Source organism: Panthera onca, chromosome C2 (assembly GCF_046562875.1).
Source record: "Panthera onca isolate mPanOnc1 chromosome C2, mPanOnc1 haplotype 2, whole genome shotgun sequence".
Lineage (NCBI taxonomy): Eukaryota > Metazoa > Chordata > Mammalia > Carnivora > Felidae > Panthera > Panthera onca.
This window is the reverse complement of record NC_138347.1, coordinates 96,141,268-96,284,417: the sequence shown is the minus strand read 5'-3', so window position 1 is coordinate 96,284,417 and position 143,150 is coordinate 96,141,268. Positions and strand designations below refer to the sequence as shown.

Sequence of the window (143,150 nt, the reverse complement as noted above, 5' to 3'; positions counted from 1 at the left end):
AAAGCTGCTATGCACACTAGTGTGCAGGTTTTTGTAAAAACGTAAGTGTCATTTCTCTGTGATAAATGTCCGGGAGTGTAATTTCTGGGCCATATGGTAAGTATATGTTTGTTGTTTGTTTGTTTGTTTGTTTGTTTTAAGAAATTAAATAAGGCTTACCTTGCACATTAAGTATGATTTTGTTCCTGTTTTGAAAGAAATGAAAAGCATGATGAATAGCAACCAAACAGACTTCGAGACAAATAGACTTGGGCTTGAATCCGGCGCTGCCACCATCCACCGTGAGACTTGGTAAACTACGCAACCCTGCTATATTTATACGCCATTTTCTTTCGTGTGTAAATTTCTGTAACCTTTTAGTGGCTTCAGAAAAGCCCCAGAATGATAATTTCTTGCTTTGCTTGAATGAATAAGGATAGGTAGGATTCCTAGGATGAAATGTATAATTATGCAGTCATCAAGTAAGGAAAAGAGGAGCTAGGCTGACTAGAACTGAGAATGTAGGAGAAGATGAGGTTAAAATCGGCAGCGACTATCCTGGTTTAGACAATATATGGCCAAGTTCAAGTCACCGGCAAAGGCACCAAAAGGCAGAGATATACCCAAGTCCAGGCAACCAGAGTCAATTATCAGGAGTTCCACAGACTAGATGAAGCAAGTGGTGGAGTAGGGGGGAAAGAGTGGAATTTCTGATTCTAGAACAAACTTTTGCTTTTTATCTATTTTCTGCTATGTGCTGCTTCTGTGAAGCCCTGCGCCTTTGGGTGTTAGTTCGAGCCAGGAAGAGATCAAAAAAGAGATCATAAAAGCCTATCTTTGAGGAGAATAAAGGATTAGGTTACCTCATGTAAAATTAGTAGAGGCAAATGTATTAAGATGCTTTTGGATGCAAATAACAGGTAAGCCCAACTGAAGGAGCCTCAAATAATAAAGAAACTTATGATCTCATGAACAAAGTCCAGGGGCAGGGGATTCCAGAGCCAGTCAAAATAGCAACGCAGCGGTGTCATCAAGAACCCTGTCTATCCCACACTTCCCTCTGCCATCTGCCTCACACTTTCCCAGTGCAGGGTAATGTACATAGATGGACAATGGGGTAAATCACAGGATAAATTCAAGAAATGTTTTTTGGGGTTTAGAATCAAAAAATTTTTAAAGTTTATTTATTTTGAGAGAGAACGTGCACATGCACACAAGTCGGGGAGAGGCCAGGGGAGGGAATCCCAAGCAGGCTCCTTGCTGTCCGTGCAGAGCCCAATGCAAGGTTTGATCCCATAGACCATGAGACTATGACTTGAACAGAAATCAAGAGTCAGATGCTCAACTGACTGAGCCAGCCAGGTGCCCCTAGAATCAGAAAATTTAAAAACTAATCCTGATTAATTAAAGGTTTTAGTTAGTTGAATTCTAACTAATTGAAATTCTTCCTTACATCATTCTTTGTATTTTATACTTTTCCTAAGATTCCTCTCTAACATGAGAATCAGGCCACTTTCATGGGTGTAGATGAATTTTCTTTATTCTCATTTTCAGGACATGAAATGATGACTCAAAATATTTCTTTTAAGGAAAGAAGTTGTATAACTTAAACTTGCACAGCAGTGTACTTCCACATGACTTGTCTAATCTTTAAAAATCTTTGTGAGTTAGAAAGAACAGATATTAATAAGCTCCTTTTAGAGAGGAGGAAACAGTTTAAGTGAAATGCCCAACGTCAGTGAGAAACTACATGGCAAAATTGAGATTTAAGCCCAGATATCATATTTTAGTGTTCTTTCTACTTTCAGGGACAATAAGTCTGATTTCTCTGGCTAGTCAGATTTCACATGTGAAGCCATAGTCTCCCCATTACTACACTCATAATTGTTAGAATATAAGAGTTGGTTTTCAAGTTAAGAAGACACAAGCACTGGGACTTCCTGGCTGGCTCAGTTGGTAGAGCATACAACTCTTGATCTCGGGGATGTGAGTTCGAGCCCCATGCTGGGTACAGAGATGACTTAAACACTAAAAAATAGAGAATACGTAAGCACCAAGATCAAATTGTGGGAGGACTCCCAGGTCAGACACTCAAGCTAATACTGTAAATTTCAGTGCAATTAAAGGATGGCTATCTCTCATCTCCTTCCACCACCCCCCACCCCACGAAAGAGCAGAAAGAAGAAAGGTTGAATAAGTAACATGGGGCATAGCGAAATTGGAAGTACAAAAACAGCACTACTCAAGAGAGAGTATCACAGACCTTGCTCACCCTCGATTTAATCCTATATAAAATTCAGATAATAGTAGCTATAGTACAATGTTTTTGTACTACTAAAATAAGGTAATTATTTTCACATATTCTACAAAGAGTTGTTTGAGGATTAGAAGAATGAAGGAATCCTTGCATGTGACGTAGGCTGTAACTTCACATGGTGGGGGGGAAAGGGGACTGAAAAGTTCCAGCCTCCTAACCATGTGGTTGATTCCTCTAGCAACCAGATTCATCCTCAGGTGCTTTCCAAAAGTTACCTTATGAGCATAAACTCGGGTATGCCTAAAAGGGGTTTGTCATGAATATCAAGACATCATTATCACTCTTGTCACTTAGGAAATTCCAAAAGTTTTAGGAGCTCTGTGCCAGAAATGCAGTACAAGACCAATATGTATTTCTTATTCTAAATAGCAATATCACACCTCTCCAATTTACCAAAACTACTCTCGCCAACACACAGGATGACCCCGTAATGTATTGCACAATCCAGGATTTTTTTTTTAATGTTTTATTATTTATTTTTGAGAGAGAGAGAGAGAGACAGAGCATGAACGGGGGAGGGTCAGAGAGAGAGGGAGACACAATCCAAAGCAGGCTCCAGGCTCTGAGCTGTCAGCGCAGAGTCCGACGCGGGGCTCGAACTCACAGACCATGAGATCACGACCTGAGCCAAAGTCAGATGCGTAACCGACTGAGCCACCCAGGCGCCCCCACAATCCAGGATTTTTGAGACTAAAAAAGAACATTACTAATAATTACATTGGGATGTACACACAAACGGGCCCTGTCCTATATACAAACTTAGACTTTCACATCTCACCTCAACATGAAAACAGTGAATCATTGCTTTTTCTAAAAGACTTGTTTCCCTCATATTATTAAATCCCATCTATACTTATCCCATTTTCTCAAGCCAGAAACCTGGGAATCATGCCCAATTCCCTCTTCCATTCTCTTATGGCCATTTCATAAAATGTCTATCATAGATCTACCTACAAAGTATAATCCAAATACATACACTTCTCTCCTCTATCCACTCTGTAAACCCTCCTCTTTCACCCATTGTACCTTAGCCCATCACCCTGTTCATTTCCTTCACACTCTGAAATTACATATTTGTTAATTTACTTGTCACTGTATGTCTTCTCTAGTTTACTGCCAGGACCCCAGTTTGATCACCCAGTGCCTGGCATTCCTAGCACCTAACATAACGCTGAAACATAGCAGGTGCTCAGTAAATGTTTACTGGATGAATGAATACATGAATAAACAAATAGAAAAAATAAACATTGTGCAGAACACCTCTGGGAAATACTGGTATAAGTAGTGTGAAATTGAGAATAATACAGCTGACTCCTTGTGCCCTATTAAAAAATCAGCATCTGAATCTCTGAGACAAAGACCAAACAACCAAGGTCAGAGTTAATGCTGGAAAAAGGCAAAATGAAGACAGGAGTGGAGAAAAGTAGAGAGACCTGGTGAATTCAAATCATCCCCTCTGTTCCTCTCTGCTCTCAATATAACTGTTTCATATTTTTAATGTTTTTTTTTAATTTATTTTTGAGAGAGAGAGAAAGAGAGAACAAGTTGGGGAGAGGCAGAGAAAGAGGGAGACAGAGGATCTGAGGCCAGCTCTGCACGTGGGGCTCCATGCGGGGCTTGACCTCACAAACCGTGAGATCATGACCTGAGCTGAAGTCTGCCACTTAACCAACTGAGCCACCCAGGCGCCCCTATAACTCTGTTTTAATTCCGTATCTTGCACTAGCAGAGAAAATTACATTAATGAGCAGGTCAAAACAGAGGAACACCACTCTGTCTGAGAGCAAAGGAGAAGTCTATAAATATGGAAGTCAACCACTCAGAAGTATCATCATCAGCAGTGTTACTTTTTGCTAGAGTCAGCTTCTTGCAGTAAATACCAAAGGAAGACTTACTCCATACCAGGAATAACATCTTGGACAGTCATCTAATTCCATGCGTTAATTCTTTTAAAACATTAACTTTAAGACCAAAATAAACTACATAGATATTCTCACTTCAGTTACACCATCATTCATGTGAATCCCTCTGTCATAAACAAGCCACTGAATAAGGTGAGAGCTAGCGTGGGGGGAAAGGACAGAATGGGAGTGGAAGATGGAGAAGAGCAAGAGAAGTGCGAATTTTCACTGCTGTGTGCCACACACACAAACACAATTTTTTTTCACCACTATGAATAAACATTTCAAGCACACTCTGTGGTTCCAAGTTCCTAGCTTTTGGACCTCTATCTCTGATTAGCCTAGGGCTGTTGTCCAGATTGCTTCTGCCTCAGAATTACAGCCCTTGTGCTTCTGCTATTTGATATTATATTATATTACTTTTATATTTAAAAATCATATTACACAATTTTAAAATAAAATATATATAACAGGGCACCTGGGTGGCTCAGTCGGTTAAGCGTCCGACTTTAGCTCAGGTCATGATCTCACAGTCTGTGAGTTCAAGCCCCACGTCAGATTCTGTGCTGACAGCTCGGAGCCTGGAGCCTGCTTTGGATTCTGTGTCTCCCTCTCTCTCTGTCCCCTGCCTCTGGTCATGCTCTGTCTCTATCTCTCAAAAATAAACATTAAAAAAATAAAATAAAATATATATAAATTAAATTAAATAAATATCGTGTGTCATAAATAGTCACAAACCACATCTATGGCACTTGGTAATTACAAAACATTTCTAATAGGAAAACATTTACTTGCAAATACAGTATCTGAAAGTCTCACGTCCTGTCTTTAGAAATGGTAATGATACCTATCATTGTGTCCAGGGCCTGGGAGTACGAAGTGGGAGAAGAGGGGGTCCAGAAGTCCCTGAGGCACGCCTCCTGTGGTGGAAAGAACATTTCATTCTAGGACAGAAGCCACTGTCACCCCTCTTCTGGGACTGGACCACAATAAGGTTACTTGGCAAGACAGCAATCATATTGCAGTCCTTCATGCCAGTCCTTCTGCATTAGTTAAGGTTCTTTTGAGTGAAAGCAACAAAAACCTCAACTCCCAAATGGCTTAAACAATCAAGGCAATTTATTAGTTCATGTATTTAGAAAGTCCAGAAGTAAAGCAAGCTTTTAAGTAGAGTGCATCAAGGGCCCCACCCCCTCTTGCTCTGTGTGTCTCTGGATTCTGCCTGTCTTTATGTGTTGACTCTGTCCTCAGACTGGCTTCCCTTCTAATTCTAATAGCAGAACATTGATTTCTTGCTCCTTCATTGCCATTCAAGGAGAGAGACTCTAATTTCACTCAACCATTAAACTGTTCCAACCATTAAACTTGTTCCAACTGGACCATCCCAGAGCTGCTCACAATGGCAAAGAAGATGGGATTAGAACCATCTATATATAGGCAAGGGTCAATCCATTCCACCTACAATGCATGACTACAACTGAATGCAGGAGGACAAGTATAATGCAGAAGAGGCACCACCATGTCCATATCCAGACTATGTATTGATTTCCTTCATCCCTGTAACAGAAGCACAAATGAAGCTGAGAAATAGACTCAGAGTTTTTAACCATGCTCTGTCTCTTCCCCCTCTCTGCCCTCCCACTCCCTTCCCCTACCCCACCCCCTCTTGTTCTCCCTGTCATCTCTAACTCCTGCTTTGTTAAAATTGATTGGCAGTGAAAGTAAGGAAGGAAGAAAATGAGGAAAGATAAGACAGGGAATATATAACGTATCCTCCATTTTAGTAGAAAGATTCTGGGAGAGATTCAATGATTCAATATTCAGTTACCCAAGTTACCTGCAGCTATGGCCAGATCTAATGCTCTATGTAAGTAGATATATATGGTAATCAAGGAAAATTCTTTTTTTGAAAATTTTAGAAGACAAAGCAAAATAGGTAGATTACCCAAAGTCACTCTACAAGTCTGAGTAATTCTCCTTCAAACCAAATACCTTTGTGTTAATCATGCATTCTTTTATTTTTTTTAAGTTTATTTATTTATTTTGAGAGAGAGAGTGAGTGCATGTGTGGGCGGGGGTGGGTGGGGGGGGCCACGGGGGAAGGACAGTGAGAGAGGGAGAGAGAGAATCCCAAGCAGACACAGAGCCCAACGCAGGGCTTGATCTCACAAACCACCTGGACTGAGATCAAGAGTGGACTGCTTAACCAACTGAGCCATCCAGGCGCCCCAGTCATGCACGCTTAGTAACTAAGTAAAAGAACAATCTAAAAACATGGCAAATGTTGTACATAATAATTATTCACAATAGCAAGAAAAAAATTGAACACAACTTAAATATCCATCAATAGGCAAAGTGTTATGTAGAACTGGTGTATCCATTGAATGGAACATTAGGCAACAGTATTAGCTAATGGATCTGAAGTCTTTTGTAGTATCACAAAAAAAAGCCTATGATTTACTACTGTATTGACAAAAGCAGAACTTGGAAAATAATTAGGTAAAATGTACTTATCAGATATAATCATGTAAAATATACACGTAGAAAGTCACGGGAAAGGTACCTGGGTGGCTCAGTCGGTTAAACATATGATCTCAAGTCATGATTTCGAGGTTCACGAATTCTAACCACATTGGGCTCTGCACTGGCAGCTGAGAGCCTGAAGCCTGCTTTGGATTCTGTGTCTCCCTCTCTCTCTGCCCCACCCCCGTTCACACTGTCTCTCTCTCTCTCTCAAAAATAAATAAACATTAAAAAAAATTTTTTTTAAAGAAAGAGACTGGAAAGAAATATACCAAATAATACTAGAGTTTTACTGAAACGTGATTGTTTTCTACTTCTCAGCTTTTTTTGTAACACTGTTACACTAATTTTGTAACTGGAAAAAAGAAAATATACTTGGCAGATATCTACTTAGCAGCTTGCCTCTGTCTGTGCTGGTAAAACAGCAATTACAGGGGCACCTAGCTGGTTCAGTGGCCGGAGTGTGTGACTCTTGATCTCAGCGTTGTGAGTTCAAGTCTCACACTGGGTGTAGAGATAACTTAAAAAAACAAAAACAAAAAACAGGGGCACCCGGGTGGCTCAGTCGGTTAAGCATCCGGCTTCGGCTCAGGTCATGATCTCACAGCTTGTGATTCCAGCCCCGCATCCGGCTCTATGCTGACACCTCAGAGTCTAGAGCCTGCTTCAGGTTCTGTGTCCCTCTCTTGCTCTGCCCCTCCCCTGCTCGTGCTCTCTCTCTCTCTCAAGAATAAATAAAACATAAAAACAAAAAACAAAAAGCAAAAAAAAACCAGAAGTCACATTTAAGTGGCCTGTCTCTGTCCCAACAGCACTCATTCACTTATTCAACAGCTAATTATTAAGCAACTATTACATATGCACCAGGGATGTATCAATGAGTAAATGACGTGGTCCCTGTACCTATCTTTACAGCCTAGCGAAGAAGACAGACTATAAGCAAACAATTTGTTACAAATGAGGAAAACATGGGATGAAGGTAACCAAATAATGTCATAAAAGGAGAGAGAACCTGCTTTAAAAGGTCAGAGAGGCTTCCAAGGAAGTAGTATCTTAGTTGAAATGAGAAAGAGGAGGTGGCTGAGAACCCCAAGTGCAGGGCAGGGCAATTGAAGCAGAGGGCCTAAGGTGAAAAAGAGCTCGGCAAGTCCGGGGGACTGAAATCAGGAGACCCGCATGGCTACAGCACAGTGCAAGAGGAGAAAAGGGGTTAAAATGAGGTTAGAGGGGTAAGCAGGGACCAGATCTTGCAAAACCTTGATAAGAACTTTGGATTTTACTCTGCATGCAATGTGAGCCATTGAAGGGTTGTACAGAGAAGAAACACGGTTCCGTCTGCACCTTCATAAGATCACTCATGGCATTGTGGGAAATGACTTGATGGTGCGTAGGGGACAAGATGCAGAGAGGATAGTTGGAAGATCTTTGCAGCCAATTGTATTTCTTAGAGCAGTAGCAATGGAAATGAATTAGACTCGAAGACTTCAGGGTATGTTTTCAATATGGACCAGAGGATGCGGTGGGGTGAGGGAAAAGTGAGTCAAGGATGGTGTCCAGATTAATACTTTGAGCAACTGAGTGTGTGGCAGTGGCACTGAGAGAGAGGGGAAAACAGGAAGAAATAGATTTGGGGGACAAGATGAAGACTTTAAATTTAAATAAGACCGAACTGCCATATAGAGTGTGTATATAATCTTTCTCTTCAGGAAGACCTTTAAACATGGAAAGCACGTTTTTCACCTTTGAAATCTTAACATCTTGAACAGTGCAACATGTGACAGAGTAGGCATTTAGTGAGCAATTGTTAAACGAACTTCACAGCTTTGAAAATATTTCATTCATTCCAATGTAAGAAGATTCTAGTTGCTGTGGAAAGCCCGATTTTAGACAGTTTCCCTTACCAAGACTGACAAGGAAAAATATTGATTGGCCGGTAACTAAAAAAGAGAAAGGGGCACCTGGGTGGCTCAGTTGGTTGAGCGTCAGCTCAGGTCACGATCTCATGGTTCCTGAGTTCGAGCCCCGCATCAGGCTCTGTGCTGACAGCCTGGAGCCTGCTTCAGATTCTGTGCCTCCCTCTCTCTTTGCCCCTCCCCCACTCACACTCTGTCTCTCGAAAGTAAATAAACATTTTTAAAAAAAGGGAGAAAGAAAAACTATGAGATTCTTATTTTTTTAAATTCTTATTTATTTAGTTTTCTGTAGTTAAACTAAAATGGGAATTAAAAGCTTTAATGTGTGTGCTTAAATTCTTGGGCCAGCCACTGACCTACTTGAAGTGATTTTACCTCCCAGTGTTTCAGTTTCTCCATTTGCAAAAGGGAGATAATGGTAGTTGCTTTATCTCACAAGGATGTCATGAAAATAAGTCAGATAAATTGCTTTGCCCTCCTTGGAAAGGGGCTCCAGAAAGTAAGCATTATTAGATATGATGATGAATACTCACAACTTCAAAGATATTTTTAAATTGCCCCCCAAGTCTTTGAACATGTTAAGCCTATGAATAGCACAGTGTTAGGTGTTTATACATTTCTGGCAAGCTTTCACCTCTTGTTAAAGCAGTAAATGGTCTTTGAACAAATGTATTTCTCATTCTTTGATAACTATGCTTCCTTGTTTGTACACTTGAAAGATGATTATCATCTGGCATGTGAGGTCAAGTCCAGCTCCTTGGTGCCATTACAGTTCAATTGCAGCTTTAATTGAGTTTTTCTTCCAAGGTTGAAAATAAGTCATTTGGTTCACTTTAGTAAGCTCCTTGCACTCTAAAAAGTGATTGTGAGGTGAATACAACTATTTTCTGCAAATGATATAAATAATGTTTTTCATTTTAGCTACAATATCCTCATTCGAAAATTGATATGAAAAATCCGGTATTTTTATTTCTTCACTGTTGTATTTTTTTTTTTTCTGATGGGTTTCCCTAAAATTGCTTTTAATAGCTATAATTATACATTTTAACATTTCTAACACAGACAGTCCCTGACTTACAGCGGTTTGACTTACAATTTCTTTACTTTAGGAAAGTACAAACGCGATAAGTATGCTTTCAGTAGGAGCCATACTTGAAATGTTGAATGTTGACTTTTTCCCAGGCTAGCAATATGTGGTGGGATGCTCTCTCGAGATGCTGGGCAACAACAGGGGGCCTCAGGTCCCAGTCAGCCACGCCATCATGAGGGTGAACCAATACACTTACAACCTTCTGTACCCGGACCAGCCATTCCGTTTTTCACTTTCGGTAGAATATCCAGCAAATTGGGGCGCCTGGGTGGCTTGGTCGGTTAAGCGTCCGACTTCGGCTCAGGTCATGATCTCACAGTCTGTGAGTTCGAGCCCCGCATCAGGCTCTGTGCTGACAGCTCAGAGCCTGGAGCCTGTTTCAGATTCTGTGTCTCCCTCTCTCTGACCCTCCCCCGTTCATGCTTTGTCTCTCTCTGTCTCAAAAATAAATAAACGTTAAAAAAAAAATTAAAAAAAAAAAAAGAATATCCAGCAAATTACATAAGATATTCAACACTTTATTGTAACGTAGGCTTTGTATTAGAGATTTTGCCCAAGGGTAAGCTAATGTCAGTGGTAGGCTAGGCAAACCTATCATGTTCGGTACGCCAGGTGTACTTTTGACTTATGAGATCTTCAACTTACAACGGGTTTATCAGGACATAACCTCATCGTGAGTCAAGAAAGACCTACATAGACAGCCATGGTACACACATAAATATCACCAAAGTAAAAACCTACAGACCCCAAGACAAAATACAGGATAGGAAACATCATCTAGGACATTTCTTATTACAGATGTGCATCACGTTCATAATTAGTATGATATTAGAAAAACTAACAGACCATTAGCACTACCATTCTTATCCACACTTCTCTTACCTATATGCCTAACACAAATCAAAACTCTTCCTGCTGGAGTAGCCAAAACACTCCCAGTAGAGTGCTGCAAAATCATTCTTTGCAAAGTAAGAGAATAACACCTACTTCTCCTCTCTTAAAGAACCCCCTCTCCAGGTAAGTCTCACTATATCCACTCGACAGATGTGGAATTTGAAGCTGGGTGCTTTACACTAGATCCCCCAGCTAGGTCAGAACACAGGCTAAATATGCTTGACCACAAGGATAACATCATTCCCATTCCTTCCTCTTTCCTTTTTCTCTCCAGGAAGAATTGAAGCAACACAAAGGAAGACACTGTACACTTTGATAACTCTCTAGGAGGGGAGATCTGAACCAGGACAAAGGAAAGGTAGGGGTAAAATGGCCTCAATTCTACCAAGTGATGGTAGAAGCCTCCTCACAGCTTCACCAGGATCTGACAGAACGGACACTGATGAACGATAGGCCTCCCTCAGGCAGAACCCCAGGAACAAATGTCCTAGGCCCTAAATATTATGAAGAAGGAGTGGCATTACTATTTCAGAATATTATTAAAGTTTAATTTTGAAAGTCCTGCCTCCAATGATATACCCAGGGGCCGATAAAAGATGCCAACAGCAGAGCGTCTTCTCAAATACGATTATTCTGGGTGGGCCTTGAACTGGTGGGATGGCCCAAACTCCCACATCTCTAGGGAAAGCCTTCCTGGCATCTGGTATCATTGAATTTACCTAGGCCAAAGGTCATAAATTAGTGGCCTATAATGAGCCAGATTTTACCTCAAAAGGCTCTTCAGTTGGCCCACTGCAATGACTTCTGCCACCAACCACCTAAGTCAGGCCAAACTGCACAGGCTAACGGCACAGTCCTCCACAAGACTGCCCTTACTCCAGATACCAGTCACAGGTTCAAGGGTCCCAGGCCACCCTCCCTTCTAAGCTGCTGGCTACAAATTTAGGGGTTTCTGCTGCTTCCTCAAGTTTGGTAATTTGCTAGAATGACTCACAGAAGTCAGGAAAATGCAATACTTATAATTACAGTTTTATTATAGCAAAAGGACAGGAAGGAGAGATGCAGAGAGCAAGGTCTGGGAAAGTCTCAAATGTGAAGCTTCCACTGTTCTCTCCTGCGTCCTCAAGGATGTATCATCTTCCCAATACACTGATATGCGACAAGGTGGATTACTACCAACCAGGAAAGTTCATCCAAGCTTCCGTGTGTCCAGAGTTCTTACTAGGGCTTCATTATATCAGTATGATTGGTAAATCATGTGTCAGTCTCTGCCCACCCCCCCCACAAACCCCTTCCCAGAAGGTTGGGTTGATAATCCCCCATTTGCTCTTTCTGGCACGACCAGCCCCATACTGAGTCATCTCATCAACTATTAGTCATCTCACAAAGTATGAGAGACCCACCATGAATAAGAAAGGCACTCCTACCACCTGGGAAATTCCAAAGGTATAGAAGCTACTTCCCCAAACTCAGAAACAAAGACCAGCCCAAATTCTTTATACACCCACATGATATTTAAATGTTATTTCAGATTAGCTACCAACATTTAAAACTGTGTTCACATAAAAATCTAAATGTTTTGTACTCCCCTGAAGTATTGGCAATCTTAGCCTTCCATTCCCACAAAGCTGCTGCCTGCTTTCTAAGGGACACTCGTGTCTCCCCACCATCTCCCTGGTCTCTACTTTCTTACTCTTGGAGTGATTCACTCCTTTGTTTCCTTCACATCCATGGCAAACATTTAAATTTACAAACCCTGGCCTAGGCCTTGGGTGTTTTGGCTGTTTTTACTCCATCTCACATTATTAACTTCAAGGAATACGTGGGGAAGGAAGGGCAATTACCTTTTGCCCTTTCATTATCTTACTTTCAAGCTACTTTTCCTCTACACTTCATATGAGTCTGGGTGCATGTGTGCATATACGCATGCCTGTGCCGTACAGGTGTCTCTTAGAAGGTCTTGAGCCAGGCTAATATGAAAGGTTTGACTGCAGAACCAGGACAAGCTGAAATAAAATTCATGTCATCTTCAGACTCAAAAACTAGAGCCAATGGAGGACCTTAGAAAAGAAGCCTCTCATTCTAAAGACAAAGCAAAACCTATGTTTCTCAATATCTTTAAAGCTATAGCTTCCTTCATAAGCGTAAAATTCTCACATCCTCCTTTATTATTTGATATTCGGCATAATTAACTGAAAAAAATAAGTGGGGCAGATACTATTATTTTCAAAATTCACATACCCCTTTCTCCCACTATACCACTCTGTAAATCACTTGTTTAAAGAATATAAGAGGCATGAAACAAGCCCCAAGTACATCAGTGGCCATGTGGATGGATACCTATAGTCTCTCTTAGGTACAAGTGTCACAGAGACCTTGAGTTTTATCTTCAGTATTCGTGGGTTTCATATTTTGAATTTATCTACTAAAATTTGTAAACCCAAAATCAATACCTGCAATGTTTTTACAGTCATTCACAAACACATGCAGAGCAGTAAAAAATTTCAGTCAACTGATTTTGAAGGTTCCCAGCAGAGGCCAAACAAGGGGACACTTTACATTCTCGTTCCAAAAATAACACTGTAAATAACTGCCCTTTTTGTGTTCTATTTAGGGGCACTTTTTTGGCACTTTTGTGCTTTTTTGTTATTGATTTTGTTATTTAAAACGACCCCCAAGCATAGTGTTGAAGTGCTATCTGGTGTTCCTAAGTGCAAGAAGGCTGTGATACGGGGGCATCTTGGTGGCTCAGTCCGACTCTTGGTTTCCGCTCAGTTCACGATCTCATGGTTTGTGAATTTGAGCCCCGCGTCAGGCTTCACGCTGACAGTGCAGAGCCTGCTTCGGATTCTCTCTCTCCTTCTCTCTGCCCCTCCCCTGCTCGCTCTCTCTCTCAAAATAAATAAATAAATACTTTTAAAAAAAGAAAAAAAAAAAAAAAAAGGAAGGCTGCGATATGACCCATATAGGAAATGAACGTGCTAGATATGCTTCGTACAGGCATGAGCTATATGAACTTGAGTACATTAATGATATATGCATATTAAATATATATGTAAGTGTCAATGTTATATGTTAAATAATATAGTATTAAAAATAGTAAGTCAATCATATATTGAACATATATTAAGATATTAATATATTTCTTTAAACAGAAACACACATAAAACAAGATTATGCCTTAATCAGTTGGTGCATATGTTGTGACCAGAGGCTCACAGAAACCTAATTCCATATTTCCCCCGAGAGAAATGGTTCAGTATTCACTAGTTCAATGTTTATAACTTTATAGAACTACCACAAATGACAAGGATCAGCTGTACGTGTAAAATAGTGAAGCACACATGGGACTTTCCAGCACAAAATCACATCAAAGGTGGCTGTGGAGGGAGTGGGGGTTGGGGGTGGAACCTAAGCTCACAGGCAAGTAACCATTAAGGATGCGATTTCGTTTTAAACCAGAAAATGATGGTGCAATTAATGCTAGTCATTCTTCCCAGATAAACCAATGCAGCATTAAGATGCCACATAGTAAACAGAGCACTGAACTTAAAGTTGGGAGGCCTTGTTGCTGGTCCCAACTCTGCAAGTAATTAACTTAGGTAAGTCATCTAACCCCATTTAAGCATGTTTCTTTATCTGCTAGAGGGATTTAAGTCTTGTAGCAATAACTCACATTTGCCATAATTATTATCCACAAAAGCTTTCCATGTAAATTATATCACTGGATGACCCTGATGGTCCCTTTTTACTCCAAAACCGTATCACTTAAGAGAATTACTTTGCCAAACTAGAATAAATATATCAAATGTTTATAATACTAAGAAGAGCTTTCCTTTGGAATGTTTATAAGACATTAGTCAGAGGGAGGACTTCAAATACAAGAACTAAAAAACAGCTGTGGACTTATTTTTAAATTGTATTTATTCAATTAATATTTTCTTTTTAAAAATGAGAAAAACATTCCCAGGAGATGGCCATCCTTGCCGCAGGCCCCATACCACCACAAATCTTGTAAATGCGGAGAAACTAAAGTACCACTAGGTGGAGCAGGAACAAAAGACATTTATTTATAGTTCAAGGAACCCGGGCAGTCTTCAAGAGGTCTTAAAAGGTCACCTTCTGAGTACATGGAAGCTTGGTGAAGCGGAGTTATCTCAACCTACTCACCCTGTGTGCTTTCCAGAAAACCATGCTGACTGAGGAAAATTATTTTTCTTCTTAGAGAGCATTACCAGCAACAGCGAATTCCAGCTTTTTCACACGTCTATAATTGGGCTAAGAATTGTGTTGGACAACACTGAAGGACCTATTTTAGGTAATGGGCTGAGGTACTGCAGACCTACACATTTACAAATTTGCTGACATGGTCCTCCAGATTGGTTCTTTCCGTTGTCAGGTCGGGACGTGAGCTGGGTGGCTCAGTCGATGGGGCGTCTCACTTCGGCTCAGGTCATGATCTTACGTTTGTGAGTTCCAGCCCCGGGTCAGGCTCTGTGCTGATAGCTCAGAGCCTGGAGCCTGCTTCAGATTCTGTATCTCTCTCTCCCTCCCCCTCCCCTGCTCATGCTCTGCCAGTCTCTCAAAAATAAATGTTAATTTTTTTTAAATAAAAAATAAATGTTAAAATGCAGGTCGCTGGCTACCATCTCTCCCAGCAACAACTCCCTGAATAGCTGTCTTAAGGAAGTGAAGGCACTCGTTTGGGATGAATCCATACGTAAATTTGGATTTAGTCTTTGGAGATAACTGGGCAGAAGGGCCTGTAGGTTGTTTCCTTTAACCTAGTAGGCCATCAGTTTATTTTCTTTCCTGAAAGACCACCAGATCCAAATGGGGGGCGGGGGTGGTAACATATTTCCTTCTTTTCCGTTTGTCGCCACTTAATGCTTTGCAACCACCGGCAGAGGCAAAGAAAATTAACAAGCTGGCACCATTAAAGGAACAATATTCACTGTTTTGAGAACACACTAGTTCTGGTTAACAAATACTTACGAAATGTTTAACAATCCCATCGAGGGGACTGGCTGCGTGATCTACTTTCCAGATCTACTTTCGTAAAGGCAAAACCTCAACAAAACCCCCAGATCAGCTAATACATGAGGTACAAATGGGCAACAAAACCAGAGGCAGGGGATTAGGACAAAAACCCTACAAAAGAATGGCTCGCTGACTGCTTGGCTCACTGCCCACTCATCTGGGCCAATTTCATAAATGTTCTCCACGCATCCTTCTGCCAATCTGCACGCACCCTAGTCCAATCCGCGGGTATCGCGACCCCACAGGCCCACCACTGATGGCGAAGGGAGACCGACGCGCACAAAAGGAGTTCCCCCCCGCCCCGACCCCTTCCCTTGGGAAAGCCGACTGCGCGCCTCCAACAGCACCTCAGCAGGCGGCATGTGTCTGAGCCCAGTCCCGGGTGCAAGTCCCACAGCTCAGGGAAGCGCACCGCGCGCGGGGACCTGCTCCCGTTTCTCTCCCTGCGGTCAGAGCCTCGCCCTTGGCCCCCCAAGGGACCCGCGGCTGACAGAGCCCAACTCTTCGCGACGGCAATGGGTGCCTCCGGAGAAGCCCCGGGCCGACCGCGGCCTCTAGGCGGGACGCGGGGGCTAAGGAGGCGAGCCACCGCAGGGTCCTGGGAGGGGCGAGCAAGTCAGCAGCTGACATTTTTTGTTTGCTCCAAACTGTACGGTGGACGGCGGTAGGCCGAGGCTTTTCCGCCCGCTGAAAGTCAGCGAAAAAAACAGCGTGCGGGAAACAAAAGCGCGGCGCCTACGCCCTTCTCAGTTAGGGTTAGACAAAAACTGACCGCTTCCCCTCCCAGGCCCACCCTCCACAACCCGAGGTGCACAACGCCGCGGCTCCCTATAAAGACAGCGGCCGCCGTAAGCGCCGATTGGCTAAAGCCCTCCCATCGCGGTTCTCGCGAGATCCGTCCCCAACCACCCACCCATCCCCCCTTTTTTTTTTTTGGAATGCTCTATTTCCGGCCGTGAGGACAGTTGCGCCCCTCCCCCCACATTTCCTGGGAAAAGCGTTAGGTATTTTCCGACGTACTTGGAAAGTAAAAACGAACTTGTCCTACTGCACGGCTCCGTTTTCCATGCCTTAAGGACCGGGTGCACCTGCCTTAAGGACCGGCCTCGGGGCGCTTGACCACCTTAAGAAAATGAAGTTCACAGAAAAATTTTAGGGCCTGGGAAATATGACAGTGATTCTCAACTCTAGTCACATTTGTTAGAGATCTTTAAGAAAATAGATTCCCGGATAGCCTTGGCTAAACCAGAAGGTTGGCTGGACTCGTTGGATTGCCTTGGAGTTCCTGCCCTGCTCCCTTCTCCTTAGAAGGCCTTTTTGCAACGTCTTCTTGAACACAGGATAGGTTTTATTAAGTATAACTACTTCATTCTTAATCTTAACATTCAAGATTTGAATTTACCTTTTATTAGGAAATGAAAGCTTTTCAGTCATTAACTTTGCTTTAATGTTGTGTCATGATTAGGTTAAAAATCCACCATAAATTGTACCAAGTTTCTGTAATGGTATAATTGAAAGGGCGGGCCTACTCCCTCCGACTCCATCTTGTTCTGTGTCCTTCACCTTGACCACACCTCCTCCCCTTGAGTAACCCCACCCCTCTCACCTGCCTAACAGGACTCGGACCCTTCCCCAGGACCCTTCCCCAGCCAATCGGCTGAGGCCATAGCCATTACCTCACCAACTGCCCCTAGGCCCCAATAAAACCTTTGTCCTTTCGAAACTCGCTCTCTCTCCCTGGTATCTCACCGCTGTGTCGGTGCAGGTAGGGGATTGAGCTCGAGCTAGCTCGAATAAAGGCTCTTTTGCTTTTACATCGGACTCGGCTCCCTGGCGGTATTTGGGGATCACGAATTCTGGGCATAACAATAATATTGTTTTACATATTCATGTTCAGTTGGGCGAATTCTGTGGAGTTGTCGCTATTGACACCTCAGTCTGAAAGAAAGATAAAATATTAGAGGGGTTGGTTTCCAATGATTTTAAGGGCAGGGAAAATACAAACGTGATTTTCCATTTTATTCCCTATCCCTAGATTACTTGAAAAGGATCATCTATGAGCCCATGTTAGAGGCTGGAGTCAGTACAGAATATTCCAGGTAGGTTGTTGAGTTAACTACCTGAGACCATGGTTCAGAATTGTTTGCCTGACTAATGTAGCAAGCAATTTACTTTGGGATCGCTTTAAACTTAAATCTCTTAACCTGTTTAAATATCAATTTTTTTAATTTGTAAAATGGGAGTAATGCTTGTCTTGCTCATCTCTCTGGGATGTTGAAGTTTTGCTTTGTGTTTTAAGTTTATTTCTGAGAGAGAGGCAGAGAGAGCAAGAGGAGGAGGGGCAGAGAGGGAGAGACAGAATCCGAAGCAGACTCTACACTGTCAGCATGGAGCCCAATCCTGGGCTTGAACCTATCAACCACGAGCTGATGACCTGAGCTGAAGGCAAGAATCTGATGCTTAACCCACTGAGCCACCCAGGCCCCCCTGAGATGTTGAAGTTTAAATTAGATAAATATGTAGATAGCCCTATTTTCTTTTAGAAAACAGTTTCAGAATTCTGAAGAATAAGTTCATGCTCTCTACAGTGCTTGTGAATCTGGTGCGTGCAGCATCAACTGTTCCACAGTGCTCTCAGATAATCATTTTTTACACGGTATCCAATCTAGTTTTCCTTATAATCACTGACGTGAGAGAGAAGTACCTAGGAATGAAATGCACCTCTTCACAAATGCTTGACTCAGGCCCACTTCTCCTTGTACAATGTGCCCATCATTATTACACCTTGGAATCTTTGCCCTAATGTTACCTCTGGCCAGAATTTTCTTTTGGTCAATTCTCCATATCTACATACCTACTGGGAGTGCACCATAGAGAGCATCAGGGAAGGGGATAGAGATGAAAAGGGAAATCCCACAATCCCTTTCTTCTAAGAATATATCTATTGCGGGAGAAAGACAAGCAAACTAAAAGATAAGACTGCATAAATTAAGTGGTCAATAGGAGAACAAATAATGCGTTGGAGGACACAATGAATTTTGACTGCATGGAGGAAGTAGCATCTAATTCTACAACAGAAGATAACAGATTTCATTGTATTCTAAAAGTATCTAGGGGCGCCTGGATGGCTCAGTCAGTTGGGTTGGGCGTCTGACTTTGGCTCAGGTCATGATCTCCCAGTTCGTGTGTTCGAGCTGCATCAGTCTCTGTGCTGACAGCTTGGAGCCTGATTCTAATTCTGTGTCTCCCTCTCTCCCTCTGCCCCTCTCCCACTCGCACTCTGTCTCTCTCTCTTTTCCTTATATTTTAGTACATAGTTTTATGTACTAAACAAAAAAGAATAAAATTAAAAGGTACCTTTACAGAGTTTATCCTATTTGAAATTTACAATGACCCTGTGAGACAGACAGGGATTAGCAGCCCCACTTTATGGATAAGAAAAATTTATCTTCAAAATGTTCGTGCAGCTGGTAGGTGGTAGAGCCTAGACCTAAATCCACATGTGCTGCCCCTGAATTCTGAGGAAAGGGCATTACATTAGGTTTAAATTTCAGCTGTCTTTCAAATCTAGCCCCAGAGCCAAATCTACCAGAAAGTCTTCCACGAGACCTCAAGGTATTTTCCTCCTTATGAACCCCCAGACCATTTTATGCTTCTCTTAGGACACCAAATCACTTTCTACCTAGTATAATTATAATTAAGGCATAAATCTCACCTCTTATACTAGACTGCTGGCTTCTTAAGGACAGGATCTCACTCCTGCTTTAGCAGTCATTGTGCTTAACATAGTGCTTTGCACAGAGCAGATATGAAATACTTTGAGTTACATGAATACTGCCATCATTATCAAGAACCCAGGTCATTTCAGACTCTTCCCCCATCATATCTAACTAGATACCAAGACTTGTCAGGTTTTTTTGTAATTACTTCTTCTGAATTCCTATTGTCTATAATCTTGAGTCTTATGACTTGACTACTTTATATCTAGAATAATAACTGGTTAACTGATCACCAAATCTCCAGGGCCTTCCCAGCCCAATTTATTCTCCAAACCACTGCCACATTCATCTTAATTTCCTAGGTTTCCTGCTTTTCATTCTTTAATTGTTCTCCTTTGCCTATAGGACGTGTAACACAAAGCCTCCCTTTCCAGTCCTTGGCCTTCATTTACTTTCCTAGTCATTGCTCTTAGTCTGCTCAATGTGAGCTCTTTATTTCAATAAAACCAGTCTATTAAGCATGCCTTGAATATGCTTTGTTCATTATGTAAACCTCAACAAACTTAAATCTGTATCACCCAGTTGGCACACATGTTGCACTACAAATTTTTCCAAGGGAAAGATGAGAACTTCAAGGTCAAGAATAATGTTTCCTCTAGCATTTAATTTGGTTCTACTCCAGAAACAGGTTGTTTGCTTCACCCATCACAGAAATGGAAGAGACATGGACATTCCAACAACTGAAATACTTTGTTCTCTCAGACACATATAATATCCAAAGTTTTCTGTCACATATACTCAAAGCATTTTTTTCTAACCATTTTATCTGTATTCAGAAGCATCTTTGATGTACTATGTTGGGTCCAACTTCTTTAAATTCTGCCTTAGTGATCCACATGTCCTGGAAAGCAGACAGGGATGCAAGAATAGAGCCTCCCATCCACACTGATAGTTTCCTTTCTGGGGGAACTGTAACTTGCACAGGTGTATTGGCAGGTACCATATTTGCTACACCTTTAACTAGCCGCTTGTCTAAACCGGGGAAAGAGGTTGATCCCCCAGCAAGGATAATATTGGAGAAAAACGAATTCCTCAGATCTGTATCACATTTCATTATGCTGTTGAAACACAACTTATCGATGCCAGGGGTCTGAAGGTTCCTAAGACGTGGAGAGAAGAGGGCCTCTGGACAATGAAAGAGTTGGTCATAGAGCTTGATCATCGTCCCATCAGGTAGCTGGTAAACTTTCTCTATAGAATCACGTTTCTTGGCCATTTCCTCTTCGTAGTTCATTACCACATAACAAGAAGTTTCCTTAATGTCTGCGACAATCTTTCTGTCTGCAGCACTAAGCAGCATGATGCCCTGCTCCTTCAACAGTGTCATGAGGTAGTTGGTGAGGTCAAGGCCTCCCAGATTTAGCTGCTGGACACCATGAGGCAGACAGTAACCCTCAAAGATGGGCACACACTGGGTAACCCCAGCACCTGAGTTCAGCACAAAACCAGTTGTGAAGCCAGCAGCAAAGAGAGCCAGCACCCCCTGAATGGACATATAAAAGGCAGGCACCTCCAGATGCTCAAAAAACACTTCAGTGATTTGTTGCCGGTTGGCCAGTGGGTTCAGTGCTGGCTCCGTAATCAAGACTGGGCCATCACAGGCCTTTAGTTTCAGGTTATGATCATAGATATGCTTCCACATGACCTCCATGTCCCCCCAGGAAGTAATGAGACCACGTTCCACTGGGTAGCTGTAGGAAAAGCAGTAAGATAAGTGACAGCTTTTTTTTTTTTTTTTTAGTGGCAGCTTTTAATTTTTTCAGCATCTACTCTCTTCAAACCTGGGTTAATCCCCATACTTATTACCAGTACCCTTTGTTGGCAGTGACTGTCACAGCCAGTTAGAGAAGGTAACTGCCAGCAAAAGTCTGCATAGCTGACTTCCTCTGCAATTTTTGTTGCTTTCCATTTGTCCCCGCGTTGGAAGACAAAGAATCTTTAAAAAAAAAAAAAAAAAAATTGGGAAGTCTTTGGAGCACCTGGCTGGCTTAAGTCAGTTAAGCATCTGACTCTTGATCTTTGCTCAGGTCAGGAATTCCCAGTCGGTGGGATCAAGTCCCAAGCTCTAGGCAGAGCCTGCTTGGGATTCCCTTTCTCCCTCTCTCTTTCTGCCCCTCCCCTGCTCCCTCTCTCTCAAAATAAATAAACTTTAAACGAAGTTTAAAAATTGGGAAATCTTTACATAATAGTACAGTTTTAATATCAATTAATTGAAGAAAATAACCCACAGGGAGAAAGTGACATCCTTAAATAAACTTGTACATTATGAACGGTGACTTTATTTATACATTTGAACAGATCTGTTTACATACAAAGAGCAAGTAATGCTAACCCTTTAGATGTCTGGTACCCTCAGAGATTTGTGGCCTGCACCAGCGGGTTGAAACTTCCTGTTCCTGTCTTCCTTGTCCTCTCACCCTTATGTCCCTCATCTAGACCCTCCCTCTTTCCCCTCCACTAGGGTCCTGCCCGCTGTGAGAAGACGGTACCTGATGGACAACGAGTTTCTCCGCTCCTGCGCTTGGTCACCTACACACGTTTCCAGCGCGCCCTCCGCTACCCAGCCCTGTCCTTTGGCCCGGCCGATAATGTTGGGGTAGACGAACTGGGGCTCCCGCGACCCAGCCAGGCCCGCCTTAATCACTCCTGAGCCGTTGTCGATCACCACTGGTAGCTGGTAGTAGTAGTTCATGCCGTCTCCGCCTCCTAGCCTCCTATCGCCTGGCTACTCCGGCTGCCCTGGTTGCGGGCTGCGGGCTGCGCTAGGGAGCGAAAGTGCGTAGCGCGGGCCCTTGGGCAGCGCCAGAAGGCCTACGGCCTGGAACGTCGCGTCACAGAAGCGCTGGCCTGACCATGGGGCCTGGGCCTGGCAAGCGAGCCCTGGAGAGCCCAGGCCCATTGACCCTCCAAACTACTGCCGCCCCCCCGCCCCCCCCCCGCATCTCACAGGGGCTGGGTCACTTGCCACCCCCTGGAATCCCGGGATACCAATATCAGGAAAACCCAACTTTCTTCCCTAATGATATAAATCTAACCCTTCACAAGGGGCCTTCCCCAATACCTCGATGAGTCATAAAAAGTTTTCTTTTCCAAAGCCTTTGAATTCTGGTTAATAAGTGTCTGTCCATGGGCATGTTGAAAGTTCTAGAATGTGGCCTTGAACCTAGGAAAAGGTGGGGAGATTTGACTAGAGAAAGTTGTCACAGAAGACGCCTGGTTTGTGCTTCTGGAAACCCTTGTCAACTTTTGAAAACACAAAGGAAACAATGCTAGGATTTAAAGTTGGCTTTATATACTTTTATTATTGTTTCTATACACCAGGCAAATACTTTGTTGAGCTTCTTTCCTGCAGTTTCTAAGCAAAATGTAGTCAAAACCAAAATGGTAGAAGCTCACTTTTTTGGATTGATTGATTTTTAGCAATCTCATCTGGTTATCCCCCATGTAATATGAAGGTCATTCCTATTTCCTAAAAAATACAGGTAATGGTCTCACGGTTTCCTGAGTTGGAGCCCCGCATCCGGCTCTGGACTGACTGTGCAGTCTACTTGGGATTCTCTCTCTCTCTCTCTCTCTCTCTCTCTCTCCTTCTCTCTCTGCCTCTTGCCTCTCCGCCACTCTGCTGTCTCTCTCTCAAAATACATAAAAACTTAAAAAAAAAAAAGGCTTGATTTTTAGGCATAAGGACGTGTCTGCCTCTTTGCAAGAAAAGTGATATTCCTTAGGTCCTATGAAGTTTAGGTTTAGAAAAATTTAAGTACATTGTGTGCCAAAAAGTGCATCTTTGGTGTCTGATTTTTTACCCCCTCAATTTTACACACTATGTAGAGGATTTAAAAACACCTCAGCAAGTTCGAACCTCTGTTTGGTCTCTGAAAGCAGGGGAGGAAATTCAAAAGCTATTTACTTGTCTCTCCACCAGAGGTTGAAAGGGTCACCTAAGTAACAGCGGTGGCACTTGGTGCTGCAAGCCTCTGCAAGAGGAGGGAGGCCACTGAAGCCCCGCACTACACCCTGCCTTCTGAGCAACGTCTCTCCAGGAAAGGATATGAAATAAAACATTTCTTTCCCACAGAAGTGTTACCCAAAGGAAGGGCAAGGAGTGAGTGCCTGGTTTCTGCAGCGGTACCTAAGAGTCTGAAAAAAAGTGCATGCAAATTCCAACTTTCAGAATAGTTTCAGCACTATACAATTAAACATTTTGTTATTTTCCTTTTCTGATTGTTTTGTTTTATTTTTCCTGTTAAAAGCTATCTCAATATTACGAGCCTGTGAACGCCAAATTACTACTTCCATATGAAGGACTTTCTGAACCACAACACCTAGCTGGGTTTCCGTAGTGTAGTGGTTATCACGTTCGCCTAACACGCGAAAGGTCCCCGGTTCGAAACCGGGCGGAAACAACTTTTTTTTTTTTTTTTTTTCCTTTTTTTCTTTCTTTCTCTACAGGGTTCCCCCGAAACGGAGCCATGTGGTTTTCACCAATTATTCCAGACTTTTAAAATGCATTCTTAATAGCAACTTACTGAACAGTGAGAATTTAAACTTTCACCCTGGTTATGTTATTCAGCAAATGTTTTTATTGACAGCTTGCCATGTGAAGTGCTTCAAAAAAAAAAAAAATTCAAATCACAACCTACTACTTAAAAATAATGTAACATACAGCCTAGAGAGGAGCTCAAACACAGCGGTAAAACTGTTAGCCTTGTTGCTTCCTAAGCACCTTTTGTGTTACAAGTCATGTGGTTTTCCATTAGTTTTCCCCTTCAGACTGCAAATTCCTCATTGCCGGGAGACCATGTTTTAGTCTTATTTTATACATACTTAGTGTCGTGCTTAACACCTGGTAGAGACTCATATTTCTGAATGAACTACCGAAAAGGGTTTCAACAAAATATAAAAGTGGAATCAGAAAGGTGTAATCTAGAGCCAGCCTCAACTTTTCCCCTTATAAACTTTATGGTAGTGGCTTTATTCACAAATATGTTTCTTACCGCCTAGAGAAAAGAAGTTAAAGAGCAAACAGTGTCCTTGAAAAAAATCTCAGAAGAAATGGGTAAATTCCAGTTGAGACTGTCTTTTAAAATGAAGTCATGAGTAAATAGTCTATGGTCCTGACACATCTTTAACAAAAATAAATGTAGTTCTGGTTTTCTTCGAACTATGATATCCGTAAGTACTAGGGGAAAATTCACCCTACAATATCAACACGACTTATCCTACTGTTTCTATGCCTCTTGTATGTTACACAGATAACTGGCATCCTTTTCCTTCACTGTACAAAATCTGAATTCGATGTAAATTATTACGTTAAAATATTCCTGGCCCAGACGCAGAACCTTTTGCGGTATAAAGCCCACCTTCCTGCAATGTTGCGTGTGCCCAGGTGCCCTACTGCTTTGCCCCGCTTTCTTGCATCTCAGACTTTTAACACCAGGTAAGGATATCCTGAAACCTAAGCTACAGTTGGCTGATGCAAACACAATTCAGGGTTCTCAAGAGCTTTCGGGTACATAAACTGAAAAGGAGTGACCAGTCTCAGTTCAAAAATCCTCTATGGCCAGGAGCCTAAGTACACAAAGCAGCTGTTCCCACTCTCGGGGGTCCCGAGGAAGGAGAGGATGATGGGAGAAACCAAGAAACTACAAGCCCCAGCATGCAGTGTGCAATCTGGCTCCCGGAAAGAGGACTTTCGGGCGGTGCTGCCCGACCTCGGCCCTGAACGAGAGATGCTGACTATCGGCCGACCAGAATGTTTAGAATGAGGAAGACAAGCGGGTCGCTGCGAATGAACCCTTAAGTCCCGTATCCATGACGTTCACAGTTTCGCTGGAGACCCTGGTATGCAGGAGAGCGAAATCTCTGCGGGCTAGCCCGGTCCGTCCTCGCCGGTACCAGACCTCCACGGTCCCAGAGCCTCCAGCGTTTCCTCTGGACGCCCGGGCCGGATATGATGTCTCCGTAGAGGAAGAAGGAAGAGGCGGAGCGGGGAGCGGTGACGTCCTTCCAAGATGGCGGAGAGAGCGTGAAGAAACTGTTGCCCCTTGATTTGCTCTAGGTGAGTCTTTCTTCACGCCCCAGCTTGTCAATCCTGCTTTCTCCGGACGCGGCGTCAGGAGTGAGCAGGCTTCATGGAGTTTGAATTCAGGTCGAGGCGAAGATATTAACATGGAAAGCTTGGGCGAGGCAGCCCCGGTGTTGGCTTTGGCCACAACCTCTGCTGTGGGAACCCGAGGCAGTCGTGGGAGCTGGCCGAAGGGCAGTGCGGCAGAAGCCGGGAGAGACTGGCTTTGGTTGTCACTCTCCGTTGCCGTCGGGAGGGGGATGAGAGGGGGTGTGGCCTCCTCCGGGCGAGTGACGGAACCTTGACAACTCTGGCTCTCTGCTCCTTCTCCGCCTCCTGGGCACCCGCCCCGCGTTTTGAAGCAACTGTGTGCACCACGGAAAACTAACAGGTTGTGGGGATTTGAGAGCGGTTTTAAAGAACTCATACTGTGTTTTTTCCCTCATCTGTCCAAAGGAGTCATTTCTTAGTGGTTTGTTAATTTTTTCCCCAACACATGCATGCGTACTGAGCTTGGAAGTCTGGAGGTTCAACTGCTGCAAAGCGTGAAATCTTGCGGTGCTTTTTTTTCAGCTCGTGGAAGTGTTTTCACGTATCGCCGTATATTGATGTGTCCAAACGATTGTGTTAGTTGGCCAAAGATAGGCACTTAACCTTCAGCATTTTTAACTAATCTGTTTGATAAGAATTTTCTGTGGGGGCAAATGAGGACTGACTTTATTCTTGTTCATGTTCTATGTCCCTTCTCCCCTTACCAATTGCTTGGGTGAAACGTTTGATGGAAACTTAGGGTTACTGACTTACTGTCTCTTTTTGTCTTTTAGAACAAGGGTAAAATTCCATTCTGATCTCAAAATGCAGTATTCGCACCACTGTGAGCACCTTTTAGAGAGACTGAACAAACAGCGGGAAGCAGGTTTTCTTTGTGACTGCACCGTAGTGATTGGGGAATTCCAGTTTAAAGCTCATAGAAATGTCCTTGCCTCATTTAGTGAGTATTTTGGTGCGATCTACAGAAGCACTTCTGAGAACAATGTCTTCCTTGATCAGAGTCAAGTGAAGGCTGATGGATTTCAGAAACTGTTGGAGTTTATATACACAGGAACTTTAAATCTTGACAGGTAAAGTACACATTTCGTTTTCATTTCTAAAAGCTAGTCAACGGTCTTTAGAGCTAAAGTATATTTGTAGCTTTTCCATTCAGTCCCTTAACTTCATATATTGCTGTGCACAATGCTATTGTTGTTTTTGATAAAGATGTCAGTATTACTGATTTGGGATGAACAGACTACATTTCTTTTTTTTTTTTTTTTTTTTTTTTAATTTTTTTTTCAATGTTTTTTATTTATTTTTGGGACAGAGAGAGACAGAGCATGAAAGGGGGAGGGGCAGAGAGAGAGGGAGACACAGAATCGGAAACAGGCTCCAGGCTCTGAGCCATCAGCCCAGAGCCCGACGCGGGGCTCGAACTCACGGACCGCGAGATCGTGACCTGGCTGAAGTCGGAGGCTTAACCGACTGCGCCACCCAGGCGCCCCAGACTACATTTCTTAAGCGCAAAAAGCACAGATGCTAATTAGATTAAAGCCTTTTTTCTGACACATTTGATTTACGTGCTGAAGCAAAACCTGCAATTTCAGTTATGGAAACTTGAAGATCATACATAATGAATTCTAAGTGAATTCCAGTTTCCTTGGTCTTTATATTCCTCTGATCTTCTCTCTTCCTCACTCTGTCCCCTACCTCTTAACGTGCTTGAGGTAGTAGGGGGGTGTGGATGAAGAAGGATGATCCTCTGTGTTCATTTCATGTATTCCCATTTCTAACCATAGATAGCAATGTGCAGGACCTCTTCCTGATCTTGATTCAAGAAAATAATTTCCTTGGAGTGTAAATGGCAGTGACTCCTGTTACCTCTGTAAAGCTATTAGTACTAATGCTTACACCAGATCCAAGGTGCTAGAATGCTTCTCTGAAATGCTTAATGCTGTCACTCCACTAACGGGAAGTAGGTTCTGAGGAATTTAATAATGCAGTCACTTGTGTCTCCCATGCATAGTGGACTGTATAATTAATTTAATCCTGATGAATTTACTAGTTGTGGAGGGAAACATAGAGAGGAAAAAAGGAAAGAGAAACCAATCAAATTACTCCTGTCTTCTTTCCTCCATCTCTTATGGAAGTCATAATCTGACATAAACAGGTATGCTCTTTAGAATTAGATCTAGCTGGTCAGTCACTGTATGTCTTTGAGCAACATGCAACCTCTGAGGGCCTCAGTTTCCCCATCTGTAAAAATGAGATTGTAGTAACTCCCTTGGTATTAGTGTGAAGATCAAGGATTTACTTGAAGGCCCGCTTCCCATTGAACATTAGTTTCATTTATTTTCTCTCTTCTACTCTCCTCTCTCCCTTTAACTCCACAATTTTTGGAGAAAAATAGGAAAGAAACAAAAAGGAAACACCTGAAATTTTGCCGTCCACTGATAATCACTATTAACACTTTGATAAAAATCTTTCATTTTCCAGATGATCTCTATATATACACATAGATATTAAACAGAATCCTTCTCTCTGTTTTACATTGCAACTTATTGTGGAAATATACTTCTTTAAAAAGCTAGAATCAAAATGTTCCTTAATTCTTTTGAAAAGGAGACACACTATTTTTGAATTATTTTTAAATTTTAACCTAATGAGATCTTCAAGTCAGTTCTCTGTGGGTTGATTAAAGGAACACATTAATCTACATGACAAATTATTTAAATTTACTGAATAGTTGACTCTACAGGTGCCTCATCTAAATATTTAGAGCACATTATGTAAAATAACCACAAAACCAGTGAATTTTGCTTGATCTTCAATTTAATAGTTTCCCTTTCTCAGTTAACTTTTCCAAATAATCTTGAATTGATTTGAACACACTGAAGAGCAGCTTACTTTGAGCCTTCATGCAAAGCACCAGTGTGAAAAAGAGCCAGATTTTTGTTCAGTCTTTTTTGATACATACCTTTCCTGGGAACTAGTTGTTTGAGCCCCACCACAAATGTGAGAAGACTTACATCAAAAGTAGAAAGTGTATAATTTAGTGATTACACTTAGTGAAGAAAGCAAAGTAATAGAGAATTAAGTGGACTCAGGAGCCAGATTACCTTGGTCAAATCTTATTCTAACCTCTGTGATCTTGGATGAATTACTTAATGTCTTTGTACATCTGAGCCTTCATTTGTACGTAAAATGGGATTATTACAGATTGCAGAGACCTGTCTTGAGGATTAAATAAACCATTCATGTAAAGCATTTAGCCACATACCTTGTAGCATGTAATTAAATGACTTTCAGTGACTGTTCAAAAGATGAAAGCAGGTTTGCAAGCACTGTAACTTCATGCTTGTAAACAAAAGCAGATTAGTCATTGGTGTAAGCAACTGCTGATTGGTTCTCTTAACTGTAACTGAGATTATAGTTTGTTTATGAAATAGATGAATAATTGGTATGAAATACTGTGTCAGTACCGAACAATTAGTGTGCATCTCAGTGCTAGTTTATATTGGTCTTAAAGGCTACCAGACCTTGTTATATGTTTGGTAGTTCACTGTATGGATCACTAAGCACAATTATAATTTGAGACCTAAGTATAATGAGTGATAAATTTGGTTTCATTCTAGTGCTCTCATTTATTGTAATAATAATAGACTATGTAACAAAATTAATAAAAATGCTTAAGGACAAAGGTAACATTTTTAGAAAGTGACAGTGTTACCGTATGCATGCTAAAAATATTTTGTATAAAAGATGAACAAGATTGTGTTTATATTTGGGCTATTTGTGTTATATCTTTGCAAATATAGAATTAACTTCATTACAAAGATCATCCGTTATGTATTCCAAAATTATAGCTAAGGCGCATAAGAAATCTTTAATATTTTCTTATCTAGGGGAAAGACTCCATTTGCAAATAGATTATATTCTTAGAGTTTATTTATACTATATTTAGGAACTTTAGGTATATTTTCCTAGAGAATAAAATGTTCCCTAAACTTGTGATTAGGTTTCCAAACGGGCCTATAAATCTGTTTATAATGAGCTGAGAAAATAACTCTGTGTATAATAAAAGGCAATTTTTTAAAAGCCAATGGAAAACTAAATTTAAAAAGAGGAAACATACAGGTGCCACTTGAGGTAAAGAAGTTTTCACCAGTTGATGAGAAAATGGATAGAGATCTGTAAATACTGTAGTATACTTTCAAAGACCTGAGTGGTTCATGAGCTAGTTAATGTTTAATTTCATTTCAAATTTTACTCTTCTTAAAAAAAAATAAAGATATATTAATAGCACTATAATTGTATTATCAGCTATGACTAAAACTTTTTTCTGGCTCATATAATCATGTGGGAAAAAGGAAAAGATTTTTTAAAATTTTTTCTGAAGAATTAAATAATATTTGGGGAAAAGAGCAGGAAGATTACTTGAAGGGTGTGTGTGTGTGTGTGTGTGTATCCATCCATCCATCCATCCATCCATCCTCAGATAATTATAAAAGGGTCCTATTTTCATGTTAATACCAACTCAACTCTCAGATTTTATAGCTAAGAAAAGCAGAGTGCCAACAGGTGCTGACTTACCCTAATTAGCTCACCTAGTAATGCCAGAGCCAGTGCTAGAGTAATAAAACAATTTTTCACCACATTGTAAACTTTTGGAGTGCAGGGACTATTTCTTATTTCTTAATACCCCTCTTAGTGTACCACACATGGTATATGCTCAGTAAATACTGACTAGAATGTTGAACAGGGTGAACTTAAGTCTTTCTATATAGTTCTAATAATGACAGACTCTCCAACTAACATGGGTTGAGTATCACACACAGGTGGGAGGGTTGTTAGAGCTTTCTGAAACCTTGTTCCATTGAAGTGTAATCAGTAAACCAGCAGCACTGGCATCACCAGCAACTGTGTTAGAAATGCAGACACTTGGGTCCCGTCACAGATCTACTGAACCTGAATCCTCATTTAACAAGATACCTGGGTGACTCACATGCACGGGAAAGTTTGAGAAGCACCGTTAAAGTCCCTCACAGGGGAGCAGAGGAAGGTAGGAAACAATTTTTTAGACTCTTGCTGTTGCCAATCCCAGAAAAGGTAGTTGCTATCTGAATAGGCCTCAGAATGAATGGGAGGAGGCAGTAAGTTGCCAACAGCTACTTTTGTGTTCCAAGTGTTTTTTAAAACACACAGAAATTTTAACATTTTCTTATAGTGGTACATTTGTAGTTATGAGTAACCATTATTTTTCATCTTTTGAAGTTCTGTAAAACTGGAGATTTTTGCCTAAAGATTATTCTGAATGAGTGAATGAATTTTTGTAAATTTATTCTTTTAGTTATGCCTTTTTCATCATTCTGCTTCGTTAGGTCTTTAAAAGACATTGAAATACATGTGCAGCTCTGTTTCACAAATAGTTTTTATTTGTTCAGAATATTGTCATTTAGCCTTGTTTCCTTACAGTTGGAATGTTAAAGAAATTCATCAGGCTGCTGACTATCTCAAAGTGGAAGAGGTGGTCACTAAATGTAAAATAAAGATGGAAGATTTTGCTTTTATTGCTAATCCCTCTTCTACAGAGATATCTAGTATTACTGGAAACATTGAATTGAATCAACAGACTTGTCTCCTTACTCTACGGGATTATAACAGTCGGGAAAAATCAGAAGTGTCTACAGATTTAGTTCAGGCAAATCCTAAACAAGGGGCTTTAGCAAAGAAGTCATCTCAAACGAAAAAGAAGAAGAAGGCCTTCAACTCCCAGAAAACAGGACAGAATAAAACAGTGCAATATCCCAGTGACATTTTAGAGAATGCATCTGTTGAATTATTCTTAGATGCAAATAAATTGTCCAGTCCTGTAATAGAACAAGTTGCACAAAGAAATGATAATTCAGAACTCGAGTTGACATCAGTTGTGGAAAATACTTTTCCAGCACAAGATATTGTGCAAACTGTTACAGTGAAACGGAAACGTGGAAAATCACAGCCAAACTGTGCTCTGAAAGAACATTCTATGTCTAATATAGCCAGTGTCAAGAATTCTTATGAGCTGGAGAGCTCTGGGGAAGAGCTGGATCAGAGGTATTCCAAGGCCAAGCCAATGTGTAACACATGTGGGAAAGTGTTTTCAGAAGCCAGCAGCTTGAGAAGGCACATGAGAATACATAAAGGAGTTAAACCTTATGTCTGCCACTTGTGTGGAAAGGCATTTACGCAATGTAACCAGCTGAAAACGCATGTAAGAACTCATACAGGTAAGACTGGTTTGTGGGAGATATAATTGCTTTTATACTGTGACTGAAATAATATTTTTGTACAGTACATATTAATATACAGTGTTGACTGTGACCAACATTTGGTATATACTTGTATTCACAAAAATATTTGTTTAGCATGTTAAGACTGTTGAAAATTTCTTTGTAATTGTGACCAAGTATTTAATGGCTATTTTGTTTTATTGCAGCTGATACTCTGAAGTCCTAATGTATGACCTGTGTATACCATTTTCCGTCATAGTTAAAATGAACATATACTTGATTCTAGCTTGCTAAGTATTTAACAGAGACAGAGATTAAGAGAACTGATAAAGGGGAAAAGTAATTACAACTCAGTACAGTTCTCAGATTTTGCCAATACATCTCACCTCCTGCTTCCTAATCTTTGTCAACTTCTGAACTCATTTCTTAGCATTACATACACATTTCATTCTTCAGCCTCTGCATTTACTTTCGTTTGGTACACTTAGATATGTACCTTTTAAGATGCAGTATGTATTTCTTTCTTTGACCACCTTTTCACTATTATGAATTGAGAAACACTGATTTCTTTTAATTCTATCAAGGTTTTGATAGTTGATCTGGAAGAAAGGTTCTGTTTGCTTTATTACTTCTAGCAGTTAACAATTTCCGAATACTGAAAATAGTACTGTTGATGAACTCTTTTGAAAGCCTATGTGGCTTAAGCAACTAAAACAATATCTCCTTTTAAATATAAATTTTATTTGCTTGTTCTTTTAGGTGAGAAGCCATACAAATGTGAATTGTGTGATAAAGGATTTGCTCAGAAATGCCAGCTAGTCTTCCATAGTCGTATGCATCATGGTGAGGAAAAACCCTATAAATGTGATGTATGCAATTTACAATTTGCAACTTCTAGCAATCTCAAGATTCATGCAAGGTAAAAAAAAAAAAAAAAAGTTGTTTGATCTTTGAGTCTGGCATTCACCTTAGTCTTATGAATAGACTACTGTGTTAGTATTCAAGACAGTAGAGTTCTAATTGTGGTTCTACCATTAAATTTTCTTAGCATAGTGAAGGAACTAGAGGAAGCCATGGTGGCTGGAGGGGAGTAAGTGAAGGAGAGAAGTAAGATCAGAATGAGAAATAGGTGATATGATCTTGCTTGCATTTTTTTTTTTTTATCTTGCTTACATTTTAAGGGGTGGCTCTGGCTGCTATATTGGAAAACAATTGTAACATTGCAAGAATGGAAGCAAAATTAACAGGAAGCTATAGATAAAATCCAAGTGAGAGTGATGATGATTTAGGCCACAGTGATGGCAATGGAAGAGATAAGTAGTGGTCAGATTCTGGACATATTTTTAAAGAATTTGCCGCAGATTGGATGTGGGGTATGATAGAAAAGAGGGTAGAATCAAAGATTCTGAGATTTATAGCCCGAGCACATGAAAAGATGGAATTACCATGAACTGAAATGGAAGAGAGTTGTGGATAGAGCAGTTTAAGAGGGCGTGTAGGCATTTTGAGCAGAGATCTGAATATGTTAAATTTGAGCTATTAGTCATCTGAATGGAGATGTACCAATAGACAGTTGGTTATGTAAGTCTGTAATTCAGGGGGCTGGTTTGAGCTGAAGATACAAATTTGGGAGTCTTCAGCATATAGATAATATTTAAAGCTATAATACTGAATGAGGTCACCAAGAAAATGAATGTGGATAGAGAAGCAATCAAAAGGACTGAATCATGAGGCACTCTAATCTTAAAAAATTCTGGGAGATAGTCAAGAACCAGCAGAGGTGACTAGCCAATATATAGGAGGAAAACCAACAGTAGACTGCCCTGGAATCCAAGTGAAGGAAATTATTCCAGAAGAGAACAATCAGTTTTGTCAAATTTGGTGATAGAGAGGTGAAGATTGAGACTTAACTGTTGGATTTACCAAAGTGAGAGGTCAGCAGTGCTCTCAACAAAAGCAATGTTAGTTGTGACTAGTAGAGAAAAATTAAAGTAGAACAATTGGAGACTCAAATTTTTGATATAGAGGAGCCAAGAAATGGAGGAGCAAGAGAGGTCAAGGTTTTTTTGTTTTGTTTTGTTTTTATGTTTATTTTTGAGAGAGAGAGAGAGAGCGCCAAAGAGAGAGCCAGAGTGTGAGCAGGGGAGGGGCAGGGAGAGAGGGAGACACAGAATCGAAAGCTGGCTCCAGGCTCTGAGCTGTCAGCACAGAGCCCGACACAGGGCTTGAACCCGCTAACCACTAGATCATGACCTGAGCCAAAGTCCGATGCTTGACTGACTGAGCCACTTAGGTGCCCCAAAGGGTCTTTTTTTAAAGATCAGAGACAGCAGTATATTTGTATGGGAAAAAGGAACTGTGGAGGAAATTATAGGAGTGTTACCAATGAGTAGGAAAGAGATAATATCTTAAGTATGCAAATGGGAGTGTTTGGATTCAGATGAATTGTCACCCTCATGTTAGAGTTAATGAGAAGAATAACAGATACATAGGTACAGATGCCTATAGGTGGAAGGTTGGGATGGTAGAAATTTTCTTCTGATTGCTTAAATTTTTCTCAGTAAAACAGGAAGCAAGGACATCAGCTAAAGATAAGGATGGATGAGGAGTTGCTGGAAGTTTAAGGAAAGAGTTTTAAAGAGTGAGTGAATGGACAAGTGAAAATAATTGCCTGCGGTATTAGGGACACACTTGACAACCATATAAAGATGACGGCAAAATTTTTTTAACTTACCTTAGAACTAATGTTTTGATAACATTATGCCAAAACATTTATTTTTGATTTGTATACATTGAAACTGTTGATTTTAAATATATATTCTTGGTCTGTTAATATGAAATACTACATGAAAAATTGTATAAAAAATGCTTATTATATAGATTGGATCCAAATTGTTTTACTTACCACTATATAACTTTATTTATTTACTAATAGGAAGCATAGTGGAGAGAAGCCATATGTCTGTGATAGGTGTGGACAGAGATTTGCTCAAGCCAGCACATTGACCTATCATGTTCGTAGGCATACTGGAGAAAAGCCGTATGTGTGTGATACTTGTGGGAAGGCATTTGCTGTCTCTAGTTCTCTTATCACTCATTCTCGAAAACATACAGGTAAGAATTTGACAGAGATGTTTAAAATAAGGAAAGTTGTAAAAAGAAAGGGAAATTGAGCCCTTACAGAAAGTAGATTTTAGATTTTGTTGTATATCTGTTGTGTGTGTGCTTCTTGAAGCCTTTTGTGTTTGTGGTTTTCACATAAATCATAAATATTAACTATAAAAGCAGACTTATTTTCTAAGATAGTACACAGTGGATGGAATTTTTTAATTATGTAACTATATACATTAAAAATCAGGTAATTTTGATGGTATATAAACTTGAGTTGAAATGTATTTTATGACCTTAGAAAAACCCCCTTAGCCTCTTGTTTCACTTCCCTTGGATAAAACAGTAGAGTGAAATTAAGGGGTGAAGGTGGGTTTAGGTAGAACATTGATTTTTATGACTTTTTAGGACTTTTCCTATGTAGACATTCTGAGATTCACAAATTAAACAGCTACTTCAAGTGCAAAATACCAGTTTTGAAGCACGTTGTACTCAAAGATTTTCAGTTTTGATAGAGTACTTCTTAAAATAGATCTTTCCTAAATAATTTCATTCCTCTTAATAATATAGTAGATAGCAAGAACTAAAGTCCTGGATTGATGAATTTTTAATCACGTTTGTAATCATAAAAATTGAACTTCTTGCCCAACTCTAGTCTACTAGAAGGATGTTTGCAGAAAGTTTTATTATATGAAAAGCATCAGGTTACATGAGCAGTGTAATTACTAATCTTCTAAGTTGGATCACACTGAAGATACCTCTAAAATACAATATAAAGAGGTTTTAATTCAGTATTTTAGAACAGGTTACTTTAGATTATTGTAATTGATAAAATATTATATTGGTATAGTACACCACTTCGCTATCTTTTATTTTCCATCTAGGTGAAAAACCATACATATGTGGTATTTGTGGGAAAAGTTTTATTTCCTCAGGAGAGCTCAACAAACACTTTCGATCCCATACAGGTCTGTGTTTAGGGAGAACGTATTATTTTTTGTTCTCTCTAATTTCTTTTTATGTAAACCTTGACTTTTAAACCATTATGGACTATATGGTTTCTATTCGTACTCTACCTATAGCAATATTTTAATGTATAACTATCAACTTTCTATTTGCTTTGTTTCTTTAGTTATTTGGAGTAGTGTTAATTAAGTTGGGTCTAGAATTGTATAGATTTTCTAAAAAATATGCCAGATAATAATAGTTTTTAGATGACTTAGATTAAATTGCAAAGATGTACCAAGAAATGAAAAGGAATATATAATACCAAGATAATACTAGATTTTCTTATCAAGTAGTGTTCAGTAAGCAAGTTTTTAGAATGAATGTTAGAATTGACATGTTTCTTGTAAGAGTATTGTATAATATGAAGAAAATATGGAACAAAAAAAAATTAAAACAAGGGAAAATGCCACTTTGAAGATGGACTCTTTTCATTTTCTTTGTCATTTTAAAAATTATTTCTCGCTATTCCTATCTAGAATACTATGAGCCCCTAGTAGACATTTAATAAATTTATTGGCGGCTTCTTTACTCTTAGGCTTCATAGTTTGTAAAGCATTGAACACTTCTTATTCAAAGGAATTATAATTTTGTAGCATTTTATTCTGTCACTGTTTGTACAGGATTTTCTAATTTGTAGGCTGCCAGAAAGCAGAAATACTTAACATTTTCCCCCAGCTGTTCCTCTTAGTATCTGGCATATAACTGGCACTCACTAAATGTCTAATAGTAATAAGAGTAAGTTAAATTTCTCTTAACAAAAGGGCTCAATTTTTCCTGAAATGGGGATGCTTAGTATAACAGAACGCCTAATGTGTATGGAAGTTTTTGTTTGACTATATTATAACCACGTGACTAAATGGTAATTTGAAACTAAACTTAAACAGTACAGTAATGTTTACACTGCATTCGAAAACATTGATATTTTTGTCTTAGCTTCAAAAATACTGAGTTTAAACTTTTTAACTTGCTTTTCAGGAGAAAGGCCATTTATCTGCGAATTATGTGGAAATTCTTACACAGATATTAAAAATTTAAAGAAGCACAAAACAAAAGTCCATTCCGGTAAATGTTTGTGTTTTTTTTAAAATTTAGGGCTCTCATAATGGTGCTACTCCCAAAATGTTGAGATGCACATTATAACAATTTAAATTAGATACATATTTTTAAAAACTAGATAAAAACATATTAGGAAGGTAGCTTTATAATTTGTAGATAAGTTCACTAGAAATTTCTTTCCATATTGACCGTCTAATAAACAGTACTTGAAATATTTCCTCTTTTAAAAACCTGATTTATGAAGTTACAAGAAAGAAAGAATATATAAACAAAACGTGTATCACTATTCTCCAGACTGGAGTCTGGGTTACCTGGGGATTAGTTATGCGACAAAAAGGGCATCATGAACACATGAATCCAGAAACATGTAAGAGGAAGTAGGGAAATGGGTAGCTCCAAACTGTTACATAAAAATGAAAAGCCAGACTATAAAATTTAAGTCTGTTGCTTAAAATGAATCCTTGAAAACGTTTCACTATGTTTGTCATAATTAAAAACAAAATACTAGGCTTCTTCAGTGTATAGAGATGTTAACAAGTCTTTGATAGTAAACAGCGACATCATAAGGATTAAGAAGTAACATATGAAAACTGCAATGTGAGTAATTCAACAAACGTTAAATGCCTCTGCCTCCAAAGTACACATAACTGCAGAATAATACGAAGTTGAAAAACGCACAGTCTTAGTCCTCAAAGAGTTTACAATCTGGTGTAGGAGACCAGAAATCTAAATATATAACTGTGATTACAAGACAAAATGTAGGGTATAGTAGAGACAGAAGTGCTAAAGAAGAGATTAAGTCCTTCTGAGGTGAGTATTGGAAAAACTTAATTCTAGGGAACTTGAAGGAGAGAGAGGGGTTCAGAGAATGGAGATGGGAAAAGGAGGGTTCCTCCCAGGCAGAGAGAATATTGTAAAGGGAGTCACCGGGATAAGGAAGTTCAGGTTGTATTGGCTGGTTGAACTGAAGAGTAGTTAGGCAAGAACAGAATTCTAGTTTTATGAAAGCAAATATGCAGTTTTATCTAATGAAACAGATTGAAATCATGTAAAAACTTTGGGGTGGCAGAAGCATGGTAAAGCTCATGGAAAATTTGAAGGCAAAAGTGTATCATAATCAGTGTGATAATTTATGCCCTTGAGCAGAATTTCTCACTTCTGAAAAATACACAAAAGTGCTGTATCTCTGAACTTGAACTCAGAGAATAGTATGAACTACTCATTAATACGTTCAGGGAACAAATCTGTTATGTGTATAGCACTATTATTAAGTACTTTAAAGGAATCAGAGAAGTATAATTTGACATTTACCCTTGAGGAGTTTACAGTCTGAGAGGCCATACCAGTATGAAGCAGAATGTTCAGTAGCAATAAGAGACAGATGTCACAAGGTAGTATACAAAAAATTGACGAGTGATAAAATAGGTAACAGCTCACCCTTGTCTAGAACAGTTAAATCCCTTTTAAGTTCAACTTGGTGCTTAAACCTAAGCTTGAGGCCCATATTGGACTTGTGTAAATAATGAGGGTAAATCAGTATAAGAGAAACAGCATGAGTAAAGCTGTGGAGGTTGGAATGTAAGTTCTGGGAATGGTAAGCAGATTTAGTCTATCTAAGAGTTTTTGTTTTGTTTCCAAAGATAGCATAAATTTCTTTCTCTTCTATTTCAGGTGCAGATAAACTTCTAGATTCTAGTATAGAGGATCATCCGTTGAATGAACAAGATTCTATACAAAAAAGTCCTTTATCAGAAACACTGGATGTGAAGCCTTCTGATATGACTTTACCACTATCTCTTCCGCTTGGAACTGAGGACCACCACATCCTTCTGCCTGTCACAGATAACCAGTCTCCTACATCAGATACGTTGTTGAGATCAACTGTGAATGGGTATTCGGAACCACAGTTGATTTTTTTACAGCAATTATACTGACTTTGTGAGGAATATGGAATTGCTAAGACGTCTTTGGTAGTAAACATAAACATCTCTGGTAAGGTGCATATATTCATATTAAATTAGCATTCATTTGAGTTGTGACCATTATTTTCCATTCAGCTGAAGTAAACACCTGATGCTGCATCATAACTGCAATGCTTGTTTTGATTTTTGGCTTCTATGCCTAGATTATAAACATGACATGTTAAGGAGTGAATTATACTGTAGTAGCACTATTTTGAATGGATGAGTTTTTTTCTCTTAGAGCTGCCTTAATTCATTTTTATTTTGCATTTTAAATTGCTTTTCATTTATTTAAGTGGAATCTTTCCATTTATATGAGTCAGTTTTGACCTGCGGGATTTTTTAGTTTTTTCCCCTCAAAATTTAAGCAAAATCTATGGTAGTATCAGGCCAATAGTGTTGCTGTTACCAAGCCCCATAGACCAGTACATAAACTATGGGGGGAAAGTGAATTTTCATTCTTCTACTTAAGAGAATTTAGGTACTGAATAAGAATTGTGCTGTTTCTCTATTAATATATTCCCTTGGAGGTAACTTTTCTAATGACACAAAAAGAAGTGTTTTTCTTAAAAGCTAGAAAACTGTATATACATTTTTGTTCATTTAGGCCTCAGAATTCTGGAGAAAAGCAGTGATCAGTACTTTTGAGTTATCCAAGACTACATTTATTTGCAAAATGAGTTTTAAATAGATCATTTGGTGTCTTTATCGTAATAAAGACAGCTTCAAAATTTGATTCAGGTTATGTTTTAATAGGTTTCTAGATTACTGGAGATGAGGAAAATATGAATTTTGAAGATTTTTGATAAGCCTTGCTACACCTGTTACGCACCTTTTAAAATACTAAGTTCCAAAAAGAATTTTTTAAACGTAAACCTAATGCGTACGCTAAATCACTTGGCTTCTCAATTGACACATTGTAATTACATAAAGAACTAAGAAATTAGCTTCATTTATCAGTGAACATTTGACTTACCAGAAAGCCAGTTTGCTAAATATTTTACATTTTTCTGTAAGTTTTGAGTTTAAAATTTTATGAATCAAACCACAACATTTGGTTGTTGTCAGACTGCCTACAGTAGTCTGTCTTCTTCTTACTGAATGTAAAAAATTCAGTATCATTCTGATATTTACTTCCCCATCCCACTTTTCCCGCATAATTCATTTATATTACTGCCTGATCTTTGGACATTAGATTACCAGTTCCACAGAGTCAGTTCCTATGCTGCTGATCAAACACCATGGTGACATTATTTCTTATTTCTGCCATGCATTAGTTGTGGCTTATTTGTTTTCTGTAATAAAGTTAACGTGGGGTTTGGGGTTTTTTTGATATTGATTTCCTTAATTGAATTTTCTCTGGCATCCTAGTCAGAAGAACCAACTAGAAGAGGATGTAATGAGACTACTTAATTCTTGTACACTCTAGAGAGGCCACCGTTTCACAGCACACTCACCATTTTCACAGTAGTTTGCCACCAGTGGGACTGACTTCACAGTTTGAAATATTCCCTTTGTGTAATATACATCAAACTTAGGATTTAATTATTTATCTAAGAAATCTAATTATGCTTGTGTATTAATATGCTGGGTTTAAATACAATTTATAAAGTTATAAAATGTTCAACTAATCTATTCTGGCTTAAATTCAATAGGAATTTATTGGAATGTGAAGAAATTAAAGAAAATTAAAAGACAGCCTCTTTAAGAAGTCTGCTGAAATGGAGAGGTTATATTTAATTCACATCTTCATTAATCCAAGCATCTAAAGAATAAAATTTCAAAATGGCTACAGTGATGTCAAAATTTTATGAGAGCTGTAGTTACCAAATTTCTTCTAATAATGGTAATTAGCATTTTTTATAGATTAGTCCTCAGATTTATTATTTTTAATATTATTGGATTAGAATGGGTAAGGTTGATTTACTGTGTTTTTTCTCCATCACATTATCTGCTTCATAACTAAAATACTTTCTTTTAAAATTGACATGTCTCGATGCTCTTCCAGAGTGACATGTGAGAAATCTTGAAGGCTGAGGTCCCTGTCTTGTCATTCTTCTCATAATGCTATACAATTTTTTATGATAATATGCTTATATTTTAGTTGTATCTGGTGTCATTTTAACACTCAATTACCGTTTAAATAAGTCTGGTTTTAAATATATTTGTTACAATGCAGTTTTGGGAAAGGTCTATTCTTAATATGATTACGTTTTTGAAAGTGTTTAGGATGTTGAAGCTCTCACTGAGAAATTATTTTCTAAAATAATTTTGTATGTATTAGATTATTCCTACTGTATTGTTAGATTTTAGACTTTTTAAAAAGAAACCATAGATTATATATAAATGATTTTTTGCTGTTTTTAAATGGTACTTGTTTTATGTTTAATTTCATAGGATAATTTTGATAGACAAATTTTAGAAAAAAAATTTTTTTAATGGTTCTGATGTTCTGTTGCAAAAGTAGTTTAGCACTTCTGTATGTTTCAGTTCTACAGAAATTGTACGAGTGAGAGTAGTTGAAATGTACATGTGTAAAAACAATGTACATATACTTGTTTTTAAAAATATCCTAGAATAATAGTTCTAACATTTAATGCATATCAGACACATTTTAAAATAACACTATCCCAGTCCCACCCCACCTTAGTCTTACTAAATCATACAATCTGTGGGATATATATGATGGAAAAGCCCCATAGCAGATTTTAATGTAACCAGACATTGAGAACCAATATCCTGAATGTTTCTTGGTGTTCTTTTGGAAAGCATTTAAAAATGAAGCTCTTGATATAATTTTCCATCTTGTACTTAGATTTTGAGTCTTTAGAACTTTACTAGAAATACCACCAAGTAAAAAGAAATTGTATTTTAATGCAATTTCTGTATATTCTACATTTTTACTCTTTATTTATAAACAACTTGGAGATTTAGTTATTGGAGCATTAATTTTTTTTTTTTTTTTTTTTTTTTTTTTTTGGTGGAGCATTAATTTCTTGACAATGATATGGTTACTCTTTTGTCCTCTGCAACCCCTGCCCCCCATTCATTCAAGAGAAATTTGGGGGGCATATGGGTGGCTCAGGCGGTTAGGTGTCTGGACTCTTGATTTTGGCTCAAATCATGAACTCATGGTGATGAGATTGAGCACTGTGTAGGGCTCCGCGCTGGGCATGGAGCCTGCTTAATATTCTCCCTCTCCCTTTTCCTCTGCCCCTTCACTGCATGTGCGCATGCTCCCATGCGTGCACTTTCTCAAAAAAGAGAGATTTGGTTTATTTGTTTAAGGAATTAGATCATTATCATGTAAACATAATAACCACCCAGAAGTAGGGTATTTAATATCGAGAAGAATGCACTAAAATAAATACCATAGGTGTGAATAGATACCTGGATTAAAATGTCTGGCCAGTATTTCAAATGCTAGAAAATTATTGAAATCAATACATAAACCTACAAAGATAAATAAACTAAATACCACCCTAAGTCAAATGGGAAGGAAAAGCCTGAATATAACTGGCAGTAAACAAGACAATGTCAAGTGTTACAGGGGAAGGCAAGAAAGAAAATATTGAGCAGTCAGCCAGAGTTGAATGGGCAGAAAAAGGGCCATTACTCCCATGGATAGGCAAACAAGAAGAAATGGATGATAGGAAGGAATGTGCACACAGCTAACTGAAATAGGCAGAATGAAAAAAGTATGAAACAGGGAGGAGTGAAAGACATGTCCAGTGCTGTGCCTACAATCATCTTACATGAAATAGTCCTCAGTCCTCTGCCTGTGCTGAGGAGTAGGATTGGATAGCCAGGTTTATAACCCATGATCTCACACACCCAAGCACAGTTGACTGCTGAAGGGCAGGGGTTAGATAGCCACATTTATAACACATGATTCCATACTATGTCCACAGCTAACTGAACACTTTACCAGGGAGAAACAATTCTTAGGCCCGACTGAGCGGTTAGATTCTCAAGAATTTGAGTTTTGAAATTCAGAGACTGTTAGGTTTTGGTATACATGTGAGTGGAAAGATCGTTTAGAACTGGCCCAGAGTCAGTGAAGCAAGCCGGAGTCTACAGGAAATTATGAATAAGCAGAGAAAGCTGATCTATAGAGTGAAGCAAGGGAGTGAAATCAGTTCACAGAACCAGCCACTGATTCCCTGTGAGAGAAGTGTGGCCTTGGTTTCTGGCTTTGCAGTCCCATTCTTTAAGTGGCACAGTGCTGTGCTTCATTTCCTTGTCCCTGGGTGCCAGTGATTTTTTTTTCCCCTGTTAGATCCTTAAGGTAAATCCTTTTCTTAAACAGGCATGAATGAATCAGTGTCTTTTCCTTGCAGTTAGATAGCTCCGACTTAGACACCTAAGTTTTGATCCTTAATAATTGAGAAGATGGTGATCCCATTAACTGTGATAGGGAAGATAAGGAAGAGGCTTACAAAAGAGAAGACTTTAGTGGCGCCTGGGTGGCTCAGTCGGTTAAGCATCTGACTTCGGCTCAGGTCATGATTTCACAGTCCGTGAGTTCAATCCCTGTGTCGGGCTCTGTGCTGACTGCTTGGAGCCTGCTTCAGATTCTGTGTCTCCCTCTCTCTGACCCTCCCCCGTTTATGCTCTGTCTTTCTCTGTCTCAAAAATAAATAAATACTGAAAAAAAGTTAAAAAAAGAAGACTTTATTTTAGATGCATTGAGTTTGGTGATAAAACAGCCATGTGACAATGTCTAGCTGTAGTTGGAAATGGAGCCTTAAGCCCAGGAGAGGTTAGAGCTAAAGATACAGATCTTGTAGCATAAGACTGATAATTATTGTGATAGAAATGATTCAGGCAGCCCTAGGAGATGGTACAGAACAAAAGATGAGGAAACAATCTTCAGGGAAATACATTTAAAGAATGAGCCAAAGATGGGGTGCCTGGATGGCTCAGTTGGTTAAGTGTCCAGTTTCGGCTCAGGTCATGATCTCACAGCTTGAGAGTTTGAGCCCAATCGATTGAGAGCCTGCTTGGGATTCTCTCTCAAAGAGAGAAAGTGAGGGAGAGAGGGAGGCAGGGAGGGTGGAAGGAAGGAAGGAAAGGAGATACAAAGTGATAACAGGAAGAAAATCGGGGTGTGGCAAGTTTCACAAGGACAAAAGTGGCTTTACACCAGTCATATGGCACAGAGAAATTAAATAGGTGCAAATCAAAGACAACTTTAGGTTGGGTAATTGAAGCATGATGATCCTTTGAGAAGGCAGTTATAGTAAGCTTAGGTGGATATGATTTGAGTGGTAGTTAAGACATTGAATACTACTGTTTAGCTTGAAAAGCAGAGTGTAGATCAAGATCAGTTTTTGTCAAACATGTAAAAAATATCAAGCACTTTTTTGTTTTCAAACCTGAAACATCGCAAAATGAAGAGCATAATATTTGTAACACCATAATCAAGAGGCTGTATTTGAGCCTGAAATTAAAGGATGATAAGAGAAAAATGGAAACATACACATGGTCACAGATTTATTCATGGTTCAAATGTGCAGAGGAAATAGAGTATTCTGACAGAATGTGCATGTATTTACTCTTGAGCTCCCACCCAGTGGGAAGTCTGGAAAAAATTAACCTTTAGTCCCAGCCAATTTAAAACTTAGTCTAATATAAAGGAGATACAATTTATAATATTTTAAAGTAATGCTTAAACTTTTGGAAAAATGCTGTCTTATTTCTGCCCTTTGTCTTCTCTTTAAACTGGTGTCCAGCTATACGGAGGGTGCTTACATGACATAATGGCATCAGGGAAGACCATGTGTTCAGGTCTTCATTCTCTGGGCATCCTGCTGGCCTCTGATGCAGTAGGCAACAGCTTGTAAAATAGGTGATCAGATTTTTCCTAGCTTGGTCAGAGCCTGGTGGTTGTTGACTGAATTGGCCTCGCCTTAGATTTAACAAACGTGGAGAACTCAGACTTCTGCTGCTCTGTCTCAAGCAGGCCATTGTAGATCAGGTTGCAGGTTTAACCTGTGCCACCCCACCACAGGCTTGAAGTAAGCCTGTTTGCCTGCCATTCATGAACTTGCTTCCCACTCAGCTAGCTACCTTCCCTTGGGAGAATGTAGAAACTTGCGGCGGGGTGGGGGTCCCTTCTATTCCACACAGGAACAGAGATTAGCCTGGACAGGCAGATCTCGTTACCAAGGTTTATTTTTTTGTGACTATTTCCTAGACTGACGAGAGGCCACCTCGTTCCAGAATCTGGTAGACTCCTCTGCTACCCAGCATATTACAGAATACTTCAAAGCAATAAGAGACTATTGCTACATTAAACATAAGTAAATCACACAGACACAAAGGGTATACGATTCCGTTTCTATAAAATTCAGAAGTAGGCAAAACTGTTACTGTGGTATTAGAAATCAGGAAAGTGGTTGCCTGTTGGAAGAAGGTTGGAGGCACTTCTGGGAAGCGTGTGGTATTTACTATCTTTATGTAAGTTGTGGCTGACACAGGTGGGTTAGCATTGTGGTAACTCCTTTATCTCTTCACTTAAGATTTGTGTACTTTTGCATTTAAAAAAGTACATATTTAAAAAAACTGAAGAATGAGAAAACCAGAGCATTGGTTCTTAAACTTTAATAGATTAAAGATGACCTGGATTGTAAAAATGCAGATTCCCCAGACTGTCCTCAGAAAATTTGATTCAGTAGGTCTCACTCTAAGAATCTGTAGTTTTAACATTTGCCCCAGTGTGTTCTGATGCTCCACATTTTAAAAATGCTGATTTAGCATCTCTAGTTTAATGAACGTAACTCTCTGGACAGACATTCAGGTATATGAGGTTTGTCATATTAATTGTTGCTCAAGTCTGAATTTATTGGATCTCTAATTGCTGGGAGCAATTTCCTCACTAGCTTAATGTTTTACAGATGTAATGACAGTTGTTTAAAATGTTCCTAAGTTTTCCCATAGCTTAGTTTTATTGCATCCACTGAATTCTGCAGTTTTTCAAATTTGATTAAAAAACAAAAAATTTTATTCACTTTCTATTGCATTTTTAACAATACAAAAACATTTGATTTTTCTGAGATATACAGCTTTTTATTTTTATTTATTTTTAATTTTTTTTAACATTTATTTATTATTGAGAGATAGACAGAGCATGAGCAGGGGAGGGGTAGAGAGAGGGGAGACACAGAATCCGAAGCAGGCTCCAGGCTCTGAGCTGTCAGCACATAGCCCAACTTGGGTCTCAAACTCACTAACTGTGAGATCATGACCTGAGCTGAAGTCAGTGGCCTAACCAACTGAGCCACCCAGGCGCCCCGAGATATATAGCCTTTTAGATACAGATATTTAGTTCTAGATTATTCAGCATGTAATAATGTTAAAAGAACTCTATAAAAAAACAACCAGTCTTTATATCCGCATAGCAGAGATCTTAAAATGGAAATAAAATAAGATTGGAACACGAAGAGAAGAGAATGTTGCCAAGTAAGGTTTGATAAAACCTATTAAGTAAAGTCAATAACTAGTAAAATCAGTTTAAGCGTCAGGATACATAATGTCATTTATAGAATTCTGTAATCTATACAGTATAATTTTGTTCCGTTGTAAACATTTGCAGATCTCGGGCGCCTGGGTGGCTCAGTCGGTTGGGCGACCGACTTCGGCTCAGGTCATGATCTCGCGGTCCGTGAGTTCGAGCCCCGCCTCGGGCTCTGTGCTGACAGCTCAGAGCCTGGAGCCTGTTTCAGATTCTGTGTCTCCCTCTCTCTCTGACCCTCCCCGGTTCATGCTCTGTCTCTCTCTGTCTCAAAAATAAATAAACGTTAAAAAAAATTAAAAAAAAAAAAAAAAAAAAAACATTTGCAGATCTTTAAGTGATTTTTGCATCAATGGAAGGTCATGTTATTTCTAAAATTCCATTACCAGATTGTGGTAGTTTTCTATGATACAACATATAAATAATATTTATCTAAAAAAAAAAAAAAACCTTGAAATCCATTTCACACGTTGTTATTAACATGAACTGTTATGTATTTTTCAACCAATTCCAGATGTTTTAAGATTTTATTTTTCAGCGCAGACTCAGCCTGATAGCAACCATCTGTCCTGTCCTGGATGATTCAAATTCATCTCTGAAAGCATGAGAATGGATTTGGTAAGGCATTTAGGTCTTTTCTGGCTCAATGACTCCGTAACATTAAGTGAAAATAATGCCTCATACAGTTTATTCAGATGTTCTTCCCTTTACATAACCACCATCATCCTCTGTACGCACCCTCCTGCCCCCCCCAGGGAGTATAGGAACGCGGTATTAGGTGTTAAATAGAAGGAAAGACCTATAAAACTTCAAAAATCATTAAATACTGAGTAGGGGGTATCTTATTTGTTTAAAGGAATGGACTTCGGTGGGAGTTTTTTATTGCTAATTTTTAAAAATAAATAACAGCTACGATTTGAGGAATTAACAATACTTTAAGTGAAGGCCAATACTCTGACGTCTGTAAAGCTGACCACCACCTTGATTTCACATCCTTGCTGTCAACATTTAGAGATAGGTGGTATTTTTAGACTGCAGAACCTCAGCTCAATTTAAAGTAACCTTTTAAAACTGTCCATGTCTTTTCACACTTTGCTTGACAAGTAAATCATTCAGATGAAGCAGCCTCTTCTTGGTATGTGTGAATAAATTTGTGTATGTAGGTCAAAGCATCATAGCGTCAGTTGCCTCATCATAGGAATCTTTTTTTTTAACGTTTATTTATTTTGAGAGAGAGTGTGTACAAGTGTGCATGACCCAGGGAGGGGCAGAGAGAGGGAGAATCCCTTTTTTTTTTTTTTTTTTTAATTTATTGTTTAATTTACATCCAAGTTAGCATATAGTACAACAATGATTTCAGGAGTAGATTCCTTAACGCCCCTTGCCCATTTAGCCCATCCCACCTCCCACAACCCCTCCAGTAACCCTCTCTTTATATTTAAGAGCCTCTTATGTTTTTCTATAAAACAGCACGTGTTTTTATATTCTTTTTGCTTCCCTTCCCTTATGTTCATCTGTTTAGTATCTTAAATTCCTCATATGAGTGAAGTCATATGATATTTGTCTTTCTCTAATTTCACTTAGCTCACCAGCTCCATCCACGTAGTTGCAAATGGCAAGATTTCATTCTTTTTGATTGCCTAGTAATACTCCGTGTGTGTGTGTGTGTGTGTGTGTGTGTGTGTGTGTGTGTGTGTGTGTATACGTATACACATACATATACATACATACATATACATATATACACCACATCTTCTTTTTTTTTTTTTTTTTTGGGACAGAGAGAGACAGAGCATGAACGGGGGAGGGGCAGAGAGAGAGGGAGACACAGAATCGGAAACAGGCTCCAGGCTCCGAGCCATCAGCCCAGAGCCTGACGCGGGGCTCGGACCCACGGACCACGAGATCGTGACCTGGCTGAAGTCGGACGCTTAACCGACTGCGCCACCCCGGCGCCCCACACCACATCTTCTTTATCCAGTCATCCGGTGACAGACATTTGGGCTCTTTCCATACTTTGACTATTGTTGATAGAGCTGCTATAAACATGGGGGCACATGTGTCCCTTTGAAACAGCACACCTATATCCCTTGGATAAATGCCTAGTAGTGCAATTGCTAGGTCATAGGGTAGTTCTATTTTTAGTTTTTTGAGGAACCTCCATACTGTTTTCCAGAGTGGCTGCAACCAGCTTGCATTGCCACCAACAATGCAAAAGAGATCCTCTTTCTCCGCATCCTCACCAACATCTGTTGTTGCTTAAGTTCTTAATGTTAGCCATTCTGACAGGTGTGAGGTGATATCTCATTGTGGTTTTGATATTTCCCTGATGATGAGTGATGTTGAGCATTCTTTCATGTGTCGGCCATCTGGTTTTCTTCTTTGGAGTGTCTATTCATGTATTTTGCCCATTTCTTCACTGGATTCTTTGTTTTTTGGGTGTTAAGTTTGATAAGTTCTTTATAGATTTTGGATACTAACCCTTTATCTGATGTGTCATTTGCAAATATCTTCTCCCATTCCGTTGGTTGCCTTTTAGTTTTGCTGATTGTTTCCTTTGCTGTGCACAGCTTTTCATTTTAATGAGGTCCCAATAGTTCATTTTTGCTTTTGTTTCTCTTGCCTCTGGAGACATGTCAGGTCTCCAGAAGTTGCTGCGGCTGAGGTCAAAGAGGTTTTTGCCCGCTTTCCCCTCTAAGATTTTGATGGCTTCCTGTCTTACATGGCCTTTCGTCCATTTTGAGTTTATTTTTGTGTATGGTGTAAGAAAGTGGTCCAGGTTCATTTTTCTGCACGTCGCTGTCAAGTTTTCCCAGCACCATTTTCTGAAGAGACTTCCTTTATTTCATTGGATATTCTTTCCTGCTTTGTCAAAGATTATTTGGCCATCCATTTGTGGGTCCATTTCTGGGTTCTTTATTCTGTTTCATTGACCTGAGTGTCTGTTTTTGTGCCAGTACCATATTGTCTTGATGATTACAGCTTTGTAATACGTCTTGAAGTCCGGGAACATGATGCCTCCAGCTTTGGTTTTCTTTTTCAAGATTGGTTTGGCTATTTGGGGTCTTTTCTGGTTCCATAAAAATTTTAGGATTGTTTGTTCTGGCTCTGTGAAGAATGCTGGTGTTATTTTGATAGGGATTGTATTGGATATGTAGATCGGGTAGTATTGACATTTTAACAGTGTTCTTCCTATCCAGGAGCATGGAATATTTTTCCATTTTATTGTGTCTTCTTTAATTTCATACATAAGCTTTCTACAGTTTTCAGTGTATAGATTTTTTACCTCTTTGGTTAGGTTTATTCCTAGGTATTTTATGGTTTTTGGTGCAGTTGTAAAGGGATTGATTCCTTGATTTCTTTCTGTTCTTTTTTATTGGTGTATAGAAATGCAACCGATTTCTATGTATTGATTTTATATCCCGCGACTTTGCTGAATTCATGTATCAGTTCTAGCAGTTTTTTGAAATCTTTTGGGTTCCCCATATAGAATATCGTGTCATCTGTGAAGAGTGAAAGTTTGACTTTCTCCTGGCTGATTTGGATCTCTTTTATTCCTTTGTGTTGTCTGATTGCTGAGGCTAAGACTTCCAATACTATGTTGAATAGCAGTGGCGAGTGTGGACATCCCTGTCTTCTTCCTGACCTTAGGGGGAAGGTGCTCAGTATTTCCCCATTGACGATGATATTAGCAGTGGGTCTTTCATATATGGCTTTTATGATCTTCAGGTGTGATCCTTCTACCCCTACTTTCTTGAGGGTTTTTATCAAAAAGGATGCTGTATTTTGTCAGATGCTTTCTCTGTATCTATTGAGAGGATCATGTGGTTCTTGTCCTTTGTTTCATTGACATGATGAATCACATGGATTGTTTTGCTGATATTGAACCACCCTGCATCCCAAGTATAAATCCCACTTGGTCGTGGTGAATAATTCTTTTAATTATTGTTGGATCCGGTTGGCCACTATCTTGCTGAGGATTTTTGCATCCATGTTCATCAGGGAGAGAGGAAGAATCCTAAGCAGTCTCCGCACCTGAGCCACTCAGGCACCCCATCCTTATAGGAATCTTAATTTGAAAACAAGATTGGCCATAGACAACAGTAATTATTTGCAATCAAATCATTAAAATGTTACTGGCATCTTCTGGCCCCTGGGTGGCTCAGTAGGTTAAGCATCTGACTCTTGATTTCAGCTCCTGTCATGATCTCATGGTCCTGAGATTGAGCCCCAGTGGGCCTCTTGAGCTGGGCATGGAGCCTGCTTAAGATTCTCTCTCTCCCATGGGGCGCCTGGGTGGCGCAGTCGGTTAAGCCTCCGACTTCAGCCAGGTCACGATCTCGCGGTCCGTGAGTTCGAGCCCCGCATCAGGCTCTGGGTCGATGGCTCGGAGCCTGGAGCCTGTTTCCGATTCTGTGTCTCCCTCTCTCTCTGCCCCTCCCCCGTTCATGCTCTGTCTCTCTCTGTCCCAAAAATAAATAAAAAAAAAACGTTGAAAAAAAAAAAAGATTCTCTCTCTCCCTCTGCCCTTCCCAACTCGTGCATGTTCTGTCTCTCAAAAAATACTTAAAAAATTCTTAAATAAAAAAAATGTTGGAGCACCTGGGTGGCTCCGTTAAGCATCCTACTCTTGATTTCAGCTCAGGTCATGATCTCCCAGTCGTGAGATCAAGCCCCATGTCAGACATGCACTGAGTGTGGAGTCTGGGATTCCCTCTCTGTCTTTCTCTCTCTCTGTCTCTTTCTGTTTCTCGCTCTCTCTCTCTCTCTCTCTCTCTCTCTCTCTCTGCCTCTCCCCCGCTTGTGCTCTCTCTCTCCCTCTCTCCAATACATAAACATTTTTAATTTTTTTTAACATTTATTTATTATTGAGAGACAGAGCATGAGCATGGGAAGGGTAGATAGAGGGGGAGATACAGATTCTGAAGCAGACTGCAGGCTCTAAGCTGTTAGCACAGACCCCAGTGCGGGTCTTGAACTCACAAACTGCGATCATGACCTGAGCCAAAGTTGGACGCTTAACCGACTGAGCCACCCAGGCGCCCCATCAAATACATAAATATTTTTTAAAAATAAAAATAACAGCTCTTTAAAAAATGTTACTGGCATCTTCTAAAAAAGAACGATCTTAAAAATTCCACTGGCATCACTGACTTGTTTGGAAAGCATCCACTTATATGTATTTGTAACGTGTATGTTCATAATATATTTGCTTATATTTGTGAGATTCTGTCAATACCCATAATACCTAAATAAGATACACAAAATACTTTTTCAACTTCTGAACCTCCTGAAATTCCCTGACAGCCTGCCACCTGAACCCGTTTTACAACCTCATGACAACTTTCAGTTAGGATACCTAATAATGACGTCTTCTTTTTTATGCTATTTTTACTACTTAATGATATTTTCTTTTTAAAAACAAATTTAATTCCTTAATTTTTTTTTTTTCCACATGGTTAAAATTTTAGTCTCTATTCCTTTTTTCCCCCGGTCCTTTTTTTTTTTTTTTTTTTTTTTTTTTTATGTATAGGTGACATTAGTTTCAGGGGTACAACATAGTGATTCAACAATTATATACAAAATTCACTATGGTAAGCTTAGTTACCATCTGTTACTATACAGTGTTATTATAATATTACTATGTTCTCTATGCTGTACTTTTCATTCTCATGACTTAAATATTTATTTTGAGAGAGATCAGGGGAAGGGCAGAAGGAGAGAGAGAGTCCCAAGTAGGCTCCACGCTGTCAGCACGGAGCCCAGTGCGGGGTTCGAACCCACAAAATGTGAGATTTTGACCTGAGCTGAAACTAAGAGTCAGTCGTTTGATCAACGGAGCCACTCAGGTTCCCCTGACTTATTTATTAAGTTTGGAAGTTTGTACCTCGTTAATCCCTTTATTTTGTCTGTCCTTTCATCTCCCTCCCCTCCAACAACCACTGGTTTGTTGTCTGTGAGTCTGTTTTTGTTCTTGTTTCTTTGTTCATTTGTTTTTGACTCCACATATAAGTGAAAGCATAGGTTATTTGTCTTTCTCTGTCTGACTTACCTCACTTAGCATACATAACCTTTAGGTCCACTGATGTTGCCAGTGGCAAGATTTCATTCTTTTGGTTGAGTAATATTCCATTGTATATATGTACACTGCATCCTTATCCATTCGCCGATCAGTGGACACCTAAGTTGCTTCCATATCTTGGGTACTATAAGTAAAGCTGCTATAAACATAGGGGTGCATATCTTTTCAAATTCGTGGTTTTGGGGTTTTTTTGGTAAATACCTAGAAATGGAAATACTAGATCATATGGTAGTTGTATTTTTAGTTTTTTTTGAGGAATCTCCATACTCTTTTTCATAGTGGCAGTACCAGTTTACATTCCCACCAGTTCATAAAGGTTCCCTTTTCTCCCAACACTTATCTCGGCTTTTTTTTGGTACTAGCCATTCTGACATATGTGAGGTGATATAATTGTGGTTTTGATTTTCATTTCCCTGATAACTAATGATGTTGAGCATTTTTTCATGTGTCTGTTGGCCATCTTATGTGTCTTTTGGCCATCTTTATGTCTTCTTTGAAAAAAATGTCCATTCAGGTCCTCTGCACCTGAATAATAATTGGATTATTTGGGGGTTTTGGTGTTGAATTGTAGTTCTTCATGTATTTTGGATATTAACTTTTTATCATATATGCAACTAGCAAGTATCTTCTCCCATTTGGTAGGTTGCTTTTTTGTTTTGTTGATGCTTTCCCTCACTGTGCATAAGCTTTTTAAGTTTGATGTAGTCCTAGCTGTTTATTTTTGCTTTTGTTTTCCTTGCCTGGGAGATATATCCAGGAAAACGCTAAGGTTCATGTCCAAGAGATTCCAGCCTATGTTTTCTTTTAGGAGTTTTGTGGTTTCAGGTCTCTTATGTTTAGGTTTTTAATCCATTTTGAGTTTAATTTTGTCTATGATAAGGAAGTGGTCCTGTTCTCCCAGCACCATTTATTGAAGAGACTGTCTTTTCTCCATTATGTACTCTGGTCTCTTTTGTCATGGAATAATTAACCATATAAGCATGGGTCTTTTTCTGAGCTCTCAATTCTGTTCTGTTGATCTATGTATCAGTTTTTGTGCCTGTACCGTACTCTTTGGTTATTACAGCTTTGTAGTATAGTTTGAAATCTTAGATTGTGATATCTCCAGCTTTGTTCTTTCTCAAGATTGCTTTGGCTATTCAGGGTCTTATGAGGTTCCATACAAATTTTAAGATTTTTTGTTCTAGTTCTGTGAAACATGTTATTGGTATTATTTTAGAGATTGCATTGTATGGACATTTTAACAATATCAAGTCTTCCAATCCATGAGCATGGAATATCTTTCCATTTGTTTATATCATCCTCAGTTTCTTTCATCAATGTCTTTTTTTTAACCTTTTTAAAAAAAAAATATTTATTTTGAGAGAGAGCGAGCAAGTGAGCAGGGGAAGGGCAGAGACAGAGGGAAGGAGAGGATCCCAAGCAGGTTCCACTCTGTCAGTGCAGAGCCTGACATGGGGCTCAAACTCTTGAACTGTGAGATCATGACCTGAGCCAAAATCAAGAGTCAGACACTTACCTGACTGAGCCACCTAGGCACTCCACCTTTATTATTTTTTAAAAATAAGCTCTATACCCAATGTGGGACTTGAAATCATGACCCTAAGATCAAGAGTCACATGCTCTTGATCTTGAGCCAGCCAGGTGTCCCTCATCAATAGCTTACAGTTTTCAGAGTACAAGCTCTTCACCTTCTTGGTTAAATTTATTCGTAAGTATTTTATTCTTTTCTTTCTTTGAAGTTTATTTTTATTTATTGTGAGAGAAAGATAGCAATCAGGGAAGGGCAGGGAGGGAGAGGGAGACACATCATAGAGCCTGATGGAGGGTTCAAATTCACAAACCAAGAAATCATGACCTGAGCCGAAATCAAGAGTTGGACACTTAACTGAGCCACCCAGGTGCCCCGTAAGTTTTTTCTTTTTTTCTTAAGTATTTACACTGAATGTGGGGCTTAAATTCACAACCCTGAGATCAAGAGTCATATGCTCTTCCAACTGAGCCAGCCACCCTGGTATTTTATTCTTCTGATGCAATTTTTATTACCACTTCCATGTTTTATGTATATATCATATTCTGCCTCTTTTTGTGTATCCCTTGACTAATTTTTATAGCTATAAGTGATTGATCTACTAACTTAACTATATATTTGCTTGTACTGTGAAATTTTCTCCTCTCAGTTTTCTTCTGGTTGTGGCCTTCTCTTTCTGTTTACAGAATTTCCATTAACATTTCTTGTAAAGCTAGTTTAGTAGTGATGAACTCTAACTTTTGTCTGGGATACTGTCTCTACTTCAATTCTGAGTGATAATTTTGCTGAATAGAGTAGTCTTGGTTGCAGGGGGTTTTGTTGTTTTGTTTTTTCTTTCAGCACTTTATGCCGCTCCCTTTTGGCCTGTAGAGTTTCTGCTGAAAATGAGCTGATAACCTTATGGGGTTTCCCATGTATGTAAGTTTGCTTTTCTATTGCTTTTAGGGTTCACTTTTTAATTTTTGTCATTTTAATTATAGGTCTTGATGTGTATTATATACATATAATTATATGTATTGCCATTTTAATTATATGTCCTTGGGTTCCCTGTAAGGCTCTCTTTGCTTTTTGCACCCGGATGTCCGTTTCCTTCCCCAGGTTAAGGTAGTTTTCAGTTGTTATTTCTTCAAATACGTTTTCTGTTCCCCTTCTCTCGTCTCCTTCTGGAACCCCCTATAATGCAAATGTTCATACACTTGATAGATCACAGAGAGGTCCCTTAACTTATTCTCATGTATTACTTTTTCTTTTTGCTGTTCAGCTTGGGTGTTTTCCATTATCCTGTCTTCCAGATCACTGATCAGATCTGTATCCTCTAATCCACTGATTTCCTGTAGCCCATTTTTTTATTTTAGTTATTCTCTATCTCTGACTAGTTTTTAAATTTTATATCTCTGTGTTGAAGTTCTCCCTGAGTTCATCCATTCCTCTCTCAAGTCTGGTATGTTTATGGCCATTACCTTGAACTCCTTATCAGGCATATTGCTTACCTGTTTCATTAGCTCTTTTGTGGTTTTGCCTTCTTTCATTTGAGACCTATTCCTGTCTCCTCATCTTGTCTGTTTCTGTGAATTAATTAGGTCAGCTCCTTAGGTCTAGAAAGTAGTGTCCTTGTGTAGAAAGGGTCCTATGGTTCCCTGTAGCACAGTCCTCCCTGGTCACCAGAACCTGTTGTGGTTGATATGTGACTAATGCCGGCATGCTGGTTGGTGATGCTAGCCCTCTACCCAGCTGACTACAGTGATTATCCTCTAGTGTTGAGGATACACTGGTGGGCAGCGCTTATCCCCTGCACGGCTAATAAGCCCTGCTTCAGCCTCTACAGCGTGTGGACAGCCTATCTGCAGTGATCTGCTTTGCTTGCTGTGGGCTTACTGGTGGGTCAGGCTTACTTCCTATGTGGCTGGCTCTGAGACCTGGTTGTAGCAGCTGTGAGTTTGCTGGTAGGGCTAGCCTGTAGCCCAGCTGTCTGTAGTGAGCCTCTGTGACTGCTGCAGACACATCGACGGGTAGGGCTTTCTCAAACCTCTATAGCTAGCTGAGAAGGGCAGCTACAGCAACTGCAGGCGCACTGGTGTGTGGGGTTAGCTCCCTCCTCTCCAGAGCAAGAGTTGCTTTGGAGGGGTGCCTGCTGGCATGGGCAGTTTGGAGAGGGCAGGGCACACCATGCTAGGAAGGTAGGTTGAGAATGTCAGAACTGGCTTCCATAAGTGTTCGGCTGTCTAGGCTGGGAGGGGGCAGGAAAACTGGCAGGCACCAGCACTTTCCTTCCTGGAGAAAGCTACTAGATTTCCTGTAGATTCCTGCCCCTCCTGTATACATCCTCAAATGCGGCAACAAATCTCCCTCACATATACCCCAGGCACTTTTCAAACTGCTTTTTAGTTATTTAGTGTATTGGTTTTTAGAGGGTGGAGCCTTGGTTTCCTATAGCCCTCCAGCTCTCCTGGAGTTAAGCCCCACTGATGTTCAAAACCAGACAGTATGGAGACTGGTCTTCCCAGTGCAAGTCCCCAGGGCCATTGGTGTCCAGTGTGGGGTCGCTTCTCCTTGCCTGTGATGTCCTTCCCCTTTGTGGCTAGTCACTCCAGGGGTTTAGCTGTGGAAGATCTGTTCTGCCAGGCTTTAGGTTGTTTGCAGAGTGGAGCAGTTGCCTTGATATGTCCGTGGGAGGAGGTGAATTCAGGGTTCTCCTGCTCCACCATCTTTGCTTTCCTGTAAAATTTCTTCTAAAAAATTATATTACTCAGTTTTTCCACAGTGGACAGTTAAACAAAGTTTAATATATCTTTTACACATTTCAAGAAGTAGCTTGTTCTAATTTATGAATGAAAACTGTAGTAGGCCATAAAATATTAACATAAGGCAAATATGTGAAAATTATTTCAGAGCTTGTTTTTCATAGATCTGGACCTACTGGTACAAGAATAGAACCTGCATTAGATGACTGACTGCAAACTTCTCCGTAAGTTGGCCTCCAGTAATAATGCTTTTTAAGGCCATTGGAGACTTCTGCAAGATACACATGTCCATCCACCACAAATGGCTCCACATCTGTATTGTCTGGTTTTAGACGGCCTGTTTGAATTAAGTCTGAATATGCCTGTGATTTTTAAGAAAAGAACAAACTATCATTAATAAAATAGGTTGTTCATTTATCGTAATTAAATTTCTATATTCAAGTTAGCTGTACTGATTTTCAGTTTAAAATATTTTGAGTAAATTACTGAATTTTATTATTTTCCACATATAGATTTTTGTTCACTTAATTTCACAATGAAATTAGAATCTTGCAAAATTTATTTCTAAGCTTTAAGGTATTTATCATTTTATGACTTCCAGAGTTAACAATTCTCAGTGTTACTGATTTTGTGGGCCAAAAGGTCCCATGGTCAAAATTCCTACAGGAGATCTTAAATGAGGGACATAAGGAGTTGTATATGCCCTTGAAAATTTGATGGCCAGGGACCCATTTCTCAGAAAAATAATCAGATTTTGGCATCCAACTCTCTGGAGTTCATAAACTCCCTGAAGCTCATTTATAGTCTGAGGCTAAGAGACCATTTCCATATTATTAGACGGTGGCCTGGCTGGTAGCCCCATTCTTTTTTCATTGTAGAATTTTCTTTGTTTACCTCATGGATCATTGGTATGTATGTAAGATCACACAAACATGTTAAGCTGGCTTGTCAGTAAGATTGTGTACAGAGATAGGCAGAAATGTAGACAGTAAAAGAAAACTTCAGTTGCTTTCTGCTTTATTCCAAGCTCACCTTAGTTTCTAGTGTGTAGAATATGTTTTTCTAAAATCAAGATTTAAATAGTATGTTTTATTACTCGTTTTGGTGGTAGTTTTGGATAGCCTTTTTGCAAATTGAGATTTTTAGCATCTTCTTTCCAAATCAAAATTATTTGTTACTATGCTTTTTGTTTTGAAAGTAGTATCAAGGGCTGTATTTGCATAAGCAGCAGTTAAAAGTACTGTAGGTCTCCAAAACCATGTCTTGGTTTAATTATTGGGCAGCAGATTAGAGATTGTGCTGCATCAAATTTAGAATAAATCAACAATTGTGATTTTTAAAATGTTTTAACTTTGGAGGAGTTGGGACTGTGTCATTCATTGATCTTTATATTAATATGTATATTAATATAATATACATATTGAGCCAAAGTTGGTCACTTAACCCACTGAGCCACCCAGGCACCCTTGTTGAATTTTATGCTGTAAAATCTTGGCATTATTCTTCAGCATCTGATGTAATCCTAAAATCCAAGAAACTTAGTTCTCTAATTGGATGCTTCATGTACCTAGTATTTGAGATATTTTGCTATTTCAACCACAGAACTTTCCAGTCATTTTTAGGGTTTATTTTTAAATGTATCAGAACTGCAGTGTCTTACTATATTTTGTAATCATTCTTTTAATATTTATTTTTGAGAGAGAGAGAGAGAGAGACCAAGCAAGTGAGCAGGGGAAGGAGAGAGAGAGAGGGAGAGAGGGAGAGAGAGAATCCCAAGCAGGCTCAACTCTGGCAGTGCAGAGCCTGACACAGGGCTCCAACTCAACAAACATGAGATCATGACCTGAGCTGAAGTCAAGAGTCAGACGCTTAACCCACTGAGCCACCCAGGTGCCCCAATATGTTATAATCATTTCTAAGGCCACCTGTAAATGTCTGATGTTATAGAGAAGACCCCAGAAAAAGCCTTCAGTGAAGAAGAAAGAAAAAAAAAACAAAACATACCACACATGTAGCTTCATCAAATTTGTTTCCCCAAATGTAGACATTAGAGAGTATGGGGTTTGTTTTCATGGACTGTGAAAGTGCAACAAGTCCTTCTCCCTTTATGTTGTTGTTCACTACTGACAACCTAGGGAGAAACAAGAAGTAATAACCCTGGAAACCAGTAAATACTTTCACAAAGAAGATGCATAAGTTAGCCAACAACATTTATTACATTTCTTTCTAAGTTTGTTATTTTAAGAGAGGGGGAGATAGAGGATCCGAAGTAGGCTCTGCACTTACAGCAGAGAGCTCGATGCAGGGCTCGAACTCACAAAGCCTGACATCATGACCTGAGCCAAAGTTGGTCACTTAACCCACTGAGCCACCTAGGCACCCTTGTTGAATTTTATGCTGTAAAATCTTGGCATTATTCTTCAGCATCTGATGTAATCCTAAAATCCAAGAAACTTAGTTCTCTAATTGGATGCTTCATGTACCTAGTAGAGCTACCTACATTTTAGAAATCAATAGGCTGTTTTATATCATTCAGTAAATGTTTGGGGTGGATTACAAATACGCCCTTCAGGATTAAGTCATCCAAGTAGTATTTTCTTTGATTATTTTTAAGTCTTGGTCATATTGAATGATTGTGATTTTTCTATAGAAGTCAGGGTAAATACTATAGGCAGTAAGAATTCTCTCAGTCTTAAATCAATCATAAGTAGAATCAATATAGTTTTTAATATTACTTTTGGAGGTGCTTGGGTGGCTCAGTCGGTTAAGTGGCCGACTTCGGCTCAGATCATGATCTCATGGTTCGTGAGTTTGAGCCCCACGTCAGACTCTGTGCTAACAGCTCAGAGCCTGGATCCTGCTTCAGATTTGTGTCTCCCTCTCCCTCTGCCCCCTCCCCTGCTCACACTCTGTGTGTGTCTCTCTCTCTCTCAAAAATAAACATTAAAAAAAAAAAAAAAATAGACATTACTTTTGAAAAAGAAATTGAAATGTTTAATATGTCAGTTTAGAAACTATTTTTATATTTCATCATGCATCTTGAGTTCAAGGGCTTGAGGTTAGTGTTTTAAAGGTTTAAATTTTTGTTATTTTGATTAAATATAAAGTGATACTAACGCTTTAAGACTCCTGTTGTGTGAAGCAAGAGTTTCACTGAGATACTTTGCTCCTACATCTTCTATTCTGTTAAAAGAAAGATCTATTACTTCCAGAGTAGTATTGCTTTTCAGTACGTCAGCCAAACACACCATTCCATCACGAGTTATTTTATTGCTGGGAAAGGAAAAATACGTGTTACATTTGAAAATATGAAGTATTCTTCTTTTATTCATAGAGATTAACAGGCCTCAGAATTGTTATATAGAACAGTACTTTCTCATTCACTAAAAGATTTTAATCACTCAATTTCCCAAAAAGTTAATGAAATTTGCTATAAAATCTTACTTTCATTCTGGATTACTCATGATTAAATTGCTCATTCACATTGTAGGATATACAATATCAGTACAAGCTAAATACTAAGACTTAGGATAAAAAGGTGACAACAATGGTTGCATTTTCTGATCTTTGGAATTAGTATCTAATGGAGTATCCTATGTACTGTAAATATTTACATAGATTATTTCCAGGACTTCTGGATTAATGTATTATCACTTACCAGCTCACATCAAGATAGCGTAGGCTTCTATTCAGATACAGTGCATCGCATAATTGTTTTATTCCACAGTTTTTCATATTATGCTTACACATGTGTAGTGCAACAAGGCAGTGATTTTCTTTCAACATGTGGCCTAGATGAACTGTGGGCTCTTCCTAAAAATAGGTAAAATCTTTTTCTAAAATACAATTTTGAAGCTGTACCTGTTTATTCCAAACATATGCTAAGTTATTTAAATTAGCTTTAAAGAAAATGTCAAGACTATTAGTCTGTAATTTTCATTTGTTTTGGCTTGGCTTTTAAGAAAAATCATTTTTGCCACAAATGATACCTTATTTTAAAAATAGACAGTAGGCACTTGCAAGGTACAGTGACTAAGTGATGTAAAGTAAAAGAGGCTGGTTTTAAAAAGGCATAATCCTAAACAAGCATTCCAGGTGGAAAAAAAAAAAATTGGTCCCATGACGTATTGAGCATATTAAGCCCCCTTATTGTTGTCCTCTCAGTCTCTAAATTTTTCTTACACCCTCCATATGTTCCTGAACTTTTCTCTTGATTCCTACTCTTCATAGTCTTTAGACAAAATACACATTTCCCAATGTTGTTTCTATTTAAAAACACTCATTAATCCTGTGATATCTAGTTCTTCCCTTTTATAATCATCCCAAATTTCTAAATATGTTTTACTCTTCTAGTCACTGGAAGACTTATTTTCAATTCCAAAATCTAGCTGCTTCCAGGCAAAAGGTAAATAGCCTCAATGAGGATTTGAATACCAAGCACTTTAAATTTTTAAGAGTCAGAGTCTTGAAATGAATGGGTCAGAGTATTTTATGGTAAGAAGTTCTCTTGCTTGATTGCTGTATTTATAAGAAGTTTTACAGTCACTGGAAATGCTGAATACAAACATGGATAACTATGCTCAAATTACGTACTTCTACATAATACTCTGAGAAAAACCTACTTTGAGAAAAACTTTAAAAGTTAAGACCACGTGGCAATAGCAGATAGTACATGAGTTTTATAATAAAAGTATATGAGCTTTATAATAAAACTGTCCAGGGGTGCCTGGGTGGCTCAGTCGATAAAGCGTCTGACTCTTGATTTCAGCTCAGGTCATGATCTTATGGTTCATGAGTTCAAGGCCCACAACGGGCTCTCTGCATACAGTGCAGAACCCGCTTGGGATCTCTCTCTCCCTCTCTCCCTCTCTCTCTACCCCTTCCCTGTTTGCGTGCGCTCTCTTGCTCTCAAAATACCCTTAAAACTGTCCAGATACTTGCATTATACTAGCTGTATGACTTTGAGCAAATTATTTCATCTAGCTGAGTCTCAGTTTCCTTTCCTGTAAAACAGATAAAATTCTACTTCCCTCACAGAATTAAATTAACAAAAAAGTACGTGGCCCCAAATAAGTGTTCTATAGAACACTGCAAAGCATTTATTATTATTCAGTGTTCTGTAATCCTGTATCTTATTTAAATTATTGCTGACACTGAAATAGATACACCCAAAGGAAGCTATAGTTTAGGATCTTAACAAATGCAAACTGATCACTTATGGGGCCAAATACTGCTCTGCATGGTGCCTGAAACAGAGGACATGATACATATTTGTGTTTTATGCTTTGCATTTTTTTTTTAGGTCAAGAAATTCGGTCGAGTGACCACCCTTATTAAGGGATGGAACTAGAACCAGAAATAGTAAAGAGTTTTTAGGTCAATTCGCTGAGTTTGACAATTTGCCTAAGATGATGCCTGGCATCAGTATCTTTCCAAGCTCCCCAGATAAATGGAATTCATTAAATGGAACAGGTTTGCAGGCTTATGTTTGGGAACAGCACAGTATGAGGAAGCACATGAGGATTCTACTCCACAGCCACTGAAGAAACTAGTGCTCACAGGGAGAGAGAGGGTGGTGGCTGCCTTAGAGAGGAATAGAAAGCAGGCTAGAGTTTACCTGACTGGCTAAACTCTCAGCACCAGGCTGAGAGCAAGGGCTTGGACCTGAGAAAGGCCTTTGGGCTTTTCATAACTCTCAGATTTGGGAATGACGACATCACTCAACACACAAGAGGAATCGTGCTTCTGATGTGATTTCATATAGTTTAACACACTTATTTCTTAGAGGCTTTAATCCAGAAAATTTTGATTTAGCCTTCAAATGTCACATCCTCAATCTGAGAACCTTCTCTGCCACTTCTAAAAGAATGTTAAAGGAATAAGGAGAAGCCTTGACAGCAGGTACCATGTTTTCCCTCATCTTGTCTCCAGTAGGTAGCTTACCTATAGGATCAAGTCCAGACTTCCCAGGCTTCTATTCACTCACATTCTGCCATTATTACTCATAATTTCAAAAGTGGTTTAGTGATACCAATATAACAGACAACAAAACAATTTACACTGAGCTTTTATAATCCAGCCTTTAAAACTTGAATCATTTGGGGGCACCTGGGTGGCTCAGTAGGTTAAGCATCTGACTTCAGCTTAGGTCATGATCTCACGGTTTGTGGTGAGACCACACATGGGGCTCTGTGCTGACAGCTCAGAGCCTGGAACCTGCTTTGGATTGTGTGTCTTCCTCTCTCCCTGCCTCTCTCCCTGCCCCTCCCCCACTTGTTCTCTCTCTCTCAAAAATAAACATTAAAAAAATTTAAAAAAAATAAAACTTTAATCATTTGTTTTTGTCTAAACTACTTTGCCTCTCTACAGGTTTACTCACTGTTAATCTGAGTTTACAAGAAAAAAAAAAAAGACATGTTTACTGCTTAAATAAGCAACATCTAAAATCATGACTCAATTTTTCTTCAAGTAAGCTTTTGTTTGTAAATGCAGTTAATTCTAAAAATATAATGCATTCATGAACCTTGACATAACCTTCAATAAATAGTACCTTCGTTTTATTCACATATAATATTAGCTGTCATCACTTTGAATACATACCTGTTCACCATACAGTATAGGTCGGTTTAGGTTTATTCCCTTAATTGTTTGGTTTTGAGTTAGGACTGTAGCAAATGCTATCACACTTTGCATTCCCTAAAAACAATAAATTCATTAAGGAAACTGACAACATATTTAACATCCCTATTTCAAAATCAGCAACCTGGATTCAGTTAAATAAATTGTATTTTGAATTGTAAACCTTGCGTGGTCAAATTCAGAAATGAATGATCACTGTGTTCTTTTCTCCCTGGCCTAAAATCTGTAACATGATGGGGAGTTCTGAAAGTTTCACAGTCCATTTCCTAGGATGTTTACCTCCAGGTTTGCTCCTAAGTCCTCAAGGTACTGTGTGTTGCAGACAGACCTCAGATACATAGATACACGCGTGGGTCCCAGCTAGCACTCTGCACTACTGAGAACATAGTGTAGAACACGGTGCAAGTGTTATGCATACTTGAACCCTCAGTGTGTGTGAGTGGTGGCAAAGATTTACTAATCCATTTTTCACAGCTTCCACAAGCCTCCCTCTTTACCTTTTTGGAAGGGCCTAATTCTTCCCCATTTCTGTGATGGACACCACCGACCACACCCAAGTGTTACACCAGAAAACCTGGGCTTCCTCGCACTCTGCCACTCCACTCACCCTCCCATCCAATTAATCAGTAAGTCTTAAGAGATTCTGTCTCCAAAAGATGTCTCAATTAGCCCATCTGGGTGCCACCACCCCAACCCCAGTCCTTATTGTCACCTGGACTACTGTAGTAACTTCCTAAATGGTCTGTGAGCTTCCTCTGTCACTCTCTAATTCCCCAACAAAGAAACCAGAGATCTTTTTAAAGAACCAATCAGATAACGTCACTTCTCAAAGCCTTTCCATGACACATATTAACAATCCCCTCTTCCCCTGATGTATGACCCGCAACCCATACATTGCTGGATCTGGCCTCTGCAAACCTCCGCCTTCAGTTTGAGATACTCTTAACTCCCTCATCCACTCTGGCTTTTGAGTTCTTAAAACCCGCGGAGTCAGTATTTCGTTACTCATGTACTTCTCATGATTTTTGCTATATTTGGGTGTCAGTTTTATTATTTACTTAATAGTTTTCCATTGAATCAATTCACTTTTTCCATCTTATTTTAAAACTCACTACTATAAATGGAAAACCTTAAAATAAGTAAATTCCTCAAAATAAGCATCTGTAAAAATAAATACATGAGTATTAAAATCGCCTCAGTCTGTATTAGTAATGCCACCCATACAACACTTGGGGCAGCACTATCTTAGAGTCTGTATGTGTTGGACCCCTGCCTTGAATGTTCTGCCATGGATGCTTTCCAAGGCAGTTTTTCCTCATCCTTCATGACCAAGTGTTACCTCCTCAGATATTAGAAACTACCCTAACCTGAAGATTACCTCCTACTTGGCAATCTTTATTGATGTTTTCCCAACTGGAATATAAGCTTTCTAATGAAGTAGCATTTTTTAAATAAGAAACAACAATAACAACAGAAAACACCACAATCTTTTTCTCAAAAGATCCCATATAGGTTAAGGGTTATAGATGGAAGCTTAGGAAGAATTTTATTCTAAGTATTCCTCTATAATAAATACAATCTGATTTTATTAATAGCACTATTATGCCTAATAGTATAAAAAAACCCCACCTTTTTCTCTGATATTAGGGGAAAGCTTAATCATTCCTAAGATGGTCATTTAGCTGGTCTCTTTAACAATTACCTATCCTGGTTTCCAGGGAGAATGACGCAGTACCTAGGCGATATTTCTTATAACCATTTTACTCACCAGATCACAGTCACCCAGATCTAATTTTTCTAAGGATGAATTAATTTGCAGCATTGCAGCAAAAAACATTCCACCTTTATTTTCAATCTTGTTTCCAGTCATTCTTAGGTATTTCAGAGTTGTATTCTTCTGAAAAGGAAAAGAACCAAAACTTCGTTAAATTTTAGTCCACAGAATTCTTGTTTGATTACATGAGTTAGGAGACTATATTACTATTTGTAGACTCATCAGTTTTTCATGAAGACAGAAGAGGATACACTCCTTAAAGGTACCATTCAGCTACTCATAAAAATCTAGCTTAATTTTTTAGTGGAGAGAATGCCCAGGAAACAGATGCCCAAAAATGCCCAGTAAATGAAGCAGATTTTAATAAATTTTCCTTTCACTGGGAAATCTGTAAGTTTGTTTTCTAACAGAATTATGCCACTTTTTTTTTTTTGAGGTGAAATCACATAACCCAAAGTTAACCATTTTAAAGTGTACAATTCACTGGCTTTTAATAAATTCACAGTGTTATACGGCCATCACATAGCTAGTTCCAAAGTATTTTTATTACCTCCTCAAAAGGAGACACTATACCCATTAAGTACTCATTCCATATTCTCCCTGTATCACTTCTAAAGGAATATAATTTCTCAAACATTTGCAAAGTTTAACTCTTATTCCACTCTTTTGATAATTCTTTCACAAATAAAACTACAGACATTTCAATATGCTGATGAGTAAATATCAGAAGACATGTAAGTGCAAATAGTTAAAGTTAATCCAAACCCCTTAAGAGCAGGAAGAAGGCAATGACGTCTACTGTTAACACTTCTATTTAATATTGTACTGGAGATTCTAGACCAATTAGGCAAGGAAAAGAAACAAAAAAGGCATCCAGATTGGAAAAGAAGTAAAACCATCTCTGCATATAATGTGATCTTATTTATGGAAAATCCAAAGGAATCCACCAAAAAAGCTGTTAGAACTAGTGAGTTCAGTGAGACTGCAGGGCAAAAGACCAATTGTGTGTGTGTGTGTGTGTGTGTGTGTGTGTGTGTATTTTGTTTTAATCGTATTTCTACACACTAGCAATAAACAACCCAAAACTGAAATTAAGGTTATCCCATTTACAATAGCATCAAAAAGAATAAAACGTTAGGAATAAATTTAGCAAAAGCAAGACTTGTACGTTAAAAACAAAGCACTGTTGAAGGAAATGAAAAACCTAAATAAATGGAAACCCTTCCCATGTTCGTGGATCAGAAGACTTAATACTGTTAAGATGGCAATACTCCCCAAACTGATCTAAAGACTGAAAGCAATTCCTCTCAAAAATCCTTGTTTTTCTTGCAGAACTTGATAAACTGATCTTAAATTTCATACGGAAATGCAAGGGACCAGCACATCTTGAAACAGAAAGGACCCATGCTTCTTGACTTCAGAACTGGCTACAAACTACAGTAATCAAGATAGTGTGGGACTGGCATAAGGATCAAAATACAGGTTAATAGAATGAAGAATAGAGAAATAAGCCATTTATAATCGATCGAGAAAATTAATGGGGAAGAACAGTCTTAAATAGTATTGGGACAACTGGATATCCACATGCAGAAGAATGAGGTTAGACTCCCACCTCACATCATATACAAAAATTGACTCAAGATGGATCAAATAACTAAATGAAAGAGCTAAAACAAAACTGTTAGAAGAATACGCAAGTGTAAATCTTCATGACTTCGAGTTAAGCAAAGCCTTCTTAGATATAACAACAAAAGCACAAACAACAAAAGAAAAAATAAATCGAACTTTATCAAAATTAAATAATTTTGTGCTTCAAAGGACAGACACCATTAAGGAAGTGAAAAGGCAACCTAAACTACAGAATGAGAGAAAACATTTGCAACTCATGTATCTGATAAGGGACTTACATCCAGAACATGTAAAGAACTCTCACAGTTTAAAAAGACAACTAAGGGGCGCCTGGGTGGCGCAGTCGGTTAAGCGTACGACTTCAGCCAGGTCACGATCTCGCGGTCCGTGAGTTCGAGCCCCGCGTCAGGCTCTGGGCTGATGGCTCGGAGCCTGGAGCCTGTTTCCGATTCTGTGTCTCCCTCTCTCTCTGCCCCTCCCCCGTTCATGCTCTGTCTCTCTCTGTCCCAAAAATAAAAAAAAAAATAAATAAAAAACGTTGAAAAAATAAAAAGACAACTAAAACCATTTAAAAATGGGCACCGAATAGACGTTTCTCCAAAGAATGGCACATGCAAAGATGCTCAACATCATTATTTATGAGGGAAATGAGAATCAAAACCACAAAACCTCTTCATATCCACCAGGATGGCTAAAATCAAGACCGTAACAAGTGCTGGTGAGGATGTAGAGAAATTAAAACACTCCACATTGCTGGTGGAATCGTAAAAAGGGACAGCCACTTTGGAAAACAGTTTGGCAGTTTCTCAAGATGTTGAACACCATTACCAAATGATCTAGCAGTTTCACTCCTAGGTATATACCCAAGAAAATGGAAAACCTACGCACACAAAAATGTGCAAATATTCACATTATTATATATAATTCACATTATTATAGCATTATTATAGACAAAAAGTGGAAACCCAATGTCCTTTAACTGATAGATGAAGAAAATAGGATATATCCAAACCATGGAATATTATTAGGCAATAAGAAGGAATGAAGTGTGTTACAATATGGATGAACACTCACTGGGGAGTGAAAGAAGCATGGAGAAGGGTTGCTAATGGCTTTGCGGCATCTTTGGGGGATGAAAAGTTCTAAAAATAGGCAGTGATGGTTGCACAATTCTGAATATACAAAGACCCACAGAGCTGAACACCTTAAAGGTAAATTTTTATGGAAAAAAGTAAATTTTTATGTATGTGAATTATACCTCAATAGAGCTGTTTATTTTTAGGGGTACCTGGGTGGCTCAGTCAGTTAAGTGTCTGATTCTTGGTTTTGGCTCAGGTCATGATCTCACGGTTCATGGGTTTGATCCCCACACCGGGCTCTATGCTGGCAATGTGGAGCCTGCTTGGGATTCTCTCTCTTTCCCTTTCTCTTTGTCCCTCCCCTGCTCGCTCACTCTCTCAAAATAAATAAATAATCATTTTTTTAAAACTGAGTTCAAAAGTGCTTGTAATATTACATTTTAATACATCGAAGTGCAATAAAAGTACACATTTGCATAATAATGTAAGTTCACAGTGATATTTTATTATGTTGATTACAAGCTATCAGAAGTTAAAATTCCCAAAGAAAATGTTGGTTTAAGGTATTTAAATGCTTACATGTAGTGCTTTAGCAATCAATTCTCCACCTTCGGGCCCAATATCATTAAACATAAGATTTAAATAAATGAGTTTATGTTGTTTCTATAATAAGGAGAGAAAAGAAACTATTATTAGGAATGCAATTATTAGGAAACAAATCAATCTAGGAGCTGCTTTATTTAAATAAAAGTATTCACCTCCAAAGAAAATCTTTGCAACATAGAAAATCTGTAAGTCCAGCACAAGAAACTACCATTAAGGGCCGGGGGAGGGGGTGGAGATTACCATTCTCATTTAAACATAACTGCAATATAAATGAAAGAAAAAGACCACATTCCTTTTTGATCAATGATTCAAAGTACGAATGTGCTTACAAAGTGTGAGTGTACAAGTTTGCAAAAGAGGACTCAGGAGCTCTAGGTATCAGTAGTCTACTGATAAATATACAGGTGGGTTTTCAGTGTATTTCAAGTGTTATAAATATAGTACAAGGTCAGGACCTGGACATTTTGCAAAACTATCACTTTGTGGGTGTGCCACGAGACTAGGTGGTTTCACTGTAAACAGAACATTTTGATGACTTTTGCAGCATTTTTGTAATTGTTGAGAATAAATTATTTAGTTTATATTCTTTTTTAATCTTCACTCTGTCCTTACGTTGTGTGCTATCTCATGGATAGGAGAATTTTAAAATCACTTTTAAACTCATTGGAAACACGTTTAGCAGTTGAGATTGGGACAAGTAAGAACTTAAAAAGTGAATTCAAGAGAGGTAGTGAGTAAGTGATATATGCTGCCTTAAACATTTTAACTGAAAAAACAGACACATACACATATTTGCCAATCGTCTGAGGTTGGAACAAGGGCCTTTTCTTAAAGTACACCTATCTGATTGGTGGACCACATGTTTTTTGTTTTGTTTTGTTTTGTTTTTTTGACCATACTGTATTTCTTAAATAAAATGCAACCATAATGCAGCACTTCAGCCTGGGCAGTTCCAAAGTGAAGTCTGTAATAAAGGGTTAACTTAGCAGGCTTAGGGTATTCAAACTCCGCACATTCCAAAGAAAGGACTGGTTCTTAACTGACTCCTGGGAAAAAAACAAAAAGAACTAAGAACATGTTGCAGTAAAATACCTGAAGCAGTCTTGCAGCATAGTATGCACCAACATCACTCATGAGGTTATATCTAACATCCAAACCTGGAGAACACGGATGAATAGAGGCAGATATTCCTTATAATGAATAATTAAAATCAGGAAAATGAAAGCAAGAGGCAACGATTCTTAAGGAAGCATATACCATTAATATGTGGATTCTTCTTTAAAATTCTGGAAAGAATCCAAAAATCTTCACCTGTTATTCTTTCTGCTGGCATTAAGCGACTGTTACCAGGAATGTTTAATATGATTCCTTCCAATCTGTTAAAATACAAAAAAGAAACCCAGTAAAGAAATAAAAGCACTTTTTCCCTCATGTGTAAATAGTAACGTCATGAATAGCATTTACTGAAACCAAGTATGTGTCACAATATAGATTCACATCAAGTAACTTAAGAGGGCTGAATATTCTACAGATTTTACAGACACTTTTATATTATAGAATTTTTCTCACACACAAAACAATGTATCTCCACTTGACAGATAATGACATCAAAGACTTCAACGATTTTCATAAATAAATCCAGCCCACAGGAGTTCAGCACAAATCTGGAGCTGAGAGCCACTGGTCTCGTGTTCGTCCCCATATACTCCGCTACCTCCGGGACTAACACTGTCCATCATCTACCTCTCTGAATCAAAAAGTACGTCCATTTTAAAAAGGATTTGCAAGTGGCCTTAAACAAATCACTCAGTATTCCAGAATTTTCACACAGATGATTATCAGTGAATATTACTTATGTAATCAAGTATTTGTCTTCCTTACCCCTTTTCAATTTCTTCATCCACTTCCTGGAGTAGATGCCATACAAAGGAATTAATTTTCCTGGACTTTTCCATACATAGATTATAATAATCTTCCTGGAGACTGCCAATAATTTCTGGAACTTTTGAAAAAGTAGTGCATTACTCTTCACAATGTGAATTATACCGGGACCTTTCCCTTTCCCTCTACACCCTCCCCGCTGCCCCCCGCAAAAAAAAAAAAAAAAATTACACTTCTTCCAAAGATACGAATGTGTATGTGAATAGAGTCAGGGGTAGGGAAGAAAAGGAGATGGGATTAAGAGCAAGAGGGGGAAAATAGAAGGAATCGAGGCGAATGAAAATGCCATTCGAACAAGAGCCATAGAAGCCCCCACTGAGGGTAGGCAGACACTAACTGGGAAGCGACACAAAGGGAGAAGAACTACAGGCCTGGTAGCTGAGGAAAAGGATATTCATAAAAATTAAATATTTTGTCCAAAACCATACAGCTAATGAGGGCAGAGTATAAAAACTGACTCCAAAGCCTCTTTCCACTCTGCCACCTTAGGTTAGGATGACTCACACTTTCTTATCATGACTTCAGATAAAGACAATTCTATCAGAGAATCTAAACTTTAAAAAGATCTGAAAAATCACCACATCCCATAGGCTTCTTGGATACCCTCTATACCATGCAGGCTGATGCATCTTTGAATATAGCTGTCAGTTCCTCCTTACACTAAGTGGAGGCCTGGCTCATAGCAGCTCTTCACCTACCCTAGCCTTCCATTTCCTCTATTTTTTTTTTTTTTTAAGTTTATTTATTTTGAGAGAGAAGGAACCAGTGGGGAGGGGCAGAAGCGTGGGGACAGAGGATCCAAAGCAGGCTCTGTGCTGACAGCAGCGAGCCTGATGTGGGACTCGAACCCACAAACTGTGGGATCATGACCTGAGCCCAATTTGGACACTTGAGCCACCCAGACACCCCCTTTGCTCTTTCTAAAGATTGATTTTGCTCTGTTCAGCCCTTAACAAAGAAGACTGAAACAATGCAGGAGTTGAACTCTCTCCTTTGTTACACCTGCTGCTTTCCTTAAAGGTCTTAGTTTTTCATATTAATTTAAAAGGATCTTTTGCCAGACCCACGCCTTCCAGGGTAGAAGCTATGCTGTCACTCTCCTTAGAAGCACATGCCACTATCTTTGTTTTTGTCCTATCTTTTGTGTAAGTCTCTTGAAAAAAAAAATCTGTGCTCAGAGATCTCACGACTCAACCAACCTAGTGTCTTCAGAGCCAGCCTCTTTGAGTCTCTGCATCTCAACAGATGTTCTTTGCTGAGATTTTTGCTGAGTAGATTTCTACATTATATGAACCCAAGAGTTTACTAAACAAATTTGCAAAACAAGATTTAAGATGAGGAACGTTGTATTAAAAAGGAAAGCAGTAAACTTTTCTTAACAGTTTTTAAGAATAAGCTTCAAAGGGTCACTTGGGTGGCCCAGTCGGTTGAGCGTCCGACTTCGGCTCAGGTCACGATCTCACGGTCTGTGAGTTCGAGCCCCCGCGTCAGGCTGTGTGCTGACAGCTCAGAGCCTGGAGCCTGCTTCGGATTCTGTGCCCTCTCTCTCTGCTCCTCCCCCGTTCATGCTCTGTCTCTGTCTCAAAAATAAATAAAAACATTAAAAAAAAAAAAAAAAGAATAAGCTTTAAAGGGGCACTTGGGTGGCTCAGTCGGTTGAGCGTGTGACTTCAGCTTGGGTCACGATCTCATGGTTTGTGAGTTCGAGTCCCGCGTTGGGCTCTGTGCTGACAGCTCGGTATTGTCTCCCTCTCTCTCTGCCCCTAACCCACTCACATTCTGTCTCTGTCTCTCCCAAAAATAAATAAACATTAAAAAAATTTAAATAATAAGCTTTAACAAAAATTAACCCACTTATTCCAGACAACTTGGAAATTTCAGTATAAAAAAAAATAAACATTTATCAGCAATCCCACTGCCAAAGAACCATTATAACTGAGGCCTGTGGGTATTTCCTCCCAAATGTTTTTCTCACATATGTACTTATTAGCATTTTTAAACAAAATTGGAATATTTCAGTACAGTTCCAGATCTTTTAACATTATGTTGTGAGTTTTCCCATGTCATTCTCTGAAAATTTTTTATGTCAACAGAATTTCCTCTCTTGTGTGTGGAGGTACCTAAGAAACCCTTCACTTATTTTAGGAAGTCTTCATGTATTTAAACAAAATTTTAGCACAATATCTCCCAAATTGTGCTCTTTAGAATACTAATCTATGAAATGATCAAAGATACTCTGGGGCACCTGGGTGGTGCAGTCAGTTGGGCATCTGACTTTGGCTTAGGTCATGATCTCACGGTTCTTGAGTTCAAGCCCCACATCAGGCTCACTGCTGTCGGTGCAGAGCCCGCTTGGATCCTCTATCCCCCTCTCCCTGTACCCCTACCCCGCACGCTCTCTTTCAAAAATAAATATTTTTTAAAAAAGATGTTCTAAGTAGAATAGATCTTATTGTCAGATAAGCTTGGGAAGCACTGCAGTAAACAAAGCTAAACAGACCCCTATCTGTATAACACTTCTCTGGACATTAAAAACACTCAAGAGCGTAAAGAGTCTTTAAATTATTGAGCCTGGAGAGAAGGGAGAATAAAAATACTGCATCTCCCAGACTTATGTGACCAGGGTTCACATGGAATTCAATCTACAAAATGCTACTTTAGCATTCTCGACAGGAAACAAAGCAAACAGATCTCAAGCACATTTACTTGTTGGAGCTGGACTCCCACTGGGCTTGTTTCCTCCCTTCTACTACCTTCCTTGTTTTGTTTTTTAAATTTTAACAATTATTTTTGAGAGAGACAGACGGACAGACAACGCGAACGGAATGGGGGGAGGGACAGAGAGGCAGACACAGAATCTGAAGCAGGCTCCAGGCTCCGAGCTGTCTGCCCAGAGCCTGACACGGGGCTCAAACTCACAAACCATGAGATCATGACCTGAGCTGAAGTCGGACCCTCGACCAACTGAGCCACCCAGGAGCCCCATCCTTGGTGTTAAAAACAGAAGACTACCGTGAGAATCTCTGAGGCTCAGTGCCTGCCTTCAGCTGGCCACAGCACACCCGGGACATGCAGGAGAAATGCGTCAGACTTAGAAATCCTGTTTCTTTGAAAGAAGGCGGGAATCTTAAACTATACACTAAATATAGCTAAAAAAAGTTAATACGAAAAATTCTTATTACCCGACTGTGGATTTAAAGTGTTTAAAAGTTTCTGGTATATTTTTCCTGTTATGCTCTCTTTCATTTAAAATTCACCTAAGTACTGTATGTTGGGATTTTATGACATCAGTAATTTATTTCCTGTATTCATATTCACGGAAAATAATGTCAGTGTTCCAATTGTAAAGCTAAGACTAGGAATACCAGTTACACAAGAAAATGTCAAAGTCTAACCCAAATGTCATTTTTAATCCATGCCAAAGTCTTATATTCCAAATATTTTCCACCTAGGACCACTTTTTAAAAATTCTATATTAAAAAAAAAAGTGGGCAGGGGCTCAATTTGGAGGTGGTCCCCTATGCCCTCCTACACTGGCACCACGCAAGTACTGGGGAAATCCAAGGGTTGGGAGTGAGTCAGAGTAAGTGCCTATCCAGGATCAGCTGTGTGACTTTGAACAAGTACAAGTTATTTAAATTCTCCCATCTTAAACTTCCTCTTATGCTAGAGGCAGAGCTAGACGCCCATCTCACAGATGCAGTAAGGAATAGGTAAAGCTTCTAGCACAGTTCCATATCTACAAGCACACAACCCTTTAAAACAAGCATCCAGGGGCCCCTGGGTGGTCTGACTTAGCTCAGGTTATGACCTCACTACTCATGAGTTCAAGCCCCACATGACCTCTGTGCTGACAGGTCAGAGCCTGGAGCCTGCTTTAGGATTCTGTCTCCCTCTCTCTCTGCCCCTCGCCTGCTTGTTCTCATTCACTCTCTCAAAAATAAACATTTAAAAATATATTTAAAAAGACAAAGAAACAAAAACAGGCATCCAAAATGGAAACAGTGAGGAATACCTGGGTGGCTGAGTCAGTTAAGCAACCCATTCTTGATTTCTGCTCAGATCATGAGCTCATGGTTCTTGGGTTTGAGCCCAGCAAAAGGGGTCCTACTGAGCCTGTTTGGGATTCTCTCTCTCTCTCCCCCTTTCTCCCTCTCTGCCCCTCCCCTGCTACGTGCTCTCTCAAAAATAAATAAACTTTAAAAAAAAAAAAAAAAATGGACGGCAGGAGGATGGGGCAGGAGGAAGGAGGCTGGAGGAGGCAGGAGGAGGGGTGTGCAGACCATACTCGAGACCCTCTTGCCCACCCAGGCCCCGCTTTCTGGAGCTTGCACACAAAAAAGGGCGCAAGAGGAGCACCTACACACCCTTCCCTGAGACGGGAGAGCAAATCAATAGACACACCTCCCCCAGGACAACCTATCAAGTGAAGGGCAGACCCTGGGGGAGGAAGGGGGCGGATCGTGGGGCTCCCCTCCCACCCACATGTGGGGGGCCCCAAAGTTCTGGCCACAGCTGGGGTTCCCAGGGGCACCCTCCTGCCAAGCCGCCTCAGGCCGGCAGCCGGCTCGGAGGAAAGGGCTGGTGCGAGCAAGCCCGCGGCTGGGGTAGCGCCCCTCGCCCGCTCCACCTGGCCAGGCAGGGGCCGAAGGACACCCTATTTCTTACCGCTCCTGTCGGCCGGGGCCCAGGACGTAGTAGGGATTGTAGTGGGAGCGGGAGGAGGAGACGGGGACTTAGCCCGGGCCGCCACCTTCCCACCGCCCCGCATGTCCCTTTACGCCCCCAGAGACGCGGTGGAGTTGTCATGACGACCGCGCGCATGCGCCTGCCCAGTCCCAGGCCTCCTGCCAGCTGCACCAGGGCTCGGGTAACCGCCAGACGCTGAACGCCACCTCCAGCCCACTGCGCATCCATTACCCACTTGGGCCCTTGAGGCCTGTCTGGGCAGGCGGTGACCGCCAATGCTATGGAGGCTCCTCGGTCACCCCCGCCTGGCTTCGGGTCACCTTGACCTGGGTTAAAAACACAGATGGAGGGTGCCCCGGTTCCTTTGCAGGGAGAAGTTCTTGAGGTTTAGTGGGCACGGCTGATAGGCTGGGGGCCAGGGCTACAATGACGATTGTGACACAGTCCCTCCCCAAAGCGTGCACATATCTGCGGGGGGCCAAGTACAGAAGAACGTGGTAGCACCAGGACAGATAGGGTCCGGAGCTAAGGAAGCTGAAAGGGGTATGTAGATCAGTCTTGTGTTGGGGCGGGGGTATCAGGGAGGGCTTTTTGTCGGAGGTGACTCTCTGACCGGCCCCAGCGAATCCGTCCCAGGTGCTGGAGACACACAGGTACTTGGGGCTGCCTAGATGAGTATGGGGGGGGGGGGGGGGGGGAGGCGGGTAGGGCCAGATCCACACGGAGCCCTGCGCATCCTCTGAGAAGCACAGCTGATAGGGGGCAAGGTGCTGGGAGCCCTCAGATAGGAAACAGCTGGTGGAGGGTGGATTTGACAGGATCTAGGGGAGACTCTGAAGCAGCCTCAGTAGCCCAACAGAGATAGGGCCTCAGCCGAGGCTGGACTCAGTGAAAGGAGGAGATGGGGACAAAACCCAGCAAGAGGTACAGGGAAGCATGCTCAGGATTTGGTACTTGGATGTGGGAGAGAGAAAAAGAGGAAGGAGGAAAGGAAAGGTCTTCTGTTTGGGGTTAACCATAGACTGCAGAGGAAGCAGCTGAAGGGCCCTGGAGAGAGCTCTGGAACCAACCAGAGACTCCGTGCCTGGAGGATAGAAGGAACACCCTCAAGGTGAAACCAGGACATTTATGAACACTGTTCAAAGGTGAAAAATAAAGTGTCCAAGACCTCTCTCCTGGAAGCTACCCCACTAGGCAATTCCAGAAGAGCACTCCACTGTTAGCAAATTGTGCTAGGAGGCAGGGGTCTCTGTGTAGCCCACAGACTGTGCCCATCACTTGAATTACTTCAGGTTAAACATGATAGAAAATACTGTTTTCATTTACCACCCCCCCCCCCCCCGCCCCGTTCTACCAATAGAGGTAGCTTGAAATACTAAAGCATGAATGTGGGCACAATTCAGCATCTGCAGTCCCTACCCCTCTCAAAGTATTTGAAGTCAAGTAGAGGAAAGTGAGGAGTTGTTAAGGATTAATTGCTGCTCTAGGGGAAGGGAGGGATACACTTTTAAAGGAGCAAGAAGTGCCAATCAGACTTTTGTTCTAGAGAGTGACTACTAAACAAGGTCAGAACAAACAGAAAAGAGCTGCTTTTCACCAAACAGCACTTAAAGCACTGTTCTCCATGTGAACCTTAGCAAAACAAAGTATTTGCACAGAACTACAGGCTGTGTGTCAAAATGCATATCAAATAGGATGGCCAAAAAAATACCGACCACATGTACAACTCATTTCCGTCAGTACATTTTTCATTAACCCAATGATTTCCAGATGGAGGAGGGATGTAATTTTTAAGACCTGCCCCTTGAGAATTAGTGACTGAGGGGCAGGGAGGTAGGGGAAACAGATGTTGCTGAGCTGGCTTCAAGGAAACTTAAGTGGATTCACTGGGTGCTTATGTGTCAGGAGGTCTAACTTGAATCTCGGCTTTCTAGAAGTCAGAACCAAAGAAAATATGTGGAAGTATGTAGTCCCCATTTTTCTTTCTTTTTTTTTTTTTTTTTAATTTTTCTTGATGATTGTTTTTTGAGAGAGACAGAGTACAAGTAGGGGAGAGGCAGAGGAGAGGGAGACACAGAATCCGAAGCAGGCTCCAGGCTCTGAGCTGTCAGCACAGAGTCCGACGCAGGGCTTGAACCCATGAACTGCGAGATCATGCCCTGAACCAAACTTGGACACTTAACCGACTAAGCCACCCAGGTGCCCCTGTAAATGGCAGCATTTACTTTCCTCTGGCACCTTATAGTAGGAAGATTCAGTAGGTGTATCTTTATATAAGTAACTTAACAGACACGTCTTTGACTATAGTTTTATAGAAATATTTTTCAAATGATTGTTTAACTGTTTAAAAAGCCAACAGCATGGTGTTTAATTATGATCTAAGGAAGTCCTATCTTGAGGAAACAGATAATAGGGTCTAGGGAAGTTGTTTCCTGCTAACACGGAGATAGAACTCAAAGGATCTGGGAGAATTAATGTTTAACACACCCACTAGCTCTTTCCCCCCCAACTACCAGAAGATTGAACTGAGCTGCTAGCAGGTGTCAGAACAGAGCAAATTCCTGGTTGAATTTTCTGACGAGTATCTGAAGTGCCGACTTCTGGTATTGATCATGCATACATGTTGTTTAGGTACTGAATATGCAGGTGGAAATATGAGTGTTATTAAAAAATTGAGTTGGCCCATGGATAAAAGAAGAGTAGAGGGAGTTGGTGGAAAAGTTTACATTCCTAATATCTGATGAGATGAGAAAGTATATCAGTGATTAGTAGTAAATAGTGCCTCAAACCTTCTTGCTCATTGTGCAAGACAATAGGGGAAAAAAACCACAGTCTACAAATAAAAAAATGCATTGTCTATGAATTACTAGATCTATAGTTTGGTGATATGTGTGGAAGAAGGAAAAGTAGAAACATTTTTGAAATGGATAAAATGACATTTTGAGTCTATTTAAAGACAACAAGTCCTAAGAAGCCATTTCAGATCGATCATTTGGTGATGATGGTGATACGGGCACACTGGTGTGGCACAAGCTAACAATTCTGGCAAACAGATGTTTCTCTAAGGCCTCTTTTACCTTTAAGTCACTGATCTGAGGTTTTCAAAAGGAAAGGGTTACTGGCCCTGGGCTTGATAGAGCTCTTCACCTACAAGCCTTTCAGAGCTCATTACCAGATAATAGACTTCTTCTATTTCTCTTAAGAAAACATATCGTACGTCTCAGTATCCCAGGACTAATTATGAAATTTCTACTTAGAGAACACTTCTAACACCAACTGTGTGGGTTTTCCCAAGAAGCAAGTCTCCAGTTCTCTGCGGACGCCAAGTAGGTGTCCAAAAATTTAATTCTGACACTGTACCCAGAGTTAGCACAGACCCTACAGGGTGAAGGTTCAGTCCCACAAGACTGCTTCCCACTGCAGATGCCAGCCACAAATCCTAGGTTGTCGCCAGTTCCAGCGGACTATCAGTCGGGGTTCCCTCAAGTTCAATAATTTGCTTTAGTGGTTTACAGAACTCAAGGAAACACTTTACTTACTATTACCGTTGTATTCTAAAAACTACCATTCAGGCACCGCCAAATGGAAGAGATGCACGTGGGGAAGAGAGGGTATCAAGACAGGGCGCAGAGTTTCCATGCCTTCTCTGGGAATATTAGCCTTCCAGCACCAACCCAAAAGCTCTCCCATAACCTCTCGGTTTAGGGTTTTTATAGAGGCTCCAGTACATAGGGAGGATTGATTACATCGCCGGCAATTGGTGATTAAACCAACATCCGGCCCCTCTCCCCTCCCCTGAGGTCAAGGGCTGGGGTTGAAAGCTCCGCCCCTCTAATCACGTGAGTGGTTCCTCTGGCAACCAGCTGCCATTAGCGAGCTATCAGGGTGCAAATAAGAGTGAGGGCAGTAAGTAGTATGGACTCAGGTGTGGTTGAATGGGGCTTATTATGAATAACAAAAGATGCTCCTTCCCAACCACTCAGAAAACACCAAAGTTTTAGACGCTCTTGTATCAGGAACTAGGGAACAAAGACCAAATATATATTCTATCACAATATCACACCCAGAATCTTCCTTTATTATTGTCTGAGCAGATTAGATTCTCCCTTGCCTCTGCTGAAAATCTAAAGTTGCTTGCTTATAATAGTAATAGTTTTCCACTCAAGTCTGAATTTTATATGAGTCTTCATCTCAGTATTACTTGAGACTTAAAAATTTTTCATGGAATTTTATGGTTTCCCAGAAATTGTTATCAAAGCAAAGGATTACCATTACCATTACCATTACATGATTCTCCAGTCCTAGCTGTATTGAGGCTTTTTGCTCGTCTGTATTAAAGGGAGAAGATCTCCCAGGTGTTTTAAGTAAAATCTTGAAACTAATTTAACTGGAAATGGTTATTTATGCTATCAGATTCACATTACACATCCAGTTGGTGAGTAATCAGACTTGAAAACCAAAGTGTCAACACTTGATGTAAATTTCAGAGGGCTGATCATTTTTTCCTAAATAGTTTTCTCAAGCATTAAAGTTAAGCAAAAAAGAGCTAACTATTAAACTATCCAAAACCTGGCTCCCTGAAATTACACAATGGTTATGACGCTTAGAAATTCCACAGTAATATGGATTTGTAACAAGTTAATTTGACCACGTTGAGGTAGCAATCCCAATGAAAAAAAATAGCCAAATAAGGAATCAATCTTCTTCATTCTTATTTACTGTGGCTGAATTACTGGCCAAGCTGTTGCAAATCCTGACTTTACAACCTCCTTTTATTAAGTCTGCTAATGGATATACAATATATATAGCTTTCAGAGGCCATCAAATTGGTTCCAAACACATGTGGGCTATAAGATTCTGGTGAGATAACATACGTACACACACATTCAGACATTCTAGGCAGGTCTCATCATGGAGGAAGATGAATATTAGAAAAAATAAGTTCTTTTATGCACCTGGATGCCCAGACACACTTGTGTTAACCCTAATCAGATGGCTAGTCCACAAGAATCTTCCCCAGATGACTCTGCCTGAAGGGCTGCAAAAGAAAATCAAGCTTGAATGCTTACACCCAAGACCGATTTTAATAAAAACCAGGCTTCTTGTAAACAAATGATGTAAATATCCTTAGTGAGGATATCCAGCCCCCACTTCCTACTATGTTCTGAGATAAGCCCTTTTAGTTACTTAGTATCTGTATCTGTAAAACAGAGATCATAATGGTGCCTGCTTCTCAGGGTTCTAGTGAGGATTAAATGCATTGAGTAAAGCTTAGCCCAGGTAGTGTCCTGGGTGCTCTCTATTTTCATTTCTAGTATCACCTTAGTCTGTATACTATGGATTGTCTAGAGGCCTTCAGTATTGTCAGTAGTTTAGGACACTGGAAATTTTACCCTGCAGGACTGAACAGTATTAATCTACCTAATGATCAAATGACAAATGCTGGCATTTGTCATTCCAGGCATAATTCTCATTCTAGGCATAATTCATTCTAGGCATAATTCTCGGCATTCTAGCCATAATTCAACCAGTGATAAGTCTTTTCTTTTCTTTAACAGAGAGCAACACTGTCCCAGAGCTCTTTTGGAGGCTAGGCATATAGTAATGGGGATCTAAACCACACACTGTTGTGTTGCAAGGTGCAGTAATATTAAGTGTGGGGCTCGAAGCACATCCCCTCCATCTAGGGACTGGACCTCTGCGTGGATGAGAGGCTCCATACTCCAGCAGGAAAGTCCCCATCCTAGAATGCAAGTCAGAGATGCTACAATCAACCTAGCTACCATCACATCATTGTCTTCTCTGCCCTTTATCTTAGGCTTTGTGCGTGTGTGTGTATGTGTGTGTACTAAGGACCAACAACTTAGTCTTTGGTAACACAATATTAACATCTTAGATTTACAAAATTTATAAATCCAGTAGTGCAAGTCTGCCAATTTTGTGATTATTCAAGATTGTTTTTTGCAATTCTAGGTTCTTTGCATTTTCATATAAATTTTAGAATCAGCTTGCTAACTTCTACCAAAAAAGAAAAAAAAAAAGCCTACTGAGATTTTGATTGAGGTTGCACTGAAACTATAGATCAATTTGAGTAATACTGACATCTTAACATTGAGTGTTCTAATCCACAGACGTGATTTATTTCTCCATTTCTCCATTCTTTCTGGGTTGCAGCTGCAGTTCATTTCAATTCCCAGCAATTTCAAATGTCCCGCTTAGGGATTTAAGCCCCTTCCTCCAGCCAGGCTTAGGGATCTAAAAGCACGAGAGGACAGGACCTCTCTCTGCTTTTCCAGATCGCCTGCAACTTTTCCTAGGCCACTGAGTCGGCCCCAGTCTACTGGGGAGAGGTGGCTCTGCATTTGAGGCTCCTCCGTGCTAATCCACCATGCTGCTCATACAGGGCTTTTAAAAGTTTGACTGGTTTCTCCTGGTTTCGGAAGTTGCTTTGCCTGTGCATATGGAAGGCTGGCTTCTCTGCCTGCCTGGTCCCCAAAGTTGAAAATGCCACCGGGCATGAAAGTGCCCACTGGTCTTTGCTAACTTAGGGAAGGGATAGTCCTTCTCTAGAATTAATTCGTTGGGCCTCCTTTGCATCCACAACTCTCTGGTGGCTTCAAGAAAAAAAACATAATATTTTAAAATATTATTTTTTCCAAGTGTTTTCTCAGTGTTCGTGGTAAGACCAATCTTTTGCAACCTTCCACATCTACCTGCAAAGAGAATCAAGATAGGGATTTTTAAAAACTGAATTTAGACAATCTTTTTTTTTTTTTTTCTTCATGTAAGTCAACCTGTTAGGAGGAGTCTATACTTGAACTCTTCTCCCAACATGAAACACGAAAACCTACATTTCATGCTATGTTAGAACATCAGGCCCTAGATTCAAACAACTCAAATTTTCTCTCTCTCAGGGACAGAAAGAATCCTGGTGAGTAAATGGATTTTTTTTTTTCTTTTCACACTATTTCAGATTTTGGATATTTGCATTTTCCATCAACATGTCAAGTGACATGATAAAACCAGGACATTCCGTTAAAATTCATCAGAAAGTTGATCCACAACGGGCCACTGCTAGAACCTTTTTCATTGATGCTTCTAATCAGAGCTTGACTACCATTCCACCAGAGATCTTCGACTTCAAAGAATTAGAAGAAGTGCATCTGGAAAACAACCAGATTGAAGAAATCCCCCGGGGTATTCAGCATTTAAAGAACGTCCGGATCCTCTACCTGAACAAGAACAAGCTGAGAAAGCTGTGCCCAGAGCTGGGCACGCTGAGCAGCCTGGAGGGCCTGGACCTGAGCGACAACCCGCTCCTGTCCTCGTCCCTTCCTGTCCTCAGAGGCCTGCGGGGGCTGCGGGAGCTCCGCCTGTACCACACTGACCTGGCCGAGATCCCCGTGGACCTCTGCAAACTCCTCCACCACCTCGAGCTGCTTGGGCTGGACGGAAACCACCTGAAATCTCTGCCCAAGGAAGTAGTGAACCATACCAAACTGAGGGAGATCTACCTGAAGCAAAACCAGTTTGAAGTCTTTCCTCCCGAGCTCTGTGCTCTCTCCAACCTGGAGATCGTTGACCTGGATGACAACAAACTAACTGCCATCCCACCGGAGATTGGGAACCTGACCAGGCTGCAGAAGTTCTACGTGGCTCGCAACAACCTGCTCCTCCTACCCGAGTCGCTGTGCCAGTGCAGCAAACTGTCCGTGCTGGATCTGTCCCACAACCGCCTCCACTCGCTCCCGCACTCCCTGGCCGAGCTGTCTGGGATGACGGAGATTGGGCTGAGCGGGAACCACCTGGAGAAGGTGCCACGCCTCATCTGCAAGTGGACCTCGCTGCACCTGCTCTACCTCCGCGACACTGGTCTGCGGGCGCTGCGGCGCTCCTTCCGGCGGCTGGTCAACCTGCGCTTCCTGGATCTCAGCCAGAACCATCTGGAACGCTTTCCGCTGCAGATCTGTGCGCTCAGGAACCTAGAGATCCTGGCCCTGGATGATAATAAAATATGCCAGGTACCGATTCCCTTCCCGGCTGTCACTGTGCCCTCACAGGGGCTTTTCCCGCCCTGAGTTGGTGTTGATGTCCTCATTTGGACGTGAGCGATCTTCTCCTCGGCGATACGTGGGGGAAATGAGACTGGGAGCTTAACTAACCCGTCAAGGCCACACACCTGTACGTGGCAGAACCGAGCTCCAACCCAGAGCTGCGGGGCCCCAGAGTCTACGTTCTTAACCAAGACCCCCTCTGAACAGGGTTTCCTCACACAGATTTCTTTCTGACACCTACAGCCTTAGGCCTCCAGTCATGGTGAACTGCAAAATCAGATTTGTCCCAAAAGAAACTCCCATGTGTGCAGGGTGACGTGTTCAAAAATGTTCATAGCACAGTGTTGACAGCCCACGACAGTCATGGGAGGCCGTGTCAATAGAGCAATGAACAGATTGTGCTAGATTTATAAAATTAAAAAACGAAAGGTTTAAGTGAACTGGAGGAGTATGTGCCAATGTGGACAGATCTTAAAATTGTGATGTTTATTAAAAAGGAAAGCACCAAGTTGCAGAACCTTACACAATTTATAATTTTTTAAAAATCTTTTTTAATGTTTTTATTTATTTTTTGAGAGACAGAGCACCAGTGGGGGAGGGGCAGAGAGAGAGGGAGACACAGAATCTGAAGCAGGCTCCAGGCTCTGAGCTGTCAGCACAGAGCCTGATTCAGGGCTCTTGAATCCATGAACTGAGACATCATGACCTGAGCTGAAGTTGGGCACTTAACTGACTGAGAGCCATCCAGGTGCCCCTCACCATTTATAAATTTTTAATCACACAAAACTACATACATATACACACCTAATACATACTTTGTGGATATTTACAAATGTAACAAAAGTATAAAAATATGAACTAGAGGGGCCCCTGGGTGGCTCAGTTGGACTTTGGACTCAGATCATGATCTCCCAGTTGAATGAGTTCGAGCCCCCCATGGGGCTCTCTGCTGTTAGTGCAGAGCCCAGTTCAGGCCCCCTGTCCCTCCCCCTCTTAAAAATGAATAAACATTTATTTAAAAAAAATCATGAACTAGAAAAAAACTCGCTAAATTTTTGGTAGTGGCTGCCTCTGGGAAGAGAAAGGAAGTCAAGGAAATGAGGGGAGGATCCCAGGGGAGCTCAATTTTAATTGCCGTATTTGATTTTATTAAAAAAATCTTATTATTTGACTATAGTTGACACACATTCATTTTGTTTATTAACAAAAGATTTCGGTGGTGAGTACACATGCATTTGTTTTAATATTTGAAAATTTAAAAGAACGGTTCTGTTAAAAGCAAAAGACAACCACAGAGGGAGAAATCAGGCCATCTGGAAATCAACAACTGTGATCAAATAAGAGGTCTGTTTTTCCCGGCCATGGACACCAAGCTGCTGTGTTCACCATACCTTATACAAGTCCTAGGCCTTAAAGGTTTGTTGGGGGTGTTTTTGTTTTTGTTTAATCTCTTATTTGATTTTTAATTTAGAACTTTGGAGGGGCGGGGGAGATTGGTTGTTCTTTTTCTAATTCCTATAGAGTTTTAAAACTGCCTTTTAGGAAGTAACCATTTTGATGGTAATTTAGGATTTAGGAAGAGAATCTTGGACTTAATCTCTACTTAGGCAGCAACCCATTGTGGAGGATTTTAGAAGTTTATCATAGGCCCTCTGCCCATCCCCATTCCACCACTGAGGTAAGAAATTCCTTTTACAGTAGACAAAGTCTGCCATTCCACACTGGGAGTGAGAGGCTCAAAATATAAAGCGCCTTTGGGAAAAATAACACATCGACTTAATTCCTTATTGAGTCATGAATGATACCTAATCCTTTCCTGTGAAACACTTTAAGATATCAGAATAGAGGAAGGAATCACACACAGATGGCTCCTTAAAGATAAGCCTCATCCAGTACCAAGTTTTACCACAAATCAGGCTGCACTGAAATGTGGTCATGTTCAATATTATTATACTGAATGTGAAAATCTCTGTGTACCATTGCCTGCTATTCTCTAGTTCTTATGATGGTATTTCTGGGTTTTGTTTGTTTTTCTCATTTCCTGTTATGCTAATCCCTCCAGTAACCTCCCAGTCTGTATAATGACACGTGACCTTTAGGCCAGCTCCTTACCTCTCCCACCCCAAAGACTTTCCTGATGGGTTTCTGGCTCCTGGAGCCTGGCCAGTAGCCTTCTCTTGCCTAGGTGAATGCAAAAGTAGCTTTCAGTGTGTGTCTAGATGGGTCTTATTTGTGTGGTACATTTCTGTTAAGGGAGAACTCAACCTTACGATGAGTATAGTTCAGTGAGAGCATCAGTAATAACTGTCCTCATTTGACACTCTGTAGGTTTTCTATGCAACCAGATTTACTTCCACTGTGCTTTAATGTGACTGTTATGGGATTAATTATTGGATCTTGAATATCCTGAAAAAAAAAAAAAGTCTTTAAACATTCAATGTGCTTTGAAAAAGAAAAGCTAAACCTATGAGCTAGCTAAACCGCGATGTGAAATTACTAGGTTCTAATGAAGGGGTTAGATTGAAAAACATTTTCCCATTAGTTTGGATGCTTTGTGTCAAAGGGATCTAAGTGCCTGGTAAAGAATTTTGAAAGAGCCAAGAAGGAAAGCTTAAACAGCAGCTTCTCTGGAGATTGACTTTGAAAAATAAGTAAAGGAATAAATAAAACTATAAACACCTTATAGCATGTTTAGGAAAATGGGTGCTCCCCCTACCCAATAAAGAAAAAATATGAAAGATGGCAGGTGTGTGAGACTTACTGCTATGTTATCCCTCTAGGGGGCTTTCTTTTGGCCTATTCCCCAATTTATCTATCCCACCCATCCATCGAGGGGTCAGACTGAGCTGGACTGTAACCATTCTCATGAAGAAGAGGTGCTGGATTGAGGAACGGGTGGAGGAGAGGCTAGGGCTAAGACTGGGAACTGTGGGGAACGATTTCCCCATTAGGAGTAAAGCCAGATGATGGAAGGTGATTCAAAGTGAGTTAAGAAGCTCTTGAGCTATATAGCTGGGCTCTTTTTTCTCCAAGAAAACAGGTGTCTCTGTAACATAATAGGGAGACCATCCCACGTTTTAAGAATGAGATTTTTCCATGTGGTTCCAGAGTGCCAGAAAGAGACCTGAAGGTGAACATACAAGACTTTGACTTGACACGAGAAGGAAATCTGGTGATTAGAGGTCTCCATCCAAGTAATGAGCTTTTCATTCCAGGAAGTGGTGTTTAAATGTGTGCTGGATGGCTAGCTGTGGAATATATTCAACCATCCTATTAAGGGATTAGAATAGACGACCCTTCCAAGGCCTTCCCGCCCAGACAGTTGGGAGTCTCTGAAATGCCTACCTAATACCTGTAAAGGGCCTGTAAAACCTTGGGATTCACTGGAAGGCAGAATATGACCAGATAAAATCATAATAGTCATCTTCCTTGTTTACTTCCAACTGAGATTTCAACTGAAGTTTCTAAATTGCTGAGCTAAAGCCTTTCAGGGTGAGAGGTCATGTTTCTAAATTGATCAGTTCTGATAACTGAAATTGTTGATATTATAGTTGCAATATTATACCAATAACTTTAGTACTTTTTCAGTAATATCAAGCATTTGCTACCCTACCATTCAAAAACCTGCAATAAAGTAGGTTTAAAATTGCTTCAGTTTAAAGCAGTGCATAAAATTGAAGAGCAGAGAGGCTCGTCAGAAAAAGGAGGACTCCAGACTTTAGATCTACAAGTATAAATACTCTATATGCAAAGGTGTGTGCAAACTTTTCATCAGTAGGAATTGCTAAATCGCTGTACTTGATGTTTATCAATTTGCCTCAAAACTAAAAGCCCAATTTATTTTCTTACTGTTAAAAATAATTTTGACCTGAAACTTATCTTTTTGGAATACTTCTAGCTACCTCCAGACTTTGTATCCCTTTCAAAACTGAAGATGCTTGGATTAACAGGAAATCAGTTGGCTTCATTTCCAGAAGAAATCCTTTCTTTAGAGTCTTTAGAGAAATTATACATTGGGCAAGACCAGGGAGCCAAGCTCACCTATATGCCAGAAGACATCAGTAAACTACAGGTAAGCCTCCCCAAATGATTAGGCAAAGAAGTACATGCCCACTGATTCCTTAAGTTGGCTGATACTGAGAACACCCAATAGTGTCCCCATAGGCTGCATGTGGAATCATCCATACTAGATTTCCAACCCCCTAACAAGCAGCCATTATTCCACTCTGAGGCTTCCACTATTTTTCTAGCCCCTGGATCCATATTCAAAGAACATTTTGTTGTGATTGCCGTTGATTATGCTGTGCCATACTCCTCTTAACTGTACGGTTTGGCATGTTTCATTTGCAGAAATTGAGCCCCGCTGCTTTCCATTTAATTTCTAGCTTTTGTAGGAGGCCCCTGAAAATTGTACTATTTTGAAGTTCACATGGCTGGGAGCCCGCATTTTGGATGCATCAGCGTGACCTCCCTTCCTGCATGATGGCAAACAAACCAGAGTAATTTAACGTTGCCCCAGTTTCCTGTGGAAATGGGTCCTCAGCCCTGTGCTAAATCCTAACAAAGCAACAAGATCACTTCATTCAAAGGAGCCCTACCACTGTGTCTTAATCCATGCATACTTTAAAGAATTGATTTTTTTTTTTCCATGTCGGTGGTACTGCGCTCTTACTAATGATAAAGTAGGTGCGGGCCACGACAGACCCCCGCCCCTGGTTGTGGAACTGAACAACAGCATGTATATATAGCACAGGTGCTTCTCAACCTGTGGCACAGAGGTCCTCTTCCTGATTCTCCACTGCTTTGCCCTGTGTTCAGAACTCTCCTCATCATCTTGCTCCTTGACATGCTATGCCATGCTCTCTGGAATCTTAGGGTGACATGCAAACATTATATTTTTGCCCAGTGAATTTGCAAATAGTTAACTCATTATCTACACATTTTGGCTTCTCCTGCTTGAGCAGTGTTGGATTGATACCTGAGGCAATTTCAGTTCTGTAACACTACTATAGGCAGTTAGCTTTTGAAAGCGAGCAAATGATATATATACTTATATTATCAAATTATTTTTCCATAAAGTTCTTGTGAAACAAATGCTAGATTCCCATGTTTTCTTTTCCCTGCGTAGATGGGAACCATGTCCAATGGTTTTACCCAAAAATACTTTTATGTTTGGATGTTGGCTCTTTAAGTATGTTTCCCCCTTTATCCTAATGAATAGTATCCCCACTGAAAGAGCATGGGAATTCACCAATGAGTCTGGTTATTAGAATGTAAGGATCATTGTAAGGATCAATGTAAGGATCATTATGGTCTACTGACATGTTTTTCAGAATCTTTTTTTTTTAATTTTTTTAATGTTTATTTCTGAGAGATAGAGACAAGTGTGAGCAAGAGAGGGGCAGAAAGAGGGAGACACAGAATCAGAAACAGGCTCCAGGCTCTGAGCTTTCAGCACAGAGCCTGACACAGAGCTCAAATCCATGAACTGTGAGATCATGACCTGAGCCGAAGTCAGATGTTTAACTGAATGAGCCACCCAGGCACCTCTGTTTTTCAGAATCTTAAAGAGTTGTATATAGAGAACAATCATCTGGAGTACCTGCCCACATCCTTGGGATCCATGCCTAACCTGGAAATTCTTAACTGCTGCCACAACCTGCTTAAGCAACTTCCAGATTCCATTTGCCAAGCACAAGGTGAGGAATCTTAGTAGATCCTCAGCCTAGTGGAGTGTGAGGCCAGCATGTCCCATTTCCTTGATTTACCAAAGGCCAATCTCAATGTTCAGAGAGCTGAGCCCTACCCTATTACCTCCTCGCAGGCCTCACTAGTGAGACAAGGAAGGCCAGATGCCTGATGAGCACAGCTAAGAACTTCACAAAGACAGTTAGACTGTTTCTTGTAAATTGAATAGAGGAGTAAGTACCAGCTGCTAAGAAAATTAGCATTCACCCAGATGGTCATCATACAACCAACACTAATTTACTGAATACCTACTACATGCCAGAATTTGGAGTTGGGGTCCTGTAGCAGATTTGCACTAGGTCACTAAGTCACTTGAATGAAAGGGAAAGTGTTGACCCTGAGTGATGAAACCAGCAAGGCAGGACTTTTGGGGCTGTATGATTGGCATGAAAAGTCCTATATGATTCATATTTAAACACCCAAACATTTTACGCTAGGCTAAACCAGTCTTTATTTGTACATGCATCAGTTCATCCATCCATTTAACAACCTTTTGCTGAGCTTCTAGGGGGACCAAATTAAAAAAAAAATGTTTTTGGCCATAGTGTGCTGAATCTTCAGGTTTAGAGATAGTTTTCAAACTATGATTCTTTTTCTTTAATGAAAAGAGGATGAAGAAATATGAGTGGACCCCAAGACATTCAAAGGTTAGAGGTGAGGGTGGGCTTGTTCCTTAGTAATGCTTCTGACCATACATCTTTATCCTGTCCTTGGCCCCTGGAGGAATGAACCATTATCAATTTTTTTTAGCGTGTACTACTTTTCTGTCTCTCATGCACTGGCTCTCACAACCCTGAACTGTTATAAGGAAGAGAACTTGGTCTGCCTTATGAAATCTGTGTCTTTTGTGACACGACAGCACAGGAAACAAATATTTCAGAGCAAGTAGACTAAAGAGCGTACATTTTAATTTTGCTTGTTCTTAAGATAAACCTATCATTTAAAAGAAAAAAAACTGTTTCAGCTTTGAAAGAATTACTGCTTGAGGACAACTTGATCACCTGTCTTCCAGAGAATTTGGATAGCCTGATGAATCTAAAGGTTTTGACACTGATGAACAATCCTATGGAGGACCCCCCAGGAGAAGTGTGCGCTGAAGGCAATCAGGCTATATGGACGTACTTTAAGACAAAAAGAAACATGAAAATAATGGCAACAAAGGTAACGTCAGCAAAAATTCTGGATAGCACATTCACAGTTGCTTTGGAGAGGGGTTAATGTTAAATATATTACAGACTATTCTGGGGCTGCTCTTTACACATCTATACCTTGTCCTCACCGAGAGTAGGGACTCTTACTTCCTTCATATCCTCAGAATTAAGCAAGAGAAACTTGGAATACCATCTTAGCATTTTTTTTTTTTTGCATTTTTGTCCTTCACGTCTTTGTCAGATAAGGAGGTGACAAACAGCTGAAAGAAATCAAAACTTCAAATCCCCAAAACAGTCTAAAATTCTTGGACTCTTCAAAGGACTGAAGAGCTTATATTAACAAATTCACTAAGCTAAGGCTGAAAAATCAGATGTGAAAGTACTGATGGAGCAGGGGTGTAGAGACCAGAGTTCTTCTCTGCCATTAACTAGGATCGAAGGGCAAAGAGCCTTTAAAACAGGGAGAGCAAAGAATCTTGTCCTCTCCTTGCCCACCTCACCCATGGAGACATAGGATACCCCCAGACAGACTAGGACAGGCCAAGGTCCACTTCAGTCAGTATTCAGTATTCTTTATTCAGCTGGTCAAGCCCCCATTGCCCCACAACCTGATGATCACATTAGTCCTCCCATTAGTGCCCCCGCTTGTATAGCTGCACCCCCTACAGTATACCTTCCACTTGGCAGTCAGACCAATGCTGTTAAAACGTAGGTCAGATCTTATCACTGCTCTGCTGAAATCCATGATTTTCCTTTTTACCCAGAACAAGAGTCAGTCTTTGATTTCCTCTGTCAATGGCACTTATCTGTATCAAACCTAACACCCTCTCTTCTGTGATAAATATTATGTGATACCTTCTTTCTTCTTCCGAAGTTAAACTCAGATAATATAACCTACCAAAACCACATAATTTTTTTAAAAATGTTTATTTATTTGCTTTGAGAGACACAGAGAGGGGGACATGGAGAATCCCAAGCAGCCTCTGCGCTGTCAGCACAGAGCCTGATGCAGGGCTCGAACTCACCAACTGTGAGATTGTGACCTGAGCCGAAACCAAGAGTCAGGTGCTTAGCCGACTGAGCCACCCAGGTGCCCCAACACAATTTTAATAAATGAAAATTAATGCCCAAGCTGCAACATAAAGGAAAAAGGAAAGTTAATTTGTATTATTTATTTTAATATGTATATTCTCAGGAATAGCTACACTGGAAGAATGAAAATAATATTTTTTGGATACTTCCTAAAAGTATTGTGAAAAACCATGCATCCTCTTGCACATTTTAAAATTGACATTTAGGGGTGCCTGGATGGCTCAGTAGGTTAAGCGTCCAACTTCGGCTCAGGTCATGATCTCACGACCAGTGGGTTCAAGCCCTGCATCAGGCTCTGTGCTGTTTCAGAAGTCTATTTCAGATTCTGTGTCTCCCTCTCTCTCTCTGCCCCTCCCCTGCTTGCACTCTGTCTCTCTCCCTCTCTCAAAAATAAATAAACATTTAAAAAATATTAAAAAATAATAAAGTTGATATTTAATTTTTTTGCCACTAAGTTTAAATTATTGCAAAGGATTTACTTGCCAGTGAGTTTTGAATATTGACATCTTGAAATAGAGCTCTTAGATCAGTATCTTAAATGTATCCAGTGGATTCTAAATACCACTATGATTTTGTCAGTCACATCCGTTTACAAAATACTTGAGCAAACTTATTTTCTAGGCAAAGATTTTATATCTGTTTTCTTCTTGAACATGTATGTCTATTTCACTTTCCCCTAAGAATTGATCTTAATGTTTTATATATGTAATTCTAAGTCATTTATAGATCACCTTTCATACTTTCAGGCAACAAAAATATTTATACAAATTAAGTTTTAAAATTAAATTTTTTTCTGTGGCCATAGTGTTTCTACATCCTGGATTGAGTCATATTACAATTCTTAGTAGTGTAAAACTGAACAAAACAGCATAAAATCCATTGCAAATTTTGGTGGTTAATTATTTGACCTATAGGATTTGGGGGAAGAAATACATACACAGATGAGAGACTTTTCCACATAGTTTATATATTCCCACATAAACATTACTTATTGCTAGAATGTGATAGGATTGATGTCAGTTCTATTCCCATTTTTCATTTTATAAATGAACCTTGTTTACATAGCTAAATTGAAAAGAATGGAAGAAGCTTTGTGTGTGTGTGTGTGTGTGTGTGTGTGTGCCCATATTGTTTTGTTTCAAATGGTAATGCTTCACACATCTCTGAACTTCTTCCAGATTTATATCCCAAAAACTCATAGCAGGCTCTTAGCTGGCAAATCAACTGGCCTTCTTCCAATTTTCTTGAGGGCAAAGAGCTGGGAAACACTTGCTTTACAAAAGGATTGGTTACCTAGTCCCTACAGCCAACATCAATACTGCTAGTCTTTTATTATTGAAATGTAATCGACATACAATTCTATATTAGTTTTGGGTCACATCACATATTGATTTGACGATTCTGTGTATCATGCAGTGTTCACCACAGTTAGTCACCACCAGTCCCCTAGTCCACTCATGCCCCCACTGTTCTCTGTATTTCAGAGTCTGTTTTATGGTGTTGTTTGTTCATTTGTTTTATTTATTTCAATACTGCTGCTCTAAATTGTCTCTTTTTTTGTGGTGTCCCAGAGGTTTCTGGAGTCCAGCTCAACACACCCTAGTCAGATTCAGGTGGCAGTTGTGAAGGCAGAAGTGGGAATGGAGAAAACCAGCAGTTGTTTTCCTAGGCAGAGACATTGTAGGAAGGGGTGCACGTGCAAGCTGAAGCTCTGGAGATGAATCGCCTCCAGATCATCCAAGCCTGCACACCCTGGAAAAGTCTCTGTGCACCGGGTACATGTTACACAACTGGAAGACTGCTAAGCCTGGAGAGAACAGAAAACCCCGTGAATGTCTAGAATGCCTCTAGAGGGCGATACTGTTCCCTGGGAAAATCCCCACCTGAACGGATGTGCTGCTGCTGTCACTTCCCATCTCATCTGTCCCGTTTTCACATCACAAACGATCCTTGGTGTTTTTCCCCTGCTCCTCCCTCTGTTCAGATATGGACAAGGCTCTCACTTAGTTCAGTCCCTGCTCACATCTCCTCATACCTGCCTGTGATCCACCTTACATAAAACAGCATAGCCCACCCACTTCATTCATTCAGTTGTTCACTCATTCAGCAAATACTTATTTTTTGCTTTTTGCTATGTGCCAGGCGCTGTTCTAGGCACTGGAATTGCATCAGTGAGCAAAACAGATTTTTTTTCTGTCCTCTTATCGCCTAAAGTCTAGTGTGATGAAAATGAAAAGATGAAATATAAAACATAAAATTATATAGTCTGTTAGAAAGTGATAACTGGCATGGGAAAAAAGTTCAAGATAAGGGGAACTGAGATCGCCAGAAGTTGTGTGTGTGTGTGTGTGCAGGGGAGGGGGGTTGGTTGTGTTGAGGGAGGTTCAATTTAAATAGGAAGGTCAGGGTAGGCCCATTGGAAAAATGACTGGCTTAGTCAGCTCAAGCTCCCATAACAATATACCATAGACTGGGTGTCTTAAACAACAGAAATTTTCTCACAGTTTCAGAGGCTGGAAGTCCAGGATTATGGTGCCGGCATGGTCCGCTTCTGTTGAGAGCTCTCATTCTGCCTTGCACATGGCTGTCTTCTTGCTGTGTCCTCGCATGACAGAGAGACAGAACGAGCTTTCTGGTGTCTCTTATAAGGGCACTAATCTTATCGTGAAGACCCCACCCTCATGACCTCATCTAAGCTTAATTACCTCCCAAGGGCCCATCTCCAAATACATTCACATCGGAGGTTAGAACATTTAACATAAGAGCAGGGAGTGAGGGGGCACGGTTCAGTCTACAGCCATGACAAGTGAGCAACTACTGGAAGAACTGGAGGGCAAGCCATCTGAATATTGGAAAGAGTGTTCCAGGCAGAGGAAGCAGTACACACAAAGGCTGTGAACTGAGGTGGTGCCAGGAGGGTCTGACAGTGGGGAGCCCCGCACAGCTGGAGCACAGTGAGCGAGGTGGGGGAGTAGGTAAGAGTCAGTGAGGTCGAGAGGGAGGGGGCAGATCGGATAGGGCCTTGTAAGCCACTGTAAGGACTTGAGCTTTTTTTCTGAGAGAAGTGGGGAGGCACTGGAAGGTTCAGAGGTGGGATCTTTCTGAGTAGGTGGGAGGGCACAGGATCTCAGAACGAGTGAGGGCTGGCTGTAGGTAGAAGCACAGCAATCCAGTAACGGAGGGAAGACAGGTATAAGCCCTCCTGATTTCCCCTTACTGTGCTCTGTTGTCTCCATGGCACTTATTACCATCTATCCTGTATCCTCTCCTTCCTGCAATGTGAGATCAGTGACATTAGCTTTTTCTTTAAGTTTTTATTTATTTATTGAGAGAGAGAAAGCCAGAGAGAGAGAGAGAGAGAATGAGCAGGGGAGAGGCAGAGAGAGAGGGAGAGAAAGAATTCCTGGCAGGCTCTACCCAGTGAGAAGCTTGATGCGGGGCTCCAACCCATGAACTGTGAGATCGTGACCTGAGCTGAAGTCAGACGCTTAACCAACTGAGCCACTCAGGTGCCCCAGTGACATTCGCTTTTAACTGCTGTTTCCTAAATGTCTAAAACAGTGCCCGGGACATAAAAGCACTGAATTTTTCTTTTCTTTCTTTTCTTTCCTCTCTTATTTTTTTACATTTGCCAAGATGACTGGCCAATTGAGAGAGAGAAAATAAGGTGGAGTTCTAATGACATTCCATTCTCCACATCTTTAGAACTACATATCCAGAACAAAGAGATCACCATTCGCAGTCCAGAGTGATACCAGCTGATGCTGTTTGGGTTTATCTTGTTTTCAGATTCAGGCATGGTGGCGCGGAATAATGGTCCGGAAAGGATTGGGGAGATTTGAAGAACTAAAATTGCAAAAGAAAGGAAAGACTTCTCCAAAAGATAAGAAAGGGGGGAAAAATGCAAAAGGAAAAGCTGTGAAGAAAAATAAGAAATAATTCTATAATGAATTGAGGTAATGAACCCCGATGGATTACGAAGGCAAAACATCTAGGAATCAGATACCTAGCACACTAAAATTATTCATAGAATTATGGTTATGTGTAAAAATAAAGATTCTCACTTTATTGAAATATTTATGGATGAAATGATATGATGCCTGGGAACTGTGGCATAATATCAGGGAGAGGTAAGTGTGGGGGATCCAAACGAAACAAGATCGGCCATAAGTCAGTAAGTATAGACACATGAGATAGGCAAATGGAGGTTCATTGTACTACCTTCTCTACAACTTTTTTTTAAGTTTATTTATTTAAGTAATATCTACACTCAACATGGAGCTTGAACTCATGACCCCAAGATCAAGAGTTCTATGCCCTTCCTACTGAGCCAGCCAGGCACCCCTACAACTTTTAATTCTGAAATAGAGACTCATAGGAAGTTCTGAAAAAATGGACAGGGAGGTCCATGCCCCTTCGCCCTCCCTCAGTGTTGACATCTCACATAACTCTAATAACGAAACCAGAAAATTTATATTGGTGCCATCAACTGAGCTTATTCAGATTCCTTCGGTAGTATGTGTGCTTCTGTGTGAGTGTGTAGTTCAACACGGTTTTGTCATGCGGACTTGTGTGGCACAAGTCTCCTTTGTGCTATTCCTTTGTCACACCTATGACCTACCCCTCTTCTGATCCCTAGCCTTTTCTCCATCTCTGTAATTTTGTTATTTCAAGAATGTCCTATAATTGGAATCACAGACTATATAACCTTTGGGGACTGGCTTTTTCATTCAGCGGAACTGGAAGTCCATCTGCATTGTTGATGTATCAATTTATTGCTGAGTAGTATCACCTAGTACAATAGTTTGTTTAAGTATTCACCCACTGAAGGATATTGGTGTTTCCAGTTTTTGCCTAATTCATAGGTTTTACATGTGTTCACATAAACACAGGAGCACAAGTGCCCATGGAATCCATGGGGATGCCCAGAGAATGAATACCACAATTACCTAAAACATCCCCATTTACATCACCCAAAAGCTTCTTATCCTGATGGCTTTCTTTTGGAGTAATATTGATTTCAAATTCCACATGTCTTTCAAGCAATAATTGCAACACAAATTATTAGTGTAGCAACAAGAAAGCAAAACATGATTAGAGTGTATGAGAATAGAAATGTGTGAGCAAACACACACTTCTGCCATGCAGTGAGTTCCATGCTCCTGCAAAAGATACCCCAGTATTTTATTTTTTTTTTTAATTTATTTATTTATTTATTTATTTTTAATATATGAAATTTACTGTCAAATTGGTTTCCATACAACACCCAGTGCTCATCCCAAAAGGTGCCCTCCTCAATACCCATCACCCACCCTGCCCTCCCTCCCACCCTGCCCTCCCTCCCACCCCCCATCAACCCTCAGTTTGTTCTCAGTTTTTAACAGTCTCTAATGCTTTGGCTCTCTCCCACTCTAACCTCTTTTTTTTTTTTTTTTTTCCTTCCCCTCCCCCATGGGTTTCTGTTATGTTTCTCAGGATCCACATAAGAGTGAAACCATATGGTATCTGTCTTTCTCTGTATGGCTTATTTCACTTAGCATCACACTCTCCAGTTCCATCCATGTTGCTACAAAAGGCCATATTTCATTTTTTCTCATTGCCACGTAGTATTCCATTGTGTATATAAACCACAATTTCTTTATCCATTCATCAGTTGATGGACATTTAGGCTCTTTCCATAATTTGGCTATTGTTGAGAGTGCCGCTATAAACATTGGGGTACAGGTGCCCCTATGCATCAGTACTCCTGTATCCCTTGGATAAATTCCTAGCAGTGCTATTGCTGGGTCATAGGGTAGGTCTATTTTTAATTTTCTGAGGAACCTCCACACTGCTTTCCAGAGCGGCTGCACCAATTTGCATTCCCACCAACAGTGCAAGAGGGTTCCTGTTTCTCCACATCCTCTCCAGCATCTATAGTCTCCTGATTTCTTCATTTTGGCCACTCTGACTGGCGTGAGGTGGTATCTGAGTGTGGTTTTGATTTGTATTTCCCTGATAAGGAGCGACGTTGAACATCTTTTCATGTGCCTGTTGGCCATCCGGATGTCTTCTTTAGAGAAGTGTCTATTCATGTTTTCTGCCCATTTCTTCACTGGGTTATTTGTTTTTCGGGTGTGGAGTTTGATGAGCTCTTTATAGATTTTGGATACTAGCCCTTTGTCCGATGTGTCATTTGCAAATATCTTTTCCCATTCCGTTGGTTGCCTTTTAGTTTTGTTGGTTGTTTCCTTTGCTGTGCAGAAGCTTTTTATCTTCATAAGGTCCCAGTAATTCACTTTTGCTTTTAATTCCCTTGCCTTTGGGGATGTGCCGAGTAAGAGATTGCTACGGCTGAGGTCAGAGAGGTCTTTTCCTGCTTTCTCCTCTAAGGTTTTGATGGTTTCCTGTCTCACATTCAGGTCCTTTATCCATTTTGAGTTTATTTTTGTGAATGGTGTGAGAAAGTGGTCTAGTTTCAACCTTCTGCATGTTGCTGTCCAGTTCTCCCAGCACCATTTGTTAAAGAGACTGTCTTTTTTCCATTGGATGTTCTTTCCTGCTTTGTCAAAGATGAGTTGGCCATACGTTTGTGGGTCTAGTTCTGGGGTTTCTATTCTATTCCATTGGTCTATGTGTCTGTTTTTATGCCAATACCATGCTGTCTTGATGATGACAGCTTTGTAGTAGAGGCTAAAGTCTGGGATTGTGATGCCTCCTGCTTTGGTCTTCTTCTTCAAAATTACTTTGGCTATTCGGGGCCTTTTGTGGTTCCATATGAATTTTAGGATTGCTTGTTCTAGTTTCGAGAAGAATGCTGGTGCAATTTTGATTGGGATTGCATTGAATGTGTAGATAGCTTTGGGTAGTATTGACATTTTGACAATATTTATTCTTCCAATCCATGAGCAGGGAATGTCTTTCCATTTCTTTATATCTTCTTCAATTACCTGCATAAGCTTTCTATAGTTTTCAGCATACAGATCTTTTACATCTTTGGTTAGATTTATTCCTAGGTATTTTATGCTTCTTGGTGCAATTGTGAATGGGATCAGTTTCTTCATTTGTCTTTCTGTTGCTTCATTGTTAGTGTATAAGAATGCAACTGATTTCTGCACGTTGATTTTGTATCCTGCAACTTTGCTGAATTCATGTATCAGTTCTAGCAGACTTTTGGTGGAGTCTATCGGATTTTCCATGTATAATATCATGTCATCTGCAAAAAGCGAAAGCTTGACTTCATCTTTGCCAATTTTGATGCCTTTGATTTCCTTTTGTTGTCTGATTGCTGATGCTAGAACTTCCAGCACTATATTAAACAGCAGCGGTGACAGTGGGCATCCCTGTCGTGTTCCTGATCTCAGGGAAAAAGCTCTCAGTTTTTCCCCGTTGAGGATGATGTTAGCTGTGGGCTTTTCATAAATGGCCTTTATGATCTTTAAGTATGTTCCTTCTATCCCGACTTTCTCAAGGGTTTTTATTAAGAAAGGGTGCTGGATTTTGTCAAAGGCCTTTTCTGCATCGATTGACAGGATCATATGGTTCTTCTCTTTTTTTTTGTTAATGTGATGTATCACGTTGATCGATTTGCGAATGTTGAACCAGCCCTGCATCCCAGGAATGAATCCCACTTGATCATGGTGAATAATTCTTTTTATATGCTGTTGAATTCGATTTGCTAGTATCTTATTAAGAATTTTTGCATCCATATTCATCAGGGATATTGGCCTGTAGTTCTCTTTTTTTACTGGGTCTCTGTCTGGTTTAGGAATCAAAGTAATACTGGCTTCATAGAATGAGTCTGGAAGTTTTCCTTCCCTTTCTATTTCTTGGAATAGCTTGAGAAGGATAGGTATTATCTCTGCTTTAAATGTCTGGTAGAACTCCCCTGGGAAGCCATCTGGTCCTGGACTCTTATTTGTTGGGAGATTTTTGATAACCGATTCAATTTCTTCGCTGGTTATGGGTCTGTTCAAGCTTTCTATTTCCTCCTGATTGAGTTTTGGAAGAGTGTGGGTGTTTAGAAATTTGTCCATTTCTTCCAGGTTGTCCAATTTGCTGGCATATAATTTTTCATAGTATTCCCTGATAATTGTTTGTATCTCTGAGGGATTGGTTGTAATCATTCCATTTTCATTCATGATTTTATCTATTTGGGTCATCTCCCTTTTCTTTTTGAGAAGCCTGGCTAGAGGTTTGTCAATTTTGTTTATTTTTTCAAAAAACCAACTCTTGGTTTCGTTGATCTGCTCTACAGTTTTTTTAGATTCTATATTGTTTATTTCTGCTCTGATCTTTATTATTTCTCTTCTTCTGCTGGGTTTAGGCTGCCTTTGCTGTTCTGCTTCTATTTCCTTTAGGTGTGCTGTTAGATTTTGTATTTGGGATTTTTCTTGTTTCTTGAGATAGGCCTGGATTGCAATGTATTTTCCTCTCAGGACTGCCTTCGCTGCATCCCAAAGCATTTGGATTGTTGTATTTTCATTTTCGTTTGTTTCCATATATGTTTTAATTTCTTCTCTAATTGCCTGGTTGACCCACTCATTCGTTAGTAGGGTGTTCTTTAACCTCCATGCTTTTGGAGGTTTTCCAGACTTTTTCCTGTGGTTGATTTCAAGCTTCATAGCATTGTGGTCTGAAAGTATGCATGGTATAATTTCAATTCTTGTAAACTTATGAAGGGCTGTTTTGTGACCCAGTATATGATCTATCTTGGAGAATGTTCCATGTGCACTCGAGAAGAAAGTATATTCTGTTGCTTTGGGATGCAGAGTTCTAAATATATCTGTCAAGTCCATCTGATCCAATGTATCATTCAGGGCCCTTGTTTCTTTATTGACTGTGTGTCTAGATGATCTATCCATTTCTGTAAGTGGGGTGTTAAAGTCCCCTGCAATGACCACATTCTTATCAATAAGGTTGCTTATGTTTATGAGTAATTGTTTTATATATCTGGGGGCTCGGGTATTTGGCGCATAGACATTTATAATAGTTAGCTCTTCCTGGTGGATAGACCCTGTGATTATTATATAATGCCCTTCTTCATCTCTTGTTACGGCCTTTAATTTAAAGTCTAGTTTGTCTGATATAAGTATGGCTACTCCAGCTTTCTTTTGGCTTCCAGGAGCATGATAAATAGTTCTCCATCCCCTCACTCTCAATCTAAAGGTGTCCTCAGATCTAAAATGAGTCTCTTGTAGACAGCAAATAGATGGGTCTTGTTTTTTTATCCATTCTGATACCCTATGTCTTTTGGTTGGCGCATTTAATCCATTTACATTCAGTGTTATTATAGAAAGATATGGGTTTAGAGTCATTGTGATGTCTGTATGTTTTATGCTTGTAGTGATGTCTCTGGTACTTTGTCTCACAGGATCCCCCTTAGGATCTCTTGTAGGGCTGGTTTCGTGGTGACAAATTCCTTCAGTTTTTGTTTGTTTGGGAAGACCTTTATCTCTCCTTCTATTCTAAATGACAGACTTGCTGGATAAAGGATTCTCGGCTGCATATTTTTTCTGTTTAGCACACTGTAGATATCGTGCCAAGCCTTTCTGGCCTGCCAAGTTTCAAAGGAGAGATCAGTCACGAGTCTTATAGGTCTCCCTTTATATGTGAGGGCACGTTTATCCCTTGCTGCTTTCAGAATTTTCTCTTTATCCTTGTATTTTGCCAGTTTCACTATGATATGTCGTGCAGAAGATCGATTCAAGTTACGTCTGAAGGGAGTTCTCTGTGCCTCTTGGATTTCAATGCCTTTTTCCTTCCCCAGTTCAGGGAAGTTCTCAGCTATAATTTGTTCAAGTACCCCTTCAGCACCCTTCCCTCTCTCTTCCTCCTCTGGGATACCAATTATGCGTATATTATTTTTTTTTAGTGTATCACTTAGTTCTCTAATTTTCCCCTCATACTCCTGGATTTTTTTATCTCTCTTTCTTTCAGCTTCCTCTTTCTCCATAACTTTATCTTCTAGTTCACCTATTCTCTCCTCTGCCTCTTCAAGCCGAGCCATCGTGGATTCCATTTTGTTTTGCAATTCGTTTAAAGCGTTTTTCAACTCCTCGTGACTGTTCCTTAGTCCCTCGATCTTTGTGGCAAGAGATTCTCTGCTGTCCTGTATACTGTTTTCAAGCCCAGCGATTAATTTTATGACTATTATTCTAAATTCACTTTCTGTTATATTATTTAAATCCTTTTTGATCAGTTCATTAGCTGTTGTTATTTCCTGGAGATTCTTCTGAGGGGAATTCTTCCGTTTGGTCATTTTGGAGAGTCCCTGGCGTGGTGAGGACCTGCAGTGCACTTCCCCTGTGCTGTGGTGTATAACTGGAGTTAGTGGGCGGGGCCGCAGTCCGACCCGATGTCTGCCCCCAGCCCACTGCTGGGGCCACAGTCAGACTGGTGTGTGCCTTCTCTTCCCCTCTCCTAGGGGCGGGATTCACTGTGGGGTGGCGTGTCCCGTCTGGGCTACTTGCACACTGCCAGGCTTGTGTTGCTGGGGATCTGGCGTATTAGCTGGGGTGGGTGGGCAAGGTGCACGGGGGCTGGAGGGGCAGGCTTAGCTCGCTTCTCCTTAGGTGATCCACTTCAGGAGGGGCCCTGTGGCAGCGGGAGGGAGTCAGATCCGCTGCCGGAGGTTTGGCTCCGCAGAAGCACAGAGTTGGGTGTTTGCGCGGAGCGAGCAAGTTCCCTGGCAGGAACCGGTTCCCTTTGGGATTTTGGCTGGGGGATGGGCGGGGGAGATGGCGCTGGCGCCTTTGTTCCCCGCCAAGCTGAGCTCTGCCGTCCGGGGGCTCAGCAGCTCTCCCTCCCTTTGTCCTCCAGCCTTCCCGCTTTCCGCGCAGAGCTGTTCACTTATGACCTCCCAGACGCTAAGTCGCGCTTGCTGTCGGAACACAGTCCGTCCGGCCCCTCCGCTTTTGCCAGCCAGACTCGGGGGCTCTGCTTGGCCGGCGAGCCGCCCCTCCGCCCCGGCTCCCTCCCGCCAGTCCGTGGAGCGCGCACCGCCTCGCCGCCCTTCCTACCCTCTTCCGTGGATACCCCAGTATTTTAAAAATCACTTAGAGCAAGACAAAAACTTTAATTAAATAGGTTTTATGTAGCAAAAACCATGCCAAAAAAATGCCCAGAGCTAGTATGTTAGTTTCTTTCAACAATAAAAATTTTAACAAGATGTGTTTTTGATACTGGGTTTTGATTTTTTGACCACCTTTTTACTAAGATTTATGTCAGTGACCATTATTAGCATTCACGGTTTATATCTGAGATAAAAAAGCACCAGGACATAAAATAATAAGCCATGGAAGGGCACACTTCCTGATAAAAATGCAAGTAGTTTACATTAAGACACATATAATAATAATGATAACATAAAACTATTACATAGCTAGTGCTTTTCACATTAGATTTCACACTCACACTCATACACACATTCACACATGTACTTACACACCCTTATATTTAGAACATTTATCATGTAGGAAAACAAGAGGGAGAAAATTCCAGGGCAAGAAAAAAGGAAATGTGTTACCAGAATCTAAACATCTTTGGCAGGCCTTCTAAATAGTAAGTGAATTAGATTTCCAAAATAAATGAAACTCCAGGGGAAAATGTCATCCTTGTCATTTGAGAATAAAGACATGCTCATATTAGATTACCATATACATATTTACAAAGCTTTTGTAACATGAATCCCACTAAACAGCCCAGAAGTTGATGCTCCTTTGATTACACTGGGATTCATTCATGTTCTTTTCCTCCTCCAGATAATGGTTTATAGCTTAGTTAAGCCGTGGGAAATCAGCTTCCTGAAATTCACCAAGGTCAAAGTGAATGCCGCATCTGTGATCTTGGTGAAAACGTTCGAGTTCTTCCTCCTGTGTAGCAGGGAGGATCCACCTTTTCATCCCTATCTCCGTGATCTTGGGAAGTGTGGTGACAGCACATAACAAATGTCTAAACCATTGTCCGCAGTCCCGGGAAGTTGATGGCCGAAGGCTGATATCCAGCTCCGTTAACTCTTTGAGGAACCACATGTTTTGGCAGAAGATAGCCCATCCTGTGTCACAGATGCTGTCATTATAGCTCAGGATAAGCTTCCGCAGCTTGGCAAGATGACCCGTCTGTATTAGTGATGCTGAAAAATGAGATCACACTAAGTGCTAAAATACAAGAATACTTTCTACTGTGGCTGTTTGCCACTTCCAGTAATACAGAGTAGCTCCAAGGTTGATAATGACAAGATTGGCGATTCTTAATGATTTGTTATTAGCTACCAGCTTTAATCAGGGCATCTGAACTTACCAAAGCTATTCTCTGTGTATCCCAATACAGCTTGAAAATTGTTCCTTTTTTCTTTCCAAATCCCAACCCAAAGAATATCTTTTTTGTCAAGTTCCTGCTCTTGGCTCAACTAGAGTCCCAGCTCTTCCTGCAGACTCTAATTAAATATGGGAGCGATGGCTCATTGGCTTTAATGAGGACCATTTATTTGTAAATAGTCTTCTTGCTGTTTAATACTGTTTAATTGTTCACTGCTCATTCAGTCATTCTTCATTCAGCAAATATTTAACTGAGCACTTTCCAAGCTCAAAAGACACCTGGGTAGTTTCTAATTCACCTTAGGGACCTCTAATACACAGAGCAATTTTCCCTTTGAAGAGCACATATCACAGTACTACCTAAAATGGCACTTAATAAATAATAGTGATGAAGCAATGAAAAGGAGATAACACCTGTAAGGGGAGACAGGAGAGCTACCCAAAGCAAACAGTGTGTGCTTCCCTTGCCAGCTGAAAGCAGGGATGGATTACAGAGATCAGATGAGTAGCACAGAATCTCGAGTGGGCAGGGGCTTTGAAGGTCTCCTCATCCAACCTCCAGATCAATGATCAGAGAGGACTCTCTCTTTCACGGCTCCTCTACTGGACACCAGCCTGCTCCTGCCTGAAGCATCCCCTCAGGTTGCCCCAACAGAGAGAGTTCCAAGCAGGAGAAAGCCCTTCCTCCGGGTCCCTTTCTGCCTTCCAGTGACTTTCACCGATTGCCCCCACAGCCTGCTGGACACCTCAGCTCCTCCCTCACACCAGCCCTGCTGTGTTGGACCAGAGTCTGGTCCCATCAACTTCTCCCCCTTTAGGACTAAACGTGCCCAGGTCTTTCAGTCATTCTTCGCGTGTCCTGGCTTCCAGAACAAACAGGATGCTTCATCCCCATCACTTTAATCTTTCCCACAGTTTGGTTCCACTGTGCATTTATTTGGAGCTTAGCATTCCAGGCACTCAACAGCTGCCCTCCATTCCTAGGTGTCCATGTTCATGTGTATCTCTTCCTTGCTCTACAACATGACTCACCATATTCTCAAGACCTAAGTGTTAAAGACAATGTGCATGCTTTTCCTATTGAAGTATTTTTCTATTGTGGAAATTTTCAAAGGTACAAAACATAGGAGCATGAACTCCTGTGTCCCCATCATTCGGCTTCATTACATCAGTCTTGTTTCACCCACTTCCCATCTTCTTTTTTTTCTTTCTTTCTTTCTTTCTTTCTTTCTTTCTTTCTTTCTTTCTTTTTCTTTCTTTCTTTCAGTAGAGGCATATGTCGTTTTATTCCACTTCACTTTACTGTGCTTTGCAGACAGTGCTTTTTTTATTTTAAATAACAAATTGGCAGTTTGTGACAACTCTGCACCAAGCACCATTTTTTCCAACAGCATTTACTCACTTTGTGTCTCTATGTCACATTTTGGTAATTCTCAGAATATGTCAAACTTTTTCCTTATTTGTTATGTGATCAGTGATTATGACTTGCTGAAAGCTCAGATGATGGTTAGCACTTTTCAGCAATGTTTTTAAACTAAGGCAAATATGTTCTTTTTTTTAGACATAACATATTGCACACTTAATAGACTATAGTATAGTGTACTGGGAAACCAGAAAATTGAGTGGACTCACTTTTTTGCAGTCTTTTCTTTATTGTGGTAGTCTGAAACTGAACCCACAATATCTCCAAGATATGACTATATTCTATTTTTATTTATCCTAGAATGTTATTGACTGTATTCCCTGTGCTGTACTTTTCATCTCCAGGACTTACTTATTTTGTACCTCTGAATTCCCTTTTTCACCCATCCCCCACCTACCTCCTCTCTGGTAACTACAAGTTTGTCCTCTGTATTTAAGAGTCCATTTTTTTTGTGGGGCGCCTGGGTGGCTCAGTTGGTTGAAAGTCCAACTTCAGCTCAGTTCATGGTCTCACGGTGTGTGAGTTCGAGCCCCGCATCAGGCTCTGTGCTGACAGCTCAGAGCCTGGAGCCTACTTCGGATTCTGTGTCTCCCTCTCTCTGCCCCTCCCCCACTCATGCTCTGTTTCTCTGTCAAAAATAAACATTTTTTTAAAAAAGAGTTTTTTGGGTCGCCTGGGTGGCTCAGTCAGTTAAGCGGCCGACTTCGGCTCAGGTCATGATCTCGCGGTCCGTGAGTTCGAGCCCCGCGTCAGGCTCTGTGCTGACAGCTCAGAGCCTGGAGCCTGTTTCAGATTCTGTGTCTCCCTCTCTCTGACCCTCCCCTGTTCATGCTCTGTCTCTCCCTGTCTCAAAAATAAATAAAACGTAAAATAAATAAAACGTAAAAAAAATAAAATAAAATAAAATAAAATAAAATAACTAAATAAAAGAGTTTTTTTTGTTTTGCATTTTAGATTCCACACGTAAGTGCAATCCTATAGTATTTGTCTTTCTTTACTTATTTCACTTAGCATTACACCCTCTAGGTCCAACTATGTTGTCACAAATAGCAAGATCTCATTCTTGGGGCACCTGGCTGGCTTAGTCTGTACCGCATGTGACTCAACCTTTGGGTCATGGGTTCAAGCCCCATGTTAGGTGTAGAGCTTACTTAATTAAGAAAAAAAGAGGGAAGTGTAGGTTTGTGTGTATCTTTTAAAACAAGATCTCATTCTTTTTTTATGGCTCAGAAATATTATATGTATACATACATATCACTCTTCTTTAGCCATTCATCTATTTGTGGACACTTGAGTTGCTTCCATATCTTGGCTATTGTAAATAATGCTGCAATAAACACAGGGGTGCATATATCTTTTCAAATTAGTGTTTGTGTTTTCTTTGGGTAAGTACCCAGTAGTAGGATTACTGGATCATGATATTTCTATTTTTAATTTTTTGAGGAACCTCCATACACTTTTCCACAGTAGCTGCACCAATTTACATTGCCATGAACGGTGCATGAGGGTTCCTTTTTCTCCATATCCTCTCCAACGCTTGTTGACTTTTTGATTTTAACCATTCTGACAGGTGTTAGGTGACTCTTCATTGTGTTGTGTTTTAAGATTTTTTTAAAGTAACGTCTACACCCAATGTGGGGCTCAAACATACAACCCTGAGATCAAGTGTCACCATGCTCCGCTGACTGAGCCAGCCAGGTGCTCCCTCGTTGTGGTTTTGATTTGCATCCCCCCATTGACCAATGATAGTGAGCATCTTTTCATGTGTCTGTTGGCCATCTGTATGTCTTCTTTGGGAAAACCTCTCTTCAGTTCTTCTGCCCATTTTTTAATTGGATTATTTCGGATTTTTGGTGTTGAATTGTACAAATTCTTTATACATTGTGGATATTAATGCCTTATTGAATATATCATTTGCAAATATCTTCTCCCATTCAGTAAGTTGCCTTTTCATGCTTTTGGTGGTTTCCTTCATTGTGCAAAAGCTTTTTTTTTTTTTTTTTTTTTTTTTTTTGGTGTAGTCCCAATAGTTTAATTTTGCTTTTGTTTTTCTTGCCTGAGGAGTTATATCTAGGCCAATGTTGCTAAGGCCAATGTCCAGATCACTGCCTGTGTTTTCTTCCAAGAGTTTTATGGTTTTAGGTCTCACATTTAGGTCTCTAATCCATTTTGAGTTTTTGTGTATGGTGTAAGAAAGTGGCTCAGTTTCATTCTTTTGCATGTAGGTGTCCAGTTATCCCAATACCATGTATTGAAGAAACTGTCTCTGCCCAATATTGTATATTCTTGCCTCCTTTGCCATAGATTACTTGATCACATAAGCATAGATTTATTTCTTGGGTCTTGTTCTGTTCTATTGATCTATGTGTCTATGTTTGTGCCAGTACCATACTGTTGACATTACTACAACTTTGTAGTATATCTTGAAATCTAGGATTGAGATACCTCCAATTTTGTTCTTTTTCTAGATTGCTTTGACTATTCAAGGTCTTTTGGGTTTCCATACACATTTTAGGATTATTTGTTCTAGTTCTGTAAAAAATGCTGTTGGTATTTTGATAGGGATTGTATTAAATCTGTAGATCGCTTTGGGTAGCTATGGACATTTTAATAATATTTGTTCTCCCAGCCCATGACTGTGGAATATCTTTCCATTTGTTTGTGTCATCTCCAATTTCTTCTATCAGTGTTCCATAGTTCTCAGAATATAGGTCTTTTACCTCCTTCGTTTTTTCCTAGGTATTTTATTATTTTATTATTTTTGGTGCAATTGTAAATGCGATTATTTTCTTAAATTTATCTTTCTGCTGCTTCATTATTAGTGTATAGAAATGGAACAGAATTCTGTATATTGACTTTGAATCCTGCAACTTTACCAAATTCATTTATCAGTTCTAATAGTTTTTGGTGGAACTTTAGGGTTTTCTAGATATATCATTATGTCATCTTCAAATAGTGAAAGTTTTACTTCTTCCTTACCAATTTGGATGCCTCTTGGTTCTTTTTTTGTCTGACTGCTGTGGCTAGGGCTTCCAGTACTATGTGGAATAAGAGTGGCAAGAGTGAACATCCTTGCCTTGTGCCTGACCTTAGGGGAAAGCTCTCAGTTTTTCCCCATTGAGGGGAAAATATGATGTTAGCTGTAGGTTTGGCATATATGGCTTTTATTATGTTGAGGTGTGTTCCCTCCAGTCCCACTTTGTTGAGGGTTTTTATCATGCATAGATGTTGAGTCTTGTCAAGTGCTTTTTCTCTATATACTGAGATGAATCTATGGTTTTTGAGATGATCGTATTATTATAGTTTAAAGCAAATCCCAGACATTGTTTTCACTTTCCTGTACTGTTTGAATTTGCCAATCATGTGAGTATCCTAATTATGATTATTTCACAATTTTATATTTATTATATATTTTTAAAATCTGGGTAATCGGATCATAGGTTGTGGAAATACTTACGTAGTTTACTCTGGGAAAGTGCTGTTATTTATAAAGGAAAAAAATAAGGTACAAGTGATTAAGAAATTCTTAAAGGATGTTTGTTAAAATAATCAAAGCAATAGAAAAGTGGCAGTGGCTAACCACACACATTAATACTTGTTATTAACTAAAATGTGTTTGGAGGGGTGCTCATTGCTTCAGAGATCTGGCAGCTGGTGGTTACACAGCAATAGAGGTGTGGGGACAAGAGTAGATGAGAGACACAGGTGTAGTCTCCAATTCATTGTTTTCCAATGGGAAGTGGACTTATAGAGGCGATTTTAGGGGATATGTGAGAATGGTATTATAGACTCTGAATCCCACAGTGTACAAGCTATTCCTTATTCAATTCTCATTCCATCTTTCTAAATTGACATGGAGAAAGCGTCAGATTGATGCTAATATGCCTCTAAAGCTCTCTCTTCCCCTTTTTCTAACCAAGAATGAACCTCTATTCAAAGCTTTCATATGGCAACAGTCTAACAATGTCTATATATGAGAAGTGATGCCTGTATTTCAGCTATAGTGATGATCAGTTTCCTGTTTTTGTTTTGTTTTTGAGGCACGGAGAGGCAGAGAGAGGGAGAGAGAATCGAAAGCAGGCTCCACGCTGTAAGTGCAGAACTCAACAAGGGGCACAATCCCACAAACCATGATATAATGACCTGAACTGAGATCAAGAGTCTGATCTTAACCTACTGAACCACCCAGGCACCCCTGTTTCTTGTTTAAATAAAAGCATTTAAGTTATAGAGTTAATATGAAGAAAAAATTAAGTAACAGTGCAGGTACAACGTGGACAGGGCAAACTTTGTGAAGGCAGACCATAGGTAACTGAAATTTGCGTAACACCAAGCTGGCGAGAGAACGCCACAACTCTCCTGCTATGGGGAAAGCAAGGAGCAGAAGCTGGAATGACCCATTACCACATCTATGCCCATCTCCTTTGTGAAAAGCCCGCCACTCTCTTCCTGGCCTTTGAATTGCCCTTATTCATTTTCACCAGATCTCTTCTAAGCAGGTGTCAGAGAGAAGGGAAGCTTTGCAGGGGGCTCAGCCACAGGTCTGGCTGCCCTCCCTCCTTTCCTTCCTCCTGCAGGACAGGTGCACTGGGCTCCCTGTGCCAGCACTGCTTTGGGACCAGTAGATACGAACCCAGGACAGCCACGTCCTCTGTCACCAGGGAACAGCTGCTCAGTCTCAGCACTTGAAGGGACTCTGAGAACTTCAGTGTTTCCAGAAGCAGCTTCAGGTTGCCACCAATACATTTGTTCCAAGAAAGGTCGAAAACTTCCAGAGCAGGGAGGTGAGCAGAGGCTTCAGCTAAAATTGAGAATAGTAAGAAGAGCAAGCATTTAGGCTTCCCTCTTTGAAACTGAGCAACCTGGGGCAACATATTAATAGAACTAAAGTTAAGACAGTTGTGGAGACTGTTGTCTTTTTCCCGAAATTCACGACCACAGCTTCGGTTGTCTATTTTTATTTGAGAGAAATGCTGGAAACTTTGGAAAAGTAAAACTCGGCGAAATGGAATTCACTATTGACTGGGATTTTCCTCCTTCAGTTGACATCCAGGAGGGAGAAAGAGGCAAAGGATTTGGACAGCTGGTCAGGATTTCCAGTACGTGTTCTGGTTTTACGTATTCCCTTGTACAGTTACCGCTAAGGTTCAGACAGGGGGCCAAGTCTCCTCAAGACTCTGAAACACCAGAATATGTTTGTGTCTACCTACCATCAGTGACAGAGACAAGGAAGGGAACTAGTGTATTTTGGAGAGATTTTTAAAGAAGATTAAAAGAGGTTCTGCTCGATTCTCAGTTGCCCCTAATATTGCAATTAACCCAAACAACTTATTGCCAAGATATAGTTAATTATGCTTTAATTCCAATCTTCTTTCTAAAGAATAACAGGTGTCCAAGGGGCAAATATATATCCTTTTATAATATCTAAAAAGAAAATCCCTATCACCTACATGGTACAGGGACCTATCAATGAGAAATGGAGCTTTTTCTTCTAAAATTAAGGTGGAGAAATATGTGTTTACTTCTTAATGCAAACTGATATCATTCAGTGTAATATCTGCTTGATTATGATTCATTATGCAGCAATAATTGAAAGGAGTTATTATCCTCTGATGGCAGAAGACACAAAATTAAAAATAAAATTTTCTTTAAAAAATATCCAACTTTGTCCAAATAGAAAGTATTATTTATAAAACATCATGGGGGCACCTGGGTGGCACAGTTGGTTAAGCATCTGAGGTCGGGCTCAGGTCATGATCTCAAGGTTCGTGGGTTTGAATAGCCCACGTCAGGCTCTCTGGTGTCAGCTCAGAAACTGCTTTGGATCCTCTATCTCCCTCCCTCTCTGCCCCATTCCTGCACACATGTGCTCTCTCTCAAAAAATAAACATTAAAAAAAATTAAAAAAAAAAAAACACGTTGGGGACATCATGTTGCCCCTAAATTTATTTTTTGTGGCACTTTCCTAACTGAACATTAGTCTGAGCAATGGCATGCATCATGTATGTGCGTGCGTGTGTTTACCTAACCATCTGGGGGATTACAGACCCCTTTGAGAAGTTACTTTGTTTTACTTGCTTAGCTAATGTCAGAAATACCTAAAATGTGGTTAGGGTATATACAGTGAAGAAGAAGTGTCATCTCTGCCTTCAAGGAGGTTATAAACTGGGGGAAATATGCACATTGAGAAAAACAAATACATAACTGCAAATTCTGATAAAAGCTATAAAAAAGATACGGGGCTCCTAATTTAGATCAGAGATGCTGTATTAACAGGGAGCATTCATGCTGAGACCTGAAGTCAGGGCTCCCCAAGAAAGAATAGGGTGTGGGGGCGTTCCATCCAGAAAACAGAAAGGCCTGAAGACAAAGGCGAGCCCAGTGACAGGAAGGAACCAAAAGAAGCTGGTTCAGGGAGCAAGGGGGAGAGTGGCCGAGATCACCTGCACCTTTTAGACCCCATGAAGGAATGTGGATTTTACCAGAGGTGATGCAGGCAGCCATTGAGTCTGTTTAAACTGGGTAGTAGTAAGATCCAATTTACTTTTTTTTTCAAGTTTATTTTTATTTATTTTTGAGAGCATGCATGAAAGAGTGTGAGCCAGGGAGGGGCAGAGAGAGAGGGAGAGAGAATTCCAAGCAGGCTCTGCTCTGTCAGCACAGAGCAATGTGTGTGCAATGTGTTTTGCTGGGTGGCAAATTCAGTAAAATGACACAAAGTGCCTCTGCCTCAGAATATCTCCCTCTGCTTGAAGGTGATGGTCTTGCCCCTCAAAAAGGCAGAAATTCCAGATTCTCTAGACCCTTGATCTAGGCTGGGCTGTATCCATGACCTTCCAGCAGGCCTGGATTCCTAGAGAAGACAACAAATCATGCTGGGAAGTAGATGTTGGGCAGTCAGCTAGGCTCACACACTGGCAACTGCCTCGCTTTTCCCATAAGACTCCCAGCAATCCAGTTTATATTGTCACCTCAGTGAAATGACAAGTTACCATGGATATGGACCTCCAGAGTTGGCTGCGTACAGTCTAGATTTTAATTTTTTTTTTTAACATTTATTTGGGTTTTTTTTGTTTTTGTTTTTTTTTGAGAGACAGAGCATGAATGGGGTGGGAGGACAGAGAGCGGCAGACAGAATCCAAAGCAGGCTCCAGGCTCTGAACTGACAGCACAGAGCCCAATGTGGGGCTTGAACTCACGGACCATGAGATCATGACCTGAGCCGAAGTCGGATGCTTAACCACTGAGCCACCCAGGTGCCCCACGTACAGTCTACATTTTAAGTGTTAGATTTGCAAATGCCAGAATCATTCATGCGGCCTTCAGAAGGCCACATTTAGGGAAGCATATTTCCTGAAGAGAAGACAAATTAGTACTTCACAAGTTTGCCTATGGCCGAGCCTTGGCATGAAATTCCGATGTATGGAATATGTGTTCTCATGTGTTACTGTACATGCTTGTAGGGATCTGGGGAATTCTCTTACCGAGGGCAGTAAACGTCTCACTTTGCAAAGCACAGTTGTTGATGAGTAAGGACTTCAGGGCTGGTAAAAATCGGAGCCGGCTGAGTAGGTTTTCAGAAGAGCCGCCCATCTTTTTGTTGGCAGATAAATCCAACTCTTGAAGACTCGAGAGTAAAGGGATTACCTGGGCTGTTAAAATGTCAGCAGTGACGTGTTTTAGGCACCATCTCACAAAGAGTCCTCTGGGTGTTTGGGTCCTGCAATCTCCCTCCTTGACACACCCCTGCACACACGCACACCAGCCACACTTCCCAATGTACAGCTTGGGCTTTTCTGCTTCCAAGCCTCTCTTCAGGCTAGAAGTTAAGACCAAAGATTATGGAGACAAAACTGGTTCTAATGCTGCCTCTGCTGCTAAAGAATTGTATGACTTCAGAGAAGTCACTTAACTTCCCTGAATCTTAGTTATCTCAATAATGAGAAGAGTAACAGTACTTCACAGGGTCATTGGAAAGATAAAACAACTGAGTATATTTAAAGTACTTGGTACATGGCCTGGCACACATTAACAGCTCAATTAATGTTCAGTGTCATCATTCTTTTCTCAGAATAAAGTAATAAGTACGAGGAAGGCAATGAAAGCAAGCAGTCAGGATGGAGGTCTGTTGGTGACAGCACTGGCTTGGGGTCCTGAGGGCCCTGCTGTGCCAGGAGTTACTCCTGCTTCACTATCTTTCTGCTACTTTTCGTGCTTGCAAACCTTTGGCCTCGCTCTTTCCAGTGTGGGAGATACAGCATCCTGGCATCTCTGTGGGGCTGGCTCACCCCTGAGAGCCTTCCAGGGACACCTTGGTCACATAACCCCTTGGTCACTATCACGCCACCCTATTTATTTTTGCTTCTGTGAGGTCTGTATGTAGGGCCTGCTTCATCCCCAGAGTGTGCATCAAAGTCTAGAACACTGGAGGCACACACACATTTGTGGGAGAAGGGACGGAGGACGGGAGAAAGGCAGAAGAGAGAAGGCAGGCACGTGCAATCCCAACAGATGTAACTGTTTCTTCCTCTTCCAACCCCCACAGCACTCTGCTCTTCACCATGTAGTTGGTTTATTCCTGTCCCTGCCAGACTGAAGCTCCCTGACTGTGAATTTGCCTTTGCCCTTGGCACAGTGCTCCATACAGCTAGATGATTGGCTAAATGATCTGTAATTCCATTTCTTTGGAGCTGTCTAGAACGATCAGAAAGAAGAATGGGGAATTACTTAATACCATAAGATATACACGGGATGTATGTTCATTTCCATCTTTTCAAAATTAGACAGTTTGCTACAGTCATTAAATAATCATTAGCTTTCCAAGGCCATCCACCCGTGTTGGTGGCTGCAAATGTAGTAAGAGAGGCTAATCCATCCCTTGTGCTATGCTAGTGATAACAATGGAGGTGCTCTAGCACCGTACCCTTCCTCTGAGTAACAAGATGAGTAACAACGTTACTCAGTTGTACCGAGGGAACTTCATTCTTTGGGATCTGGTGCATTCATAACCCAGGAGTGTCTCCTCCAAGCATGACACTCAGAAGTAAAGGGGGTGGTGATATTCCATAAGGCTCCACTTGGAGCCCAGAAACAGATTGTTACTTTAAAATCTTTAATGAAAGGCTTGGACGCTTCTGTTTTTCAAATTGAGGCATAAGAGTCTAAAATGTAATTTAGCAGGTCTCAGGATGCCTGGGAGTTTCAGCTGCTTAAGCGTCCAACTTTGGCTCAGGTCATGATCCTGCAGTTCACGAGTCTGAGCCCTGTGTCAGGCTCTGTGCTGATAGCTCGGAGCCTGGAGCCTGCTTTGGATTCTGTGTCTCCCTCTCTCTCTGTTCCTCCCCTGCTCACACTCTGTCTCTCTCTCTCTCTCAAAAATAAATAAACATTAAAAAAATAAAAATAAAAAAAATGTAATTCAACAGGTCTAAAATATAGACATCAGACCTAAGAACCTATTTTAACTCGTTTCCTTCCCCAATCGTACTAAAAACAACTAAAAAATTGTTTCTAGTCTTGTTTTTCATGGATTCATTCTTTTAATCAGTCATAGTCAACAAGCATTTGTGGGGTACCAACTGTGGGCCCGAGCAAAGGGGAGGTTCTGAAGGTGTTCCCAACACAGGAGGGGCCCCTGACCTGGAGAGGGAGCGAGGACAAAGGCCCCAGGGACAGAGGTCAGCACGCACAAATGATAGGGGTAGAGTCAAGGAGGGGAAGGGTAGAGAATGAGGTCACAATGATAGAGGAGGAACTGGGAGACCATTTGGGCTCTCAGTAACCTAGGCCCGAGAGGAAGGTGGCCTGAACCAGGGTAGTAGAAGTCTAGGTGGTGAACTGTGGTCTGATTCTGGAGGTATTTTCAAGGCTTACTGTGGTCACAGATGGACTAAAAACCTTAATGGCAAGGCTGCACTTGCGCTGTTTGTTATAAGAAACTGCATTTATACATTATGTGGGGTAATTACAGGATTGTGTCTATGGTGGAAAGTGGGTGTGTGCCCTAAAGTTGTAACGTACACCCATTATGCACCACCCCGCTGACTTGTGTAACTTTGTCTGTATATAAGGGCTTGGCTTCACTTGTTAGTCAGAAAGCCTCAAGGCCCTTTGTTCAGCTTTCTCTCCACATCCCTGTTTGAAATAAACTTTGTGACTCACAGACTCATTTCTAAACAGCAACACGTATTCAAAATTTTCTCCTTCAAGTGCCACATCCATCATTTACAAACGTGTTTAGGAGGAATTTAGATGTGCTAATACTTACTGGGCATTTAATACATGCCAAATACTAGATTGGGGGCATCCACAGAACTTTTTAGGATGTGATGCTTTCAGTAACTCCATAAACTGTAAGTTTAAGGGGACGCCTCGAATTTACCAAGTTTCCAAACATACACTGAGGTTCCAAAAGTCCTTCCTTGGCTCTACAGTTCACACTTACTCAGCGACATCACGTCATCTACCGTCAGCGAGCACTGGTGAAGATCCAGGACTTCTAAATGCTCCAACATGGCCAACTGAGCTGACGCGTCTTCAAAACCTCCACCCAGCTCCTTGTTGCAGGAAAGGTCTAATTTCCTCAGTTCACACAAGTACCTAAAAGCAGCATCTACAAAGAAAGTCAAAAGTCCCATTTTGACAAATTACAAGGTGGAAGGCAGGTGTGTAGAGGGAGATGGAGAAAATACACTGGGCTGAGAAAAGCCAAGGCGAAGGAATAACTTTAGACTTCCTACCACCTGGCCGTCTTTGGACCTGACCGTGGCTTCTAACACACACCATCCGTGATCTGCAACGCGTGCCAATGGCTCTGGTCAAACCCTGCAACTAATAGCTCTCCTCCTCCTACACTGGAGCATTGGCATTTCAGAGAATTCTAGACTTAGGCAAACTGCCAGTGAGAAGGATATTACAGGCTCTGTAAGTTGAAGGGAAAAACACAATTTCATTTCATGGTCTCCCTTACTGTGGATACTCTATATAGGCAATAAATTTTAACTACAGATGCCACTGATGCTGTTCTTTTTATCAGTACCAACTCCTTCCTACTACTAAGCATAAAATAATGCTGACATTTTTCAAAAGTAAGAGAAAAATGGAGAGCTTTAGTAGCACATAACTTTTATTTTGCCCCATGTCTATCTCAAACCCAAAATACCCTGGCCTTTTCAGAGGCAGTCATTTTAAAAGGTTGTTTTTGTAATCGTGCAAGTATATGCTTGTCGTAAAAGACTTAGAAAGTAATAAAACAAGGAAGATTTAAATTACCTATCATCTTATTCCCCAGCCTAACCACTGTGCATATTTTGTTGAATGTCCTAACAGCAATTATAAAGTAAAATTGCACATGTATATGAAAACCTCACCCAATATTCTGACACTCTTTTGTGATAGTCCACATGAATGTAACTTCAGTACTTTCAGATTTGAGGTACTTTTTAATCCCTGAGCAATACTGTTTAGACTGCCACCGATGTTTCTGTTAATGGAAAGATCAAGTACTTCAAGATTTTGCATCATGGGTAGCAACTGACCTAGAGGGAAGAGAAACAAACAAGAGCAGCTCAGTAAAAATGCGGGGTGTGACTGTTGGGGAAAAAGGGGAGGGCAGCTTCATGTGACCTGGGGGTACAGTGTGCCACTGTTCCAATTCAGGGTAAGAGAAAGCACAGCCAACTTTGACCCCCAGGCTGTCTGATCATGGGCATCTTCACACTTATTTTCTGGGAAGGACTCATCCAAATCCCACCTACCCACAAACGCCCCATCTTCTGATGTGAGGTCGCAATCTACAAGCTCAAGCGTTTGTATCTTGCTCCCTTCTTGGAACTTCTGGAGGATCAGAGGCAAGTTTCCTCCCACTTTACTGTTCCAGGACAAGTTCAGCTCTTCCAGCTCAGGTATTGCCTCCAGTGCTTCTCCTGTTACCAAAGAACCCAAAGACTGGATTGATTGCTAGTCCACAAAGCAGGGGATCCATGTCAAAATCAGTACAACCATTGTTTATGGACTAGTATTAGCCAGGCGAGGGACTGGTTAGGTGCCAGGTGCTGAGGAACAGAGTGAAGAAAATGACCCACCTCCAGCCCACTCCCAGCAGTGGGTGCTTCTGTATGTACAGGCACAGCAATTCTAGTCCCTCCAAAGTTCAGAACCATGCCTATGTATAAAAATTGTAAGCAAAACAAAACAAAGCAAAACACCCCAAGGGTACCTGGGTGACTCAGTCAATTAAGCATCTGACTTCAGCTCAGGTCATAATCTCACAGTTCGTGAGTTCAAGCCCTGCGTCGGGCTCTGTGCTGACAGCTCAGAGCCTACAGCCTACTTTAGATTCTGTGTCTCCCTCTCTCTCTGCCCCTCCCCAGCTTGTGCATGCTCTCTCTCAAAAATAAATAAATATTAAAAAATTAAAAAGAACCCCACCTATCATTGAGTTGGTTTTGTGGTGATAAATATTTATACTATTCCAACTACTTTCATCCACCCTGTCTGGGGTCATCATTGCTGGGAAGCTGGGCCAGAGGAAGAGGTGAGGCAAAACAGGGCACTGGCCACCACAGGGGTGAAGCTCACCCTGACATCACGAGTAGCACACACAACTGAAACTGAGCACTGCAGAGAACTAGTAACAAAGCATAAGGCATCAGCCGCTCATAACAGCCATGCAGCCCTGGCGGGTGGAGGAGGATGCAGTGAGAATGGGGTGGAACTTGACATTTCTGAAACCCTTTCACAGAGGAAAGCACCCGAGGGCCAGAATGGAGGCTGGGAGAGAGAATAGGGAAGAGCAAGGAAATCCTCTTTAGGAATGACTTCCACGGCCTTGGGTAGAACAGAGGCACATACATGAAAATGCACTTTCTCAGCATACAGAGTCAGTCTCGACACCAAACAATTAAGGGTGCTGGAAAGTCCCTTGTGTCCGGAAGCCTCTCCTCCACTGTCCACTACTGGGCTTGGACTTCTACCATTGGTTATTCACTGTATGGAGTGCAGGAGCCTCATGTTAAAATGCATGTTCTCCCAGCACAGGAATCATTTTGTGTGTCATTGCCAGTCAGCTGGGGTGGCTTTTCTGGGGTGGCATCGCCCTGAAGCATTCCCCAGGATCAGGGAGAGAGAGAGAGAGAGACAGAGCGAGCGCATGACTGATTAACCATGTCTGCAGTGCACATGGTACTGGAGAGCCACCCATCTATCATCCTGCACTAAGCAACTGTAACCAGTGTAGCAATGATGGAACGCCTCCTGATTTACGGTCTCTCATCAGTCAACCATCTATTCTCCAGGTACCCCATCTGCCATCAAGGCTAAGGAAGACCCCTTCTGATGGGAGAAGATGCAAAAGCCCTTCCAGAGAGGAGTCTGGGAAAGGGAGCAAGGCATAAAACATCACAGCAACAAAGATGCAGACTCTCTCTTGAACCTGGCAAGTTCGGAGTGAGTCCCAGGGCAGAAATTCCATTCCCTGGCTTCTTAAGGCTGGAAGATCATAACAAAGATTAGACTCATCATAGAAAATAAAGAAACAACATTTTCTTTTTGTGCCTGAGTGGCAGTGAGTTGAATTTGCAACTCTGCTACACAATAACCAGCTGCTAAATTGATTACTTAAAATCACTGAAAGTTAGTTTTGGATGAGGGAAGAGCAAAAGGAGGGACTATCCATTATTGAGCACATGCTGGGCATGTAGTAAATGCTTTAAAGAAATTAGTTAATCCTCACAATAGTTTTCTGAGGTGGATATGAACCCCATTTCAGAGATAAGAAAGCTGAGGCTCAGGAAGTTTAAATCATTTGTCCATGGTCTCAAAGCTAGTTAGAAGTGGGGGGTAGGATTTGCACTAGGACCTGGCCTGCTCTCAGATGGATGGTGTTTCTCCTCGACTACAAGAAGGGTAGGCCAGGGGCATCAACTGACCTCAATCTTCCACAGAGGGCAGAGAGAAGACATTTGACATGAACTGTGTTGTCTCTACAGAAATCTTTGCAGAGATGTAAATGATCAAAATATGTCATTGAAATAAGAAACTCCAGACCAAGAGAATTTTTAAAAATGTTAATGGCAGCTGAAACCAGCAAGCATTTTAGTAAAGGGTTGGGTAACATGAGAAATTGTATCCTACATTCTATGTTATTCTATGTTCACTAATTAACTAACTTGAGGTTCTAGTTCTATTTAAACCATTGCTTTTAGTTTTAAAATCTTGTTTTGGTCAATTTTTTTAAATGGGGGTGGAAAAATAGAAGAGGTTGTTTTCGAATTGGAAGATAACTTATTATCTACCTCAATTTTACAGGTGAGTAACAGTGAGTAAGCAAATTTGACAATTATCTCCATTTAAATTCCATGAGAGCAGATACCTGACCAACCTTTCTCCTTTCTCTATCCTGGGGCTTAGCACAATGCTAGGTGCAGGCTACTTAGCTTTTCAGAAGTTATACAAGTGCCCAGCATGGCATTTCATCGTCCTTGTGCTCTCATCCATGAGCCCCGGAGGGGCTGTGACCCAGATAGTTTGCCCTTGATGCTTCAGAGCTGCTAGCAGTGAGGCATTCATCATACCCAGTGCTCGAACATCATCAGTGGTAAGTCTGCAACTTCCCAGCCTCAGGATTTTTAACTTGCTGACGAGATGCATTTGCTGGGTGACTGAATGGAGGGTTCCACCTATAAGATCATTCCAGGAAATATCCAGTTTTTCCAAGTCTGGGAGAAGAGGCAGCAAAGCAACTGGAAGGGAACAAGAGAAAAGACAGATTTGCACATGCAATGTGTAACTGGTAGTACATGGGACCCAGTGCCTATTGCACTGTAAGAGAAGAGGGAGGGGTGGACATGTTGACTTTCAGCAAAGCACGGCTCCCTCAGCCATGCAATCGGGACAGACTGCATTTCCTAGGGCATTTTCTATTTCTGCCAAAAATGCAGTGGTATCTTAAGATTTCATAGAACTCCTTTATTGTAGTAGAAACGGTAGTTCTACTGTTACTAGCATTGTCACTGTAATATGTACACTAGTCCTTTCCATTTTTGCAGAGCACCCTGACGTCCCTCACCCCTTCATCCTAGTGGATCCTCAGGCTGAAAGCAGAGAACTGCACTGTTGGCCAGGGTTGCTGAGATTGAGGGTACTAGTTACCCTTTCTTTGTGATCATCATTGCCTGGGTATCACAACCTTCTGAAACTCCCATTATATTTAAATGGACCGACTTGTGGAGATTTTAGATAAGCACAAAGCCTGACCAGAATCTTCTCTGAGTATCTGCCATCACTCATTAAAAGTGAAGTTACTGCCTGTGAAAAACATTCTCAAAGGCCATCTTTATCTCCCAGAGCGACAAGACCCGAGAGTGGAGACTGGAGACTGGAGACGCCAGCCGCCAGCTGAGAGGAAGTAAAGCATCTTTGCTTGTTTGTTTTTAAATATGTCTTGAAGGTTAAGGGGTAGCCATCAGAAGCAGCAAGCTGAGGTCTTATAGCTACAGGCACAGCAACTCCAGACCTTCCAGAACTCTGAGGCCATGCTTAGGAGTGAAATTTGTTTTTGCCTTTTGTTTGTTACTAGGTTTCAAAGCAGTTGAGCCCTTTCAACTTGTTCACCAGAATTCCTATGCTTTATAAAGCATAAGTCTATTGAACACATTAAGAAGGAAAAACAATTAAAAGCAGGATTGCTGGGGCCCGCGCTCAGAGATTTCAAGTCAGAGGGTTTGTGCTGAACTCAATTGCCTGTGTTTGCACCAGCTCTGCTAGTGACTCTGACACACAGCCATCTGGAAACACAGGTGCAGTCAGGGTTCTCTCTTAAGAGAGCTGTCCAAAGGAGAACCTGGGTAGCTCAGTTGGTTGAGCGGCCGAATTCAGCTCAGGTCATGATCTTGTGATTCGTGGGCTCAAGCCCTGTGTCAAACTCTGTACTGACAGCTTGAGCCTGCTTTGGATTTTGTGTCTCCCTCTCTCTCTACCCCTCCCCCACTCAGTCTCTCTCTCTCTCTCTCTCTCTCTCTCAAAAATAAACTTAAAAAAAAAAAAACAAAAACATTTAAAGAGAGTTGTCCAAAATATAATGGCATGCGTTTTAATTAAAATAGTCAAGGACCCCTCACTCAAAATTCAGCTGTTTTGACACCTCTGTGTTGGTGGACACATCTAATTTGATAAAAGACTTGACTCAAGGCATCTGGGAGAAAGAGAAAAGATAAGGTGGCAGTGGTTGTGGGGGGGGGGGGGGGTCTTCACGACCGGACTCCTGCTTACGTGTGACACATGATGGTTACACTCTCATTCCACAGATGACAGAACACAACACCCTTTTACATGCCCAGCGGGGCTTGGCTCTACGGATGAGCCACACGAGTTTAGATCGTACGCAAAACAAATGTTTTTCAGGGAAGAAGAAGCAATCAGTAGGGAAGTAAAATTACTCAGGAAAAACAGACAAATGAACCTTCCTCCTAAACTTGGCTCAAATCTTTGTAGCTTGAGGAAAGATTAATTTGTCTTTTGTTGTTGTTGTTTTAAATAGTGGTGCCGCTGCTCTTCCTGAGTTGGGTGGGGCCACCCTGCAGACCTCTGGTGGTCAGGTGAGTGATGGGTGTGTTTTGCCTGCTCATCTCCCCTCAAAGGCCCTGGGTCCCTCTGTGCCAAGTCAGCTGCATACAGACCCACTTCCCTCACGTCCGCGGTCGTTAATCCGCAGTTATTCAGATCCAGACACTTGTTGACAGCCTTTCTGCCCAGCTTCTGCAGGAACTGCTCGTTTTTCTCCATCCTGGATCCCAACTCCATTTCTGAAGTGAGAGGCTTAGCTACATTATCAGGAGAAAGAAGAACTTGCTGTTAATGCAGATAGTGTTAAAGATGCACGGCGATCGCAATAAGACAAGTAAACAGACTAACAACAACCCTGAGCTGGTCCTTGGAGAAACCTCAACCCAGAAGAGGAAGCATTTACCAGGGGACAGAACTTAACTGCTGTCCTGCCTCCGGGTGCTGGACAGTGATCACTCCCATGACCCTTTTCTTACAAAGGAGCCTGAGGAACTCGGTGGCTGTTCTTTCCTGGCCTGACCTAGGTTTCTCCTCTCGTAGACAGTGTTGTTCTCCCTGGACTGAGTAGTAAACTTGTTAGCACAGGGTTGAAGCCGAGCACAGCTGAGAGACGCACAGATGTCTCTGGTGAATGCTCATGGTGGGGAACACAGGTAATTTGACCAAACAAATTGCCAAATTTGCCAAAGGCAAAGCGTTGCAATCACTGCCAATGGGCTTTAGCTGGCTACAGGGAACGAATCAAACACTTGCTGCTCATTTCGTAGACCATTCCATTGACAGATGCAGAGACAGTGGTGCCTGGGAGAGCTTTTCTCAACTCCTGCCACAGGACACTTTCAGGAAGACTCATTTGTCCTTCTTGTCACTAGAGACTACTTAGGTGGCACCCTCACCAAGTTCCTCTGTACTAACACAGTACTAACCTGATAACACTAAAATAATAAAAGCCTTACTTTTTCATTTTTTTTAATGTTTATTTCTAAGAGAGAGCGTGAACTGGGGAGGGGCAGAGACAGAGGGAGACAGAGTCCGAGGCAGGCTCCAGGCTCTGAGCTGTCAGCACAGAGCCCGACACGGGGCTCAGGCCTACGAACCATGAGATCATGACCTGAGCCGAAGTCAGACGCTCAACCGACTGAGTCACCCGGACGCCCCTAAAAGCTTTCCATTTATTGAACACCTATTATATACGAGTGCTGCACCTACCCCATGTGCCAGAGTTTGAGACACATATAAAATACATCATCCTTTTGGAAGAAAAAATGAATATGCAAAAAAGGGTCACTGACAGTGACTTTTTAGAGGTTTTATAAATGAAAGTGTACTATTTAAAACATATAAAAAAAGTTTACTGGAATCCAATACAGAAGTGTAAGTTCTAAATGTGCAGTAATATTCTACTAACCCTGACAAAGTATAAAAACCACATAGCTAAAAAGAAATACTATATTGGTACCAGTGAAAATTAATGGTAGGACTTCAGTAGTAATCAATTTAGATTTAAATATTAGGAGAGTAATAAGAACGCTACCTCTCCACAGTGTGTCTGGCAGCTTGCTATTTTTTCTATTATAATTTATTGTCAAATTGGCTAACATACAGTGTGTAAAGTGTGCTCTTGGTTTTTGGGGTAGATTCCTGTGGTTCATTGCTTACATACAACACCCAGTGCTCATCCCAACAGGTACCCTCCTCAATGCCAATCACCCCTCTTCCCTTCTCCTCCTCCCACCCCCCCATCAACTCTCAGTTTGTTCTCTGTGTTTAAGAGTCTCTTATGGTTTGCCTCCCTCCCTCTCTGTTTGTAACTATTTTTTCCTCTTCCCTTCCCCCATGGCCTTCTGTTAAGTTTCTCAAGATCTACATGAGTGAAAATATATGATATCTGTCCTTCTCTGACTGACTTACTTCACTCAGCATAATACCATCCAGTTCCATCCACCTTGCTGCAAATGGCAGGATTTCATTCTTTCTCATTGCCAAGTAATATTCTATTGTATATATAAACCACATCTTCTTTATCCATTCATCAGTTGGTGGACATTTGAGCTCTTTCCATAATTTGGCTATTGTTGAAAGCGCTGCTATAAACATTGGGGTACATGTTTCCCTATGAATCAGCACTCCTGTATCCCTTGGGTAAATTCCTAGTAGTGTTATTGCTGGGTCATAGGATACTTCCATTTTTAATATTTTGAGGAACCTCCACACTGTTTTCCAGAGTGGCTGCACCAGTTTGCATTCCCACCAACAGTGCAAGAGGGTTCCTGTTTCTCCACATCCTTGCCAACATCTGTTGTTGCCTAAGTTGTTAATTTTAGCCACTCTGACCGGTGTGAGGTGATATCTCAGTGTGGCTTTGATTTGTATTTCCCTGATGATGAGTGATGTTGAGAATCTTTTCATGTGTCTGTTAGCCATCTGGATGTCTTCTTTGGAAAAGTGTCTATTCTTGTCTTCTGCCCATTTCTTCACTTGGATTATTTTTTAGGTGTTGAGTTTGGTAAGTTCTTTATAGATTTTAGATACTAGTCCTTTATCTCATATGTCATTTGCAAATATCTTTTCCCATTCCGTCGGTTGTCTTTTAGTTTTGTGATTGTTTCCTTTGCAGAGCAGAAGCTTTTTATCTTGATGAGGTCCCAAAAGTTTATTTTTGCTTTTAATTCCCTTGCCTTTGGAGATGTGTTGAGTAAGAAATTGCTGTGGCTGAGGTCAAAGAAGTTGTTGCCTGCTTTCTCCTCTAGGGTTTTGATGGTTTCCTGTCTCACATTTAGGTCTTTTATCCATTTTGAGGGTTTTTTTGTGTGTGTGTATGGTGAAATAAAGTGGGCTTCTTCATTCTTCTGCATGTTGCTGTCCAGTTCTCCCAGTTTGCTAAAGAGACTGTATTTTTTCCATTGGATACTCTTTCCTGCTTTGTCAAAATTAGTTGGCCATACATTTGTAGGTCCAATTCTGGGCTCTCTATTCTATTCCATTCTGGGTCTATATGTCTGTTTTTGTGCCAATACCATACTGTCTTGATGATTACAGCTTTGTAATAGAGGCTAAAGTCTGGGATTGTGATGTCTCCTGCTTTGGTTTTCTTCTTCAATATTACTTTGGCTATTTGGGGTCTTTTGTGGTTTTCATACAAATTTTAGGATTGTTTGTTCTAGCTTTGAGAAGAATGTCAGGGCAATTTTGATTGGGATTGCATTGAATGTGTAGATTGCTATTTTTAAGCAAACGCCTATAGGGTGTGGTCTGTGTAGGGATGGTTGATGTCGCCACATTCTCCCAGTAGGAGGCAGCACCATCCACCATTTTATCTCTTTACACAGGCCTTCCATTTCTATCAGGGTGCACTGCATACAATGTATTTTATTTTTGGTATGGTTGCCAGATTTAGGAAAACAAAAACAGCCTGTCCAATTAAATTTAGACTTCAAGTAAACAAGGAATCATGGCTTAGTAAAAGTATGCCCCAAATATTGCATGTATTTTATGTGGCAACCCGAATTTTGAGTAGAGCAGAAGCGAGTTAGGGATGGGGGGATGGGGAGGGACTAACTCTTGCATGCAGTGAGTCCAGGACATTTTGTTAAGCTTAATTCAAAGAGTCTCAATCACACTGTTTCATAGATTTAGAACCTGAGACACAGAGAGACTGTAAGTAGCAGAGTCAGAATGTGAACCTAGAACAGACTGCTCCAGAACCCATTATGTGTGTGTATGTGTTTAAATTTTTGGGTTAGGGGGTATCTCGGTGGCTCAGACAGTTAAGCGTGTGACTTCTGCTCAGGTCATGATCTCATAGTTCGTGGGTTAGAGCCCCGTGTCTGGCTCCGTGCTGACAGTTCAGAGCCTGGAGCCTGCTTCGGATTCTGTGTCTCCCTCTCTCTCTACTCCTCCCTGGCTCATGTTCTCTCTCACCCTCACTCTCAAAAATAAATGAACATTAAAAATTTTTAATATGTAAATAAATTTTTGTGTTAAAATATTTCTCTGCATGATACCTTATGCTTTCTCTTTTGTTTTTAAGCCTTTATCCCCATAGGATCGACCTACAATCATGCTCAAGTTCCAGCCTTCCCAAACCTTTTTCTTCTCAAGCCACTGTTCTGTCAATCATTTCCTTTACTGTCAAATGTTTGGAAAAGGTGGTTTGTACTTGCTGGTCTCACTTCACCACATTTATCAATCAACCTCTATGTTCTGGTGACCACATTCACCTATTCAAACAAATTGTTTCTCAAAGGTCACCCGCAGACAGATTCAGGACTCTCTTCTCAGACCACATCCTGCTTGGGTATTCTGTAACGGTTCATCTGATGGGCAAGTCTAAGACCGCAGAAGTGGAAGACTTGGTTCAAATTGTGGGTCCTGCAGGTAAGCAAGTAATTTGGCTTCTCTGAGCTTTGGGTGATTCATCTGTAAAACAGAAACTCTAATTTCTGCCTTGTTCATTTCTCAGGAGCATGGTGACTTACATTTCCTAGGGCTTCCCAGGGAGATGGGACTCTGCAGGGCCTTTTACATGAGAGGTATGTTATAAATATTTGTTGAATGAACAAATAATTGAATGAATGAATGAATGAATATTAGTACTAATTTATGAGATCCATGGACATGAACTTACAAACCATATATTTCATTTTTTTTAATACATAAAACCCTTTCTTCAAAGGATAGCTTATGTCACAGCTCAAGATATAAGGCAGTTGAGTCAGAGCTGCTACCAGTTGGCTGGGTTGTGGTGACTGGTGCCCTATGGAGAGCACAAAGTTGTGACACGTGAACAGTTCTATGGAGTGATTCGGGACCTTTTCCTGACTGCTTTACCGCTGAGACAAGCCCCTGCTTCTCCATGTGATTCTGTGAGCTAAGCAGTATCTTCACATTAAGTTCTTTTCCAACTTATATCTGCCAGGGTTGGTTTCTTGGTCATAAACAACCACGAATCCCAGTGGTTTCATAAAACATAATGATGTTTGTATGTTTGTAACGTGGGTGTTGCTGTGCAGGGAACCAAGATAACAAGTTCCTATTTTCTATGAGCTACGTGTCCAATGGAAAAGGCAGGGGCACCTGGATGACTCACTTGGTTAAGCGTCTGACTTTTGGTTTCAGCTCAGGTCATGATTGCACAGTTCGTGGGTTTAAGTCCCACATTGGGCTCGGTGCTGACAGCGTGGAACCTGCTTGGGATTCTCTCTCTCTCTCTCTCTCTCTCTCTCTCTGCATCTCCCCTGCTTGCTTGCTCTCTCTCTCAAAATAAATAAACATTTAAAAAAAAAAAAACAGGCAGACAGGAAATCCATGCTCACAATACAGAGGAGAAGTGCAATGGTGGAGGCAGGCAGAGGGTACATGAGCACACGATAGTGACAGTAAGCACCTCAGTTCCCATGGGCAGGTCATGGCAATCTTTCAAGAGAAAGGGGTGTGTGAATGCACCTTAAGAGTGAGTGAGAGTCAGTCAGGTGGGTGGACATGAGGGAAGGATAAATGGGGGGAGGGGTGCAGGAGGATGGTGACAGAAGGGAAGGTCTTTGTAGGCACAGGGAACCCCTTTGCAAGAATGTGGCCAGCTCAGGAAACTGCAAGTAAATCTGAATGTCAGGAGTAGAGGATGAACATGAGGTTGGTGGGAAGGCAGGGGTCATGAAGAGAGATCCATCTGATCACAAATACCTTGAAGACCATGTTTGGGATTGTGGACACTCTCTTCAAGGCAAGAAAGACTCAGTGAAGGATTTTAAGCAGCTGAAAGATATCATATCTGTGATTTAGGAAGAGGACCCAGTGGTACTATGGAGTACAGGTTGGCAAGAGAGCAAGAATAGAAGCAGAGAAACCAGTTAGGAAGCTGTTTCAGTGGTCTAGGCAAAAAAACAAAAAACAATGAAAGCCAGAACAGCAATGGAGAGGAGGAACCAGATCCAAGAGTCATTTTGGGGGCAGAATTAACATGACTCCAGGTACCACTGAATTTGGGAAGATGTGGAAATGGACAAGCCATGCATGGCTTGAGTGGCCAGTGTTGGTCAGTGGGGAAAACCAGCTGCCTGGCCTTGCACTATTAATTTAATCATGGTTATAGGTATTCATTAACTATGTTCCTAAAACTTCAACTCATACTTTAGAACAAATATCAACAATTTTCTGATAGAGGTTGTCTTTCTTTTTAAGTAGACTTTAACTTCTTATTTCTAAAAAATATTTAAAATGTACTTAATCTACTTTCAAATAAAATTATATATATATATATATATATATATATATATATATATATATTTTTTTTTTTTTTTTTTTTTTTTTTTTTTTGAGAGAGAGAGAGAGAGAGAAGCATGAGCAGGTTAGAGGGGCAGAGAGAGAGAGAAAGAGAATCTTAAGCAGGCTCCATGGTCAGTGGGGAGCCCAACACGGGACTTGATACCACAACCCTGGGATCATGACCTGGGCCAAAATCTAAAGTTGGATGCTCAACCAACCGAGTTAGCCAAAATGATATTATTTTTGGTATTTGTTGCAAATAATCTGACAGAAATGAGGGTAGGTATAAATGAAACAAGATTGGCCATGGGTTGATGATTGTTAGAGGGAAGTGATCATGGGGGGTCCTTATACTATTCTCTCTACTTTTGGGTATGTTTGCATTAAAAGATTAAAATGCTTAAAAATACATTTAATCTAATAGATTATACATATATATATATATATATATATATATATATATATTATACATATATGTATTAATTTTTTTAATGTTTGTTTATTTCTGAGACAGAGCATGAGTGGGGGAGGGGCAGAGAGAGAGGGAGACACAGAATCAGAAGCAGGCTCCAGGTTCTGAGCTGTCAGCACAGAGCCCCACGCCAGGCTCGAACTCACAAACCATGAGATCATGACCTGAGCCAAAGTCAGTCGCTCAACTGACTGAGCCACCCAGGCGCCCCTCTAATAGACAATATATTAATGGCATTGTACATGACACATAGCTTTAAGGAAAGATTGGGCAATATTTATTTTCATAACCTTTGAATTTGTAATCTCTGTTCTAAGAATTTGTACTAAAAAACAAAGCTGAAATACAATGACGTATGGAAGAGGCAAGAGGGAAAGACAAAAATATTCTCTGACAGGCACAGGATGGAATATCATGCAGCTGTTAAAATTAGGCATATAAACATCATGTAGCAACGTGGGGATTGAACAGTATAAAAATATGTTTCAGAAGTAGGACCACAGCTCCGTGTAAGCTCAAGAGGGATTTGCAAGCTATTATTATAACTGCAAAAGATGCCCATTCTGACCCGCAGCTACCTCCTCTGTGACTGTCCTATTACTTTTGTCCTCTCTCCTCCCATCCTGCTTCAGCACCCCTGACCTTGGGCTCACTCTCAAGTACTCCAGGCTCAGTCCCACCCTGGACCTTCACATTTATAGCTGCCTTTGCCTGGGAAGCTATTCCCACAGGCATCTACGTGACTGGCTTTATTCATTCACTCTACTTGGCTTACTTTATTCAGATCTCTGCTCAGGTGCCACCAAATCAGAGACTCCTTCCCTGCAACGCCATCTAAAGTAGTACCCCATCCATCATTCTTAGTCTCCTTAGCCTGCTTTTGTTTCTTTGTATCATTTATCACGCTGAAATTATGTCTGCATCTGGTTCCTTGTGTACATAAGGTCCTGTGTTATGTGGCTGCATTTCTAACACAATAATGGCTGACATACAGTAGGTACTCGATCAATGTTTATTGACTGGCTGGTTGACCATAAATGCATGTATATGAACAAAATACTGTATCAAAATGAAAGGAAACAAGGTATTTTCTCTATACCTTCCTGTAGTGTTACATGTAATTTAAATGCTAATAATTTAAAAGTAAAATTCTTGAAGTATTTAAAGTATTTAAATAACATAGTAAATGCTTAGAATAGAGACTCATATTAGGTTTAGTTTAACCCATATGATGTCTTTAGGGGAAAACATTATTCTAAAAAATAGAGAAATAACAGTCAGTTTACCAGTATCTAAGATGTTTTCTGTTTTCTGTGCGTCATCGCTGGGTTGGAAATCAGCAGCTTCAAGGTCATTGCTCTTTTTTCTGCTTTCAGCTTTGGTGGGCCTGAGTTTTGAGCTCCTGAAGAATTTGTTGACAAACGAAGTCTGGGGTTTGGTTTCTCCATCTGAGGAATTTTTCTTCCTTCTTTGACTCATGGTCAAGTTGAAAGTGGTCTTTCTCAATAAGACATCTTCCTGTTGTTTTCAGTTTCTGGAATTACTGAGAAGCAAAAGACTCTGTCGAGACCATGTGAAATCAGAATTTCCTTACATGAGCTTTTATTTCCCCCCTTTCTTTGTTTTTATTACTGGTAATGTTTAATGTAAAAATAAGAATGATGTAACCCAGGATCCGGGAACCAACAGATGGTGGCAGATACAAATCTAAAGCAAACTTGGGTTTTTAACTTTGCCCTACTTTATTGTGTGAAATACAGGTCGTTAAACACCACTTTGGCAAATGCATCAAATGTGTTAATACATTTGAAATTTCAGCAATTATAGTTACCTTCTGAGGGACAGTAGTAAAAGAGGATTTAGCATGTCTCTAAACTGGCCCTTTGCAAAACTATCACCCAGGGGGGGTTGCCTTTGGTAAGCCCAGCCTCCTCTCAGCAGCCTCCTCTGATGCTGCTTCTCCTGGCTTCTTCCCCCCCCCCCCCCCCCCCCCCACCCAGCCCTGCACCGCCACCCCCCATTAGAGACACACTGGCAGTAAAAACTTCACTCACTCCATAAACAGAACCTACTCTGGGTCAGATACTGTTCTAGATGTGAGATTCAATGATGAACAAGGTACAGCTCACATCTTTGATGGAGGCTTAACCTAGTGGGAAGATAAGCCTGTAAGCCAAAGAGTCCACTGGGGTAAGAGCCATCAGGGAAGACTAAGTAAGTAGGCAGGGAAGGCTCAGTTGGGCTATGCTTGCCTTGCAGAACAGACTTTGAACAGGGAGTGACATTGCCTGCATTTTGAAGAATGGGAAGTTAAACAAGAGAGAGAAAAGGGTCCCAAGTAGAAAAATCAGGCTCAAAAGTTTCAGGCATGAAGGCCTGCAAAAGCCTCTGGTTGGCTCCACCAGTGAATTCTGGTTCATCTGGAACAAAGGATGTGGGGAATGGAGGTGAGGAGTGTGAGTTAAGGCTAAAGATTCATAAGGGGTGATCTATTGCCCCCTTCTGAGATTTGCTTTCATTCTAAGGGAGGGTTAAATACTTAAATTGGGGATAAAACTGTCAATGGATGGGGCGCCTGGGTGGCTCAGTCAGTTAAACATCCAACTTCAGCTCAGGTTATGATCTTGCAGTTTGTGAGTTCAAGCCCTGCGTAGGGTTCTGTGCTGACAGCTCAGAGCCTGGAGGCTGCCAGATTCTGTGTCTCCTCCTCTCTCTGCCCCTCCCATGCTCATGCTCTGTCGCTGTCTCTCAATAATAAAATAAAAAATAAAAAAAATAAAAAACACACAAACTGTCAATGGAATGTTAGATTTTGTTAATAAAATTTAGATCCCATTCTTGGGCCAGGGCCTAATGACTATTCTTGAAATTACAATGTTCATGGCTTCTCCCCCATAAGATAGGTCTTTTCTGTAATAGTACGTTCAAGAATGACTCAAGGAACACTTTGCAGAGGGGCTTCTAAAATGACCTTGGAGAGTCCACCTCTCCAAGCCAGGAAGAAGTAATAATATTCTATACACCTGGAGCATTATTTTAGAAGTCAAAATTGAGCATCTTTTTCTTTCTAAATTTTCTTTTCAAACTAGAACAGGGTGGAGCCCAGGTTTACCCATGAACAGACAGCAATGGAACCAGACAGTTGGCCCCAGTGCAGCCCTACCACTGACCAAGCTTCAGTGGGTTAGGTGGGGGGAAAGACCACTGGCTAATGAACCCAGACACAACCAGCAGCCCTGGCTGTCCCATCCTGATTCCATTATCGCCTTATGGGCTCTTGTCCTTTTGCTGGTCCTCTGGTCCCCACTTAAGACTCCCCTCATGGTCATTTTCATGCAATGTCACCGTTTGTTGATTTATACAGAGCCGTTCTCTGGAGTGCCATCCCACTAAATGGTTTCACTTCTCCCCCCACTAAATGCGCTGACTTCAATTCCCAAGTCTTAAGAAAACACTGCTGGATGATGCTCCAGGATGTGGTAATTTACCCAAGTGAAACCCCACCCAGCCTGTGAGGCCCCTCTGGGTTGTCTGCAGACAAGTACACAGTGGGCAGAATGGGAAGGAGGCCAGGGGAGGCAAGGCACAACACAGGACGCAGGACTCAAGGGGATGGAAGAGGAAACAAAAGTTCAGTAGGGGAACCGGCAAGGCAAAAAGGAGAGAAAGGCAAGGGAAGGAAACAACAGAGAGGAAGCCAGGAAATTAGAAAAAGACCAAGTATAAGGAAGGCAGATGTGTGAGTGCCAAGTAGAAAGTATCTGCACATTTCTCAATAGGCAGCAGGGAAGTAGTGGGTTACCATGCTCATTCTGAAAAAAATAATTTTTTGCCCCAAAATGGGTTCAGGAAATTCCTCTCTATATACAAACTTGAACAAGTACTCTGGCTTCCCATGCCAATTCAGGCTTATGCAGACCTTCCATTTTCCCTTTGCCCCTATACTGGGCTTCACGGTGTGGAGGCAAACCCTGGAAACGGAATTGGGAAATTTGCAGATCACAACATAATAACCAGACTGCAGCAGCTAAACACTGGGCTTTGTCTCTTCTCCCAGGATCAGACACGCTTATTTAAGAGCCCTTTGGGGAAACTAAGGGCTGGCGTTTCAATTCAACTTAACGTTAATTGAGTAGTTATTCTTTTGATATTTACTATATTATCAGTAGGTAAGGTTTTTTGCCATGAAACCCCAAGGATAATACATATTTGACATGTTATTTCTCTTGCAAGCAAGCTGTTATTTATTCGGGGGAAGTGAGAAATGCCTTTTCTTTCTTTTCCATCCTCAGGTTTGGCCTTACCACTTATTTCAAATTTTTGAGCCAGCGTTTCAGAGTGAGTCATATTTTCAATGCTGCTTGTTAAAGGGAGATGCATTTTTCTTTCTCCACAAAACTTACTTCACTAAAAAGGAAGTCCTGACACATGCTACAACATGAATGAAACTTGAAGACGTTATACTAAGTGAAATAAGCTGGTCACAAAAAGACAAATATGGAATGGTTCCACTTATGTGAGGTATCTAAGTAGTCAAATTCATAGAAACAGAAAATAGAATGGTGGCTGCCAGGGGCGGAGACAAGAGGAAAATGGGGAGTTGTTTAATGGTTACAGAGTTTCAGTTTTACAGAAGGAAAAGTTCATGCACAACAGTGTGAATATATTTAAAACTACTGAATTGTACACTTAAAAACGGATATGGTGGGGGGCACCTGACTGGCTCAGTTGGCGAAATATGCAACTCTTGATCTCAGGGCTGTGGGTTCCGGACCCATATTGGGTGTAGAGATTACTTAAAAATAAAATCTTCCAAAAAATGGTTAAGATGGTAAATTTTATGTTATGTGGGTTTTTTTTTAACACAATTAAGAATCATATATATATATATATATATATATATATATATATATATATATATATATTCAGAGGACTAGGACATTAAATGTAAGGAAGTTTTAGAAAAACCTTAATTTCTGCTTTCATTTTCCTTATGTATATACAAGTGTGATATGATTTTCTAAAATCAATGCCTAAATATGCCTAAATAGGTTTTAATGAATATAAAGTAAAAATCCTAGGTAATTTTTTAAAAAAACTATTACGTGGCATGCATGGGCTTAGTTCAGCCCAATTCAGAACTCTTCTCTAGAAAACACATTATCATAGATTTATTTCTAGCATTATCATTAATACAACTATTCTCAGTTTAAGCAGAAAAGGAATTATTAAAAGGATGGCAGAGGTAAACATGTATTTGTTTCTGCTTTTGAACTCCATTTAAATAACAAGGGATTTTTAAAAAAAATTTTTTTAACGTTTTTATTTATTTTTGAGACAGAGAAAGACAGAGCATGAATGGGGGAGGGGCAGAGAGAGAGGGAGACACAGAATCGGAAGCAGGCTCCAGGCTCTGAGCCATCAGCCCAGAGCCCGACGCGGGGCTCGAACTCACAGACTGTGAGATCGTGACCTGAGCCGAAGTCGGACACTTAACCGACTGAGCCACCTAGGCGCCCCAATAACAAGGGATTTTTAAAAAAACACTTCATAGATCTCTAAGGATAAGGAGACCTGGGTAGATGCCAACAAAATTTTGGAATCTAGAGAGCATAAGAAAGAATTTAACTGACTTTAAATTTAAGTGCCTGTAAGAGTTGGGGAACAAATGTTAAAAATTTCAGAATCCCAAAAGACTTCATAAGTGAACCAATAATTGTCCTAGACAACTCTGAAGGAAGAGGTAAGTATGGGTGGAGCTCAAAACAGAGTGAGTAGTTAAAAATCTGTAAGAAGTTTTGTTGTTTCTTTTTTTAAGATTTTATTTTTAAGTAATCTCTATACTTAACATTGGGCTCAAATTCACAACCCTGAAATGAAGAGTCACATCCTCTACTGACTGAGCTAGCCAGGCACCTCAATTTGTAAGAAGTTAAATAATTAAATTTTATTTCTCACCCCAGGGCAGACAAGAGATGGCCTCGTTCCCACCCTGGCAAAAGATGGAAAGTTTATTTTTAGGACAAGTTGAAACATAGAGGATCTGGACACGGAGACACTGGTCATGTTTTCAGTGCCTTATTAGATAGGGAAGTTAAGGAAGGTCTCTATGTCTCTATATTGAACCATGAGACCCCTCCTTGCTCCTCCTTTAGTTTCTCTAAGAACACACTGGCAGTTAAGCTCGATCACCCTCTATCCCCACCCCATGGAGGTATATGGGAGTACACCAAGCTGGGGAAAGTGATACTGACTGTTGAGGGTCCTTCAACTACATGAATCTCTGCCAAGCAATAATGAAGAAGCTCACTCATTGAGAAGTCCTACACATATACACAGAGCTCCTGATAGAATGCTTAATTCTATATATGTTTGGAGGGCCAAAGATCTCAAGATAGTGGAGGGAAGACTGACAGGAAAATGAGATTCAGAAACAATAACAAAAAGGGAACTTAAAGAAAATAAGAACAATGCAGGGAGAATAAAAGGTTATTTTATTTATTTAATGTTTATTTATTTTTGAGAGAGAGAGAGACAGAGCATGAGCAGGGGAGGGGCAGAGAGAGAAGGAGGCACAGAAGCTGAAGCAGGCTCCAGGCTCTGAGCTGTCAGCACAGAGCCTGACATGGGGCTCGAACTCACGAACTGTGAGATCATGACCTGAGCCAAAGTCGGACGCTTAACCGACTGAGCCACCCAGGCGCCCCTAAAAGGTTATTTTAAAAATCACTATTATACTTACAGAATTAAGAGTTGATGTAGGGTCCATAAACCAAGAACCAGAAGATGTAGGAAAGAGAAAATCCAGACTTCTAAAAATTAAAACTGTGACACTTTCTGTGCAAGAGTAAAATGGTGTATTTTTTTTTAAATTTAATGTTTATTTTTGAGAGAGAGAGGGAGAGAATGAACAGGGGAGGGGCAAAGAGAGGGAGAGAGAGAACCCCAAGCAGGCTCCACGCTGTTAGTGCACAGCCCGATGTGGGGCTCAAACTCATGAACTGAGAAATCATGACCTGAGCCAAAGTCGGACACTTAACCAACGGAGTCACCCAGGTACCCTTTCATCTGTGTTTTCCTAATTGTTTTCAATGAGTGCATATTATTTCTACTATCCGAAAAAGCCCCTATGTTTTTAAAATTTTTTAAATGTTTATTTATTTTTGAGAGGGAGAGAGAGAGAGAGAGAGACAGCATGAGTGGGGGCGGGGGGAGGCAGAGAGAGAAGGAGACACAGAATCTGAAGCAGGCTCCAGGCTCTGAGCTGTTACCACAGAGCCGGATGCAGGGCTCAAACCCATGAACCATGAGATCTTGACCTGAGCCAAAGTCATACACTTAAACTGAGCCACCCAGGCGCCTCGGTATATTTTTTAATCTACCTAATTCTCCAGCAATAGCTACCGCCACCACAAATGCACAACAATGACCTACTATAAAAGTAATAAGGTATCCTGCGAATTCCCAAGTACAAGGAGAGCACCAGTAAGACACACATGGTATCAGCAAGTGGCAGGAGGCAGTAGAAAACAGGCAAAGGGTCTTCTGGTGGCACTGAGCACCAGTAAACTCATTAAAAAAAAAAAAAAAAAAAAAACTGCCAAAGGTACTTACTCCAAAATCTAAATGTCCTCAGTCAGCATAGAAAGCTAATTTAGCTTATTTTTAGAGCAGTGACAGAACCTGAAAGGGGTACTAAGAGTGAAGGCAAAGGAAAGGTTAGGTTGTATGGGACAGTCTAGGCCCTATTAAGTCTCAGCAGTAACCAACGGAATCTCCTTTGCAGGACAAAGTCCCTCTCAGAGGAGAATCTATGGGGGTAGATGCTAAATGGAGCAGCACAGAGACACTGTGGAGAAAGGCAAGAGAAGATCCAGATAAAGCGGGGGAGGAGGCAGGTACTTTCAAAAAGCACAAGGCAATATATTTTTTTTAATATTTTTTATTTTTTTTTATTTTAGAGAGAGAGAGCATACACACAAGTTGTGGAGAGGGGCAGAGCGAGCAAGAGAGAGAATCTTTTTTTTTTTTAATTAAAAAAAATTTTTATTTTTTTAATGTTTATTTATTTTCGAGAGACAGAGAGACAGAGCATGAGTGGATGAGGGGCAGAGAGAGAGGGAGATACAGAATCCAAAGCAGGATCCAGGCTCTGAGCTGACAGCACAGAGCCCAAAACGGGGCTTGAACCCATGCAATGTGAGATCATGACCTGAGCCAGTCAGTAGCTCAACTGACTGAACCACTCAGGCACCCAAGCAAAAGAGAGAATCTTAAGCAGGCTTCATGTTCAGTGTGGAGCCTGATGCAGGGGTCTATGTGGGGCTAGATCCCACGACCCTGGGGTCATGACTGGAGCAAAAATCAAGAGTCACTCAAAGGACTGAGCCACCCAGGTGCCCCAAGCACAAGGCAATATTAACTCTTTATAACAGTAGAAAGGCCTTTGAGTTAGGAAAGCAATCCTGGCCCACTCTGCTCTCCTAAGGTATACCCTGTGGTGTACATGATTCATGAGTGACACAGAAAGCTGTGATGCCAATGAGGACCTAGTTACTCACCACCGATTCCATCATATTCTTTGCATTGGCAGTGAGTCACTAAGTCCAGCCCACACTCAAGGTAAGGGAAATTAGGTTCTACCCTTTGAAAGAGGGAGCATAAAAGAATTTTCAGACATTTAAAAATTGTCCTACAATATAAAAAAATTTAGAAGGTGAGAGATATAAATAGATGATAGGCAAAGACAAACCAACATCTGTATAAGGGCATTCCCTGAAGAAGAAATCCAAAGAAAATACTAAAACCTTTAATTCATAAAACTATTTCTGAACTAAAGACTTGATCTAGCATATTTAAATGGCATACAGCTGGGGCGCCTGGGTGGCTCAGTCGGTTAAGCGGCCAACTTTGGCTCAGGTCATGATCTCACGGTCCGTGAGTTCGAGCCCCGCGTCAGGCTCTGTGCTGACAGCTCAGAGGCTGGAGCTTGTTTCAGATTCTGTGTCTCCCTCTCTCTGACCCTCCCCTGTTCATGCTCTGTCTCTCTCTGTCTCAAAAATAAATAAAACGTTAAAAAAATTTAAAAAATAAATAAATAAATGGTATACAGCATACCTAGGAAAATCTGCCTGGAATAGATAACACCAAGAGATACTCAAGTAAAACAAATGAGCTTTAGAAAGAAAGAAAAGGAAAGAAAGAAAGAAAGAAAGAAAGAAAGAAAGAAAGAAAGAAAGAAAGAAAAGGCAAAAAGACCAAGTCTTACAAATGTAAGAAAAAGCAATCAGACTGTCAGCAGACTTTTCAACAATAGTTTATTATTTTTCCTAGATAGTGGAATACATATTTAAAATACTCAAGGAAGAAAATGAGCCAAGGATTCTATAATTAACCAAGCTGAACTTCAGGCATACTGTTATGAACACTTAAGAACTAAGGAAATACTGTTGCCATGAACTCTTCCTGGGGAATCTTAATCTAGAGAATGATCTTTAGACAACAAAAGTACTTGAAGTAACATCAGCATAAGGACTAACTGATGTTGATCAATGAATATATATTTACCTGTGGTTCTAAGAATAACTGATATGTTCAAGGGAGACCAAGTATTTAATGGTTGTGTGCTCTGACATTCTGAATATTAAATTATTAAGCATATTAAAAAGAAATAGCAACTATAGGGGCTCCTGGGTGGCTCAGTTGGTTAAGGGTCCGACTTCAGCTCAGTTCATGATCTCACAGTTTGTGGGTCAAGCCCCACGTCGGGCTCTGTGCTGACAGCTCAGAGCCCGGAGCCTGTTTTGGATTCTGCGTCTCCCTCTCTCTGCCTGTCCCCTGCTCATGCTCTGCTTCTCTGTCAAAAAAAAAATAAGTGCTAAAAAAATTTGAAAAGAAAAAAAGAAATAGCAACTGTAGTGTAACAGAGTATGGTTCCTATATTATAGAAAAAACTAAAAATAAATAGCTACAATTAAAACTATCAGTAATAGCTTATTCTCTCCAGAAAGACAGAAAAAAAAAGGGGGGGGAGGGAATTATATAGGAAGATTTCCCAGAACTGGAAAGTAGGAGTTTCTACATTGAAATGGGCTCCCAAATAGTCATCAAAAGAATGAGGAAGAGGGGCGCCTGGGTGGCTCAGTCGGTTAAGCGGCTGACTTCGGCTCAGGTCATGATCTCGCGGTCCGTGAGTTCGAGCCCCACGTCGGGCTCTATGCTGACAGCTCAGAGCCTGGAGCCTGTTTCAGATTCTGTGTCTCCCTCTCTCTGACCCTCCCCCGTTCATGCTCTGTCTCTCTCTGTCTCAAAAATAAATAAACATTAAAAAAAAATTAAAAAAAAAAAAGAATGAGGAAGAAAACACCAGTATCAAAGCACTTATTCATGAAATTTCTAAACAATGACAAATAGAAGATCCTAAAAGCAGGTATAGAGGAAAAACTTAGGTCCATAAAGAAGATCAGGACTGAAATTGGCACTGGACTTTCTAGCATTAACTTTAAAAGCTAGAAGACTATAGAATAGTGTCTTCAAAACTCTGGGAAGTTATTTTCAATGTAGAATTCTACATTCCCAAGTAAACTGTCTTGTGGAAGGTAAGGAATAGAGCTTTTCGAACAAGTTAAGTCTCAAAAAAATTTCCCTTTCATATATACTTTCTCAGGAAGCCAATGGATTTTGTGCTCCATGAAAATGAGGCAGTTAGCGAAGATAAAGAAAAACATGGGATTCAGAAAGGAAAAAGATCCCAAGATATTTATAAAGGGAAATCCCAGAATGACAGGCACCAGGTTTAGGCTCAACTAGTCCATTAGTGGTCAAAAACAAAGGATTTTAAGAGGAATATTTCAGTTAAAAAAAAAAAAAAAAAAGACTGGGGCAGGAATGACTTTTTATTTATCTGGCCATGCTGGAGGGAGTTTTGAAGCTCTTCCAGAATCTGTGCATGAATTAGTAATAAGTAAAACAGAAAGTAAATTTTAAACTGCAGCAACTCTTAACTATAGAGAACAAACTGAGGGTTGTTGGCAGGGGATGGGGGGAGTAAGTATGGGGATGGGCTACATGCATGATGGGCATTAAGGAGGGCACTTGTGAGGAGCACTCGGTGTTATATGTAAGTGATGAATCACTGAATTCTACTCCTGAAACCAATACTACACTATATGTTAACTACCCAGAATTTAAATAAAAACTTGAAACATTAAAAAAAAACCTGCAGCAATAATTAGAAACTATTAGTATCAGAAACTGTTAGTATTAAACAATTTGTCAAAGTTTTAGGATCAATATACAAAAATCAGTTGAATGTCTATACACTTAGTAATGAACAATCCAAAAATGAAATTAAGAGAAAAATTCCATTTATAATAGTATTAAAAGAATAAAATACCTGGGAACAAATTTAACAAAAGAAGCATAAAACTTATATTCTGAAAATTATAAAACATTGTTGGAAGCAATTAAAAAAATCTAAATAGGGGCACCTGGGTGGCTCAGTCAGTTAAGCGTCAGACTTTGGTTCAGGTCATGATCTCGCAATTCGTGAGTTCAAGCCCCACCTTGGGCTCCATGCTGACAGCTCAGAGCCTGGATCCCGCTTCGGATTCTGTGCCTCCCTCTCTCTGTTCCTTCCCCACTTGCACTCTGTCTCGCTGTCTCTTTGTCAAAAATAAAGAATAAAAAATTAATTAAAATTAAAATTAAAAAATTAAAAAATCTAAATAAATGGAAAGGTGTTACATTTCCATGGACCAAAGGACCTACTGTGTTAAGATGGTAGTGTTCCCCAAATTGACCCACAGATGAAATGCAATCACCGTCAGAATCCCAGCTGACTTTGTAGAAATTTATAGGCTGATCCCAAAATTCATATGGAAACTCAAAGGACCCCAAATAGCCAAAACAGTCTTGAAAAAGAAGAACAAAGTCGGAGGACTCATACTTCCCCTATTCAGAACTTACTAGAAAGTAACAATAATGAAGACATTGTGGTACTGGCATAAGAACAGACACATATAAGTGAATGGAATAGAATTGAGAGTCCAGAAATAGGCCCATCTAATTATGGTCAGTTAATTTTCAACAAGGTGCTGAGACCATTGAATGGAGAAAGAGAAGTTCTTTAAACAAATAGTGCTGGGACAACCATATCCACATGAAAAGAATGAGATTGGATCCTTATCTCACACTATTACAAAAATTAACTTCAATAAACCAAAGACCTAAAATGTAAAATGTACTGGCTGGCTCAGTCAGTACAGCATGCAATTCTTTTTTTTTTTTAATCTTTTTTTTTAACATTTATTTATGAGACAGAGAGAGACAGAGCATGAATGGGGGAGGGTCAGAGAGAGAGAGGGAGACACAGAATCTGAAACAGGCTCCAGGCTCTGCACTGTCAGCACAGAGCCCGACGCAGGGCTCGAACTCATGGACGTGAGATCATGACCTGAGCCGAAGTCAGACGCTTAACCGACTGAGCCACCCAGGCGCCCCACAGCATGCAATTCTTGATCTTAGGGTTATGAGTTTGAGCCCCACACTAAGTGTAGAGATTACTTAAAAAAATATTTAAAAAAAAATGTAAGGAAAAACTATAAAACTCTTAGAAGGAAACATAGGAGTAAATCTTTGTGCCAAGTCTTAGATAAAATACTAAAAACACAAGTAACAGAAGCAACAAAGGGGAAAAAGTAGATCAATTGGACTTTATCAAAATTTAAAAGTTTTGAGCCTTGAGGGACATTATCTGGAAAGTGAAAAAAAAAACCCACAATGGCAGAAATATTTGTAAATCATTTATCTGATAAGAAACTTGTATCTAGAACATATAAAGAACTGTTACAACTCAATAATAAAAACAGTAAGCTAATGAGTCATTTAAAAAGGGAAAATAATCTGAATATACACTTTTCCAAGGCAAACAGCCAAATGACCAGTAAGTACATGAAAAGACACTCAACATCATCAGTCACCAGGGAAACACAAATTTAAACTACGATCAGATACCACTTCATGTCCAGTAAGATGGTTAGAATCAAAAAGCCAGATAAGAGCAATGATGTGCAGAATTCAGAACCCTCATATGCTGCTGGTGGGAATATAAAATGGCACAATCACTTTGGACAATAGTCTGGCAGTTCCCGTGTGCCCAGCACCAGGAAAACATCAAAGCTCACACAAAAGCCTGAGAATCCAAGGGCTCTCTAAACATCTGATCAAGAAAGCAGCCTAAGGTAAAGAAAGTGCAAAGAGAATTAGAAAGCTCTAAAAGTACTGTCCAAATAGTCACAGAAAATAATGGAGGCCAACAGAGGTTTGAAACATCTACCCTCCTTTGGCCCTTAAGCTAGATGCTCACTGTAGCTCATCCCAACTGCATTCCTTATGCTCCCTTTACAACTTTCTCAAAACAGTCTGCAGCAATTGCCTTATAGAAGAATTTAATGGGACAAACATTCGTATCATGAGCACCTGTATGCACATTACACAGAGCTGAGTTCTGACAAGCTCACTTGTGATGAACTTATCCTCCTACAGCTTCTAATGTTCTTAACATAAGGAACAGATAAACAGAAGGGCACATGCTTTAACAAAATGCAGAAGTGGAGAAATACAGTGGTTTTATTCTTGGTGGAGAAAAAACAAGAGCAAGACCAGGAATGCGGCACTAGATAAGTATAGGGTTTTCAATTGCTAAAGTGAGAGCTGAAAGGTTTTCAAGAGCAGGGCTCTCACTTGGCGTCAGTTCCTCTGAGCTGTGGTGTGACGAGCGCCATGAGTTACACGCTCAAAATCTTCGACCCTCTTCCAGCAGCTTTTCCACACTGCAGAAACTACAACTTACAGTGTCACTTCCCAGCCTCCTCTAAAGCTAGGTTCTGGTTGTGATCTAGGTCCTGCTGATCCCTCGCATTTGTGCAAGTCTTGAATTTGCAAGTGAGGTGCTTGGGGAGAGGGGCAGGTCATGCGACACCCAATTTCCTGATGCGTATGGTTTCAAGCCAGCAGCTGCGGCAGCGGTTTCCAGTTTCAACAGGTGCAGTGCATCCACACTGTGACAGGGCAGCAGCATTCTTGGTGGCCCAGTTATGTGGGGTGGCTTTAGGTTCTTCCTAGAAACACAGTAGAGAACCCCTTTCTCCATGATTCCATAAGCAACTTAATACCTGTAACAAATACCTTTCTACCAATATAGCCAGAGCTGATCCTGGTCTCTGCAGAGCAGCCCTGCCGGGTACCTGGGATGGCAGAAGGTGATGGTAACTTCTGAAGGAGTGGGAGACACCACTCGTGACCTCATGACAGGGGTACATGTTCAATCTCTCAACTTGCTTCAGGCTCTCCCAGCAAGGAAGAACTCCGTGCCACTCTAAAGGGCTGCTGGGGTAGAGAAAAGGATTTTATAAGAGTGATGTATGACCAGTGTTTGTTTTAAGGATACCCAAGTAAATTTAGAATAAGTTATTGAAATCATTAACAAAGGTCACAAGGACCCATCTCGTGTGGTTTCTCTGTGTTTACAAGCATGGTGGACCATTCCCCCACTTTCTCTGGTCCAGCCATGCTGGCCTTTTCTTTTTCAGGTTCACTATGCCCTTCTCTGCTCAGGACCCCAGCCTGGATCATTCTTTAACTGGTAACTCCTACTTGTTCTTAAATCAGTCCCCCCCATCAAATCTCAGACCTAGGATGTTCATGTTATGTGCTCTCTTGACATGCTCCACCTCCCTTCGTAATGAGTCACAGCCAGAATTAAATACTCATTTATGGAAGTTAAAAATAGATGTCTGCCCTGCAGACAGGAACGTCTGTGAGAACAGGGGCTTTGCCTTGTGTGCTAGTATATTCCCAGTGTCTAACGGTGCCTCCTTTGCACATGGTTGGTACTCAATATGTTTAGCTTGAGTGAATGGA

At 40.6% G+C, this 143,150-nt stretch overlaps 5 protein-coding genes, 1 long non-coding RNA gene and 1 other non-coding gene across 16 annotated transcripts; 4 read left to right on the top strand and 3 right to left on the bottom strand.

Annotated features, from left to right (window-relative positions):
* Positions 1-16,622: 16,622 nt before the first annotated feature.
* Positions 16,623-22,530, top strand: LOC132683368 (uncharacterized). Its single transcript, XR_009612189.3, has 3 exons — positions 16,623-17,012; positions 17,693-17,756; positions 21,898-22,530. It is a non-coding gene; the product is annotated as an uncharacterized LOC132683368 (long non-coding RNA).
* On the bottom strand, positions 20,021-22,128 carry ACTRT3 (actin related protein T3). The gene is made up of 2 exons (XM_060639192.2): positions 21,926-22,128; positions 20,021-21,127 (listed from the first exon to the last, which is right to left on the bottom strand). The coding sequence occupies exons 1-2, from the start codon at positions 22,126-22,128 to the stop codon at positions 20,209-20,211; spliced, it is 1,122 nt and encodes a 373-aa protein (XP_060495175.2). The 3' UTR covers positions 20,021-20,208.
* Positions 22,531-23,766: 1,236 nt separating the features above from the next.
* On the top strand, positions 23,767-23,839 carry TRNAV-AAC (transfer RNA valine (anticodon AAC)). The gene has a single exon. It is a non-coding gene; the product is annotated as a tRNA-Val (tRNA).
* A 1,301-nt stretch (positions 23,840-25,140) lies between these two features.
* Positions 25,141-41,116, top strand: MYNN (myoneurin). 3 transcript variants are annotated; one of them, XR_009612183.3, is made up of 9 exons: positions 25,142-25,494; positions 26,325-26,621; positions 31,009-31,802; positions 32,565-32,724; positions 34,741-34,919; positions 35,798-35,881; positions 36,897-36,983; positions 38,649-38,969; positions 40,594-41,116. XR_009612183.3 is itself a non-coding variant. In XM_060639181.3 (8 exons), the coding sequence occupies exons 2-8, from the start codon at positions 26,356-26,358 to the stop codon at positions 38,909-38,911; spliced, it is 1,833 nt and encodes a 610-aa protein (XP_060495164.2). In that variant the 5' UTR covers positions 25,142-25,494; positions 26,325-26,355; the 3' UTR covers positions 38,912-41,116. The 3 variants fall into 3 exon arrangements, 2 of the variants coding, with proteins under 2 accessions (XP_060495166.2, XP_060495164.2); XM_060639181.3 differs by having other exon boundaries at positions 38,649-41,116; XM_060639183.3 differs by lacking the exon at positions 35,798-35,881 and having other exon boundaries at positions 25,141-25,494; positions 38,649-41,116.
* A 15,714-nt stretch (positions 41,117-56,830) lies between these two features.
* Positions 56,831-75,259, bottom strand: LRRC34 (leucine rich repeat containing 34). 5 transcript variants are annotated; one of them, XM_060639190.1, is made up of 11 exons: positions 75,145-75,259; positions 70,417-70,537; positions 69,793-69,911; positions 69,628-69,692; positions 68,509-68,592; positions 65,216-65,344; positions 63,409-63,504; positions 60,467-60,621; positions 59,926-60,081; positions 58,813-58,939; positions 56,831-57,170 (listed from the first exon to the last, which is right to left on the bottom strand). In XM_060639190.1, the coding sequence occupies exons 1-11, from the start codon at positions 75,245-75,247 to the stop codon at positions 56,967-56,969; spliced, it is 1,359 nt and encodes a 452-aa protein (XP_060495173.1). In that variant the 5' UTR covers positions 75,248-75,259; the 3' UTR covers positions 56,831-56,966. The 5 variants fall into 5 exon arrangements, with proteins under 5 accessions (XP_060495173.1, XP_081646234.1, XP_081646233.1 ...); XM_081790108.1 differs by having other exon boundaries at positions 69,847-69,911; XM_081790107.1 differs by having other exon boundaries at positions 70,417-70,531.
* On the top strand, positions 75,247-103,036 carry LRRIQ4 (leucine rich repeats and IQ motif containing 4). 4 transcript variants are annotated; one of them, XM_078432174.2, is made up of 7 exons: positions 75,247-75,708; positions 82,139-83,186; positions 87,118-87,291; positions 88,780-88,918; positions 89,932-90,128; positions 95,000-95,166; positions 102,952-103,036. In XM_078432174.2, exons 2-6 carry the CDS (start codon positions 82,167-82,169, stop codon positions 95,147-95,149), a joined length of 1,680 nt encoding a protein of 559 aa, XP_078288300.2. In that variant the 5' UTR covers positions 75,247-75,708; positions 82,139-82,166; the 3' UTR covers positions 95,150-95,166; positions 102,952-103,036. The 4 variants fall into 4 exon arrangements, with proteins under 4 accessions (XP_078288300.2, XP_078288302.2, XP_078288299.2 ...); XM_078432176.2 differs by lacking the exon at positions 102,952-103,036 and having other exon boundaries at positions 89,980-90,128; positions 95,000-95,277; XM_078432173.2 differs by lacking the exon at positions 102,952-103,036 and having other exon boundaries at positions 95,000-95,277.
* Positions 102,228-129,875, bottom strand: LRRC31 (leucine rich repeat containing 31). The gene is made up of 9 exons (XM_060639188.3): positions 129,515-129,875; positions 121,606-121,749; positions 119,503-119,670; positions 116,686-116,853; positions 116,299-116,466; positions 115,374-115,541; positions 112,414-112,581; positions 109,563-109,730; positions 102,228-103,322 (listed from the first exon to the last, which is right to left on the bottom strand). The coding sequence occupies exons 1-9, from the start codon at positions 129,705-129,707 to the stop codon at positions 102,967-102,969; spliced, it is 1,701 nt and encodes a 566-aa protein (XP_060495171.1). The 5' UTR covers positions 129,708-129,875; the 3' UTR covers positions 102,228-102,966.
* Positions 129,876-143,150: the final 13,275 nt, after the last annotated feature.

Excerpts from the sequence above, each read along its gene's own strand:
- ACTRT3 (XM_060639192.2), bottom strand. The coding sequence starts at position 22,128 with ATGAACTACTACTACCAGCTACCAGTGGTGATCGACAACGGCTCAGGA. Across the intron at positions 21,128-21,925 it reads AGAAACTCGTTGTCCATCAG|CTACCCAGTGGAACGTGGTC; the intron begins GTACCGTCTTCT and ends CTTTTCCTACAG.
- MYNN (XM_060639181.3), top strand. The coding sequence starts at position 26,356 with ATGCAGTATTCGCACCACTGTGAGCACCTTTTAGAGAGACTGAACAAA. Across the intron at positions 31,803-32,564 it reads GCATGTAAGAACTCATACAG|GTGAGAAGCCATACAAATGT; the intron begins GTAAGACTGGTT and ends TTGTTCTTTTAG. Across the intron at positions 35,882-36,896 it reads ACACTTTCGATCCCATACAG|GAGAAAGGCCATTTATCTGC; the intron begins GTCTGTGTTTAG and ends CTTGCTTTTCAG.
- LRRC34 (XM_060639190.1), bottom strand. The coding sequence starts at position 75,247 with ATGCGGGGCGGTGGGAAGGTGGCGGCCCGGGCTAAGTCCCCGTCTCCT. Across the intron at positions 70,538-75,144 it reads GGCCCCGGCCGACAGGAGCG|TTCCAGAAATTATTGGCAGT; the intron begins GTAAGAAATAGG and ends CTTTTTCAAAAG. Across the intron at positions 60,082-60,466 it reads CGCTATCTTGATGTGAGCTG|CAATAAAATAACTCGTGATG; the intron begins GTAAGTGATAAT and ends TTCCTTTCCCAG.
- LRRIQ4 (XM_078432174.2), top strand. The coding sequence starts at position 82,167 with ATGTCAAGTGACATGATAAAACCAGGACATTCCGTTAAAATTCATCAG. Across the intron at positions 83,187-87,117 it reads ATGATAATAAAATATGCCAG|CTACCTCCAGACTTTGTATC; the intron begins GTACCGATTCCC and ends GAATACTTCTAG. Across the intron at positions 87,292-88,779 it reads AAGACATCAGTAAACTACAG|AATCTTAAAGAGTTGTATAT; the intron begins GTAAGCCTCCCC and ends TCTGTTTTTCAG.
- LRRC31 (XM_060639188.3), bottom strand. The coding sequence starts at position 129,707 with ATGAGTCAAAGAAGGAAGAAAAATTCCTCAGATGGAGAAACCAAACCC. Across the intron at positions 116,467-116,685 it reads AGAAGATGGGGCGTTTGTGG|GTCAGTTGCTACCCATGATG; the intron begins GTAGGTGGGATT and ends TCTTCCCTCTAG. Across the intron at positions 103,323-109,562 it reads AGAGGACGTGGCTGTCCTGG|CATCACTAATACAGACGGGT; the intron begins GTTCGTATCTAC and ends CTCATTTTTCAG.